Source organism: Meriones unguiculatus, chromosome 3 (genome assembly GCF_030254825.1).
Source record: "Meriones unguiculatus strain TT.TT164.6M chromosome 3, Bangor_MerUng_6.1, whole genome shotgun sequence".
Taxonomy (NCBI): domain Eukaryota; kingdom Metazoa; phylum Chordata; class Mammalia; order Rodentia; family Muridae; genus Meriones; species Meriones unguiculatus.
The window spans coordinates 135,793,328-135,913,094 of NC_083351.1; the positions used below are offsets into that span (position 1 = coordinate 135,793,328).

The 119,767-nt window shown below is 49.0% G+C and overlaps 1 protein-coding gene and 2 long non-coding RNA genes across 3 annotated transcripts; all 3 read right to left on the reverse strand.

Annotated features, from left to right (window-relative positions):
* Positions 1–9,609: 9,609 nt before the first annotated feature.
* On the reverse strand, positions 9,610–14,710 carry LOC132652798 (uncharacterized). The gene is made up of 3 exons (XR_009590356.1): positions 14,577–14,710; positions 10,721–11,185; positions 9,610–9,741 (listed from the first exon to the last, which is right to left on the reverse strand). It is a non-coding gene; the product is annotated as an uncharacterized LOC132652798 (long non-coding RNA).
* Positions 14,711–36,498: 21,788 nt separating this feature from the next.
* On the reverse strand, positions 36,499–65,498 carry Tgfbi (transforming growth factor beta induced). Its single transcript, XM_021651202.2, has 17 exons — positions 65,280–65,498; positions 60,758–60,856; positions 52,136–52,200; positions 50,886–51,046; positions 50,413–50,577; positions 50,037–50,183; positions 48,003–48,144; positions 45,284–45,496; positions 44,447–44,584; positions 43,760–43,905; positions 42,968–43,104; positions 42,243–42,373; positions 40,089–40,213; positions 39,096–39,198; positions 38,736–38,815; positions 37,824–37,848; positions 36,499–37,139 (listed from the first exon to the last, which is right to left on the reverse strand). Exons 1-17 carry the CDS (start codon positions 65,411–65,413, stop codon positions 37,099–37,101), a joined length of 2,052 nt encoding a protein of 683 aa, XP_021506877.1. The 5' UTR covers positions 65,414–65,498; the 3' UTR covers positions 36,499–37,098.
* Positions 65,499–83,086: 17,588 nt separating this feature from the next.
* On the reverse strand, positions 83,087–85,457 carry LOC132652799 (uncharacterized). Its single transcript, XR_009590357.1, has 2 exons — positions 85,207–85,457; positions 83,087–84,371 (listed from the first exon to the last, which is right to left on the reverse strand). It is a non-coding gene; the product is annotated as an uncharacterized LOC132652799 (long non-coding RNA).
* Between the last annotated feature and the right edge of the window lie 34,310 nt (positions 85,458–119,767).

Below are 119,767 nucleotides of genomic sequence, written 5' to 3' on the forward strand. Positions count from 1 at the left end.
ACACTACTTATGCAGCCAGACCCACTACCTAGGGATGGCACTGCCCACAATGGGCTCAACCCTCTTACTTCCTTTCTCAATTAGCAATTAAGAAAATGCCTCACAGACATGGTCACTGTCCAGTCTGACGTGGATAATTAATCGTTTGGGGCTTCCACTTCCCAGGTTTATGTGAAGTTGAGAGCTGACAGTTCATATCATAGTTTTGAACACAGAAGTCTCTGATCAGTGCATCAAGGCAGAAGGTATGATGGTGGGGGCCAATCCTTCCACAGCGGTGGGGCCAGTGTGGAAGGAAGAGGTCACATGTGCAAACAGGAAGCCCAGGACCAGGTCAGAGGGCAGGCTCACTCTCCCAACAACTAAAGACCTCAGTGTCTCATGAGAGCCATGCTAATTCCTTCTGCGGACAGCTCCTCTGTGAAGCTAGGGGCCTGTTATAAGCCTTGCCTCTTAAAGGCCTGCCCTCACTGCCACACTTGAGACCAAACTTTTAACAGATTTTTGTCAGACATGCTTGAACCACAGGTGACGGTGAGGTGGCCTCCCACCCTGGAAAGCTTTAAAACATGCTTCAAGGCCTAGAAGTGTGCTTCTCCTCCTGGAAACAGCCAGAACGTAAGGACCAAGATCCAGTTCAATCTCTATGGGGAAATGGGGGGTGTGTGTGTCTCCTCTTCTGTGGGGACCCACTGTCTAATGGGCACACATCGGGTTCCTTCCGGGACAAGGGGAAGAGAATTGGCAAGAACCGAATCTATTAAAGGTCTGCTGTGTGCTAACCATGGCAACTCTTCACACAGCTCCTCCAGGAAACCATGTCAGGTACAGACTTTCTTCTTGTTTTATGAGTGGAGAAACTGAGGCACAAAGAAAATCAGTGACTCTCCCAAGTAACACTTTTGGAGGAGGTGTGTTTGTCAACTGAAACATGTGAGTGGTAAACGCAGGGGAGGGAGGACAGGCGTTGTGCGGTTAACTGGACACCCCTTAAAACCTCATGTCAAAGGCTTCTTGTGACCCACACCTGGTTCACATGCTCAAATTAGTGGACTTTCCATAAACAGACCTAGAGTGCCAACTTGAAAAGCAGACTCATTTCTCAGGATTGCCTTTTATCTGTATTTTTCAAATCTAGGCCTAGTGGCCCAGGGCCTGTAATCCCAGCACTTGGAAGGCCAAGACAGGAAGATTGGGAGTTCCGGGCCAGCCTGGGATGCACAGCATGACCTGAGAAAACAGAACAAGGCTAAACTCAGCACAGTGAAGCAAAAGGCCTCTGCCACTAGATAGAAAAAAATCCCACGGTGGCTGCTGTTTCCTGGCTGGCTGCAGTGGGTCACTGAAAAGGCCCTGCCTAGCCATCATAAGGGCAAGGTAGAAGGCAGAGAGGGTGAACAGACCAAGCCAAACCAGTCCCCGTCCTAGAAAGCCAAGAGCCATCTGCCATCCAGCAACCGGCCTGGGTAAGTCCTTCCCTTTCCCGGCAGAGCCTCAGTTGCCCTGACTGGAAAGCAGAAGGGCTAATGAGGGAGCAGCTCTCTGTGGTCTCTTCCTGTTTCCAAGCAGTCTGCTTTGTGTCAGGGAAGTGCTCACCCCCCCCCCAACTCCAGGCTGCACAAGCTGCCTTGCATCTTGTTTTTCCACAGTCGAGTACTTTGATGTGACAGCGTCTGCATTTATCTTCCTCCGTGTGTTCTTGAAGTTGTGCATTTGTTTAATTATCTCTGTCTTTGATCAAAGTCTCTAGAAGTCTCTAGTCTTCCTCAGACCCAAATCTACTGATAGAACTAATGCATGTAGGAAGAGGATGGCTGCCCTCCCCAAACCCACCCCTTCCCAAAACCTCAACCGCCCACTGGCTGCTGGGGCATAGAAATCCCGCACACGTTGGCTGCTCTTGGCTGGCTACCTTTTGGCTCTCCTCCAGAGGGTGTTCCTGAGTCTTAGCTGGGGGAGATGGAGCGTGAAGAAGCTGAAAGATCTAACAGAGAGGAACAGCCGGAAGTTCACAGGGAAGATGGCTGATCCCTGCCAGTGGGGTGAATAAGTCAGACATCTGGTTGCTGTTTTGTTTCCTGCTGAAATTTAGGGCAAAGGGGCCCCTAGAAGTTTGGGTCTAGGAGGGTGGAGAAGAAAGGGAGCAGGGGGAGGGGGAGATCTGAAGCCAGAATACTGCAGTGGTAGCATGTGTGTGTGTGTGTGTGTGTGTGTGTGTGTGTGTGTGTGTGTATGTGTGTGTGTGTATGTGTGTGTGTGTGTGTGTGTGTGTGTGCGCGCACTCTTGCTCACCCGGATGCACGAGCATGCAGAGCCCACTGTTCTGTATGCTTTGGGTTGGAAGTTCCTACTAAAAGTTGGGAAGGAGGTTTGGCACAGCATTCAAAGCCCTCAGCTTCCGGGAGCGGGCTGTATCTGAGAGGCTCTTGCATGTTTGCCCTTGGCCCACGTCCATGCTTCCAGGAGGAGCCCATGGCTTCAGTCCAAAGTCCTGCCAGATAACAGAAGCTGGAGTGAACCCAGAATTCTTTATCCATGGGGCAAATTGGAGTGAAGGACAAGAAACCTAAGTGCTGTGCATGCTCAGATCACTAGGCCTTTGTGTCTTCCAGCACCATGTGTTCTGCAGTTTCATGATGGAAAATGGCCCATCTCTGCTTTGTACCATCTAACATGGTCAAGGATATTAATCCTCATCACACATGGTTTGAATAGAGGTGTAAGCCAGCCTCCACCTCAGAGCCAAGTCAGACCCAATCCAGGTGCACATTTGTTCTGACACCCCTCGTCCCAAGGACCTGTGAAGAAAGCTAAATCATGTGACAACTGTGGCTTTGCATTTTAAGGTGTTTCTAGGCCAGGTAGGATGGTGTCAATTGCCAAACCGTGGGGCCTCCTGAAGCATCTGCTGGTGATTGCTGCTTCAGGGCATACTGTATCATCAGCCAGCCAGATTGTAGACCATTACCTCCAAATGAGCTTTAGTTAATAACTCTTAATTTAGCTGAATAATCATTAAACTGATACCTACACAATTTGTTCAGCTTTCCCTATTTTATTTATTTATTTTTTAATAATATCTGGGGATATGGTTCTTATTTTATGTTTAAAACATCAAGCATAAGTGATGTGTTGATCTCCCTTCCTTCCCTTCTTCCGGGCACAGTCTGACCAGTATTTGTTGGAAATTACAGCTGGTGCTGGGGTGTGGCAATAAACCAAGCAAACGGGAACTTTGACTCTATGGTGCTGGTCACTGACTATACCTAAGAAAACACATTTGAAACTAAGGTGCTGTCCCTTCGTAAGTGGCTAGGGAAGACATGACAGCACTCACCTAATTGGAAAAAAAATAGTTGGCAGGAGGACCTCTGCCCCTGATGGGGAGGGAATCAGAGACCAAGGAACAATGGTGATGGCAAAGACCCAATGTCAGGCAGGACAGTGATGGGTATCAGAATCTGGACTAGAAAACAGTGTGGTCTGAGCTCCTGGGAGGCTGGGGCTGGGGCAGGATGCTGGTTGGCAAGTGCCTTTAGCCATCTGCATGTTTACCAGCAGCCTCAGTGTTCCTATCTGTATGGGGAAAAAAATGGCACCAGCTTCCTTGGATATTCAGAGAATTCTCAAAGTCTGGCCCAGTAAAATAAAACCCAAGCCAAGATGTACAAGTGTGCCCTCATACCAGATGTGCTTCATCTGGGGAACGAGTGGTCTCTGCCCATGGCAGATGGGCCGTTTTGTACCACTGAAGTACAACGTATGTAGTCCATGCAAGGATCTGCAGGGTGATGGCCAAGAGACTTTCTTACTCATCAGCCCATGCCTAGCTTCTAAGAGAAGGCTGCCCCTTCTGTACAAAAGCAACAGTTTGCCTCTTCACTCCCACATCCAGACTCTCAATTCTCCTGTGCACCTTATCCTTGCACAAGGTCTGTTAAGCATTTTTAAAGCAAAATAAATGATTCACTGTATTTAGTTTGTTTGTTTTGTGAGTCTGGTAAATATGTGCTTCTGTTCAGAATGTTTCCATTAAAAAGAATTCAGGAACCTGGTGGTGGGGGCTCACACCTTTAATCCCAGCACTCGAGAGGCAGAGGCAGGTGAATCTCTGAGTTCGAAGCTAGCCTGGTCAACAGAGAGAGCTCCAGGACAGCCATATCTACACAAAGAACCCCTATTTCAAAACACAAAAATTAATAATAACAATATTAACAATAATAATTCGGGTATATAAAACAATTAAGATATAAACAAAAGGCCCATTCCTCTGGGCAGATCAAGTCTATGAAATACCAGTATTAAATACGTACACTGCCCAGCTGGGAGGTGGTGGTGCGCATCTTTAATCCCAGCACTTAGGAGGCAGAGGCAGGTGGATCTCTAAATTCAAGGCCCACAGAGTCTACAGAGTGCTTTCCAAGATAGTCAGGGCTCCACAGAGAAACCCTGTCTCAATAACAACAAACCAACCAACCAAACAAAAAACATATCCACTATACTAAACACTTTTCTTTAAAGAGAATTTTTTAATATTCATTTATTTAGTGTGTGTATACATACAGTAGTAAGAAACTAGGAGTTAGACAGGTTCCTTGTTAGGCAGACACATAGGGAGAGGAGCCAGGTAATAAAGGTGACGAATTTCCAAGATGGCTGCTTCTTCCTCACTCATCCGACAAGAGAGACAAGAGCTGGCCAGCTGCTGAGGGGCTGGCTCAGCAGTTCAAGGACAGGGTACACAACCATTCTGGGCTAACTTTCTTCAAGCTGATCAACCCTCCATCAGGGGAGAAAAACTCTTTAAAACCCCAGGCCTGGAAAAAAGACTGAGTTTTTGGCTTTGTCTCTGCACCTGCTTTGCAAAGGGTCTTCTTGTTCTCTGTGTGTCTGCTGCATGTGTGAGCTTCCTCACCCCCAGTGAATGCCTTTCTTTAACTGCTGATCCTGTCTGTCATGCATGAGATTTAAGATTTCTTTGCTGCTACCTGTTGCCCTTCAGTTTTTCCTACCTTTTAATCCTTTAACTGGTAGAGAAAATGGCCCTGATCAAGACCCGTAGACGTATTATTGCGGGGTGGAGAGTCTCCTGGACTTCTTTTAAAGATGGTGTCACTAGCATGTGCCATGGCACACATGTGGAGATCAGAGGGAAACCCGAAGGAATTGACTCCCTCATGCTACCTAGCAGGTACCAGGGGTTGATCTTAGGTCATCAGGTTTGGTGGCAAGTGCCCTTACTTGCTGAGCCATCTCTCTGGCCCCTAAGTGTTTTTCTTACTCGTGCCATTAGCCACAAAGCCTACCTTTCCACTACCCCAATTTTACAGGAGGAGTGGGCTCAATAAGACCAGGAACCATGCTCAAAGGACCATCAAGAAGCTCAGACCTTCCTGATACCAAAGTGAGGGCTCTTAAACCAGCTGCCCTGGGAGCTTTGCATGTGAGTGTTGCATTAGGGGGTTGTGGCTGATTGCAATGACACAGATGTAAGCATTCTACACAAGCGTGTGGCTCCCTACTCATCTCCTCACCCAACACCCCTCTCCTGCTCCCAGTTGCACATTTGCACCCCTCTTCCCACACTTGAAGCCTGTCTTCCCTTCTTTTGTTACCTCGGCGATGCCGAGCTGTCTTCTTTGGAGCCGACAGAAAGAAACTGTCTTCATGTACGTGCTGGCCTCAAAATTGAGATTCCTCTGCCTCTACCTCTGCTAGCTACATGAAAATGGAAAAGCAGTTCCTTCAGAAAACCAAGAAAGCATCCCCAGGGACTCCCTTTTGTTTTGTGTCTTTTTGGTGGCAGTAGCATTTTGAAATGTATTAGCTTCCTAAAAAGAAAGACAGGCAGGTGGATTTTGAAGTTTCTATACCTCTGAGATGTAGCCACAGTCAGGAGTACACCTCAGAAGAATGTGTTAGGCTGTCTAAGGCCCCAAAAAGAAACAACCTCTTTCAGGATGGAGGGAGCTTTGCTCCTGTTTCAGCAGAGATAAGACGGTCAACCCCAGAAGAGCTGTGACTTCTCTGAGCTCCAAAGACCATATTGTAATCTTGTCAGGAGGGCTAAATGCAGTGACAGCCCTTAAGAAAAAGTACTCCCTGAATATAAACTCCGGTTATTATTTATCAGTCTCATTAGGATGTCAAACGGAATAAATCCGTAAGGTGGCTGGGGTAAATGGCCCAAGGTGAAAACTATAAAGGGGGACATGATGGCCTGAGGGGCCAGACAACCCCCAGAGAAAGAGGAGATAGCATGGGCCCATAAAGGATTAAGGACTCTGTCCAATGGGAGGGGACTGCACCTCCAAACTGCTTTGCAAAATCAGCACAGGCATCATAAAATGGAACATGTGTACCCCAGCCCAGGGCTCACCCTGAACTACTAATGAAGCTAATGTTTCCAAAGATTCCTCAGCTATCTATCTGAGTCTTCTTAAATATATATATATATATATATATATATATATATATATATATATATTTGCTCTAGTCCATTATTGGGGAGATCTGCCTTTCAAATTTATTTTAAAGGTTTATTTATTTTTGTTGTACGTTTATGAGTGTTTTGCCTGCGTATGTTAAGTGCACTGTATGTATGGTGCCCACAGAGGCCAGAACAGGGCATCGGGTCCCTGGGACTATAGTTATAGATGGTTGTGTGCTGCCATGTGGGTGCTGGGAACCGACCCTGGGTCCTCTGAAAGAGCAAGTGTTCTTAGCTGCTGAGCCACCTCCATAGCCACTCTTTCTTATTTTTTAAAGCTCTTTGTACATTACCTATTTTAGCTCTGCATTGTGTTTTCCAGGCACGTTTGTGAATCTGAACTTTACCTCATTTGGGGGACAATTGAGACAGTCTTCGTGTAGCTTAGGATGGTCTAGAACTTATGCTGTATAGCATAAGCTCACCTTGAGCTCTCAGCAATGCTCCTGCCTCTGCTTCCCAAGTGCTGGGCTTACAGATGTGAGCAACTGCATCAAGTAATTTATCTTAATTTCGTGAAGTTCTTTACATTTCAAAAATTAATATACCCAAATCTGCATGTGTTATATATACACAGGTGTTGCGTGGGTATAATGTATGTGTGTGCATTGAATGATGTGTGTGTGTGATAAGTACTCATCATGACAGAGAGTTTTCTGAAATTTTCTTCTAGGTTTTGCTACCATCGTTTTCACTCCTCTGTTCTTTCTCTGAGAGACCAACGTTTGGTGTGTGAGTGTGTGTTCTTATGGGGGGTGTTGTGCTTCCTGTCAGGAATGGGACTGACTGCCTGTGTGGGATACCTGATGGGAGCACCACTCATTTCCTGGTCACTTCCTTGTCCCATTGTCTCCTGGGCAGAGGTGTGTGGGTGTCCCAGTACTCCTCCTTAGGAAAGAGCAGAGCAAGCGGCAGGACTGCTTCATGACCCAGTCATCAGCCATGCTGTGAGCAGAGCCTTTTCTTTAGACAAACTCTGAGCCTCACCTCAAAGCCTATGAAATCACATAAGTTTGATGGGAAGGGAAGGGAAGGGAAGGGGAGGGGAGGGGAGGGGAGGGGAGGGGAGGGGAGGGGAGGGGAAGGGAGGGGAGGGGAGGGGAGGGGAGGGAAGGGAAGGGAAGGGAAGGGAAGGGAAGGAGGGAAGGGAAGAAGGGGCCTTTCATGTTAAAGTGGGTGTTCTCCTGCCTCCCAGACCCTGGTTGTCTGAGAGCAGAGAGGGTAGGGGAAGAAATTCACATTCCCTCCCACTTACCATCAAAGCATTGACCTCAGGCCCCTGAGAAGCTGCTCTCCATCTCCTCTCCTGCCTGCCCTTGAACTCTGTCTGCCTCCTTCCTGGGAACTGCAGTCTTTGAGTGGGTGTAGAAATATAAGCTAGCAATAGGTAGGTAGGAAATGACATCCCTCAGAGTACCTCAAAAACAAGCAAGCAAACCCCAAAACAATCCCTCACCACCAAATACCAAAAGCCACCGGCCTGCTAAGGCTCTGAAACAGCCTCACTTTACAGGTGTCCTGGAACAGTCCGAGTGCCGGCCACTAAGGTTTGCTGAGAATTCTTTCAAGGGAGTAGGGACACCCTTGGCATGGGTAGCATATGATGACAACAATTTTTCCCTTAGTCCTGTCTTCTGTTTGATAGAAATTCTTTCCAAATTCAGTGGATAGGCACTTTCAACGCATTTTCATTCTTGAGCCCTTTCTGCACCTTCAGGAATGTTGGCAAGCCGTTGCCCCGAGAGAGGCATCTTGTGGATCGCTCATATTGCAAACTGCGGGTTCCTAGAAGCACTCGCATTTCAGCCAGAGCTGGTGGGGAGCACAGAGACGGCTCCTGCTGAGCTGGGAAAGTGTTCTATTTATCTTTACATTTCACACTTCACGATTTAGAATTTGACAGTTCACAAGACCCATATTTATATCAGTAGAGTAAATACTGAGAATATGTGCTGAGACCCTTTTACCAACACTAGTCACCACCATGAGCACAGCAACAGGAGGACAGAGTGCAGCCCACTGCTCTGGAAGACTCTCACACTCAGTGTCTGGCCCAGGAGGCTTAGTGCCACCCCCTTCATCCTCCTGCCCCTCTGGTCCCAGGTACCTGTTCCCTCACTCCTCTCCCCGAAGTAGGGGCCATTCATGGAGCATCCCTCCAGCCCTAGACCAGCCCAGCCTGTCTCCTTCCCTAGAATGGCTCAGAGGCAGGAGTGAGTGTCTCTTTTTCCCAGGTTGCTGCAGCCATCATCTTGCCTTGGGACATTTCATTCAGTTCAGAGTACTACAAAAATCAGCATTTAGCTAATGTATATCATAATTGTTGAGGATGTAAAAGACCCCATTGTTTCCCCCAATCCTCTATTGAGGAACATAGCTTCCTGCCGTCCCATAACTTCCAGGAGGAGTTAGGATCCCCAAGAGCTTTACAAAGAACGGCTCCTTACACCAGCCATGCTCAGGGTGGGGCTGAGGGAAATGTGACAGGACAGAGTGTTCTTCAGCTTCAAAATCTTAGAGCCTTCATTAAGGTCTGCAAGCTTGGACTCAGGGTGTTTCCACGACGATCCTCTACATTCTTCGTCTTAGAATGTCCCTGGAACAATTGCTAAGACAAGGATACTTGGCTGGCAGGGCAGTCACACCAGGATGGCTGAACACAGAGTCCACTGGGGAGCTGGGAGCACCTGTACGCAAAGAGCAAAAGGCTGAAGCTTCCAGAGAGGAGGACGTCACTGAAGGGACATCAGCGTGTGTGTGTGTGTGTGTGTGTGTGTGTGTGTGTGTGTATTTATGACCTCGTTTAGTTTTTAAAAAGATTTTTGCATTACATTTTATGAGTATTTGTGTTCTGCCTGTGTGTGTGCGTGCATGTGTGTGTGCGTGTGTGTGTGTGTGTGTGTGTGTGTGTGTGTGTGCAGTACTTGTGTGCCTGATAGTGGCGGGGAGTATCCCATGCTCTGCAGTTGCAGGTGGTTGTGAGTGGGTCCTGGGAATCAAACCTGGGTCCTTCGCAAGAGCAACAAGTGCTCTTACCTGCCCAGCCATCTCTCCAGCCTCACTAGTGTGACTTTTATTGTAAGAATGTGTTGGTCTGGGGCTGGGATGTGGAGAGCTTGCCTTGCATACAGGGTCCTAGGTTTTGATCCAGGAAGCGGGTAACTTGATGAGTGATGCAGGCCTCTAATCCCAGCACCCAGGAGGGGAGGGCAGGAGGATCAGGAGTTCAAGGTCGTAGTTTATCTGAGATCCTGTCTCAAAAAAGAAAAAAAAAAAAATCACCCTCAAGCTAAAAATTGAAACAATAGAGAAACAAAATCAAGTAGGCCCATGACAGAAAATGACATATATGCACATATCAGCTCAAATCAGGTATTTATGTAGAGGGGGGAGGCAAACACTTCCCCAAGACAGTAACATTTAACAAGACACTCAAAATGATAAACAGTTCTGAATCCCCCTTTCTTGTCTTTAAAAGATGTCTTTAATAGTTTGGCTATTTCTCGGGTAAAAGCTCACTCAAGGCAACAGAATGGATGAAAACCTTCAAAACCAGATGAAAGCCGAGTGTGTGGGGGAGAGCCTCCATTTATTGACACTGCACTTCAGGTCTTCGCTTATTGTTTTTTGGACGTTAATGACATTACTGAGGGCTGCATCTGATAGACCCTCTAAGTCTGTCCAAATCAGGATTCTTGAATTTGTTTTTAAGAGAGCAAGTGTGTGTGTGTTCTGGTTTTTGTTTGTTTGTTCTTATATTTTTTTTTTTTTATGGTTGTTCTTTTTGCTTTTGTTTTTGGCAATGACCAAAACAACAAAACCCCTCACTGTGTGTTTTCTCCGCTTGAGTGTGAGACCTGTGAGATAAGCAGCTTCGAGTGAAAAGCTTGAGCAAAGGGGGATGTCAGGATGGCGCCCTGGGCCTTGTTAGCGTTCTGAGAGGCAAGTGTGGAAGAAGTTAGCTGGGAAGGGCTTGGCCTTTGTCCTTCTGTTCAGGCGTCTTCTCCAGCTGCGTGCTGCGCTTTGGTGACCTACCCCCACCCCCCACACACGCAGCTCACAAGGGAGCAGGCAAGCGTAGTAGGCGGCCCTCATGAGGAGTTTGGGGACACAGATCACAAAGGCGGCCGTTGAGCCGGGTGGGCCTGTGCAGCTGGAAGACTTGGAACGGCTGTGGCTTCCACAGTCAGGCTGACTGTGGGAGGGGGAAGCAGAGGGGTCCGTCCTTACCGTCTGAGTGTATGTTTGTTGAGAACCGATTGCTGAGTCCTACAGATGTGCTTCTGTCGCTGGTCCAGAGCGGCCAGGGAGGAGCCAGCGAGGAGCACACAGGGTAGCTAGCTGTGTCTGTGTGGCAGCCGCCTCATCACTTTTCAGAGGTGCCCCTGGAGCTCAGTCAGGGATCCACCGACGTGGCTTCTCTTAGATGCATGCATGATGCTCAGCATCCCTCTTCCTTTGGGGGAGACTTCTTTATTCTATGTGTCCTTGGAGGAGAAAATTCCTGTGACCAGTTTAGATGAGGGACGCTGGCACCCAGCTGCGTCACAAGAGCACTCTCCGGCTCCGGCAAGGATCATCGGCTGCTCACAGCCATGAGAGATGAACCCAGAGCTCCGAGGCAGTAGTGGTGGCGGTGGCGGTGTGCACATTCCAGGAGAACTGTCAGCACCATCATAGCATCCTCAGATGTTTCTTTATTAACAGCAGGGAGTAAAAGACTATATATCACCAGGCATGGTGGTACATGCCTATGTTCCTGGCACTTGGGAGGTAGATGCAGCAGAATAAGAAATTCAAGGTCATTTTGTGCTATACAGCCAGTTTGAGCTCCATGAGACCCTGCCTCTTACACACCCACACGTACACACACATGCTCACACACTCACACACACACACACACTGTAAACACTCACATACACACTCATACCTACACACTTACACTCATACAAACATACACTCACACACACTCTCTCTCATTCACACACACACACACACACACACACACACACACACACACACACGAGACAGGACGATTTAATGGAAATGGCAGTACTTCCAAGGAACATCATGTCAGGATGGCAGTCGTAAGAAAACAAATAAAAGGTGTCATGGGAAGGGAACTTTTACGTGCTCCTGCCGGAAATGTAAACTCTGGAATTCACAATGGAGGCTCCTCCAAACCCTACAAGAAGACGAGCCATAAGACAGCTTCGAGACTCGTGGGTGTTTATCCAAGGTGGCATCCCAGAGACACTTGCACTCCGGTGCGCTGCCTGGTACTCCACTGCAGCCGTGTGCCAGCCTGGGTACCCACCAGTGGGGCAATAGATAAAGAAAACGTGGCTTATAAAGAGTAATGGGATTTTGTTCCACCACAAAGAAAAACAAAGATGCTGCGGGCAGGCAAGTGGGTGTAATTGGAGATAAGCACATTAACTTAAGCCAGTCTTAGGGATACAGGGCCTGTCTGCCTATCGCTTGTGCTTCCTAGATTTACGTAGCCGTGTAAAGCCAGGCATGGATGTGGCAGGAAAGCAGAAGCAAAACTGGGAGCAAAGTGAGGCAGTTGGGGAGGGGAGGAAAGGACAGGATGAGAATGGGAGAAGCTCTTTACCCACAAGTGTGGAAGTGACTTTATGCAACCAGAAAATACTCAGTATTTCTTTTAGGGTTTTTCAAATAAATATTTTAGAGACACGCATTCTGCTTCGATTGAAGCCAATATTATTAGTGTATGGTCACAAGGATAATAAAACCTGCTGCCCGGACGACTTTAAACCTAAAAAAAAAAGTTTACAGTTTGAAACATCAAATGAAAGAAGTCTCTCACATACACACTACAAAAGGCAGACAAACCAATCACACATGTACACACACACACACACACACACACACAAACCAAGCAGTAATGAATAGTGGATATGATGAACATCAGATAATGCTCTATCAAATAGCTGCAGAGGTTCTGCTCCTTCGGTAACAGGAGACACTAAAAGAGCTGGCAAGAGAGACAGAGTGTTAAGAAGCAAGGGCTTGGGAGCTGCCTCACTGCATGAAGTTCTTGCCATAAGTATTAGGGTCTGGATGCCCAGTGCCACACGAGAACCACAGGAGCCAGCTAGTGTTAGGCAGGTGGAGCCAAGGCCTCCCCAGGGCAAGCTGGCTGGCTAGATCAGGCAAACAGCAAGAGGCTGTGCACCAGGATGTACACCAGGCTGGCCTCCGACCTCATGTCTTAGGCTCCTGAGTGATCATGCCACATGCCACCACATGTAGCTTGTTTGTGCTTTGAGACAGTGTCTCACTATGTAGCCAAGGCTAGCCTTTCATCTGTGCTCCTCCTGGATTGCAGAAGTGTGCTACCATATATGGCTTTTGAGAGGGTAAAGTTCTGCTTGAGGGAAGAGGGAGCTTTTGCTCTTTACACTCTATTTTTCATCCTTTTATGTGTGTTCGGACCTCTTCAGGGAGTGAGCTCTCATTTTCCGTGTTCATGGAAAGTGGGTCTGAGGCAATAGTGTGGGCAAAGCTGACCCAGAGCCAGTGGACAGTGCTGCCCCTTGGTCAGTTAGCCAAGTATAGGCAGAGGTCTACGTGACACATTCAGAATTCACACCTGGGTGGGGTTCTTTTGTCTGAAACAGCATCCCTGCCCTGAGATGAGATTTTCATGTCAGGAAAGTCAATAGGAAGAGAGGAGGGGAGAGAAAAGGGTGCAGAGAAACAGAAAGACAGGGGTCCCTAAAAGACACAGGGACAGCTGGGGTCCCTCTCCCCTGCCTGCTTCCTCTCCTCCAGCCTGGGCCAAATGAGCTATTTCTGCCTCTGCTTACTAGAAGCATCCTGAAGCAGGCAGCAATCTGGATCCCAGATGTTTGGGCTCCAGGATGAAGCATGGCCTCTCTGGGCTTACTCTGATGGAGGATGCCTTCCTTGGATGGGGCCACAGGGAAACAACGGCAAGCATTTACCACTCTTTCCCCTTACTCAGCCCCAGCCCTCTTCAGCACCAAACCCTCATCTGTGCCTCCCAGAATGGCCCCTGTTTAGGGTTCTGCCATCCCTCACTCTGGCTCCAGCCCTCTCCCCAAAGCTCCTCCTTGCTCTATCTTCCGTGACCTCAAACATACCAAACTTTGACCCCAGCCCAGGGGCCTTCACCTCAGCTTTTCCCACTTCCTGGACAGCTCCTCATTTTGAGACCTCTCCTTTCTCATGTGTCAACCCAGTCATGCGTCACTTTAATTTCTCTGCCTTGACCTTGACTCTCCCATCTAAAGTCCAGCATCATTTTGTTCTTTTCTGTAATTATACATCTGATGTTGCTTTCTTTCTCTAGCCTGCAAATGCCTTGGGCAGGGTCCAGTTTTTGTGGCCCTGTCCTTGGGCTTGGACATTGGATTGCCCAGGAAAGAGGCATAGGCAACTGCCAGCCACCGGCTCATGGAAAGGCTCCTGGACACGGCAGCAGGATGCTGATTTTAGCAATAGAGCATCTCCTAGGGTGCCTGCCGAGGAGATGCTGCAGAGCAGGATGGCCTCATTTTGACTTCAACATAGCAAAGGAAGCAGAGACAGCGGGTGTCCTGGAAGCCTCCACGGTCTGAAGAACAGGTGGACGGCACAGCCTGGACACTGTGTCTTGTCATAGCCTTGCAAGCCTCATGTACTCTATGGGCCACTGCCACAGAAGGTTAGCTATGACGTTCAAGGTGGGATTAGAACAGGGGCTGCGGTTGGGGGTTGTTTGGCAGAGAAGGGCATTGTCCAGTTATAGTTAACTACCAGCATTCGATCTCTATAATGAATTGCTGGCAGGAACTGAGCTATGTCCTGTGTGGGTTCTAAACCATCACTGCTAGTGCTCACTTAATGGCAATCAGCTCTGAAGGCTCACTGGCATGACGGGGGCCATCATCTGGTTTCTACCTTCTTTTCTGGATCCCTATAGGCTCACTTCCCAACTTCCTCCATGCCTAGTGTCTCAAAGCCACCCCCAGCCTCCCACAGTGCCCTCCCTGGTCCTCTCCTGGCTGGGGGACTTGGCAGCATGGCACCCTTGAGGCCTGTCCTTGCCACTCACATTCTTACAGAAGCACGAGTCTCTCTTCCTTAGCCATGCCATCTCGTCCAGCTTGAGATCTCAGGGCCGTGCACATTTGTCCAGCCTCTGCTCTCTGGCTGAGGGACTGTGGTCAGAGGCTTCAGTGCTGGATATCTTCCCTCCTCACTAACTCCCACTCAGGAAATGGCCAGTCTCTATTTTGAGCAGAACAGAATGTTAGGCCTTCCTGAACCAGAGCACTGCCCACACCACACACCAGCTGTGCTCAGCCAATGACCCGTCAGGCCCTCCCCCAAAGTTGGCAGGACCACTCCAGTTGCCCAGAACCCCTGAACTTTCTACTTTCTTTCTTTCTTTCTTTCTTTCTTTCTTTCTTTCTTTCTTTCTTCCTTCCTTCCTTTCTTTTTTCTTTCCTTTCTTTCTTTTTCCTTCCTTCCTTCTTTCTTTTCTTTCATTCCTTCTTTCTTTCTTTTGTTCTTTCTAACAATATGTCATACATAGCTCACCTTGGAGGGCTGAACCCTTGGAGAGGCTTGACCCACTGTCACAATGCTCACCTGCATGCCATCAAATGCCTGCAGCCACCCAGTTGGGAGCTGCCCGTCCAAGGGAGAGCAAATGGTCCGGTCATGTTAAGTCCTACATATCTAGGCTCTGTCCTTTCCTTGCTGTGTTATTTGGATAGCAGACTTGAGATGGCTGAGCCTCCCTCTCTTAAAATGGTAGGGCACTGTTGTAAGAATTAAGAGGGTCACTGCATCTGTTTGTCAAAAATCTGGTAAAAACTGTGGCAGTTTACAAACACCTGTTCGTTACAGTAGCTGATGGGAGTTTTGAAACCTGTAGATGTTTGGGTAGTTGAGAAAGGTGTCAGTTCTCTGTCCCTCATGAACACACAGGAATACACACATGCACAAATGCACACATGCTCATTTACACACATGTACACTCGTGCACACACATATGCACATTCACACACATACACACACACATAGACACAGCCACACATGCATGCACAGCACACACCCACACTGGAACACCTTTTTGTTCCTTATCTCTTTCAGGGAAATGTCTTTATCATCTTAATTTATGTGTAGATGTCTGTGGGTGTGTGCATACACGCAGGTGCCTGTGGAGGCCAGAGCTGTTGGATCCACTGGAGCTGGAGTCAAAATGAGATGGGTGCTGGGAACTGAAGAGGAGCCATCTCTCCAGTCCCTTCACTCCTTAAAGCTCAAGCCTCTCCCTCTGAAGTCCCACCAGGAAGCTCATCTCTACCCTCTGCGTGGCTGAGGGTGTCTGAACCCCTGGAGCTGGAGTTGTGGATGGTGGTGAACCATGACGTGGGGGCTGGGACCCCAACCTTGTCCCCTGAAGGAACCGCATGTGCTCTGAATCCCTGAGTGTGTCTCCAGCCCTTTGTGCGCTTCTTTTCTTTTGAGTAAATCTTATAGAGGGATGGCTGGACCACCTGGCAGTGTGCGCTTAGCCAAAGTCTTTTAATACAAACTGGAGGCACTGAGTAACACCCCCACTGATGGGGTGCAGGGAAAGAGGCCACAGCTCTGCTCTGTCACCCACAACGGCCAGAATACCTCTAATCCCCTAATCTTTTAGGGACCTTGACTCAGGCCGAACTAGCCAGTCAGGACTAGCCAGTGTTAGTCCTGAAGCTGAGTTCCAGTTTATTCAAAGAGAGGCTCAGGATGAAAGACGCTCCCAGAAATCATCACTGGCTTCTCAAACAACTGGGTTGCATGCGTTACAGAAGCTTGCCTACCAGTGTCCTCTTCCCACTCATCCGGGCACTCAGGGTTCCCCTGGATAATGCCTGGGCTTGTAAGAACAGAAACCCTGGAAGACGCGTCCTGTCCTCCCCACGGCGAGTCCTCCACTCCAGTGCTGGCTCTGCTGGCTAAGGCTCTCCATCTGCTCAGTCACTTAACATCTGCCAATGCTGGGAGGTGTTCCCTGTCCTCAGGATATCGGGGACTGTGTGCCACGCGGGCTGGCACCAGCTCGTGCAACCACTGCTCTCTGGATTGGCTTCGGAGAGTAGAAGGAGGGTCCTTCAAAGTCGAGTACAGAGAACTAGGGTTTCCGGTTCCCAAACATGAGGGATTTTTTTCTTGCGGTCCGGGAAAATTTGGCCACCAGGGGGAGCACCTGGGACGCACAGCTGGCCTGCCGTCTAGGCCTTTCTCATTCCTAAACCCAGGCTTCCCCCAGCCTCTTCCAGCCCCGAGGCCAGGACCAGAGGAGACAAGTTGGGGCCTGGGATTGAGGATGGGGAACAGGAAAATGACAATCCTCTCTGTAGCTGTTAACAAAACCCGTAGTGTGTCCGGCTGCCTGAGCTGAGTAATTTCAGACACCTCCGTTAGCACATACTGTTAACAGTGCCATTTTCCTGTACCCTTGGGGGACCAGTTAAAAGGCCTGGTCAGCTTCCATCTGTTCATCCTGTCCTGGGTTTGAGATCTGCTGATATTTTCTAACCAGCTGGCATCCCTAAGCTCTGCATTATTCTCATTTTGGAGACTGGCTGTATGCAGCGTTCTTTCTTAACTTGCTTAATCCAATGGTTGGTAATATAACTTGGATAGCTTTGAGACTTGCTAAAGCCTGCACCAGTCACTCCATGGAATCTATCTGGGTCCTATCCTGAAAACATCTTTGTTGCCAGTTCTGTGTACTCAGGGGCAAAATAGACACTGTGGAGCAGAAATACTGGGGAAATCACAGCTAGGACTTTCAAACATTGTGTTTGTTTGTCTCTTAGAGTTCTATTGCTGTAAAGAGGCCATGACCACTGCAGCCACTCCTGATGAGACCTGATAGACTAGGGTCAGAGGGAAGAGGAGGAAGACCTTCCTTTTCAGTGGACTGGGAGAGGGACTCGGGTGGGGAAGAGGGAGGGTGGGATTGGAAGGGGAAGAGGGAGGAAGGTACAGGGGGATACAAAGTGAATAAACTGTAATTAATAAAAATAAAAATAATTAAATAAAAAATAAAAAGAGGACATCCTTTCCCCCTCCCTCAAAAAAAAAAGCTTTTAACTGGGGCTTCCTTACATTCAGAAGTTTAGTTCATCATTGCAGCAGCATTGTGGCATGCAGGCCAGACATGGTGCTGGAGAGGTAGCTGAGAGTTCTACATCTGGATCTGCAGGCAGCAGGAAGGGAGAGAGAGACATTTGAAATGCCAAAGCCTACCCCCAGTGACACACTTCCTTCAACAAGGCCACACCTGCTAATAGTGTCACTCCCTGTCTGCCTGTGGGGGCCATTTCTATACAAACCACCACAGAGTTGATTGTTGATTTTATTTCAAGTTCTCCAAGAGGGCCTTGGAACCTTAAAGCCAGCCTCCATCCAGTGTGTGTGTGTGTGTGTGTGTGTGTGTGTGTATACATGTGCCAGTCATAGCCCTTTATGGAGGTCAGATGACAGCCTCAGGAGAAGGGCTCCTTTTTCCCCTTGATTGAGACGGGTGTCTTCTGATGTCATTTGCAGCCATGTTGGACACCCAACATGGTGCTGGTCCCAACCTTTGGGAGTTTCTGTCTCCCTGTGGGGGCTTACTGTATCAAACCCCTGTGTTTGTAAGGTAAGTGCCTTACCTACCAAACCATCATCCCAACTGCCATGTAGAAGGCTCCCACACCGGGCAGCACCTAAGAACCTCCTAAAAGCCAGGGTGACAATCAAGATTAATCGCTACCACCCCCACAGAAATGAAATGTAATACTCCCTCTCCCTCTCTTTCTCCCTCTCCTCCTAATCCACGTCTCCTCCTGGCAACAGTCCAGTTCTTCGGTCCCCTCATGGCTAAGCATTACTTTCCATTCTTCTCTCCACCCACTTTCTTTAGATTTATTTATCATGTATACAAGTTTTCTGCCTGCATGTACACCTGAATGTCAGAAGAGGGTCTGAGTCACCATGTCATTGCTGGGAACTGAACTCAGGACCTTTGGAAGAGAAACCAGGGCTCTTAACCTGTGATCCATCTCTCCAGCCCCACCCACTCCTTTTTAAAGGGCTTCTTTCTCCACAAATCAGCACACCACATCAAAGTGACCTCAGGTCAAATCCAACTTACATCTTAACAACTTTAGCCAAGCTTTCTCCATTAACAGCATTTTTTTTAAACATCAATCTCTATCCCAGAGAGATGGTTCGTGGGTTAAGAGCATGCACTGCTCTTGTAGAGGTCCTAAGTTCTATTCCTAGCACCCTTCAAAGGCGGTTCACAACTGCTCCAGGGCATCAAACACCCTTTTCTTCCTTCACAGGCACCTGTACTCTGTACATTCTCTCAGAGACAAACACATAGACATGGCCTTCAGAATTTAGCATCCAATGCTCTGCTTGAAGTATTCCAGTGATACTTTAAATTGGAGAAACCAGAACTCTTAAGTCCCTCCTACCCACACCACTTGGTCTTTCCTTGGCCTCCTGTCTCAGGAAGTGGCAACACCACCCCCTTGGTTGCTTATGTCAGAAATTGAGACCTTATCTGTGATTATCCTCTTCCATTGGCCACCCCCTCCAATCAATACATCACCAAGCCCCACTGGCTCTATTTCTGTAATGTGCCCCGAATGCAGTCACTTCTTGCTGCCTCTGACCTCTGGGCTGCACAAACCCAGACTCTGTGCCCTTTAATTGTGACAACTGGCAGCTTTGCAGCTGTGGTCTCTGTTTTCCTTTAACACCAGCTGGCTCATTATGCAGCAGAATCATTCCCTTTCCACTTCCTGTTAAAGAGAAGGGAAGAGACTGTTCAAAGCTCCCATGTAAACGGCACGGCTTCCTATGCTCACTCTTGCTCCGAATAATGAAACTGTTACCTTATTATTCATCTCCTGCCCAGCTATTGGCTGGTCAGCTCTTTATTTAACCCATCAGAAGGTGATGGGGAACAATGTCCACAAAACACTGAGACAGGAGATACTTCATAATAATTACAGTACCAAAGTCTGGCCTGTACTCAACTCTCTGGGGAAAGAAATCAGCATTTGAATATACAGGAGTAATCTTGACACAGTGCACAAAAATATCACTCCAGCAACAAACATTACTGCAACACTCCTGGAGACATATTAGGATACTGGCTTGGCGGGACATAGGGAGATGAACTGAACTAATTTGAATCCCTATATGGCATCCCCTGCCACACATACCCCAAGGATGGCTGGGAACACATTCAATGCACATGCCTGCTGGATTATGAGCAGTGTGTGTAGCTGTGCGGGATGAAGACGTGCTGGCTCTCCCTCTGCTCTGGCCCAGGTCCAACTGGCTGTCTTCAGCAGCCACCAGTGCAGGACTCTTCAAGTCCTCTCCATTTCAGACTTAAAACCCAAGCTTCATGCCTTCACTGTCCTTTGGAGAAGTCACTCTCGCTCTTAAGGGACACGTGGGTGGTGCCGTGGCCTGCTGCATAGCAGCTCCTCTTGTGAACTCTGAGATCACAGGAGGTAGGAAGCTGGAGAGCAGGGCTTGCACTCCAGGAAAACACAAGAGGCCAGTCCTTGTTGCCTCCAACCCTAGGACCCAGGACCCTCGCTTTCCTCGCCAGCACTTTCTGCAGAATGCCCTGAGCTGTATCTCAGAGAGGCAGTGACCTTCCAGGTTCTGCATTTAAAAGATCTTTTGGGGGCTGAGGGAAAGATGGTTCAGTAGTTAAGAGCGCTTGTTGGCAACAGAGGTCCTGAGCTCAGTTCCTAGCATCACATGGTGGCTCATAGCCACTTGTAACTCCAGTTCCAGGGACCCCAATGCCTTCTTTTGAGTTCTGTGGGCAGCAGGTATGCATGTGGTATACATACATACACATACAGATCATACACATGCACATATAAATGTAAATAAAATATTTTTTAAAAGGAGGTCCTTTGAAAACTATAAACAACCCCTCTCCCAGGTCATATCCAATGACCCTGTACAAGTTGGGATGCTGACCTATGACCTCTGGGGTGGGCATGGTTGGTGAGATGGGGTCTCTTTGAGTGCTCATCAATCTTGATATGTAGGCCAGAAAGTCAAAGTCACCTTCTCCATCCTTCTCCTGTTTGTCTTACCTGCACTGTGTGCCCAGTGACAAGAACTGTGCCAGTGAAAAGATAATAGCTACCAAATAAATGAAGTACAGATGCTTTAACAATTGACAGTCATCCTAGGAATAAGGCAAGACAGAAAGATGGAAATGGAATGGACATGGGGAGGAAAGGGCCTCTCACTATAGAGTGTGGTCAAAGCCTCTTTGCTGCTTAAAGTCAAGAATTTCAGCGTAATTAGCACTAATTGCTGTGAAGCCTGTCTACACGGACACAGTATAATTTTTACAGAGCTATTTCAAACAAGAATGCTAAGGGAACAGTGAACCCTGCTCAAGGCCTAAGGCTGTATGACCTCAGAGTTTAACCTTATTCCTTTCCCAGCTGTCAATTTGCAGATGCCCCGAGACTTTCACAAACAAGATAATGAACACAGTCAAAACATGTCTTAACTCCCCCGCCAGCGGCTACAGTAAGCCTTCCTTCAGCTCTGTGACCTATGGGTTATGCCTTATCAGTGAATTATCAAACGGCTGTGATTGGTCTGCAAAAGAAGCTGACACAGAAAGTCGCTTTGGGGATGAGGTTTCTTATGTTGTTAGGCCCTCAAGGCCATGATGGGGCCTCAAGGAGAAAGAGAGAGCATGAGAAAGAAGCAATATGACATAAGGAGATCACAAAACATCATAGGGCCTTGAAGGAAGGGGGCTTCCCTTTAAGGCTAAAGAGGAGCTTCATTACAAATGAGGGAGGATGAGAGAGAGATAGAGACACAGAAAGAGAGAGAGAAAGAGAAAGAGGAGAGGAAGTGTCCTTGTTAGGGTTTCTATTGCTGTGAAGAAAATTACCATGACCACAGCAACTCTTATAAAGGAAAACATTTAATTGGAGCTGGCTTACAGTTTCAGAGGTTTAGTCCATTATCATCATGGCAGTAATCACGGCAGCATACAGGCAGACATGATGCTACATCCAAATTGAAAGGCAAAAGGAAGAGAGAGTGATTCGGGGACCTGGCTTGAGGTTCTGAGACTTCAAAGCCCAAATCCAGTGACATACCTTCTCCAACAAAGCCACACCTACTTCAATGAGGTCACACCTAGCTCCACTCCCTATGGGCCTATGGGGACTATATATATATTCAAAGCATGAGAGAGAGACACACAGAGAAAGAGAGACAGACAGAGAGAGAGACAGAGAGAGAAAGAGACAGACAGAGAGGAAAGAGACAGACAGAGAGAGACATACAGAGAGACAGAGAAAGAGACAGACAGAGAGGAGAGAGGAGAGAGACAGAGAGAGAAGAGAGGGGGAGAGAGAGAGAAACAGGGAGAGAGAGGAGAGAGGATAGAGAGCGAGAGAATGGATGTGACAGGTGGCTAGAGAAGCCAGAGAAGAGTCTTCAGAGAACAGCCTTCATTTCTGGCACCAAATCCCTGAGTGGCCTCCTCAAAGAATCTCTGACCATCCCCCCAAACAAAGGAAAGGTCTGACTTACAGTCTTATAGGGGTGTGGGACGTTTCATGGCATCTGATTTAGTGCAGCAAACTGCATGTGACAAGGAGTGTGGAGGAGCCAGGTGCTGTTAGGACCACAGGGCTGCTGTCCGGCCATTTTGGACAGACAGTAACTGTCCCAGACAGAGCTTCAGGGAGATGTGGCCTAACCCAGGCTGTGGGAGCCTGCCTGAAAGTTCAGGCCCATGTTCTCATACCCATCCAATGCACTTGACGAATCAACCTATGACTTCATTTACTGAAAAATAAAAACTAAGTCCTCTAGAAACTACTTAAAAGGTGTAACTTCAGAAGTCACCCAAACCATACATACAGCTGTAGTTAAGACACCTATGTTCTCTCTGGTAAGACGCCCGTGCTCACACATCTGTCTGCAACATTCTTTTCCTATGTGCCCTTCTCTCCCCGACAGCACTCAAGCTTAAACTTGTTCAAAGCTTTTTAAAAAAAAGATATTTATTTTATTTATGTGTGTGAGTGTTTGTGTGTCTGTGTGTTTGCAAGTGAACATGTGTGTCTACAGAGGCCAGAAGGGACATCAGATCCCCTGGAGCTGGAGTTACAGGCATCTGTGAACTGGTTTCTGAAATCTAAATTCTGGTCCTCTGATGGCGCAGTTTGCACTCCTAACTGTTAAGCCATCTCTCCCAACCCTAAACCCTAAAATCTTTCCTTAATAAATTCTAATTCTTACTCCGCTTCATATCGACTTGTCTTGATTTTTTTTTCCTTGTAGTGAAGTTTTAAAAAAAAAAAAAAAAGGAAAAATCCTAGCTTTCACAAATGGGGCATATGTATATATGATGTCCTCCTCTCAAGGCTCAGGGACCATCTAGAGATGGGGGTGAGGAAGGGTAGAAGATTTAAGAGCTAGGATCAGGGAAGACAGGACGGAAACAACATCCTCCGGACTTTGAAGAGCAGTGCGTTCATTCAATCCCAGCTGCTGCGGCTGCCTGCCCAAGACACCCGCTAACTCAAGCCAGTCAACATTCCAGCATTAGTGTGTGTGTGTGTGTGTGTGTGTATGGGGGCAGGGATCTCATGAGCTCCTGCTGAGGAGCCATGGACAGCAATGGCTTCTAGGGGAGGAACAGTCAATTTCCATTAAGAGTGTGTCACCTGGAAGGTCAACCTTGCTTAGTGGATGGTCCTACAGCCGTGAGTATGTGCACAGCACAAATTTGGGGTCAGTGTGCTAAAAAAAAATAAAGAGGACATGAAGTTGGGGTGGGAGGAATTAGGGACTGAAACACATTATATGTACCTGGGAAATGACCAAAATTAATTAACTTTTCCTGGTTGCACAGGCTTCCAGGCTCCAGCAGGGTGACACCACTCTTTCTGGGCATGTTCCCGTGAGCTTCCTGGCAGGAATGACAATGTTCCAACCACAGATCTGTGCCTCTCTATCAGACTACCAAAGCAATGGATCCTAAGAAATTGGAATTTCCTCTGAATTCTTGTGCTGAGATTATAAAAAAGCTTAGAGCCTGGTGCCAGCCTAGGGTAGAGATTGTATCTGAGAGGGATTTGTGGGTCTGGATCTCGCTGAAGAAAACACCCTGAACTCAAATAGCATGCAAACAGCAAAGAGTGTTTTATTCTGCAGAAGTCAGTGCACTGAGGTCCCCACCTATGCAAAACAAAATGGCAAAGAACTCAAAATTGAGTTCACAGGTTTCTTTTATGGCTACTCGGGGGGAATTTCAAGGTGGGTTAGGTAATCTTTGGTACAATTGGAGCATTCAAACTTATAAGCAGAAAAAGCGTGGGTAACTTTGGTGGTGGTCACCAAACTTTTGGGCTGGGTATGAGTTAAGCAACCTTATCTTTCCTGCCAAGTGATCCAGCAGAGGGTGAGGTGGCCTCTGATTGGCTGCCCATTTTCTGTGTTTTTTTCCCCCCCAGTAAATGTTAACTCATTTCAGGGAAATGGAAACTTAGGCCTTCTCCTTTTGATGGTGAACTGAGGCCTGTCATGGAGTAAGTCGGACCTTCTTTCAGGCTCCAGTGGGGTCTCAAATGGAGCCTCAACTTCTGTTGGGGTCAAACCATCTTGCAGGAGGTACAGAGCCAAGAGAATAATGCTGGGCCGGATGTACCTTGTCCAGAGTGCTTGCCTATGTGAACCTCCTGTCCCCTATTTAAAATGAAACCCATGCTGAAGAACCCTGAAGATGGGCTTGGCAGGAGGCAGTCATTGGGCTTCATTGTTCTCCTTGCCAATGTGGTCACGATGAATGAGGCTGCTTTTGCTACTTGTCACTATTACCTCGTCTCTTTCATTGGCTCACTGAGGACAGGTGACAGTTTTGCCTGTTTGCCCTGCCAAGGCAAGGCTCTGACCCAACAATTCCGGTAATATTCCTGCTGCTGCTGACAGGGGACACTTAGAGCCTGAAAGCTCTTCCCTTTCTTTAGCCCTATTGGGAACCCCATGGTCTCATTCCATGGGGGGATCCTTAGATCAGCATGACCTGATTTCAAAGACACTGACTAAAGCTTCGTGTGGCCAGGAGGGGCAGAGCAAGGTCAGAGACACAATTGCACACTGTCATATGTGGCAGGCTGAGGGATTCTTCTCAGAGACCTCCACTCAGGTAAAGCGGGATCCTTGACCTCACCTCAGAAAGGAAAATCAGGGCAAACTGGTGGGAATCCAAGTTGGAGTTCATTAAAAGACATTTTGAACACAGTCAAGAACCAGGTGGATAAAGAGAGAGCTGCTCACAGGAAAGGCCTGTGTGTATGTGTGAGTGTGTGTGTGTGTGTGTGTGTGTGTGTGTGTGTGTGTGTTTATGTGAGTGTTGGGGAAACAGGGAGCAGTTACAATGATATCTGCAGAACTCTAGGTCATAGTGGTGCAGGACGGGGCATCTTCACTGTAAGCAAAGCTAATATCCTGTTGTGAGATGTCCCCAAATAACCAGGAAAGAAGACACCACTGGAAGTCATGTGCATTCAGGCTCCAAGCCTAGCTTATGGCACCTCAACATTCTTACTTGAAAATATTTCTACATAAGAAATATGTTATCTCTTTATTGGTAGATTCCACAGCATCCTAGTTAGGGTTATCATTGCTGTGATGAAACACCATGTCCAAAATCAAGTTGGGGAGGGAAGGGTTTATGCTTCCACATTGCAGTCCATCAGTGAAGGAAGTCAGGATAGGAACTCACGGGGCAGGCACTGGGAGCAGGAGCCGATGCAGAAGATGGAGGGGTGCTGCTTACGGGCCTGCTCCTCATGGCTTGCTCTGCTTTCCCAGCCCAGGTACGGGACCAGCCACCATGGGCTGACCCTCCTCCCTCAATCACTAATTAAGAAAACATCCTACAGGCTTGCCTACAGCCTGATCTCATGGAGCCATTTTCTCAGTTGAGGCTCCCCCTTCTCAGACGACTCTAGCTTGTGTCAGCTGATACAAAACCAGCCTGCACACACAGCACATATGATTGCGCCAGAATCTTTGATCCTTAGCTGGTGAGAGACTTGAGCAGTGTAACGGCATGGTCCTGATGCTTTGTATTTGGTTGTGAATTAATTTTTCTCTCCAAGGTCTGCTTACTGTCTTTCATGAGCAGACACTCACACACCCCAAAATGACATTTGTCACCTTGCAATTAAGAGATTATTCCTGATTGGCTGATTAAAAGGCCTAAACCTGGGCAGGGCAGAATGGGTTAGGTGTGGCCAAAGTTCTTGGGCTTTGAGGGCAGGAGGATCATGGGAGAGAAGAGGTACAGGAGGGGGAAGAAGAAGCACACCCCCATAGGTTAGCCTGAGGAGAGGCACATGGCTGAATCAGCATGGATGGAGGAATCAGCCCAAATCAGAGCATTAGCAAGTATCTTGGGATTATGGATGGGAAGTAGCCCAGACAGGAATGATTAAAGCAGATGGGCCAGGATGGAGGCTGGAACAAGTTATGGATAGTTTAGGAGATAAAATAAGGCTTATTTAAAACACAACAAGTGTCAAAGTCTTTACTGATTATGATAGCAGATTAGATATTACTGCCAGAATACTTATAGGGTTCATAACAAACATTAGAACAAGCCTTTAAATTAGCCACAACAAACCAGGCTTCACAGCGGGTCTTCTTTTCCCTGCTTGTGTCCCAATACTTTTTATTCTGGTTCAACAATGTAAGTAGACACTCACTTGAGGACCTCATTTAAAGTTTTTAGGAACACAGAATAAAGCATCCCTGTTCTTGGCCTTTCTGACTCCCCAAAGGACTCCTCACCTGGCTGACCACATGATCTGACCCTGTGATCACGCCTTGACTGCAAAACTGAAGGGAGAGCAGTAATATGACTTACATCATAGAGGGAAACGATGTTCCCAGTATGACCAGGTCAGAGCCTGGCATGACAGCCACAGTCAGCCACAGTTGGCCGTCAGTCCTTAAGAAGCCAGTTAAAACAGTGATAGTAACAGAAAACGGGAGGGTGGGAGAGATGGGTCAGTGGTTAAGAGCACTGGCTCCTCTTCCAGAGGACCCAGGTTCAGTTCCCAGAACCCACAGTGTGGCTCACAGCCATCCATGACTCCAGTTGTGAGCAATCCAGGGCCCTTTTCTGACCTCTGCAGGCACCAGGCCCACAAGTGGCACACATACATACTTGAAGGTAAAACACCCGCACACACAATGTAAAAATAAAGGAGATTTGTTCAATGTGACCGTGTTGGGCAGAGGAACAAAAGAGGTCCCCCCCAGCCTCCAAAGCTCAGAGTCCTACGTACTTTTCTGTGACTGTAATAAAATACTCTGGCCAGAAGGGAAGAAGAGGGTTTATCTGACTTACACTTCCAGGTCACAGTCCGTAATGGCGGGAGTCAGGGCAAGAACTCAAGGCTCATTCACAGGCAGGGGTGTGCAGCACACAGGCCTCCGAGCCCTTCCACGTCAACCGTCAGTGAAGACCAGCTCATAGACATGGCCAGTCTGGACAGGGAAGTTCTGCAACTGAGGTGTCCTCTGCCCAGGCGGCTCTAGGCTGAGTCAACTTGACAATAAAAACTAGCCAGGACTTCCAGCTCCAGGACCCTGGCTTAAAGGATTTCAAGTTATTGTTTATTTATTTGTGTTTATTTGTTTATTGTGTGTGTGGTTATGTGTAGTATGTGGTGTGTGTGTGTGTGTGTGCGTGGCTTGCAGGATTGGTTCTCTTCCTGTCATCTGGGTTCCATGGATGAGATTCAAGCTTGGCAGACTTAGTAGCATGGGTTTCTACCAGCTGCGCCATCTCTGGCCCAAGCTCAGGTTTAAACAGAGGTCAGGAGGTGCACAACCAAGCTGCAGTGCCGGGCAGGGTGGGTGTGGTTCTGCCCATCACTGACCCACGCTGAGCCCAGACTCCTGTACAGTGGCAGGATGTGGTACAGTCTTCCTGGAGACCAGCTTCCCTCTGCCGGCTCGCACCGGGTTTCAGTCCTGTTTTTTTCTCTGACAGCATGAAATCCCTGGAGTAATCCCAGTTTCTTGGGGCCTATCCCTTCAAACTGAGGAGCACCAGTGTGTCCTCACAGTACCTTCCTTCCTGTCAGGCAAGCCGGTAACCATGAGCCAACAACTGCAAAGACACCATTTCCTGTAGGGTTTCCTGGCTCTGGTTCTCTCGGGAGGCTGCTGCTCGCAGGCAGGCATTCTGCGAGTCGCAGCAGGGAAGAGTGTGTGCATGTGTGCTTAGGACGATAATCCTGCCCCTTCCTTTCAGAGACTTGCTCTGCAATCTCTGCAGGCTAGGGCAAGCCCGTAGCTCTCCAGAAATGGGTGTTTAGACTCTAGAGACTGATATACTAAACTGAGAACAAAACAAACAAATCCGATGTGTTCTTATCTCCCCAGCAGCTGTTGGTGGGACAGACATCTGGGGCTTGGCTTGAGCCTCAGCTTGTTAAAAATCACAGAATGAAGGGCTTCCCTCCAAGAATGTTGCCTTTTGCATATTTACATAATGATACCCACACAGTTGCCCCTGACCTTATCAGGAAGTGGAATTCTCGCTGGCTTTTCCAGATGGCTGCCAGACCTTAGTCGGCTTCCTGCTCCTTGGGACGAGGCCCCTGGGGAACAAGGCTAGAAAGAACGAGGCATCCCCTCTCTCCAGGCCTCGCTGCTGCCCTAGCAAACATGTGTCTCCAACCCTGGTAGTGGTTCTGAGGCTTCCCATATCTCTTGGTTCTTTTCCCAAAACTGCAAGGGTGGATTTCTGATCCAAGAGGGCTGAGCTGGGGTCCCCAAAGCTCACTTTCTAACAAATCCTGGGGAGTGCTGTCAGTTCCTTGGCTACACTCGAGGATGCCTGATTGTTCTAGGGCAGGACTTGGGAACCCACCGAGACCTTGACCCTTGACTGTGGCTCCGGGGACCCGTGGCATCTATGTCACCTGGTAAGCTGTGTGAGATACAAGAGTCTGTGGTTCCGTCCCAAAGTGGTGGCGTCGGAATCTTGACATAGCTGTGACGAGGCACTGAGCTGGAGACTGTGCTGAATATGCTGAGCTGGGCATCATGCTGCTGAGAACAGGAAACAGAAACTGGTGAGGTAGCTTTAGGGATGGGGGCCTCCTTTCTTGCCCTTGGCTGAAAGCCGGGAGTGTTTGGGGGCTCTGCTGGCTTCCCATATTTCTTCTTCTTTTACACAGCTGCCTGGAAGCTGGGTGTGAAGGTTTGACTGAAAAGTCTATCCATGAGCCTGGGGTGGAGAGGCATGCAGCCCCCCACAGGTTGGGTCAACTGAACTGGCAGGGTCACCCCACCACCACCCATGCCTCAGGCTAGACGGACCTTATTAATTCCTGACAGTGGCCCTCAGCAGCAACCCATCCGTGGAACACATGCTTACTATACAGCTGTAGCTCTCACCTACAAAGCACTTGCAGTAAAGTTCACTGTTGTAGTTTGCTTTTCTGTTTCTGTATAAACATCATGACCAAAAGCAACCTGGAGAGAAAAGGGCTTATTTCAGCTTACATTTCTAGGTTATAATCAGTCTCCGAGGGAAATCAGTAGAGGCAGGAATTGAAACAGACTGTGGAGGAGTCCTGTTTTAAGATTGCTCTCCCATGATTCATGCTCAGCTAGCTTTCTTAGACAGCTCAGGCACGTGTACCTAGGGATGGTCTGTCCACAGTGGGCTGGGCCCTTCCACATTATTAATTGTCAGCTAAGACAAGGCTCATAGAATTGTCAAGCAGAGTGATTGAGGCAATTCTTCAATTGGGGTACCCTCTTCCAAGGGATTCTCTGTTGCTGTTAATTTGACAGTAAGAAATAAGCAACCCACATACCCTCTGTGAAAGCCAGTCTTCATCTTAATGAGAAAAAGGACCCTGGAGCCACTGGCCATCGTTGATTCTCTAGAACTCTAGAGCCTAAGCTATCGCCCAACTGAAGCCAGAAAACTTTTGTTTCTCTTTAGAATCTCCTCTCTCTCCCTGATCAGTGGCAGGTGTTTATAATTCCAGAGCTTAAGAAATAGAGGCAGGAGGATCAAGAGGAGTTCAAGGCCAGCTTGGTCTATGTACATAAAACACGAGACCCTGGTTTTGTTGTTTTTGTTTTCTTTTGTTTTGGTTTTTTGTTTGGTTGTTTGATTTTTTTGAGATAGGGTTTCTCTGTGTAGCCCTGGCTGTCCTGGAACTCACTCTATAGACCAGGCCTTGAACTCACAGAGATCCACCTGCATCTGCCTCCAGAGCGCTGGGATTAAAGGTGCGCACCACCACTGCCAGGCTTCTTTCCTTCCTTCCTTCCTTCCTTCCTTCCTTCCTTCCTTCCTTCCTTCCTTTCTTTCTTTCTTTCTTTCCTTCTTTCTTTCTTTTCTAATTTCTAGGTTGGATTCTCTCATTAAGGTCCTGCTCTCAGATAGACCATGGCATCAACAGGGCTGTGATACTGAACAGTTCCTGTGAAGGGTCATTGGCCTTGGTGGTAGAACTAGCTCCTTGTAGCTCCAGGTCAGAGGGGACAGTGCTCTCAATGGCTGTCAGCTGGGGACTGTTTACTCTCACTCCAGGCTGCCTGTGTCCCTTCTATCTCTGCCCCCACCTACCAGCACCTTGGCATGAAGGCTTTTTCACCTTGGCTTCAGCTCTGCCAACAGCTGGAGCAAATGTCTGTCTGTGGGTTGTGCCCTGCTGGTGGATCCTCCTGGTGCCATTCGGGAGACATCACTTACAGCTGAAGGTCACTAAAGCTGCCGTCAAGTTCTTCCTACTTTGATGACTCCTGCTTTTATTTTGAAGCATCGTTGAGCACTGTAATGGGGACATAGCTTGGGTGGTAGAGTGTTTCTTTGTTGTGCAGAGGGGCCTGGGCTTGATTTCTAGCATGGGGGTACAATATGTTATGGATAGATACATATATTTTTCTTAAAACCCAGATTTAGAAGGAGATCCTGCCGTCATTTAACGATGGCTGCCACTGGTAGACTAAGAGATAATTTCACCTTTTTTCTTTCTACTTCTTATATTTTCTAACACTTTTACAAGAAGAAAGTGTAAATTTGGTGAAAAGAGAAAAAAAAAACCCTCATCTTCAAAAAGAAAGAGCTCCAATGATCTCTAACTCTGTGTTTTAAAAAAATACGAAATTAACACCAATTTAAGTAGTGTGCTATAGATGTACCCACAGCTCCACAGATCAAAGAGACGAGGAGACAGGCTGAGAAGGCAGAGGATGTGAAGCTGGTGATGGCTTTATGGTGCAAGGAAAACAATTCAGAGGTGGAATAAACTCTCTGAGGCTCTGAGCCTTCCATCACAAGAACAAACTCAGGTGAAAGTCAAGATAAAGAGCAAAGAGTGGGCACATTATTTTATGTGTTTCCATAACTAAAAGTATTCCCTCTCTCACCCCCCCCCCCCCGTATACATGATGTGTATGCATGTTTGTGAACATATTCCTATTTGGGGTGGCACATGGACCACAGTGCATGTACCGAGGTCAGAGAACAGCCTCTGGAGTGCTTCTCACCTTCCATCTTGTTGGAGACAGGGCTTCTGTTGTTGGTTTTTGTTCTTGTTTTGCGTTGTTGTTTGTTTGTTTGTTTCTGTTGTGTATGCCAGGTTAACTTGCATGTAAGATTTTGCTGTTTTCACCCTACATCTGCCCCTAGGAGCACTGTGACACCATGACAGAGACATCTGTATGCAACTTTAACATGGGTTCTAAGGATTCAAACTCAGGTCCTCAAAACTGGATGGCAAATGGTTTACCTACTGAGCAACTGTAAAAAGATGACTCATTATTGTCTCTTCTCAGTATGAGGGTCATTTCCAGCTCAGCAAGGAGTTACAGATGACAAGGAGTTACAGATGAGCAAAAGGAACCGGGCTCCTGTCTCCCGCAGCTAGTGCTAAGCGACTGCTTGCGAGCCAGGATAATTTTTAGTTTATCTTAGGGTTGAAAAGATACAGACCATCAACTACATGACTCAACTCTTGTATCAGAAAAAGGGGGGGATCCTAAGCCAAGAGGATGGAGAATTTTGGGTAGGGACTATGCTAGACAGAAGGGAAAGATCATGTCTCCCTGACAAACTCAGTCAATGAGGAATCTGAGGATAGGAAAATGTAATTAAGAATATTAAACAAAAACAACCAATGCTTTGCACCAAATCATGGTAATGGCCATTTTTTACTCTTGTCCTGGCTTCTATAGAAACAAAAATATCCCTGTCCCACTTCCACTATGCTGAGCTTCCAGCACTCTTATTCTGAAGTGAAGATCATTGTTTTTCACGCCATTTTCCCAGCCCTCAAAGTATTTTCTAAAGTCAAACATCTGGTCTAAAAAGATGACAAATAGGATGTTACTTTAAATCATTCCCTGGTATAAATTCTGTGGGGCCAATTGCCCCACGAAAGGCAATTGGCCATTGATAAATGTACCCTCTGGGGGGAGAATATTCTCGAGGACGTAACAGGTAAGCATTAATCACGTGGCCTCACGTCATCTATTGCCCAGAATCTCCCATCCCTGTATGTTCTCTGTGGTTGAAATAGTCCTGAGCTTACAGTCAAAGTGCTCTGGTCGCTGGCATCTGCAGGGTCCCTCAGATTCCCTTACTTAGAGGGATACACCATGAACATTGCCTGAGGATGAAGGTAGATTCTCTTCCTGCTGCAGGGGAAGAGGAAGCTGGGTAGAGAGCTGAGGAGCTCCTCCCCCGTATTTGTGCATGCCTGCTGTATGAACGGCTAAGCCGAAGCTTGCTCCCGGCTTGGGAAGCAGCTAGAGAATTTAACCTGAGAAGGGTGCTGTACAACGGAAAGCTCAGCTCCACGGGGCTTTTACGCAGCATCCTGTATCTGTCCTTTTTCCCCAGAGTAGTAGCTGTGCCTCTGCTCCACTGCCAACAGTAGGATTTTGTCCTCATCCTACAGCCCGAAGGTCTGTAAGGTTGCCTCTTGAACTTCAGTTATTTCAGTGCTGATTGATGTCAAGGAGCTGTGAGGACCCAAAGGAGCCACTGGCTGGAGAAAAAGGAGTTTCCCATCTGTTCGTGCAAAACCTCATTTCTGCCCAAATGAGGGCGCTTAATCAGAATTCCTCCCCCTCTGCTATTGCCAAATCTCAGAACTTCTGGAAAATAAAACTGGGGGCGGGTTGGGGGGCCACAACAGGGAGGGTTCTGGGAATGTGCGAAAACCCTTTAAGTAGGTAAACACCCCCTCCAAAGGGCTGGGAGTCAAATCACCCAGGGCCTTGGAGTTACTGACAAAGGAGGGAGGGTGACTCAAAACAGTGGTTTCACTGAGAAGTGTGTCACGGAGTCACACCTTCAGGTAACCTTCTGTCTCTTGAATACACCACCCCCTCTTGAGAGCATGAGCAGCTGGAGCTGGGGCAGGAGGAAACAGAGCTGAAATCCAGGTGAAGGGCCTGTGGACATCTCTCTTCCTCCTCCGGAGTGTTCATAGGCCCATTACCACGGACCTAGGGGCAGTTTTGTTTTGATCGTTGACTCCATAATGGTCACAAGGTAGCCATTTATTCCACCAGTGAGGAGTGCAGTTGTTCAGGTCTGAAGTTCTGTCTCAGGCCTCTTAGGTGTGGGTGTGAGGAGAGAGAGAGAGAGAGAGAGAGAGAGAGAGAGAGAGAGAGTGTGTGTTTATGGGTATGTGGGATCCCCAGGCCCTGCTGGAGTGAGCAACTTTGCTTCTTGCCAGGCGCGATGGTTTGAAGTGGCCCCGTTTGACTTCTGTGGGTGCGGCACTGGGCCCACCCTTCATTCCGAGGCTTTCTCTCCTGGCTTTGAAACAATTATGAGCACAGTGTTCCGTACAGCTCTTTGAAGCCCAGTGCTGAGTCATGGTTCCGGCACAGAGGTGTTTCCCTGTCTTCCAAAGCATTGGTATGTTGCTGGGGCCCCCTGGGCTGTGGCTGCTCCCCCCATCCCACTCCCTCACAGGTGTGACAGAAAACTGTAGTCAAGGATGTGCAGGGACCCCACCTGCTGTGGAAGGGTGCTCTCAGGAGAATGGGGTCACATTTGCCTGTGCCCTGCTTGCTCAGGGCTGACCCCCATGCTTCACTTGGCCCTGGTACAGTGGGCAGGGAGAGCAGAGAAGTCCAGAGTGTGGGCTTTGGAGCCAGCTCCTACCCAGGGCGATGCTTACTGCTTTCCCTGCCTCGCCTTCTGTTTCTGTAGTAGTGTGTGAAAATTACCATGGCTACTTCATGCACACAGCATTAGAGAGAAAAGCTAATTCATGCAGGTCCTCAGCTCAGCAGTGGGGACCCTCTTTGGCCAACAGAAAGGCTGTCCTCTCTGCTGACCAGTGAGGCCAGGTCTAGGCGGTCCCTAGGCATTGAAGGGTTTCTGGGTCCCAGATGCCAAGGGCCTTGGCATTCTTCTCTGTAATCCCAGAAGGTCCTGTGCTCCCAGAAGTCAGCAACAAGAGGCTGTGCCTCCTTCCCCCTCTTCCTCTGTCCCCTCCCTTGATTAAGGCTCAGGAGCGGGAACTCAGGGGAGCCCTGGGCAACGTCTATCCTGTTTGGGATGCTCTTGGCCTTGGAATGGACACAACCCAGGAACTACCTAGAGGCCGGCTTCTCAGACTTAGAAGGGTGGCCTGCAGATGGCAGCACATGTTTGAAGCTTTGCCTGAGCCTTCAGAACCAGCATGCAGTGGAAGGTTGAAAGGGCGCCCTTCTAAGATCCCCACAGAGGGCAGGAAGGGAGGTTGCCTGTGGGTTTTAGCCACAGGAGGCTCCAGGGAAAACCAGTGATGAACCGTTTACTGGAAGGGTTGAGGCAAGGATGGAGAAAAGGTGCGGGGAGGACTGAAGCACAGGTTGGAATTTGGCATTTTCAAGGAATCCTGGGGGAGGTTTTATTTTAAGTATTTTTTAAAGGGTTTGTTTTATTATTTTATGAGAATAACCATTTTTGCCTGCATTAAGGTCCACAGGCACCGTGTGCCATATGTGCTCATGGAGATCAGAAGAAGACATCAAATCCCCATGGAGCTGGAATTACAAATGGTCTTGAGCCACCACATAGGAGCTGGAAACTAAACCTCAGTCCTCTCCAGGAACACCAGCGCTCTTAACTGTCAGCCATCCCTTCAGCACGGACTTTTACTTAAAATGTAAGAGCTCGGTTATCCATCCCTTCCAGTTCTGCTGGAGTCTTGGGTATGCTGTGTCCCCAGTGCGCAGCGCAGCTGCAGGACACCCAACGTGAGCATGGCCATCACAGTGCCAGGCCAGGGTGAACAGGGCAGAGCAACGGGAAAACAAAGGGACAGGGTGCACACACAGGCTGTGCCTCGCCCCTCTACATGATGTCTTCCTGAGCCCCTCACCCTCAGCTTCACTCTCCAGTTAGTCGCTTCAGCTCTTCTCAGGGCTTTCCTCCCCTTGGATGCAGTGGACATTCTAGATGATGATCCCTTTCATGCCCGTTTCCTCGGGTTCCTTTGTTACCAGTCACAGAGCTACAGTGCTGTGCTTCAGTGTCCCCACATGTCACCACTAGTGCCATTAGCTAAGTGACTGAACATTCTCTTCTCCGCCCACAGGAAAGTTTCATGACGACAAAGATACAACTGTTACCCAGGACCCAACATGGGAGTGTGACCCTCAGAAGAGATCCGTGCACATGAGGAATGAGTCATCCCCTGGAACAGCATGTACTTCTAACCACTGAGCCATCTACCCAACCTACTAGACAATCAATTTTTATGGACTGATATAATATCTATCTTATATAAGAAAGGAGCCTCCCAGCCTCGTCTGTCACCCTACTCTCACAAGTGACTGGTGTTATGCGTTAACTACATTAGGATGTGTGTGTGTGTCTGTGTGTCTGTATGCGTGTGTGTATGCATATGTGTGTGTGTATCCATGAAGTATAGTGGGTTCCACCCGATGGAGTGAACCATCATGGCAGAGCAGGGTGTATGTAGTCAGGATTGTCCCATTCTCCAAGAGAGCAGGCTGCTTTCAGGAAAGACCCGAGTGAAGGGTACAAGGATCTGGGGCATCAGAGAAAGCATGATAAAGGCATGGCACTGTGCAATGCTCTCTACAGCATGTCTTACCTCACTGTCATATCCACAAATACCTAACCCAGGAAGCAGGTCACCAGCTTGCTACACAGAAGGCCTATGATGTCAAATCGCTACCCCAGAGTGCTGAGCACAGTCTAGAGAGTGTAGGCCTGAATAGGGCCCAGATGGCAGAGCCTGGGAAACATGGACTAACTCTCTTGTCAGGTGGTTTTGAGTCTCTAGGTACCGCGAGTTGGGCCCCATCCCCAGTTTGACTGTCTTTGCTGTTGTTGTTACCAATATTCCCTTCCTTAAGCATCCAGATGATCCCTGTATGGTGGTCTGTGTTGGCAAAACTAAGCTGTCAAAAGCCCAACACAGCTGAGCAGTGGAGGTGCACACCTTTGATCCCAGGACTCAGGAGGCAGGGGCAGGCAGATCTCTGAGTTCAAGGCCAGCCTGGTCTACAGAGTGAGTTCCAGAACAGCCAGTGCTACACGGAGATACTCTGTCTCTTGAAAAATAAAATAAAATAAACAAGAAACAAAACAAACTTACTAAAAGCCCAACACAAAGATGGCATCTCAACCCTGGAAGAAGGACGTTTCAGAGCAGTAAGGGGGAGGTGTGTCCAGTGCTGGGTGATGTGAAAACAAGCCCAGCATTTAGGTTCACACCCCGAGAAGCTGTGTGGGCATCCAGGGGCCAGCTTCTGGAATTGCTCCTAATAACCACCCTCGGAGTTCCTTGCTGAACGGCTTTTGGGAAGATATTCATGGGTGAAGCAGCTTGCAAGCGCCAAGGAGCAGAGCCCACCCCCAGTCCCCAGCCAGCGCACAGGTCTACATTTCTTCAGTTTTATTATTACAAACATACCACAGCTCCATCACACTCAGGAAATCTGGATTCTACATGTTCTACACACCCTTTCTTTTCTACCTGGGAAGGGTCAGATTGAAGCGTCCAAGCCATGGTTAGATACAAGACATTTGACAGAAACACTTCAATTCATAGCTTATAGTGATGCCGTTTCTCCAGCTGTACAAGAGCCTTACAGAACCATGCCAGGGCTTTCCAGAGTGCTGAACTGCTTGATTCACATTGTGAGCTCCAAAATGCTGCAGCTCCCTTTTCCAGGCCCTTGGCACAGTCAGGATATCCTAGGCTTCGGAGAAGGTCCTTCTTGGAAGTCCGTGCCAGGCAATGACTGCCAGAGATGTGCATTCAGTGGGTCAACAGCCATGATTAGAAGGATCCAAAGCTAGAAAGACCCTGTCTCTCCTTCACCCCTTCCCTACCCATCCAAGGCTCGGATCGAATATGGCGCAGCCCATGTATGTTAAAGTGGGATATTTGGTTTCCGAAACATTCAATGGTCTCTTTGGCAAACTGAGGGAAACCGGCAGGAAGCGGCTGCGGCACACTCCTCCTTGGTCCTTGTTGCTAATGCTTCATCCTTTCCAGTAACCGCTGATAGACAGGGGCTGAAAACAAGAAGCACAGAAGCCGGTAAGATGCAGGTGTCCCACTGTCTGTCTGGGACTCTTACTTCATCTTTCTGTCTTGGTACCAGGGAATGAACCTAGAGCCTCATGCATGCTGGGCAAATGAGGTACTCATTCTCTCTTCTTATTTCTGACACAAGGTCTCACTAGGTTGATCAGACAGCTTTGAACACATTCCGTAGCCCATCTAGGCCCTAAGCTAGCAGTCCTCCTGCCTCAGATTTCCGGGGTGCTGGGATCATGTACCATCAGGCCCAGCTTCAGAATCCCATGGATGGAAGCCTGTGGCCTCCCTCTGCCTTGTATCATGTAAACAGCAGGAGTTTGGGGTTGTGGAACTTCATTCTTTGTTCAGTATTTGATGTTTCTGGGTTTTTCTTTGTCTATCAGCTTAGAATGATACCCTCTGTGTGGTCGCCTACCAAGCCCTGTGCAGTCTCCCCAGGCGACGTGAGGCCAAAGTCACATTCACCCCACGGGCTGTCACTCCCCTCTCTTCATGTTACGGAGAAGGAAACTAGATTTTCTGTGTCTGACCCTAAAGGCCAGCCTTGCTTTACTGCACACAACATGGCGATCTGTACGCAACAGATGGCAGGCTTGGGTGTGCTGGGGACTGATGGGCTCAGCAGCCCAGAAGGGATCACAAACCCAGATACTTACCGAGCCGCACAGACCTCTGGGCAGCCTGAAAGAACAAACAAAGAAACAAACACACACACACACACACAAAACACAAGACAAGTCAGTCTTTCTTTTGCTTTTTGTTTTTTCTTCCCTTCTCCTCTGTCTCTCTTTCTCCTCCCTTCCCTTACCCCTGGCTGGTCTAGAAAGTGACATGTAGACCAAGCTATCCTGGAACTTTGGCAACCATTCAAAGTGGGACTGTGGTTGTGCGTTATGCCTCCCTAAGGTGTCAGGCTTCCTGGCATGTATTGTCACTGACCGCGCATATGGAGAGGGTTTGCACTTTGCCACCCTTACTTAAAACAAATGTTGAGGTGGGGGTGGGAAGAAGGAAAGTCACCCCCTCAGTTAGCCTTGGTGGCCCTTGGCTGCACGAGGCCCTTACATAGAAGGTAGACATTCCTGGAGAGACCCCAAGCTAGGCTTTTCCACTGAGACCAGAGCTTAGAGCTAAGGGATCAGCTGAAGCGTCTCCCAAGAGTATGAGCTCAGCCCTTCTGGAGGAGAGCTCTGTTCAAAAGTGGAGAGCCGTGCTAGCCTTCCAGTCTTCAGGGTCAGAACTTTACCTTCTTCTCCTGAAACCAAAGCTTTAGTAAGTTCTAATGGGCGTCACCTGACTCAAGGGACCCCTCGCCATGCCCTGAGCTGCCTGGGGACCCATTGAGGAAGCTCAGGAAGAGAAAGACCCTGAGGAAGAGGCGGGCAGGGCCGAGGCTAGCTCTGCACACACTGCAGAGGGTAGGTGAGCCTTGGGAAACAGGGGGTGGACTCAGAATCTCGGCCGCCAGGTTGCTCTGGCATGAATTCAGAGTGGGCTGCCCACTTAGGCCAGGTGGATCCCAGGGCCGCTTTCCTCATCTGTGACTTGCCGGTGGGGAGAACACATACCCTGGAAAATGCTGATGCTTGTTTGAAGATTTCAAGGGCAGAGTCCGCCAACTCATCTCCTCGCTCTTGTGGCCGGTTGGCTAGAGAGGAAAGGAAAGCCACCCGCATCTTAGTGAACACACAGCCATCAGTGCCCCATGCACACGAATGACATCTGGGCCCTCTCTCCCACCAGCATCCACATAAAAATATACACACGAGGTGAGGTCCGAGTTGGGGTAGAACAGTAAGAAATATGTCCTGAAGTTCTGTAGCTTGTCACCTTGAAACCACAGTTCCCGATTCGCTATTCGGTCAGTGACAGGGAAGCCATGCCAATGGGCACCTTCAGGTTAGGACCACATGTGGGGACTTCCTCACCTGGTGGCTGCAGAACGCTGTTGATGGCATAGACCACACCATTTGTGGCCATGATGTCAGCTTCGGCAACGGGTTCCTTGTTGACACTCACGACATTGTTTTTCTAAGGGAAGAGACGACAGTTGTTAAATGGGCAGCCTCAGCAGGCATCTGACAATTGCATACCCATCCTGGGCATAAGTGGCAGGACTTTTGGTGAGCAGCTGCCCTTGCCCTCTGCAGACTTCCACCACCTTATGTAGGCTCAGTGCCCTGCACTCAGCAAAAATCTTGCCCTCATCACAGTGGAGATCAAGGAGGGAGGTTGTGTCTTAACAGAAGTGGGAGCTGAGGTACAAGAAAGGCTTGTGCCTGTGACACAGGATCCAGCACCTGACACTCAGTCCTGAGAGATCCTCAGTGATCTTCAGTTAAACAGACCTCTCCGCGCCTTCTCCTCACACTCCCCAGGGAGGTGGCGAGCAAGGGATACCAAAGATCCAGAAGAAGGAGCAGATTGCCACAGCTGGCTCCCACCCTCAGGATGCCTCTGCTGGGTCAGGCTGGCCCTTTCTAGGGTAGGGACACTCTGAACACAGCTCCAGAGTGGAGTGGCACATCAACACACAGCAAGAGAGGCTCCCACAGCAGGCTCAGAATGGAAGGGACTCTTAGAACACCGCTCCTGCAATAGCTCAGTGGGTGCCTGGGTTTGGGGACTGGAGCTGAGGAGGAAGGGAGGGACTGATCTCTCCAGAAGAGTGACTACTTCCCACTTTCTAAAGGGCTTCTTCACAATCCACACCAGATGCTCTACTTCCCTGAACATCTGGAAGTTCTCACTTGCGTCTGACTATAATCTCTCTTGGTATCCCTTGGGCGATTTTTCTCTTTTCTCTCTTTCTTTGGACAAACCACAGTCGAAGGTTCCGTTAGCATCCTAAAAGTTGTGTGCATGGTGAGGTGTGCCCTAGCCCCTTCACAGCGTTGCACAGCCAACCTTGACGCACTCACCGAGCTGACTTCCAGCTTGTCCCCTTGGAGGGACTTGAGCCGCACAAGGGCCCCGATGCCTCCGCTCACCCGGATTTCATCGCCAATGTGGTATTTCAGGATGTTGCTAAGTTCCTTGGCATTTGCTGTAAGATTGTGGAAGGACAGGGTGCTGTTAAGTACAACAGTGGTGACAGGTGAGGTTAAGGAACAAGAGGAAGTATGGCCGGCTTCTTCAGAGCAGGACAGAAGTGATCACCGAATACCTACTGTGTATACAACCCACTGAGCACACAGCCCGGGACCCACCATTTCCTAATGGTGAACAGGACAGACATGGCTGTGACCTGGCCCTGTAGCCAGCAGGCAAAGAAGGAGTTAATCCATACTCCTCTGTGGGTATGACTCATGTTTCCATGAGCTAAATATTTGCCTGGAAAGCCAGGGACCTTTCCAGTGCCGGCATCTGGGACGCTTCATCTGGGACGTGGCTCCTGCCGACTATAACACAGTAGTGAAATATTTACATATTATGCCCTCAAGTGCATTTTCTGCTAGAGATAGCTACTTCCTGGATGGAGGACTTGAAAGATTGAACAGCTGTGCTTCGGAGGAGCCATGGAGCTGATGAGGTCAGGGCCGAGGCAGTGGTTCCCTGCACAGCATCCTTCCTCGGCACATCACCACACTCCTGACAGCCCACACCCATTCCTCTGCCAACTGGGTCAGGCCTCCGATGCCTTCCCTGGGTTACACGAAAGGTGGCACCTAAACCTGCCAGCCGCACCCTGCTCTCTGACCGTCCCACAGTCAGCCAGTGGCTTATTTCCCCATGGCTCATGAGTGGCTATTCCCAAGGCCATGAAACTCAGAGGAAAATGTAAAGCATTTTAGAGAGTTCATTGGTTCCCAGCACAGCTATACAGAGCTGGGAGATAGAGCCACCTGTACCAACAGACTCCCAGGCTGACGTTGATGCTAGTAAGAGTCCTACCCCCAAAACAAGTCCCAGAGGAGCAAAGCGAAGCCAGTCTCCTGGAGACAGGGCCTCCTGTCTGGGTCCTCCACACCAAGTCCATCCTTCCTTCCCCAGGTCCCATTTACTCTGTCCCCAGGACTTGAGTTTTTGGGGGTGGGAGGACTTCCTCTACACCCCTCCCCCACTCTCATACAACTGGAAAGGAGGGAATTTGAGCAGGCTCAGGCCACCTGGGAGATATTCCATTCTTTCAGGGCTGAGAGGGGATGGGAAGTTTATGTTCAGTGAACTTCTCCCCTCGTCTCTGGAACCTGCGTCAGCACCAGACACAGGCATTTGCTTGGCAATAAAGAAAATTAAACAGGACACAAATTTAGCTCCTTGCTGACTGCAATCTGAGCCTTCCATTCTCCTGCAGGCAGGGATGCATAAACAAGGTTTGTTCCCCAGCTGGCTAAGCTGCTTTCCTGCTCGCTCTTTCCCCCCTTCCCTGGCTCACCTTGCTGGGAGGGCAGGCATGCACCAGAGCTAAAGCCCATCTCTCCATCCCATTTCACTGTCATCGCCACTATTAATGGAACACATGTGCCTTGTCCTGTGTGCTACATTCAGCCTGTATCATAGTGAGCCAGGGACTCTTGCCGACCTCATTCCTCTAATGGGGAAACTGAGGCTCAGCAGGCCAACCGGGGCTCACCTACATTCTCAGGCACCACCCTTAGCTAAGTTTCCCAAGGAAGGCTTTTTTAATCTCTGAGGACATTTAATGAGGGCAAGTGTTTTCATTATCTCAGATCCCCAGTGGAAAGCACAGCTCAGGGACTGGACTGACTGTCATTGGCCTAATTTCCTTTCGTCTGGCACCGTGCCCACAGAAGCTGAGTGTTAGCACCTCTGCCCTCCTATAAACAGCTAAAAGCCAACCGGCCCAAGGGAGGGAAGGAAGGGTGCCATACCCGCCTTTGCCATGGTCCTACTATGACTGTATGGCTATGGCTGTTTCCCTGGTTCCTGCCCCCTCTCCGCCCCATTTTCCACCATTGCCACTGTTAGCTGTTCCCCTTAATGCTGCCCACATGTCTACAATACAGCCGAATCACTAAATCCCTTCGCAATGCATCACGTGAACGCTGCTATGGCCCGGAAATACCGCTGTTTCAGAAAAGTGGGAATATCTGCTTTCAATTGCTCCTTACCCAAGAGTTTGTTCAGTTCTTCTGGAGGCATGGCTTGGAAAGCTTCATTGGTGGGAGCAAAAACAGTGTAGACCCCTTCCCGGTTGAGGGTCTCCATCAAGCCTGCAGACTGGATAGCGGCCACCAGCATGCTGTGGACAAACACCAGGAAAGGGACAGTTTGCACCTCATGCCAGGAACGACGGTTGTACTTTACAGCTTTTCACTGAGCACGAATGTCATGCAGAAGAAAAATGGCCGGAGGGGACGAAGGGAAGAGAAGTGAGAACTGGCTAAAGCAGTGTCTGCGGAGTGTGAGTGTGTGACCCTGGGAGGCAGGGGTCCAGCCCCGAGTCGGAGCAAGTCGGAGACAGAGGGAGCAGGGCAAGAAAGCAGAGTGGTACAGTGGCCTTAGCTGCCAATAAATGAAATGCAGAAAGAGAGAGAGAGGGCCCCTAAAGCCCCTTAGCTCACTAGTGACTTTCTGGAGTGAGTGCTAGCCTTGTGTTTTAGTAATAAAGATGTGTCCTCCCCCCTCCCATGAGTATAAGGCTTATGCCGCTAGCCAGAGCCCTGCTTCCCAACTTATGGTTTCAAGGAGACCCTTATCCTCTCCACACCCCGACTGTGGATGGTCATACCAGTGTGTCACTGGCATTTCGCCACCCCTTGGGCAGTAGGATAAAAGAGCTGTGGTCCAGCAGGAGCACATGGCAGAAGCTCGGCCCTAGGGTGAAACTGGTTACCTAAAACGGTTGTCTCCTTTCAGGACATCCATAATAGTCCCCATTGGGGGGGTGAGCATCCGGTCCATGGTGAACAGGCTCCCGTACCGGCCCCGCTTGTCATGGGCAGCAATGCAGCTGTTTTCAATGCAGAGGCTCTGCGCAGAGGAGGGGCAAAGAGAAGAAGATGGCGATCCTCCCAGGCAGGGGCCACCAGATTTGTTCAAAGCCAATGGTAATGAGGTGTTCCCCAAGGAAGCATGGGCACGATGGTTCTGATAAAATCACACAGGGACTCGATGACAATGTCAGGCTTATAAGAGGTCCAACGACAAAGGCCAAATAGATGGGCTAGAGGGAGTTGACCACTTGGTTGATTTCACTGGCCACTGGACACCTTTGGCCAAGTGTTCCTGTTTAATCCCTGGCCAGGAACAATGCCACCTTGACCTTTCTATTTGCTATGGAAAGGTCCTGGAACGAGGAGAGCTGAGCTTCACCGGGCTTCTCTTCACATAAGCCTGGAAAGGCTCACAATCTCCACCCCTTTTCCCCTGTTCATCCTGTTGAGTCCTAGGTAGCCTCACTGCTCAGCAATACAGTTAGGTCTGAGCCTCATTCCCCAAGCCTGCAGGAAAGGAAGTGTCAGCCAGCATCATGCATACTTTCCAGAAACTGCTTCCCCTTTATTAGAAGCCAGCTCTTACATAAGCTCTTGGCTACTGAGAACTTAAACACACACACACACACACACACACACACACACACTTTGTGGAGCTAAAAGCCAAAGAAGGGGTGTGAGTTAGAACTTACATTTCGATAAACAAAAACTCGCAGTTTTTTGCCGCCCAGCGTGTTCAGTGTCTGTCCGTGGTACAAATACTTAGAGGCCAGCTGTTCTTTGACCAGGTGGTTCAGAAGCAAAGTCTTCATTTGGGCATCAATGTGAGGTGTGCCATCTGTAAGCAGAGGAGCGGACAGACCAGAGAGATGGGCTCCTGAGGTGAAACGGATGCTAAGAGACACATGTATGGCAGAAAGCCCATCCCTCTGGGGTTTGGAAATGAAGACAGAAAGTAGGGTGGCTGCCAAACCCCTTAACATTCGGCATCTAGCATAGAAAAAAAATAGGTGCAGCTATTGAGGGTGTTTGTTGTTTTGCTCTCAGAAGGAGGAGAGGGTCTTTCTTGCTGACCCCATGACAGCAGCTCAGCTGACCTCTGCCCATATACACTGATGTTAGCCCTGCAAACAAAAAGCTGAGGCCTGCTCTGCTCTTCTGACAGATGCAAAGTACTGAGTTCTGAGGAAAAGAACCCCAATACATTCTTGGCTGTTTCAGATAAACAAGGGGCAGTCCAAAGTTTCCGATACAGTCACATCTGCTTTGGACTTCGGTGGGTGGAAGGGTCCAAAGCTGTTGTAAATCAGGGCAGTGCTGTAGGGATGGGGCAGCTGTCCCAGAGACAACAGAACAGCAGAGTGCTTTCCCCATGTTACCTTTGAACACAGAATTCAGAGGGGCCAGGAAGGTCAGCTGCTCTTTTCCAGAAATATGTGAGCTGAGGCCAGCCTGTCTGAGGAGGTCGATGGCCGTGGAGACTTCAGATTCTGCAGCCAGCTCAAGCAATGTCTTGGCTACAGGAAGAAGAAATGAAGTTCAAAAGGTAACGGGCCGTGTGTGTACATGTCATGGTCAACCCCAGAGTGGGGACTGACATCAGCAGGAACCTCTAATCTTGAGGACCACCAGCCTTCTAAACAGAGCAGAGCCCAGCATGCCTGTGTCATCAAAAAACCTAGCTTGCTGGGAGATACGGCGAGAGTCACTGGCAGAAGGCAACACTCTCCTGGGCCCCACCGTGGCTCGGCCAGGACCCATTTGACTCTGGAGGGGAAGCGGCCATGGCCTGTGTGGCTGCTTCTGAAGATACACCCGTAGGAAGAGAATGGATTCTTTCCTGAGGGATTCCTACTCTCAGGCTAGGTGGAGAACAAAGTCCAGCCTGTCATCTTCCCTGGGTCAGTGGCCTTGAGTTCTTTAAGGAGAGCAAATGCTGATGTCAGCAAATGCCCCTCTGTGCTTGACCACAGCATGAAAGCCAGAAAGGGCTCTCAGATGGTGGCTCCCTCCCTCCTTAGGTACCTTAACATATTCCAATCGCCTCAAGATAGTGTCCAGACCCATGGCTCCCAGGTTCACAGAAGGTACAGGGCTGTGTACTGCACCAAGGGTGGGAAGTGACCCAAAATATTGTGGAATACCCTGGCCCCGTCACCAGGGGTGTCAGAAGGGAGAGGAAGTGGGAAGGTCAGAGGCCCCTGCGGCCTACCTACCCGAATCTGGGATGAGCAGCTCGTCAATGAAATGGATGACCCCGTTGGTGGCCAGGACGTCTTTGTTGGAGATGACAGCCTTCCCGTTGATGGTCAGCATGTCCCCGCTACAGCCCACCTCCAGGGTGGTACCTTCCAGGGTCTCCATGGACAGCCCAGCAACAATGGCCTCAGCGCACATAGCTGACTTCAGGATGTGGTTGTTCAGCAGGTCTGCAGCGGGACAGGACAGGACACAGGGCTAGAGCTTGCTGCGGCCTATCAACAGGGGCCAGCTCTGAGTCTGCCCACAGCTGAGGATTCTGCTGGAGTGCCACAGGGTGCCCATCCCCATCTCTTGCTAACACTAGCTAACACCACTGAGGCTTTGCAGTCAAATTTCCTGAGCTCAAATTCTCTGGCTGCTGACCAGCTGTGGAATCCTGGGCCAGCCACTTAGCCTCCTCATGAGTAAACAGATGAGGCTGACATTGTCTCCTGGACCTGCAATGTAAACCTCTCTTCAACAGAGAAACAGCAGCCATTCATCCTGAGCCCTGGGCTTCGGGGTGTAGTCTCCTAATGGGCCAGGGAGAAGGGGAAACCTTCAACATGGGTCTTTTAAGTCTTAGGCCTTTATAAGACTTAGAATGAGGCAGGAAATGATGCACACTGTCCCCAAAGGGTAGCTGTGTAGTGACTGGTTTGCGCAAAGCAGGGCCCTGTCCTTTGTGGCGATAGGTACAGACTTGAAAGGAGAAGGCTGGGGTCTACATCAACAGCTCCATATGTCTTGTCTTAGAGGATGCGCCTTGCTCACTCATGTGTCTGGGTGCTACTTTGGAGATCTGTTTTGAGGTGCTCAGAAGCTGAAGTCTCCCCACCCACACCCAAGAAGGCTTTTAGGCATTCCTGTGTGCAGAGGAAGCAGCAAGGTCCAGCCAAGAACACACCCCACTTCCACCCCAGGTCCCCAGACTGCTGCTCTCTGGTGTCTCCAAGTTCCATTGCCTCAGCTTCAACACCAAGGCAAGTGTGGGTTAGCATTGATTGTGGGAACCAAAACTACCCTGTCACGGTTAGGAGGATGCTCCGAGGCTGGCTGAGGCCTCAGGATGCTGGAAACGGGCTCTGAAAGCCAGTGCTGACCCATCTCAGTCAGTAGAGAAGGGACAAGACTGTGTGGGGCCAAGAGTGGAGATATGCCTGTAATACCAGCACTTAGAGGCAAGATTGCCTTGAATTTGAGGCTAGCCTCTATTACATAGTGAGCCCTGTCTTAAAATAACAAGAAGACCCCATAAGAATGAGGCCTCTGGGGACTGTGCTTCTTAGAGAAGGAACTAAACTCCTGGGGTGAAGTAGGGGCCATGCAGGGGTGAGGAGGCCAGAACCAGAAGCAAGGCTCCAAAGGAGGTATGGCTGTCCAGGGCTATTTCCTGCTTGTCTGCCAACCACCTAGAGACAGGGCAATATAGACCTCAACCCGCCTCCTTCAAGTCTGTGTCTGTGGCAGCAGAGGGGAGGGCCCTGCTGGGAGCAAACTGGTGATTGCTTAGAAGAAGCAGATAAGCAAAAGACATCTGTTAGGGTCTATAATGAGTTCTGATATCAACGAATGTAAAAATGTGCTCTGTACAAAAGATCTTTTAAGGCATGTTATAGTTTGGATGCTTGATGCCCCTCTCCAAAGGCTGTATGTTAAAGGTTTGGCCCCAGGGTGGTGCTATTGGAAGATGGTGACAACTATTTAAAAGGTAGGGCTAGTGCCTGCCCCCAAAGCCACAGGTTTGAAAGCCATGGGGCCAAGCGATCACGAAATAACACATCCAAGACTGTGAGCCAAAGGAAATCTTTTCGCTTTGCAATCTGGTTATGTCAGGCATATATATGTGCTGAGATTCAACCGACACTCCCATGAAGCATCCCTAGCCCTGGAGGCTATGGACTCTAGCCCTGCCCTCCCCCGTCACTGAACTCAACAGATCATGCTACAGCCTGTGTTGAAGCCTGCTGCCCACCAGGCTTTAACTTCCTGGAAGATTCACTGTGAGGCCCCAGGTCCCAGCCCAGGGCCCATCTGTGTTTTCCGAACTGTCCCTTTCTTCCCGTGTCTGGCCTGAAGAGTTCAGATTCGCAGGGTGTCTGTAACACGTCAAGCCTCTTACATGGCACACTGCCAAGGTAGGTTTAAATGAAGTCATACCTAGTGACATTTGGGGGGAAGGATATAAGCGGGGTGCACTTTGCAGGGTCTAGGGGTTCATGAGGCAGCTTAGTACCAATAATCCTCCAGAAGTCCTGGAATTAAAGAGATCAGGTGGGGGGGGGGCTCCTGATCTACTTCCCATGCCTATCTTAGGGGCTGAAAGAGGGAACCAGCAATGGAAATCAACTGACGGTTGATCCATAACCATTATTTTTGGTTATCCATGAGGCCTCTGACCAGACACAGGAAGACATAAAAAGTGACCGTGATGATTCCACTTGAAGGGTGCCATCACCAACCACCACACTCCAAGCTGCTTAACGCTTGGGCCACTCCAAGCGTTGGGCCACTCCAGTTGCTTCCTTTATCTGGCCAGGGTCAGCTGGGGACTCCCAGCACTGGCTCTGCGTGGCTTGCACAGAGACACGGCTGCTGAGAGTGACAAACCAGGGTTGCAGCAGATACCCGGAAGGTTGTGTCATCAGCACTGGCCTGTGCTACGGTAGGCCGCTCCAAGCAGAGGGTGCTCACCTCTCAGGGCCTCCGGGTCACCCAGGATCCGGTTCAAGGTCTCAGCAGGGATCTTCTCAAAGGCCTCGTTGGTTGGGGCTAAGAATGTGAACTGTCCATCACCCTCCAGCAGGGTGTTGAGTCCTGATGCAGCCACAGCGGCCTGTGGGCAGAGGGAGGATAAGTGCTTCTTAAGCCTGGTGAGGTGCGCACACCCTGGCTCTACCTCCCCTGGGGACTGGAGACACTTAGAGGAATGCCGAGAGAGAGAGAGAGAGAGAGAGAGAGAGAGAGAGAGAGAGAGAAGACTGGCTGAAGTTCTATCTTAACATGGGCTCCACAGCCCTGGACTGTGCTCCAGCCGCGCTGGCCATCTTTCAAGTGTTGAGTGACTTCTCTCCTTCTGACCTCTGGGCCTTTATCCCCACAATTCTCCCTGCCCCTCTTTCTCTGCTTCTTGGACTTCTATTCTTTCAAACCTTGACCAAAATGCCATCCCTCTTGGCACAGGTTCCCGGATGAGCGTCAGCCTGATGGTCATGTCTACCAGCTGTAACCCCACAGTTAGTAGTGATCCCATATCAGGGATTACGTGGTGTAAAGATCACATGACTCGGGGTAACACAGCATCTAGAACAATATCCTAACAGCCGGCGGTACCTCTCACTGCTCCCCGATAGAGGGCCTCCTCCTGGTCGGTAAGGCCTGTAGGATTTCCAGCCCACAGGCTTCCTCCATGCTACCCTGCAGTAGCAGAGATTCTGCTACTGGGATGTTCTCATCTTTTGCACCTCACTACTCAAAGCATCTCTTCCAAAGAAGGCTTTCCTGGCCATCCTTCTTGGCCTACACTGGCCATACCTCCTGGGCTATACTGGACATCCCTCCTGGGATATACTGGACATCCCTCCTGGCTTACACTGGACATCCCTCCTGGCTTACACTGGACATCCCTCTTGGATTACACTGGACATCCCTCCTGGCTTACACTGGACATCCCTCTTGGATTACACTGGACATCCCTCCTGGGACACACTGGACATCCCTCCTGGTCTACACTGCCCACCATTCATTTCCTCCAAGCTCAAGTGTTTTGTCTGTGCAAGTTTCATCTGTCTCCCTAGAAAGAATGGAAGCCACTTTGCTCACTCTGTCCCCTGGCACCTAGATCCGGGGAGTGACAATGTTTAAGAAGCGTGTGCTGGAAGGAAAAATGGATATGGGGGTGGGGCGAAGAAGAATAAGAAAGAGGAATTTTTTTTTTTTCTGTCAATTTCCACAGTTAGGGGAAGCTACTCAATAGTACTCAGTGCTGATAATGAAAGTTTGTGCTGTCAACATTGGGGGACGTTGCCCTGCAGACCCAGAAGAAAGGCAGGGAGACACCCTTCAAAAGCCAGCCTCCCTGGTGGCCCCTGAGCCAGCCAAGACCGATCCCCAAATGCCAAGACCCTCTGTACCCATGTTGGAGTATGTTTGTGTCTGTATTGGAGATCTCCAGGGAGGGGCTGCCCCACTCCCACTTGTGTACTTTGTGGTCAGGAAGTTCTTGAATCAGACAAAACCCCTGACAGGGCAGCCTGTGCTCACTTCTTCCTGCATGGCCAGTGCCAACAGGAACTGCCTGCCTTCAGTCGTTAGCCGTGTGCTTTGGCTGGAGGGTAGTCAGGATCCGGCTCTATAGTCAGAGCCTACACTCCAGAGTCCACAGCAGTGGCTCCCCTGCTGTGAAACATGGGTGTGAGACTCCGAGCTGGGATCTAACGTCTAAAAGCACCATGCTGGCTGACAAGCCATTTGTAACAGTTCCTTGTGTGGGAAGGAGCATCAGGAAGGAGAGCCCCATATTTCTGGTCTTTACAGTTCAAGGCTGTAATGAACCTCTGAATTATCCAGAATAGCCAAGGAAAAGAAAGCTTCACAACAGGGCCATTGCTCAGAGTGGGGCAGGCCCAGTGCTCATTCCTTAGTCCTCCTGCAGAAGCCACCTTAACAGGCACCTTTGGAGAGGTTTTGTGTCCCCAGTCTGGGCCTCTACTCAAAGCAGCCCCTTACCCGGAGTGTCTCAAAGGTGTCTTCAATCTCAATGATCTGCTGGATGTTGTTGGTGACGGTGGAAATGACCTTATCAATGAGATGCACCACACCGTTGGTCGCATGGTGGTCAGCTTTCAGCAGCCGGGCACAGTTAACCGTGACAATCTGGCCGAGAAGAAGCAAGGATGAGGGGGTAAAACAAGAGGAAGGCGAGACAGGAGGGGGGCCCACAGCTAGGAGAAGAATGTGTGTGGGAGGGTCTGTAGAGAAGACCCAGGAGGCAAGGGTTGTCTCATAACACAGGACAGGACCCTAGAAAGCCACACCCCAGCTGGGCCAGAGGCGGGCTTGCTGTGGACAGAGGACAGTGCTGGGAGACTGCAGATGCACCTACCCCATTGGGGTAGTGATGGATCTGGATGTCAGAGTTCTGGTACATGGAGGTGAGGGTCATGCCGTGCTTCAGCTCATCAGTCAGGACCCGCCTGTCCACCATGTGGTAGCGGAGGGCGTTGAGCAGCTCAATGTTCACGTTGCTCACGAGAGAGTCCAGCACTTCCTAGAAAGAAGGGGTGGGACAGTGAAGAGGTGGCAGCCCTGTGCTCCAGGGAGAGGCCCTGCTCCAAGGGTACCCAGACTCCTCTTCTACCAGAGGAGCCCCCTTTAGTGAGCATCCGGGGGAGGAGAAGGACGAGGGCACTGGGAGGCACCTGGAAGGCCTGCTTTAGTTTTCCCTGGGAGGTTGGGGGGGGGAGGAGGAGAGATTAAGGGAAGTGAGGTCTGACATAGCAGAAGGTTGCTATAGAATCCCACTCTGTACTCAGGCCTCAGCAGAAAGGATTCCTCTGATCAAGAGGCTCCTCTCACCGCAGGCAACGAAGACCAGGCCTCGTTGCTGGGGGCAAAGATGGTGAAGCTGCCCGGTCCCTCCATCTCCGGCCTCAGCTTCTCTGTGCGGTCTGTGTATAGCTGGGTGGTGGTGGAGCCCACAACTCCCATGGTCTCATACAGGTTCGCGAGTGGAAGAGCTGCAGAGGCAGAGGACAGACGAACATGTGTGAGGCCATCCTAGACACAGACCTGCCCTTGCTTCTTTGTCAGAGAGGACAGTGGGCACAACTGCAGAGAAAGGGGAGGAGGGATGGGAAAGCCTGTTGACGGAGGTGCTTAAAACTCACACACGTCTTAGAACTGCCCAGGAAGTCCGCTGCCTCCCTGTGTGAAGCAGCCTAATGGGTAACCCCCAAATTTCTAATTGTTTTAAGCAGAGCAGAGCAATGCTTTCGCTCCTGTGCATTTAGATAAAGCAGGTGGAGATAGGTGGGAAATTACAAGCCCGTCTTAAGGTTTCCCTAGCAATCCCCACTTGTTTCCTAACATGTTTGATACAGTGAAAGGACTATAAATCCCCCAGGTCTCGTGCGTAGTTTTCAGGACCTGCCTGCATTTGAAAAGGGCTCTCTTAGGTGGCAGCTGGAATGCTTACTTATTAGCTTTCTAAGACAGACTCATGATGTAGGCCCAGGCTGCCTTTCAACTCACAACAAGCCTCCTGACTCAGCTCCCTGAGGGTTGAGTAACAGTCGGGGCCACCGTTCACAGACTACTGTTCATATGTAAACAACCTGAAACTATCAACTGCCCATAGGCCTATCCTTACCCCATTTTATTTTTTCAACTGCCCTTCTCCTTGATCAGCAACGTCCTGGCCCTAGCAACGCTAACCACATTGTCATGATCTCGACACTAAACCAAATTGTTTTCTTTCTTAAGTTTCTTTTCGCATCTTAACTTTAAAGCTATCTTGAATCTCAAAGCTAAAGCAAAACATAAACCCTGTATGACTGCTGAGCGGCACCACAGGCATCCTGCCATCTTTGGCCCAATCCTTTGCTGCTTACGAGAAAACCCATCTAAGCATGCTGCTCTCCTGCTGCAGACACAGGTCAGGGGCCATGTTATCCTGCCTGATCCCCAGCATGGCTAAGTGCAACCTGACGGGCTAATAGGTCAGCCTTAAGCATGGTACTTCTTCCTTCTATCTTGCCCTTCTACCCACCCACCCACCCACCCACCCACCCACCCACCCACCCACAGGCAGTGCCTGGCTCACTCACCCGCTGGACAGCCTTTCTCTCCTGGGACCTTTTCATAGCCAGGGCAGCACTCATAGCTGATGACTCTGCAAAGACAGACACACGAGTAATGACGGGCTGCACACCCCTCTGCCTTTAGGATGTTCTCTGGGCAGCAATGTCACAGGGGTGGCACGAGAGACGGGCAACACGGAGAGCATCCTTCCCCAGCACAGCGCGGGCTCTGTCTGATCAGTATGAGGCACTTCTCACTCCTCAGCCTCATAGAGGCATCTGATGGTTGCCAACAGCAACAGCCAATCAGCTGGGAAACCGGGAGAAGGCAGCACTCAATAGCAGAAGCAAACTCCCCCAGCATGGACCTCCAATGGCCATGCACAGGAAACGGGAAGGATGGTGAGCTGGGAAAGGATCTAGGAGCATTACAGACTCCTCCTGCCTTGCTGGGAGCTGAGCTTACGTCACCCTTGTGGTCCCACCTCTTCTCCAGTCTCAGCAACCTTGTGTGTAAAATGCACATGTACAGGGGTAGAGGGTGTCTCTCTCCTGCTAGCTCAGGATTTGACTCAATAACCCAGTAGTCGGTATGAGCAATCACTGTGTTCTCTCAGTTTTTAGGAATCAGGTTTCAAATGAAAACAGAGTGTCTCCTGATGAAGACCTTGGTTTCTCTATTTATTCACATTAAAAACTTATTTAAAACATGTTTATGGTTTCAAACTTAAAATACCTTAACGGCTATTTACAAACTATCCCCCGCCACCCTCATCTTCAACTTTCCCATTGTCCTTCCGGGAGGAGGTAGCCAAACCCCCCAGTTTGCAAAATCCTCTGCATTTGGATGAACACAAGAGGTGCAGGGCACTCTAAAAGTGTTTGTTTAGAAAATGAAGGGTTGTCTGCTCTCCTTCCTCCAAGGAGCCCGTCACAGGACGCTTTGTGCATGTCCCAGAACAAGCTTTGGTCAACCTGGTGCTCTGCGGAAGCCTCAAGGTTTCAAACCTCAAGGTTTCAAATAGCGGTTCATGCTGCAGCTGAGGGAGCGTGAAGTGCTGTGCTGAAATCTGCCCACAGGTGCGCAGCCTCTGGCTGCCTCCCCTCCCCCAAGGCCTGCAGCCAAAAGCAAACAAGCCGGTTTCCCCCCTTTCCATAGGAGAGATTTGTCAGTCTCGTTCTTGTATTGATGACATCATTGGGAAAGAGGCAGGCAGAAGGGAAGGAATGTGGCCCTGGGGTAGGGGTGTGTGTGGAGGAGTCCGCTGGCTGGCTGTAACTAGGGTGCAGCATCTGGCTCTTGTGAATTCATTTGGAATCAGGTCAGGAAAGACTTAAGTGAAGTGAAGATGAAGCCTGATTCGTCTGTTACAGAGGGGATGGTTCAGGTCTCAGACCACCAGGGAACTTCAGGTGTCACTTGGCTAGACCAAAGACTGAGGAAGAGCGAGCTAGCCATCTTTCTGTGCCCTGCTCTCTCCACCCTCTGGCTTTCTCTTTGGAAGCCCGCCTCCCATCTGCTCCTTCTTACCTTGAATCCCTGTGCATAAGGAGCTAAACTGACACTAGGAAAAGCTGTCCATTTGAGGCGGCTCACCTTAGGGTCCCTCACAACCACTGGGGTAACAGTGGAAACCCACTTCTCTCTGTGGTCTCTGTTTTCTGGCCCACAGAGTAAAGCATAGTTAAACCAGATGATCTATGATCCCTCGGCCTCAGCATAATTATTTCTGTAACCCGAGGGACACCTAACAGCAAAGAAACATGCTCAAAGACAAGCAGCGACTGCCAACTGCCCAACTAAACCCAGGGAGCTCCCCAGGCTTCAAGCCTCCAGCACCAGGACCCTGCTCTCAGCACCTCCCCTGCCGCCCCCCCGCCACATACACACCACCCCAGATCACTTGGAGATAGGAGTTAGATTCTTAGACCCTACAGATGCCCGTAGGCTGTACTCTGACCTCTGCACTAGCATCCCTACACACACACACACACACACACACACACACACACACACACGAAAGAAGGAAGGGAGGGAGGAAGGACGGAAGGAAGGAAAAAAACAATACCAGGGTCCTGGAAGGAAGGAAGGAAGGAAGGAAGGAAGGAAGGAAGGAAGGAAGGAAGGAAGGAAGGTAAGAACAATAGCAGGGTCCTATGACTGGAGTTGGGGAGGTGGAACTAGGTAAAACCTTCACCCCAACATAGTCACTTTCCCAGCTACTCTTCCAGAAGACTCTGCTCCCCAAATTTTTAGTTTCTGAGTTCCATTCCCCCCAAACCAAAGGACAGCTGAACAGCTTGGGTGGCCTTACCAGAATTTCAGTGAAGATAAGAGAAAGCAAACTTTCCAGAGTGTATGTGTACATGTGTGTACATGTGTGTTCATGCATTCATGTGTGTAGGAGAGGGGCAGAGACTGGCATGGGGTAAGGGACAGACCCCAGCAGAACAGTCTCAGGAGAACAGGGCAACTTAGCTTAGACTAGGAAAGCAAGCTGTGGGGTCCTTGAGAACCCAGACAGGTAGGGGCATCCCTGGGGCTTTCTCCCTTCTCATCAAGGCCTTGACGATTGCTCTAAACCATGCGCATGCCTGCAAGAAGCAGACGGATTTGGTTTTGCCTCCTGGGTGTTCAAGGCCAAGTATTTTTGGTGGGTTTCCTGCGCCTGGCCCTCACAGGGTCCGGACAGTACCCACAGTACCCTGTTGTCATGCGTGGAAGGCTTCTGTACCACGCTCCTCACAGCAAAGGTTCATCTACGAAGCTGTAAAGCCTTCTCCAGCCAAAGGCTTTTTGCTCTGTAACCAAGCACAGCTCTTTGCTGGGAAGCCCTGGAGACCTTTCCTTCCTGGGTTCTCTGGAAGTCCTTCCACGTATCTCTCTGGGAGTATAGATTTAGGCCACACCCTCTATTTGAGGACGTCAGCCTCATGGACTGAGAAGGCTCTGTCATCTGCAGGTTCCTTGCTCCTAGATAACTAGCTGATCTAAGCCCTTCTCAGAACCAAGGGAGCAGAGGACAGCTGAAGATGGCTGACAGAGAAGGCAGCTATTGGGGCAATCTTGACGGGGACTTTTTGAGCTGGCAGTCTCTTCAGCAGGCTGTCCTACCCATCCTGAGCCACGCTCCTTTCTACATAGGCTCTTCCTGGAGAACGCTCAGGCTTCGTAAGCACAGAACTTAAAACTGGGAACACCTCTCTAGGATCCAACAGAAAAGGATGGAGTCTATGGGTGCCTCTCCTTGCATGCCAGTGCCCAGATGTCCCTCCACCAGGAAGGACCAGGCTGCCGGTCTCTGCATCTCGTCTCATAGCTAGATTCTGATGCAAGGCCTCTGGCTTTGGTTTGGCCACACACAGTATAGTATGTAAAAACCACAGGCCGGAATAAGCACACACTCCAGGGCAATGGCTTACCAACTACCTTGTTCCAGCTGCTCAGGACAGAATGGAAAGGAGGAGAGGTGCCTGGCTTAAAGGAGGAATGTGGGGATATAATGTTAACACAAAGTTAAAGTGTGGGGGTGCTGGGATGCCCTTCCCCACCCCGATCTGGTGTTTGCACTCTGGTTGGATGGGGAGCTGTCTCGTTAATTTCTCCCCAAATTTGTTTGCCACTGTGTTAATATAAATGTAAAACTTCCACTCTCCCAAATGTGCAGCATGGTCTGGCTGCTGCTCCAGCTGCAAGTGGCAGGACGCTGACAAGGCTGGGGAGAAGGCAGAGTGCGGAGCAGACACTGAGCTCGGCCTCCTGTGGTGGGGACTTAAGGGGTGTCACCGTGTCACTCCGCTGGGATGATCCACACGCTCATGGCATCTACCTACGGACATGCCCCAGCCTCCACTGGCTCGTTTTTCTGCATACAGGGGCTAAAGCAGTTCTTGAAATTTCCAGTAAGAAATCAGGGATTTTCCTCGCCGACTGTGCCCCAGAAAAGGCCTGTGCCGTGAAGCTTTTGGGGTCTAGTGAGGCCCGAGAAGACTTCGGACCGTGAGCTGATGGCATTTTCTGGACGGATGGGAGAGCGGTTTGGTGGCTGCTGGAGGCGGACTGTGTCCCCCAGATCCTGTGTCGATTGTCCGATGAGAGGTTTTGGTGCTTAGCCTCGAATCAGTCATCACAAGGACCACCTGTAGGCTGCCTGTAGGTGACTAGTGACTGGCCCCAACCGTGTCTCTGATGCCAAGAGGATTTGTTTCTATGATCTGGGCTGTAAAGAGAGGCCAGGGACAGCCTGCCTAGACTGTGGCATTGCTGACCCTAGCTGCCATTCTCCCTGGGAATGCTACAGAGAGACAGACCTCCCCATTTCTCAACAGAAGACTCTCAGTTGGATGTGTAGGCTTCTGGAGCCTCAGTATTCCCATCAGCAAGTGGGGTTTTCTTTTCTTTTCTCTTTTTAATAATCCCACACAACTTGGTCAGAGAATGACTGTGGGGACTGAATTGGAAAACATATGTGAAGCCCTTCAATGTGAGCTAAGTACACTGAATGGAGCTTCTAAAACAAAACAGACAAAAAGATCGCCCCACCCCGAAATGTTGAAATGGAAGCTCAGTTATAATCTAATATAACAACCATAGCTTCATTAAAACCCTACATGAGACCACAGATCAAATCACATTGTGATAACTATAAAAACAGCTGCAAGGGCTGCTATTAGTTTGCTGTGACAGATTACTGCAAACTCGATGGTTTAAAATATTGCAAATTTATTGTGTTATAATTCTGAAGGTTAGAGACAGAAAATAAACCTCCTGGGTCTAATATCCAAGGCCACATTCCTTTCAGAAGCTGTGAAGACAGTCCCCTCTTTGCCCTTCAGCTTCTGGAGGCTGCTGTATTCCTCAGCCTGTGATGGACTCCGTCTACCTTTGGATTTCGGCAGCATGCCCCTTTCTCTCTGACTCTAACTCTACTGTCCCCTCCCCCATTTACAAGGACCCTTCCAATTCCACCAGACTTAATTCGGATTGACACCGCAGCCACTTCTGTGATGTCCCCTTTTCTCCACATAAGGGAACATCTTTACTGGCTCCAGATTGGGATGTGAGCATCTTTGGAGGATCATTACCTCACACAGTACAACAGAACAAAATTCCACACCAGTTAAGCAGACCCCTAGTTTATAGACTGGTTTACATCTAGACTTTTTAGAAAGCGCTGCCCCTCTAGGTGCCTGGTGTATGCTCAGTCTCTGTTATCTTAGAGCAGGTTATGGCTGGGGACAGGAAATATGCATGGGCGTGGTCTGGGGACCCTACAGTCAGCTCTGACCACCCTCTTCTGGGACCAAAGTGAAGGGACGTGTGGGAGGGAGAAAAGGGATGGCTTCTGTCTTTGCGCCACAACGACTTTTACAAGAAGTAGACCTCCTAGCTGATGGGACAGTTCCAGCATGCCCCAGCTGGCTTCAGATGTCGGATCTCTGCCAGCGCAGTGCTGAGGAACTACTGCTGTGTGGCAGAAGGTCAGGCAATACCAGATGCTGGAGAAACGGGAGTGTCCTGCCAGTTCATCTTGGCACGAGAAAATGGCTTCCCATCTGCGAATCATGCTGCCAGGGGAACAATTCAAAAGCTTTGGGATGGCTTGCTATCACCCACCTCTGCTAGCTTCCACACTGATCCTTCTGCACCACCTTCAACCATGGCTGTGACATCCCGCTGATGTCAGCTTCAATCTGTCCACCTCCCACCATCCTCACATAAGAGGTCTGCGGAGAAGCAGCCGGGCTCCTCTCTAGAGCCACACATAAAAACTTTATGGTTCCCTATCAAACCAGAGCTTGAAATCACAGAGCGGGCTGCGGGCTGTCACCCTCGACTCTCTTTGCCTGACTAGCTATTGTGTCGCTCCTCTACTGCACGGCTATAAAGTAAAAGCCGAAGTGAATTTCCAAGTGATAGAATTCACCCAGGCCACCACACCAGCATCCTCTGCCAACCATGTCCTTCGGTAAATCAGCACGACACAGTTTGGTGCTTTGACACACAGCACCCGAGGCGCAGCTGCTCTTTTCTCCCAGGAGATGCAGACAGCTACTGTGAGAAGTCCCAGTGGCTTCCCAACTAAGGACCACGCTGAGTGTGGTAGGGTTACCTTCTGCCCTCCAGAAGACAGCACCAAGAGCCGCACGCACACGGATAAGGGGTTCCAGGCTCCAGACACACTAGGCCTGTTCTGTATCTCTGGTCAGCTCACGTGACAAGATCTTTACCTCCATGCTTGGTGCTTACTGTCTGTCCTCAGGCCCCTTGAAGATCCAGCCCCTCTCACCCCAGAACCTACTTCTGAGGTAGCCCCCACCCCACCCCCGACATCTTGCTGAGAAAATGCCAGTGCCCATGCTGGCTTGTAAGACAGCCCCCTGCTCCAAACACTACACTTCCATCCCCCAGTCACCATCCAAGGCACCCTAGGCACCTCTAGGAACCCAGCCTCCCAGGGTGACATCAACTCCAGCCTCTATGGCTCCCACCTAGCACTTATTGTGGTCACATGGTCCTCAGAAGGCAGCTCCCTTCGGGACCTCTCTCTTCTGCACGAGGCTGTCCTGTGAAGCTCAGCCCTGTAGCACCACACAGATGCGTTCCGTCTTTCCCTCTTCCCCTCTCTTTGTCCCCTGGGTCTCTTCCAAGTCAGCTCCACCTTCCTGAGGCCAAGGCCGCACGTGATGTTCCATCTGGCATCGTAAAGTTTGTTTTGTTTTTTTAATCGACTCGTGTTTTCTTCTGCTCACTTCCTCTTTTATTGAGGCTTCCCAAAGCAGCAGCACACTCAGGAGTTGGATGTGAATCTTTTCCTCTTAGCTTTGGGAGTTACGTCAAAGTCTGGACGGCCTTGGGCCTTGACTGACCCACTGCAAACATCATTCTCCCACCCACAACCCCATACATCTTCCTCTTCCTGGAGCTGGTGGTTACCCTGCCTCTCCACTCACTGGCGTGAGAGGGCTGTCCCACTCGCTACACCCCGTGGCTTGTACCTCATCCTGTCACATGGAGAAGAGACACAGGTAGGAGGAGTCAATGAGCAAACACAACTCACTGTCAACATTGTGTGTCTAAAAACTCTCAAGGGATGCCCTAAGATATCATGACTTCCTCAGTCAAATGCTATAAGCCAGGGCTATCTGAAACAGCATGGCAAGTGCCACCCTGTGGCCAGCTTGCTTACAGGAGTTCTGTAAAACCTGAGGCTCTGACATGGAGATCTGCTGCTTGGCACCAGCACTTTAGTCATCTTCCAAGAAGCAATTACGATGGGCCTGACTTCACGTTTAATTAAGCAATTAGCGCTTGAGGAGATCGGGTATGCCTATGAGTGTGCCCGTCAGTACTGGAGGTATTGTTTTTTAAGACTTGGGTGTCCAGCAAGGATGTTCCATACAATTTGCATAATCTCTTTTCTTTCTAAAGAACAAAAATCTCTGCTGAGTATCTGTTCTTGGAACTCGGGAGGTGTCCCAATCACCCCCCTCTCAGAGGCGAGGCTGTCCATCAGGTAGGAGCTGCAGCCATAGGCAGAGGTCTTGCTCTGCTCTGCTCTGCTCTGCGAAACTAGGATCAAAAACTGCCTAACATGATCCGAGCCACACACTGCATTTCCCTCCTCTTGGCTGGAGATGGTTGCTTGAAAGTGTAAGGAATACATTTTAGACAGTGCCTCAAACTGGGACAAGTTCAGGGAAATCTTCCCATTTTGTGGAAAAGGGGAAGGTGAGGCCCCCCCAAGTAGCTCTGGAGGGTTTGCCTGGCACAGCCTCCCTTCTCAGCTCTGAGATCTGTTAATTGTCAGTACCAAAACCGACTAGGTTTCCCAGAGTTCTGTTAGAACATGTGTTCAACTGCTTCTACCAGGCAGGCAGACAGTAAGGGCAAAGTCCGTCTCCCTCCAGGAAGAGGGGCACCCCCGAGGCCTACTGTGACCATCACACTCTGTGGGCACACCCTTTCTTCTGTATGTATGGACCTCATTTGCACACTCTGGAGTTGTAGTTACCATTAGCAGGCACCATATTCCTTCTTTTATGTATCTTACCCAATTCAACCCTCACTAGAACAGCACGTGCTTCTGCTGCGTCCATTTTGCACCCAAGACAACAGAGGATACAAATGATGGACCATCCCCAAGTAAGCCACAGAGCCAGGATCTGAGTTTGGGGCTGATCCTGTGTCTTAATTCGCCATGCTGCTTCCTTGTGTGCAAATTTCTAGCCATTCAGACTTTTTGAAGTGCTTACCCCAAGGTAAACCCTTGCTCAGCAAGAGCAACCTTTGAGAAAAGTTCACTAAAGGCTTTTCATTCCCAGAGTCACATAGCTCCTCCGAGTAGTTGTATCATTTAGTGAAGACTGAAACAGGCATGCACGCCATGCTCCTTGCAACCCCAAAATGCCCTAATAGACATACCAAGTCTTGTCAGCAGCCCTAAAAATCTAAAACGAAGTCGACCAGCTTCTCAAAATGTCATGCCCCACACACATTCCCTGACACGTCTGCCCATGTGTCTCCCCCCCTCCTTGGTAAGTCTGGCCGTTTCTGGAGCTGGCCAGAACAGGGCACCTGTGGCTGACTCACACACACACACATGGTGTGGCCTCCTTGGCAGCTGGTGGTCTCAGGTGGCTACTCACGTGGACTTGCCGCAGATCTTTCTCTGGTACCATTGCTTGCAGTTGGTGAAGTATTTCTTGTTGGTACCAATGACCTTCTGCACAGCACACACATTGGGTCTAGAAACAAAAGCAACAGTGTTAGTGAGACGGTCAGCAAGGCAGTCTACACCGAGGCCTAGAGAGAGAGGAGATACAGCCATTTTGGTGCAGTGGGGGTAAATTTGGCACAGACGCTGTACATCTTCCATCCCCTGTCCCCATAAAATCCTCTTCTCAAACATATTCTTCAAGTCCTATTAAGTGTAAGTGAAAGCACCTTAAAGGTTCAGGTTACAGACTGAGAAAATGAGTAAGACCCAAGCGACATCGCTGAGACCTGCCAGCCTTCCTCTACCGGTACCTGCCCTGAGCACAGAGTTGGCATCCCAGTGTGTGCCACGGGTCCTGTTGTCAAGAGCGGAAGGCCTCCAGCACTTCTCAGCCAGCTCCACAGACATGCCCTGCATGTCTAGACCAGCTGCCTGGCTCCAGGGGCGGCACTCTGGAGTATCCACCCTGCAAAACCGGGGTGCCTGGCCAGTTGCTGTCAGGGATGACTGCGAGGGCTCTGCCACTTAACTCTCTGCTGCCCATCGCTCAGGGCTGCTCCCCCACTCCCCCTACCCCAGAAGCTTCCTTCCTTATTCTAACCTGGGGTGCAGGCCTTATTTTGTGCTGGGTACCAAGAGGACCCCGTGACTGATACGTCATGGACGTTCCCTCTCCCCAGCTACCCTCAAAAGAACCGTAAAGCCAAGAGCTCTTGGTCTGGGTAGGGTCAGTGGGGACCAGGCTCGTTGGAAATGGTTTATAACAATTTAGTTTTAAAAAAGCTTCAATAACTCTGGCAAAGCAGAAGCAAACGCTGAGAAGGCTTTTCTAGAGTTGGAGAATGCTGTTTGAACGTATCTTCTTCCACTGAGTAAACCAGCATGGTGCTCAGGTCAGGTGATGGGGGTCCTCCTTTGGAGCTCCCAGGGCAAGGGAGCAGCCATGCTGTGTGGTGACAATGGTGAGGCTCTTCCTGAGCAGGCAGCAGGAGGCATCTGACGGAATCAGAAGTCAGAAAGGTAAAGAAACCAGACTGAGTGTGTTCACGAGATGTCCATGTTCACATAGCTTCAGGTGCACTCAAATGTGGGCAGTTTCTTCCACGGCAGTTCTCAACACTTTAAAAATGCAATGCAGAGGCAGGAGGATTGCTCTGAGTTCTAAGCAGCAAACCTGGGCTACATAGTGAGTTTGAAGGCAGTCTGGACTTTGATTAAACTAACTAACTAACTAACTAACTAACTAACTAACTAACTAACTAACTAACTAACTAACTATCGATTCCATAGACCCCTTTGATGAGCACAGTAATTGGGGGGCATCTATGGCTGCTGCCTTACCACTTGGGCAGCGTCTGCAGTTGGGTGCTTGTGTGGTTGTTCATTCTGACCCTTTACTTCTCCCGGTTTCTTTTTCCATTGAAGAATACCTCTGCTTTCTGTAGTTGCTCACTAGTAAGTGAACAGAGCAGGTGTGATATCAGGGAAGTGACGAGGCGAGAAGGGTCAGGCTTGACAGATGACAGCCAATCCTAGCCGGGTCCCACCAGGTGCTCAGAGGCTCTGCAGCCAGCCATCCACGAGGTTCACAGTCCTTGAATAACCCCCCACCCCCCCACCCTCCAGCCCCAAATCATCCTCACTGCTGCACAATCCCAGAAGTTCTCCTGTCCAACTGAGCAGGAAATAATTACTGTGGATGAATTCCCTACAGCTCTCCATGGGCGGCCGGCAGCTCTTCAGCAAGTCTCTGTGGATTTGGCTCCGGCATTCCTCTCCTGCGCAGAGTGAGTTTCCACTGTTCCTGCCCCTGAGACGGGAGCAGAAGCTGGGGGTGGGGGTAAGCTGTGTCCACAGGAAATCTATGCTGAAATGTAATTGAAACGAGCAGGCCATTTCTGGGCTTCTGCCGTGAGAGAAGCAACTCCACAGTCTGACTCGCATCTGAAAACCACGAGCTTCCAAAACTTCCATCCAGTTTCTCCTCGTAAGGCTGTTCATGGTGTGGCTGCTCTTTTCACTCCGTTTGCACCGGTTCACGATCCTCCAATAGCAACACAGACACAGCTGAGAGCCGATGGATCGCCCAGCAACCCCTATCCTCAACTACCAGCTTTCTCATTTTCATCCTAAGCATCATTTTCACCCTCTGTAAAACAGGGGCTCTCACTATGCTGGGGGTGTGGGAAGGTGAATGCACATGGCTTGGTGGGTGACTGTGCGCTATCGCCCAGGGGCTAGGTGCAATGGCACTTCCTTCCCTTGTGGAACACCCCACGATCCCTTAACTTCCCATTTCTCCAGCTCTCACTTTGAATAAAGGGTTGGAACTGAAACAAGGTTATCCATCTGCCCAGGGTGCCACACCCATGCGTGCAAGGCCAGGCGGTCCCGTGGTTCTTCAGGGACAGTTAGATCACAGTAAACGCAGCTACGCCTGCAACCATGTGCCATGGCCTGTGTACCGGGACTTCCACCGTCTCTTGGGGGAGGGGGTGCTGCTGCTGCAGTCTTTCTCCTAATTTGATTTTGAGATGGGGTCTCCTTAAATTGCCCACCTCTTGCCCCAGTCTCAGGAGTAGCTGGGATTAGAGGCGTGCGTCACCCTGCTCAGCGCACGTCATCTCCTGATGGCTCAGCTCGGCACAGATTCCTTGCTACATGATTTCCAGAGAAGCACAGGGGATACCCCAGAGAAGCTAGGGTAATCATCTACTTGTTTTGTGTTTGGTAGGGAGCACGTGCCACAGTGAGCATGGGGATGATTTTGGGAGGTTGGCTTTCTTACTCCATGGGGGTCATCAGGCCCAGCAGCAGGGCCCTTAGCTCCGGGGGCCACCTCACTTGTCCACAGCCAGAGTCTTTTTTTTCAAAGCTCCGGTTTTCCTGATAATCAGCGTCCTGGGCTCTGGAGGGAAGGAGGCCTGCCTCGGAGATAGCTCTTACATGGTATCATTAGAGACCTTTTACTGTCGCTGTGGCATTGCTGCTCTGGGTGACAACACTGCAGCATGCACTGTGGAGACCTTGTTAGTTGCTAATAGGAAGGATGGACAAAACCCTCGAAACTGAATACAACGTGCAAGAACGGCAGCAGGACCGAAGGTGACCCCGGCAAGGATGATAGATGCTCCGCTTGTATCATTGTTCGGCTTTGAGACTTCAAATCTGCATTTTTCTAATCCACCCTCTCAACCTTCCAAAGGAAAAAAATGACCCCAGGACCTTTCCATCACCGTACTTCTTTCAGGAGGGTGTGATGGTGAGTCATGGCCTGGCTTGGCTCTGTTCTGCTTATTGGCCAGTCCTGCCCCCAGCAGCTTCCTGCCCCCCAAATACGGAGCACCTGGGAGGCTACAAGAGATCCGAAAGCTGTATGCAGTAGAAGGGTAACTGCTCCTTTAAAATAGCAGCCTGTACGCAAGTTCAGAGCATACTCAGTATTGAGGGGTGCAGTTTTGTCTGGGTCTACAGACAGCCCTCACTAGCTACATGGCTTTCTTTCTTTTTTTTTTTTTTTTTTTTTTTTTCTTTAGATCTGAATACAGATCTGGCTCGTCTCATGGAGAGTTCGGCACAGCCTGGAGTGTGAACAGCAGGGTCATCTCGGCCTCCCCTCAAGCCATGACTCCACTCTCTCCATAGTGTCCCCTAGTAGCGGTGCACCCAGGTAGACTGGAGTGCAGCGAAGCCCGGCTGTGGTTGAAGCAGGCATGACCTGGTTGTGTGGAGAAAGGCCGTGGAGACTGTGTCTGTGCCAGGCTCTTCAGCAGGGCAAACCCTTGGCCAGAGTGTGTCTCCTAAAGCCTACACATCTGCAGCATCACAGAGGACTACCTGAAGCACGGACGGCCCACGAAAGCTGGCGGTCCCTTTAAGACAAATCCCAGTCCTGACTCCAGGGCATACAGCTGCACAGGCTGGTGCCTTCCTGATCTGTCCAACGCGTCTAAAGGGTGGTGAATTCGCCTGCTCTTCATCTGTGGCCAGAACGCACTGTTGGTGTTTAGAGCACCCAGGGTCCTGCCACCTGGTGTTTCCAGTCTCACTCCTGGAGTCCCTGAACAGTGACCTGCCTGAGCTTCCGTCTATGGTGTGTACCGTCTCAGGCTGGTGGTGATTCTGCACGGAGAGCGGCCAACGCCCCCTTCTACCTAGAGTCAGGAGAAGAGACTGAAACCCCTAGGCTGTTTCATGCACTTTGGGAGGACTCTGTGGTCCCTGGGCCAGTTCTGCAACCCTTTGGCCACAAAGCATTCGGTGGGGGTCCCGCATCTCATCACCCTACAGTCCCTCCCTCCGTGCAGGGTTGGTCTCTTTGTGCACTGGCTGGCTTTCCTTAGGACTTTGTCCACTGAGCCCTTGGCAACGATGATATCCCCAGCGGGGTGCACCAGCGGCAGCTCAGTGCCTATGCCTGTACCGCCCACCACAGAAAGGCTGGGACTTACCCGTGTTGGCGGCCCCGGAGCCGGCTGTGCTGCAGCACCAGCTGGTAGGGCGACTTGGCAGGGCCCGCAAGGATCCCAGCGGGACCCAGAGCCAGTGCCAGAGTGAGGGTCAGCAGCCGCACGAGGAGCGCCATGGAGCTGGAGCACCCGCGGACCCACGATGAAAGCTAACTCCAGCGGCACTTGGCGAAGTGAGAGCCACCGGGTAGCGAGCCCTGGGTTTAGTAGCGGGAGGGAGGGAGCGGCTGAGGGAGGGGAAGGGCTGCTGGCGCCTCCCAGCCAAGCCACTACTAAGCACCCGCGCCCTCCTGCGCGCCCAGCCTGCTCACACACCCTCCTCCCACTTTGTGCGGGTGAAAAGGAAAGCGCTCTCAAGTTTGACTCTTTCTTTAGGTGTTCGTGCCTGGAGCCCAGAGAATCCTCGGTTCCAGACTGCTGGAAGCCAGAGCGTCTGCGCTGCCTTCCACAAGCTTTGGCCCTTGAGACTGGCCTCTGCAGCCCAGAGGCATCAGCCGCGCCGACACACTGCAGATGAGGAGCAAATCTTCCCGGTGACATAGAAAAGTGGGGGAGGGTGGGGCTCACACCTTGGCATTAAGGAATCCCTCACCTGGCTTCAGTAAAAGTCTGTGAATGCCAGACAGATGGTTGCAAAGAGACAGATCAGCTAAGAACCATGCCCTAGATGAGCTCAAAGTGTGCAAACAGTCAATTGGTAGGGAGGTGAGGCCTCAACCCAGCACCTATTAATCGCCCTCCACTTACCTAGTACTACTAGCCTCAGGGATGAGCTTCCAGTTGTGAGAGAACATGAGTCTAGCAAAAAGCTGCCTTGGCAACTGGGGCCTTAGGAGTCAGGTGTAGGCACCTGGCCCAGGCAAAGTCTAGTATCATCTGCTTTTAGATCTCAAGGCTGAATGGGATGTAGCCAGGCAAAAAGAGGATGGGTTGAGAGGATCCATGCCAGCCAGTTGACTGATGCATTACGGGTAGAGACAAGAGTAGGGCAGAAGACAGGAGCGTAGCAGGGATCCAAGCTGAGAATCCTGCCAGTGTTAGGATCAAGCAGATGGCACAGTCAGTGTCCAGAGCAGGCTTTGAGGAGACCAGCTAAAATAAGGCAAGGTGAAAGGCAAGAGGGTTGTGTGGGCAAGAGGGCACCACGCAGGAGCTTGGGCTACTCTGATAAAGGTGGAGATGGAGAGAGAAGTGGTGGAGGCATGGTCTAGGAGATAATAGTCTCAGGGGAACATACAAGCTACATGGTTGACTTCCATTACCCACTGGGTTGGCCTGACAAATGCCCAAGGGCGTCAGTGAAGATCAGCTCTGAATGTGTCTACAATGGTGTTTCCAAAGAAGAGCAGCCGAAAGGTAAAAAGACCTGTCTTGAACAGAGGTAACGTCACGCAATCAGGATGGGTTGAATTAAAAGGGGGGGGGGGAGGTAAGGTGAACACGAACGTTCCCGTGCTCTGCCTTGTGAACCACATGTGAGCCAGCAGCCTCCCACCACCTGCCTTCCCAGCCACAGTGGACTGCACCCCCTGAACTGTGAGCCAAAACCAAATCCTCCTCTCGAAAACTGCTTCTTGTCAAGCATCTGGCTCCAGCAGCGAGGAAAGTAACTAATACACCATGTGCTGGGGGCAAATAAGCACCAAGGGTGAGTAAGGTGTTTGAGGTCTGGACCTCATGATGGATGCTGCTGCCGTTTTTCATATGAAGGGCATGGAGATGGGCATGCTTTGCCAGGGAAGGATGAGTAGCTTCGGAACCTGATGTGTTTGAGATGCAAGTGATTCATCTCAGAGGAATGTCTACTAACAGCCCGAATCGGGCTTGAGGGAAGGGTAAAAGGTGGAGATTTGGACCTGACAGCCATTCTTCAGTAATGCGACATGGAGCAAGAGGCATTCAGTGATTTGCTGGAGGGAAGGCACAAGCAGAGAGTGGTCCCTAAAAGGATACTGATAACTGAATGGGTGGAGATGGAGATGCAGGAAGGTGGCCTTGATGGGAAAAGGTCGCACACGGAGCAGATCCAAACAACATCTACTCTGCTAGAAAGCAAAAGGCATCTCTGGATTCTATGACTATCTGGTCTAGGATGCTGGAAGACACCCCTAGAGAGTCAAGTGCAGGCCTGATCCCAGAAAACCTTCCCTGAGGCCAGGAAAAGTGGCTGTGTTAATTTGGGGGAAGAGTCTGGAAAGCATGCTTTCCCTCTTCCAGTCCAGCACCCCCATCCCCAGAGAGATGATGGAGGGGTCTGCGCAAGGCTAGTGATCTCACCCATCCTCACTCCCCTCTCTGTAAAACTAACATTCGATGACTTGAGTTTTTCCATGAGCTCAGTGAGGAGATCACAGTAAGGCTTCAGTTACTGTTTAGATATTTTTAAAAATTCCACCACAAGCTCCACACCAGCCCAAACCATAAAAGGCGGTAATGTAAACATATCCCCCATGGTAGGAGGTAGGAGCTGCTGCTTCAAAGACGGGTGATGTTGCTGGGTGGGGAGGCCCTTCCAGCCCCACGACCAGGGCAAAACACAGACCTTTCATTTGAGAAGCTTTTTTTTTCTTTCCATGTTAGAAAAGCTAAGGCTTGTTTGGAACAATAATTACTAGACTTTTTCCAGGTACTTTAGAAAAATAACTGCTTTTGTGTTTTGTAGCCTGTACAAGGTCACCAAAAGCTCTTTGCAAACAGTGGTTGTGTGACCGACAGTGGGCCCTCAGCAGCAGAAGACAAACCAGTGTTTCCAATGAGCTTTTCGCATGGGGTCCTGTGTCCGTGGGCGAAAGGAGGTCACCAGGCCAGCTCAGGCTGTGATCTTCCCACCCCCAAGGCCCTGGTGATGCTTGAGCATTATTAAGGGAAATAGTCAAAGCTTTTCCAGAGGACATTCAGCCCCTCCAGCCTACCCTGTGTACAACCCAGACAGAACGGGAAGGTATGTTTTGCACGAGAGTTCCAAGTTAAGTGAGCGTGTTTCTTGTGTCACACAGTGCAGTGTTTTTATTCCTGGGAGGAGCATAGGCAAGCAACAGCCCTGTTTGCTACAGTTTCAGGCTAACCACGGTGCTGGGTGGAAGGTGACTTTCTGGAGCTCGCCCACAGCCTTCCCACTCCAGGTGTGATGTGTGGAAAGTAGCATCCATACCAATGGAGAATGTGTTAGAAATTTGGACCCTAAAGCCCTCCACAGACCTACAGAGTCTCCGCATTTTGACCCAGTCCCTCTGGGATGTATCCTAGAAGCCCCAGCCTGTGGAGTCATGTTAGATAGGTGACCTTCGGGTAAGGATAAGGTATGACTCAAAAGGATTGTCTGACCTAATGTTGGACCCAAAAGGATAGAGCAGAATATTTGCCCCAGAAAAATCTCAGCTCAGGCTGAGGGTAGCTCCCATTGTAGATGACCATTGGGGTGTGACCAGCTTTTCCTCTGGGTCTCCTTGTTGACAGTCAGTGTCCTCTATGCACTGACCAGGGGCAGGAAATCGGGCTCCAAGTCATCTACTGTTGTCCCCTCTCCCAAGGCTTCACGGAAAGCTAGGACAGACCAGGATTTGTGACAGTTAGATCCTAAAACAAAGCCACAGCTTTGGACTTCCCAGCTGATGGAAACAGCAGCTGTCACAGTCCTGAAATGGCACTAGGCTCCCAGGTTTGCTCTGCTCAATGACTTGCTGTTTTCCTCGGTTCTCCAAACACTGGCTTTCTTCATGAGAGTTTGCCCAATGCTACTTGCTGGTTAGAACCCAAATTTGTTTTCCAGGGAAACTGATTTTTCATAAGAGAGCTTCATTGATTTGGCACAGCTGAAATCCCTGAGAAGAACCCAAGAGGCATTCTTGGGGTTGCTTTAATTGCCTAACCTCAAATACTTTTGCAGAGTGATTCCCAGGGATGGTGGTTGGCTGGCTTGTGGGACCAAGCTTAACCACACTGTTCTGTGGCTTCCCTGGGTTTGTTTCTTTTTCTCCAAGGCGGGCACTGGCCTGGAGAGCTAGAGGGCACCAGGTGCTCATGTATTCTGGAATCCAGGAACCCGCACAGCTCTCTGGGCCCACACATCTCTTTGGACACTCTTGCGGATGGCACCATTCAAAGTTAGAAATCCTGCATGTGGTTTGCCTCGCCTCTCTTTCTGACTCCTGTATATCCTCCAAACCAAATCTTCTTTCCAAATCTCTCCTTGGAGTCTCTCATCCCTCTCTAAGCCTTGAACACCACTTTCCTGTTGCCCCCTCCTTCCCCCCCTCGTCTATTGACCTGCTGGCAGCTCCTGAGCATCATCTCCTACCCTATTCCATCATCCACCTTTCCCAATATCTCCTGGCTATCCCAACCCACCAAACACCGCTCTCCCAGACACTCCTGACAGCTACAGTTTATGGGAAAAAATCCAGACTGCTCTGTTGACTTTTTGTCTTTCAATGTACAAAGGAAGGAACACAGGTTTATTACAGAACACTTGGAAAATATGAGGAAAAGATTACATCAGTGGAGAATCCAGCCACATTACCTACAGCAAAAGATCTCACGATATATTCCCCTCCTTCCACGCACCTGATGCCCAAAGGGGCCTTCAAAATCACTCCTCTTGATTCCCCTTATCTCTTGGCCATGCTCAGGCAACGTCTGCTGGGCATATCTCCTACCCCCTCCTCTCACACGGTTCCACAGCCATGCCAACTTGCCCATGCTCCTATTTGCCTTGTGCACACATATTAACAGTTTCAGAACCAACTTCACCATTAGAAAGTTTAGCTCAGGCAAATGCTCCAGCCCAGAGAGATGAAGTAATTTGCCTGAGCTAAACTTTCTAAAAGTGAGGTTGGCTCTGAGGCTGGAGCATTTCACCTAGCTCCCTTTCCAGGCTTCTCCCACTTGAAGGAGCCTCTCCTTTTGAGGGTGAAAGTCTATCTTGACAGGCAGCCTGAGTGTTTGCCCCATGATCCTTTTATATACCCCATAATGAAACAGCATGACAGCTGGGTATTCATGGTCCATCTGTGCGCTGCCCAGCTGAGTTTTGAAAGGTCTTGTCTAAATGGTTTTTGGTGCCTTCTTGCTTTTTCCAGTTGAGAGGTATGGACTAAAAAGAGACTTCTGTGGGATTGCCTTAGAAGACCACTCCCCGGCATGTCCAGGACCACACCACCATTTGTGACTCCTGGGTCGGGCTACAACTCTGAAGGAATCCAAGGAGTATTGTTCCTGGCCTCATCTCTGAGCTGCCCATTGAAAGCATACCACACAGCATGAAGGGGTGAGAGTCCTGGGCAGGCGTTCCCAAAGTCACATGCTAACTCTTTGGCCAGTTCTCAAAACTAAGAGGAAGTAAGCCTCTACTTCCTCAGTTGTAGCGTTGTGCCAAAGGCAGACTGCAGCAACTGTGACTGCTGGCCTGCAACACCAATTCTTATAACAGAGACAGAAATTCCTAAGAAAGGTGGCTCAGTGGTTAAGAGCATTGACTGCTCTTCCAGGGGACCTGGATTCAATCTCCAGCACCCACATGGCAGCCCACAACTGTCTATAACTCCAAGATCTGACATTCTCATATAGACATACATGCAGGCAAAACACCTATGCACACAAAATAAAAATAAATTATATGTGTGTGTGTGTGTGTGTGTATGTGTGTGTGTATGGATGCTCTTCTCCTGGTGCCATCCCATTCATCCCCAGAACACCCCAGACATGTGAACCCATGCTCTAGGAGGTGATTTGTGGAGATCAGAAGGATGATGAGATGAGGACCACAAAATTTGTCGTTGTGTTTTAACATTCTGAAACAGCATTACCCATGGCAGCACTTTCGCCCGGCCATGAGAGGATAGGATTGAATACCATACAGGCAGCCATATGATAGCAAGTTTGGACTGTTCCCAACCTTTCATTAACCCCACCCTGTAAGGCGCTAAGCCTAACCAGGAAGACAGGCTTGAAGGTTGTGTTAAGTAGAGACAGTAAGTCTGGAAACGACGGCAGGAAGAGTCAGAAGAGGAACATCAGAAATGAGCATGCGTGTGCACACACAGAATGCTGACTTGTCAATGGTTTGCCAAAGTCATGCATTAAGCTGCCCCATCCTTGAGAGAATCCCACGGGTGGAGTACTGTTGTCTTCACTGCTCCATACACAAAGAAAGTCAAGGCTTGGAGAGTCAAAGGAATGCACCAGAGTAGCCACAAAGCTAGTTAAGCAGAGTCAACATGTGGAGAGAGCAGCCTCCCTGGGCCTGCCGTCCCCCTAACCACCATGCTGTGCCCTGTTGGGAACAGAGAAAGCCCCAAGTGTGTGAAATCCTGAGCGGATGTAAGACATCTGCCCATGTCAAGGACCATAGCATCAGATCCATGGGAAAATGGAAGGATCTCCCCCCCCCACAAGGTCCAGAGGCCCATAAAAGCCTTCCCTGAGGGTCCAAGTGTGAATGTTGACTGTGCAGAAAACATCCACTACAGCTTTTCCTCCCCAGACGCTTAGGCCTGAAGACTGCTCACTACAGAGATGGCACCTACAGACGGTAGCTAAACCTGCCTCTGAGTTTATGTGTGTGAAGTAACCTGTTCATCTGTGTATAACAAACACACCAAGATTCCAGAACACTGCTCTCTGTCTGTCAGGGTCCCATTCGCCTGGTGCCAGCTTTTCTGTGTGTCTGCCTTTTCTTCTTTCTCTCAATGTTCCAGTCTGGTCTATCCCTGGAGGATTTGTTTAAAGATGTACCCCTCTCCAGGCAGGGCAGCTGCGTACCTTCTGAAACCCTATTGCTTCCTTTGCACAGAGGTCAAAGGAACAAACCCTTCCAGCTTCCCAAATCCTCTTTGATTTAAAAAAAAAAAAAAGAAAAGAAAAGAAAAGAAAAGAAAAAAGTAGCCAAGTGTTCTCTTCTCCAGGGTCAAAAGGACCCATAGCTATTGGGCCAAAGAGCTATCTTATCCAGGGAGAGAAAGCGATGGTGGACACACTGTCAACATCATCCTTGGACCCTGAGGATGGTCTTTCTATCCCCCTGAGCCTCATGGGGAGAGAGGGGCCCAGCTGTTTTCTCAAGTATCTGATTCATCTCAAATCAAGGTCCTTTGAATTAGCAATACTTACCAAACCTCAGAGACAGGTGGACTCCTCACATAGCAAGTTCCAGGCCAGCGAGAGCTACACAGTGAGACCCTGTTTCAAAGGACAGAGCTCACCAGCACTCTGTCTCCACTCCCAGCGCACAATAACACTTCTTATCTATGGCTGGGTGAGTCTTTGTGCACTGGGGTTTCCCAAGCTCAGCAGAGGGGATTCTGGTCAGCCAGCTACACTGCTGGTTGGTCCCCTGGCTGTGTGACTCTCTGCTCTCTACAGACAGCCCCACTTCAGATGCTAGCTCTGAGGGAGCATTTAGAATTTCAAAAAAATAAAATTAAAATGTGACTGAGCAACTTGGGGTGTGGTTTAGTGGCACAGGGCCTAGCAAGCCTAAGGCCCTGGGTCCAATCCCCAGAAGTGCGACAGGAAACAGCGACTGTCCTTGAGGGTGTAGAGAGCCGTCATCGTTAGGTCTGAAGCATCCCTGCCATCTGCATGGGCACCCAAGTGACTTAGGACTAGTATTTCATTTTCTATATCCCAGAGTCTCTTGGGGGAATGGCCTGCAGTCCTCACTCCAGAGATCTGGGCCACAGGCCATACTGTATCACCTCTGCTTATATGGGATTCTTTTGTTTGTTTGTTTTAACATTTGTCTAATTATACTATGTATGTGCACCTGTTTGGCATAGGGTACATGTCCAGCCTAGAGGACAACTTCCAAACATTTTATCTCTCTTTCCACCATGTCAGTTCCAAGGGCGGAAGTCACCTGGGAGTCAGGCCTACAGGCGTGGTGGCAAGCACCTTTCACCACCAAGCAATCTTCCTAAGTACACGCTGGCAGGAGCCAGCCAGCTTCCATTTTTTCTGCTGAGACTGTCTAGACCCCTCTTTAGCCTCTACACTTGAAATGATGACTTCTGTCTGACTCTGGCTGGGCAGAGCTGTTTTACCGAGAGCAGCTCACTCTAGAGAAGGGCCCGCGCTGGTGAATCAGTCATCACGTCTTTAAAGCACCAGAAAGCCACGAGAAGTAAGACGTGAAAGGTCCTGGTGAGGCAAGTGGCTCAGCTCAGGAGCACAGGAAACACTGTGCCAGACACACTGAAAGAAAAAACTTTAACTTACTTCGCTTCACAACCGGTCAAATATAGGTTACACGTATGAAAATTAAAGTTACCTCATTTCTAATGCAGCTGCCACATGAGGGCCGATCCTATTAGTCAGTCTTTTAAAAAACAGAAAAAAATAAGTCCTGACAGTTTTCAGAAGGTAGACCTACTCCAGAAAGTAGGTCTTGGTGGGGGTCTTCCCATCTGCCCCAACTCTCCATAGCTCCTGTAGTGGGCTGCATGCCACTTCCAGACAGTGAGTCACTCAGCCCATCGGGAGCCAGACGCACACACAGTGAAATCAGCGCCTAATACAAGGCTCTACACAACAGCAGCTCCCAAGGGAAGTACCAACCACACGCCACACCACACAGCTGGTGCGGGCAGGGCGGGAGGCAGGGGTCCTCGACTCTTCCCAGAAGAGGTGATTCATCATCCGGATGAGAGGGAAGCCGTGTCAGCAAGGTAGACGGCAGCTCCTCAGGCAGAAACCAGAGACGCGGCTGCTGGGCTGGCTTTCTGGTTCTTGTTAGTACTTGATCATTTGGGAGACTCAGGAGAACCTGCAGAAGTCACCTTTCCATGGACTAATTCCGCCCTGCCAATCAGTGCCATCCTGGCTCTTTACGTTAAATCATCTTTGACGCTTTCTCCACTGTATGGCTTGTTCGTAACTGCCCTAAGGCTTGGTTCATTCAGTCTTTTCAAAGTTAGGTCTCATTCCTTTGGTCTGCTTCTCCAAAAGCAAGAAGCCCTAAGGTAGGCCCTGAGGACTGTAGATCGTCATGCCGTCGGCAGGGCCACCAACCGGTGCCACGTGTTGCTGCTCTTCAGACTCCCGCTCGACTTTCTGGTTGCTCGAAGTCTCTAGGCGGCAAGGAAGGGCCACAGGCGTGTGTCTCTGTGGCCTGCAAATACCAGACTCTCTGTGTGACCAAATCCAATAATTGCAAATTCTCCTGAGCCCTTGGGCTGACGCAGCACCGTCTGCCAAGTTTGGGGAGGACATGGAACTCAAGGCTGGGCTCACAAAGGCTTGGCCTGGTGATTAAAGTAAAGCATGATGTGCAACTTCAAACAAGTGTTTATTTAGACACAAAGCTCTCCGAAGCCCCTCCCCCCCCAAATAATTACATGTGCCATTGCGAGTTCTTTTTTTCCTTTAGTCTATGGAGATCCCAGTTATCACTTCTAACCAGTGAATTAAATAGAGCTACAGAAAGGAAGACGGCAGGGTCATGAGACCCACGCTTTCGTGCTCTTCTTTCTTCCTAACTGATTCCAGATGTGGGGGTTGGCATGGTGTCAGCTCTGAGACAATAACGAATGGAAGTCCTTTCCCCGGCTAACAGCAAGCGGCTACTGGTCCCAGCAGCGTGGTCCGTGTGTTTTGATTTCGGAGGCCTCACTTGGCTGGAGGCATTGGCCCGTGTTGGGTGTTTACCTGGCACAGATCTCAGAGGAGCTGAGAGCAAGCCATGAAGACCATAGCCCAGGATGTCTCCTCCAAAAGTAGGGGGCAGAACACCTCATGTTCCTAAGCGGTGCTAAGCCAGGGTCAGGGCAGGGGCTGTATTTGGAGTAGAGACCTCTTATCAGTGCAGCAATGGAACCCTGGGAACCATTCATTCGGGGTCCCTTCCTTGCTGCAGATGATCTGCTTGTCTGGTCTGTGGTCTGGGAGGGAGGAAGCAAGAGAGGGTTATTCCCGACCATACATGCTTACAGAAGCCGACCACACGCATGAGACAGAATCAAGTGACCAGGGTCACAGACAGGCATGCAAAAGGACCTGGTAGGGACAGTTAGGCCAGCTTTCACGAAAGAGGTCCCCCGGGAGTGGTTGGATCTGGCTTGATCAAGTGGCTGACCTCTCTCTCTGAGGCAAGGTCAGCCTTGAGCACCTTCGTCTGTGGCCCAAACTCCTCACCTGTGACTTAAAGTCTTGACGCCGAGTCGGCTGAGCCAGCCTTCCCACACTGTGCTTCCGTTCTCTCCTAGATTTCACAGCCTCCTCTGGATTCCCACTTATTGAGCAATTTCTTTTGGTGTAACCACAGGGAAAATCAGCACTGAAGGTCAAAAACTGAAACACACACAGATTGGTTTGACTTAAATGTGACTTTCTTCAGCAGAGGGATGGGGAGTTAGCTGGCCAGGATGGTACCACCAACCCCTGGACCCAACCATGAAATTCAGATGGTTTGGTCATGTGAGAATCAGCCTCATGTTCTCGGGAACACAAGAAGTACTGGCTTGTGGCTTTCCAAGAACATCCCTCAAATAGAAGCTTCTGGAAGATCACAGAAGGTCTTCATTTGGGGTCTTAAAAGGAATGTCCAGTCCCTGCTGGCTTTGATTTGTTGGTGAATCGAGCTATTTCCCAGAGTCTGTGAATTTTGTGGGCATGAACAGAATACCCTGAGGGGGGTGAGCTAAAGAGAAGGGGGGAGGGCTGGCAAAGGTCACTTTGAGGCAGCAAGAAAAGCTGAGTCTGTCAGCTGAGTGACTGGATCTGACTTGCTAGGTCCAAGCGAGTGTGAACAGACAGTCCAAGCCCTCTCATCCTCACTGATGACTCTGCCCTTGTCTCAGCTGGGACAGCAGATGCAGGCTGAGACAAGTCATGTCATTACCATTCACCCATGACCGGCCTGGAGATCAGTAGGCAGACACTCATTTTCAGGCCACATGCTCCCAAGATAAAGCCTGATTTTGGAGCCACATGTGAACCCAAATTTCAGAATATTGCCTCCTGGTGATTCATGCCCAAGGAGCCAACAGGTGGGACTCTGGTAGCCCCTGTCTGGCTAGACTGGGTTCCATGCAGCACTTGCCAGGACCAGAGAAGACACATGGAGTTTCCAAGAGGCTTCCCTCCTAAGCTTTCCAACCCACAGAGGCTTACTGACATGTTAGCTGTGGTCTTGCTTAACTGAGCCACAAGAATGGTAAACACAAAATGGAGAGAAGAGTCTCTGTGTTTGCTAGATGCACGCCACTGTCTAGCAGAGCAAGGGGATGCTTGACATCTGAGTTTAAGAGCAGCAAACGTTCATCTCCATGTAGGGAAAATCTTCTCCATTCTCCAATTCCAGCACAACTCCCCCTTGCCAGCTTTGTTTTACTTTAGACAGTTCTTTCTCTAGGAGGCTCTTGTTGGCCAGCTTACCATGGTAGGTTCCCTTCTCTGGGCTTCCTCCATTGGCCCTGTTGGTCTGCTTTCACCATACCAACCAGTGGCATGCCTGATCTCCTTACTAGATCACCAGTTTGGCAAGGATGGGAGAAAATGTCTGCCTCATTTTTTTGTCCTATCCCCAGAATTCATCATCAGCACATTATTGATTTGTAAGTACCTGGCATGATGGGAGGGAGAGGCCACCGAGGTCTTATTGTCTTTCAGGGAGGCTTCTTGGAGAAGGTATGGCTTATGATTTCCTTTGAGAAGGTTTGAAAAGGGAAGGCAGTGGGAGACACGGAGCATAGCTGCATCTTGTTCCCACTCCCCATGCGATTTCCATGGGAGCAAATCTGGGAGCCAGGGCTCTTGGCAAAGAGGGAGGGGTGCTCACTTAAATGGATTCCCCCTCCCCTGCCGGGAAGGGTTCCAAGATGCCAACTATGCTAATGATTCTTGCTATTCAGCAGAGTGGGCTACGGGCCAGCCCATTTCTTGGAATATCTCATCTGATCTTTCTAACAACCCTGCTGAAAAGATACTTGTCTTCATTGCCACAGATGAGGGGGCGGAGCCTCTGGAAGGGTGGGGCTTGGCCAGCACTGCACAGGACAGAGCCAAGAGTCTTAGCCAGGGCTGTTTGGCTCAAAGTCAGTGATCTTCAAATACATTGCTTATGAACCTTCTCAAAGAATTGATCTTCTTGTACATTTTAAAGCTTACATATGAAGATTTTATTATATATTTTAAATAATTGCCGAAAGTGCTAGAGCATTCTAATGAATATATGCACACTTTACTTTTTGTTGAAAGTGTTGGGAATGTAGATTTAGTTCATATAATTTATTTAAAAATAATCTCTACCCTATTTCTACCTCCATCTATTCCTAGGCTTGGGCAAGTTACTATTCTCTTAAAGTGAGTGCTCTCTGTAATTGGAAGTAATAATGGAATCTGCAGGCTGTTGGGAGGATTGGATGAACCACCTGGGCAGGCCTTAGCGTAAGGAAGGGTCCACACAGCTGGATACGGGTGGGCCACTACTAAGCGATCTCACTGTGCCACCAACCTGCGCTGTCACATTGGACCCAATGTCTTCTTAATTTAATTCAAATGAGCATGTTACTACCTGCCTTAGGTCTAGGGAGAAAGACGAGTCTGCATTTCGCTAGAGAGTGGCTGGAGAGACCCAGGCACACATTTTTGCCTGCTTCTTCCATGGGTCTCAGAGCTTGTTGCTGTCTGGCTGCTTTTGCTGGGGGTTCTGGCCCAGTGCCTACGGTATGGGGCTTACAGGGAATTCTTGCTTTCGTTAAGATGAGAAGAGAAATGGGGAAAGAAGTACCAGCGAAGAGGGGTGCTCTAAGCATGCGTCCCGGAGGCTCTGGAAATTGGTTCTGGTAAGGTCTGCCCACATCCCCAGAAAGGTTTTCCTGTAGCTCCTCGGGAGGGTGATACACTGTTTTAAAGCCCCCATTTGTCCTTGAAGTACTGAAACGAAAGGGGGCCGAAGCAGCCCTCTCTCAGCTGAGGCCAGCATCCCAAGACACACCCGGTGAAAGAGGTCAAAGGTTTTCTCATTTTGTCCTCCCTGGATCGGTCAGATGGCAGTCAGCAGCTGCAGGGCCACACACTCTTGCTAGCTCAACTCTGGTCTACAGCCCAGAACACTACCTCTTGTCCGTTCTGGAGTCACTCACCCTTTGAGCTGGAATCTTTCAGAGTTTGAGCCTGTAGTGCTCAACTCTGACTTCATTTCAGAGTCACTGGATCGCCCCTGACACCGTGGGACATACCCCAGACTGACAAAATGAGAACCTGTAAGAACCAAATGGACACAAACTTGTGTACACTTCCTGGATGAGATATTTCTACTTTGAGATCATACTTAATTATTGATCATAGTCAACCTGCTGTGCCATAGAGAACTAGAAGTCACCTTCCCCATCCAGCTCTATCTCTGGACCTTTTAACCACCCTCTCTCAATCCTTTCTCCTCCCTCTCTCCCCCTCTTGCCCCCCCCCACTTGGCTTCTGGCAACTACAGTTCTACTCTCTGTTCCTCTGAGGTCGGTATTTTAACTTTGATATATGGCTGACAGCATGAGTGTTTGACCTTCTGCAGACACTGTTGGTTGGGGTTTGTTTTGTTTTGAAGTTCTCAGGTGATTCTAGCCCGAAGCCAAGCTGAGAGTCACAGTCACACCTAGGCAGCCACACCCCCACACACCTGCTGGGTCTCAATGGCCCCCAATCCCTAAGCACAGGGCAGGCTCTAGCTCTTTTCCACCCATAGCAAGACTCCCCCAGCATGGCATGAAGCCTCTGCCACCTTCCAACCACCTTCCAATCCTTCCAGCTGAAGGATTCATTCATGCCCATCCCCCACAACCCACTCTTGAGCCTGGTCTCCCCATCTTGACCACACTTACTCACTTTTTAAGACCTTCCATGGGACTTCTCCTCAGCACGCCATCTCACTTTCCTTCGTATGACCCTTAACTTTCTCCTGTCTTTCCACACCTCCTTCCCGCTAAACTGCGGGCAGAGTGAAGTCCCACTGACTTTGCTGGTCCTGCAGCCCCCCACACTTGGCTATGCACACAGCAGCTGCCGTGGACACCCCTTGCCCTGTACCTCATCCAGGTACAGGTACATGAAGGCTGGCCTAACACAGCTGGGAAGCCTGGGAAAGGCAGGCAGGGCCTGATAGACCTTACAGCTTGGTGGAGTAGGCCACAACCACTGGGGAGCGGCAGTAAAAGCTGTTATGACAGAGCGCTCATCTCTACATGCTTCAGGCCCTGGATTCAATTCGCAGCACTATGGGGTAAAACAGCTCTTTTAATATTTCTGTTCTAAAGGAAGTAAGCAAACCTGACATTAAGCAAGTTGTTCTCATTCCTGCAACATAAAAGTTTCTGTCATGTGTATGGGTTAACATAGAATTTTAAAAGTGGGCCTCTCCCCTCTAAATAATAGCCTTACCCTTCAGTGGGACAGAATGGGTTTTTTACCACAAACGGCAGAAACTGACCACCAGGCTTCAAAGGAAACATCCTCCAGTCCTCCACTCACCCCCGGCAGCTCACTTTGGCAGCCTGTTTCTGGCTCTGAGACAAACCCATGATAAAAGTCCTTTAATGCAGAGACTCACATCTGGGCTTGGAGTCTGCCTGCTTTCCTTCGCAGTGTGGAAATCATCTCACAGCCTCCCTTATGAAAAGGCAGACAGCATGCAGACATCTGAGACATCTGACGTCAGAAGCAGCACAGGGAGGGGACCTCTCCCAACCGTCATTGGCATCCATGTTCCTTCAACGGACACCCACTGCTGTGCCAGGCCACATCACAGATGTGGTCCAGATTCGCGTCCTCACTGACCACGTTCAAGACATGATTCTTTCTGAAGAACATACTTGGGACTTTCTTTCAGGTTGTAGGGGAGTGGTAGGACTCAATCACTTGCTCGCCATCTCAGCCCCAACTCTTAGGCACAGAAGTGTAAGAAGATGCTTTCCTCTGGAGCACAGTTAGCCAACGAGAGCAGACCTCTAGTGTGTAGATGTGAGCTGGCCTCTTCTCTTCTTTCCGGGGTGTGCAGTGTACGGCCAGAACTCCCTAGGCTCCAGTTAGGTCAGGAGCAGCTTATCTAAAATGATTAGAAGTGCCCCCCCCCCAAGTGTTAGGCTTGGAACAGGCTGCAGAAGCTTCTGGGAGGCACCCCAAAGAGACCTTTAGGAATATGCAGGCGTGTGTCAAGCTTGGCTGATGACTAGCTGTCCCTGGGTCTCTGTAGCAAGTGCAGCTGGCTTCGGAAGGGAGCCAGGAGGCCCTATAGACTGTCTCTAACTTTGGCTTAAGTGTGTCCATATGTCCACAGAAGCTTCCACTGGGCTGGATAGTTCCCACTCCATTCAAACCTAAGCCTCCCACAGGAACTTCAACTCAAAGTAGACAAGAAAATGGGCTTTCCAAGCCAAGCAGAGAAATCTGTTTGTACATTCACCTCCGCAGAGATGAGGTGGGAGTGAAGGATCTACGTTCAGAATGAAGGCATTCAAAAATAAGCCCCTAAGAGAATTACACGCAAAAGTTAACCCGGAACTCTGTGCTTTGAGTTCACATTTCTGATAAGTAGGCTAAGGAGATGGCTCAGCCAGCATTGTGCTCAGCAGGCAAGCATGAGGGCCTGAGTTCAGATCCCAGATGTCCGGGTAAAATGCTGAGTGTGGCAAAATGCCCATGTAGCCGCATCACTAATGGTGGCCAGGTACACAGAGATAGGAGGATCCTGGAGCTTGCTGACAAGCTAGTCTATCCAAACAGTGAGCTCCGAGTTCAGCCAGGGATTCTATATCAAACATAAAATGGAGAGTGATAAAGAAAGACACGTGCCTTGACCTCTAGCATCTACATGAACAAGCATATAGATGTACATGCAAATGTATACACACACACACACACACACACACACATTTCTGATGAGAGCTGCAGTTTTGTCATTTATCCAGAAAAGCATGAATTAGACACACTGAGAAGAGGAAATGACTTACCAAATATCAGCATTAATTCCAGAGATCTCATCCAATTACACAACATTCTACTTCCTCTTCCTCAACGAACATGAGCAAGCAACTACTTCCTCTTCCTCAGTGAATGTGAGCAAGCAACTGTCTAAAACAAAGGCTTTGTAAAACCACAGCAAAGACTAACACACCCTTAAATATAAGTGTGTGCTCGTGAGCAGAGAAAGGTGTATGGCATTACACACAGAAAGCCCACGCAGTGACAGAGGGCCCCTACCCCCGCCCCTGATTTCATTAAAGATTGGAAGAAGCCACTTCTCAAGTTCATTTCGGTGTTCAAGCCAACAGGTTGACAATGGTGGGCAGTTGGCTTTTAAGCCTTTGACTACAAAACATTCAGAGTAAATCACTCCCCTGTTAGATTTAGACAATGACCACCAAGCCCAAGATCCTCTTTCCCCACTAACCATTGGAATGTCTCCAATGTACAGGGTCAGTGCACACATGCAAGCACTTAGACATTTGCCTCCCATTAGCTATCAGCGTGCATTGCTTTCCAATCCCCCCCCCCAAAAAAAAACAGATTTAAAAGATTATCAGATAAGAAATATTTCAAAGCTTAGAACAAATCCTCTTATTGTACTCCCAAACTACCTTATCAGGAAGATTTGTCAAGCACTTTGGCTGAGTTTCTCAAACTCCCAGGCACATTTGTGGGGAGTGTGTCATCCTGGCGGCTTTGCTTTTATGATTCAAGAGAACTTCAACCTGATAAAGTATCCTAGGTTGTTGTTGATTGTGAGTTAGGAAATGATTTATCAAAGTAAATAAAACACAGTAGGAAATCACTGCTTGTTGCTAAGGTCTTGTATGACCTGTGTCAACTTAGTCATGAGTGTGGGCTTCCTCGTCACTGAAGCAAAGTGTGGGGTGAAATGTGGGGACCTGACAGGGTTTCAGGGGGAAAGAAAATGATTCTCTCTTTTCCCCATTCCATATTGTTTTCTGTGTGGGAAATCTTTATGATGGTAATTTCAACGGAGATGAAATCAGTTGTTAAAAGAATCGACTTCAAGCCAAACGCTACTCAAAATGTGTGAGAAGTCTAAAGTGGTGAGCTTTCCCATGATGAGAGCCTTTGCCACTGACGCCCCCAGCTGAGGAGGCTCATTTCTGCCTGGCCAGTGACTAGAGTCTGTGCTTATAAAGGAAGATGTCAGGAAAATCGCAGAGGAAGTAGTGAAGGAGGAGAGACTCTACTGAGCTGATCAGCATTGCAGCCTAGAATGGTAATGCAAGCTCTGTGTGTGAAAGCAAGTTTTCCTTCTTATCCCCTTCCCTCCCTTTCCTTCCTCTCCTCCTCTCCCCTTCCCTCCCTTCTCCTGCTACCCTCCTTCCCTCCTCTACTCTTCCCTCCCTTCCCCTCCTCTCCTCCTCTCTCCTCTCCCCTTCCTTCCTCCTCTTTCTTCCTTCCTTCCTTTCTTTCTTTCTTTCTTTCTTTCTTTCTTTCTTTCTTTCTTTCTTTCTTCCTTCCTTCCTTCCTTCCTTCCTTCCTTCCTTCCTTCCTTTCTTTCTTTCTTTCTTTCTTTTTTCTTTCTTTCTCTTTCCCTATCCTACCCTTCCTCCCTCTTTTCCTCTCCTCCCCTTTCTCTTTCCCTCCTTTCTTCCTTTCTGCTCCTCTCTTCTCCTCTTCTGTCTTCCCCCTTCCCCATCCCTCTTCCTTTCTTCACCCTCCTCTCCTGTCTCCTTCCCTTTCTTCTTCTCTCCCCCCTATTCTTTGGTGCTGGGGATAGGACCCTGGACATCATACATTCAGAACTCCATCTTCACCCTTGTATTCTTAGCATCCAGACAACAAAATAAAAAAGAAATAGGTAAAACTTAGTCCTAACTATATATTTAATTGAAGCCAATGCATTTGAACTACTACTCCAATATAAATTCAAAAATTTTAAATTATACACAGTCTTCAGGATGTTGTCATTGTTGTTTTCATGCTAAGTACTTAGGATCATACCAAGTCAGACAAGTTATATTCCAGGCACAACTACTATGCATTTCTGGATGGTTTCACATTGGGCATCATAAATACAGACAATAAGGTCCTAGGAGGGATGGGCAGAGAGGAAGGAAAGCCATGAAAGTGAAGGGTCACTTTGGCATGGTTGAGATTGCAGAGGTGCAGCAGGCTGCAGCAGCCGCAACAGTGAGTTAACTACGGAGGACTGTGTGCACAGACCCCTCTTCTAGTCTTCAAGGAGCAAAAATAAAACATTTGAGTTATTTCGCAGTCAGTCTGGGTAGATGCATGGTTTCTTTCAATGGCACCTCCTTAAAAATGAACTAACGGGCCTGTGCGTATGAGACTTATCTACACTGTGAGGATGACGGAGGGCGGGGGGGGGGGTGGTGGTGGTGAGAAATGAAATTCAGCAGAAAGGTGCAAATGGTCGTGGGCCTCATCCACGTGAGTGAGATGGGCAGGAGCAGAACACAGTGGGTCTGAGTGTCACTCATCTGGATGAGGACACAAGCCAACACATCAGTCTTGAGAGGACATCAATCAAGAGTCAGAATGGCCTCTTGGCCTTATGCCACAATGTTCCGGAACCCTCGGAGAAGCCAGGCACAGTTTAGGACACAGCCCAAAAAAGTTAGTGAGTACTGAATTGGAACTCCCACAGCAGAGCATGAAGCCTGGGCCTCCACAGACCCCAGAGCCTGGAGCTGATGCAGCCAAACTCTTCCTAATGGACTGGGGGCAGGAAGATCCTGGGTTAGCATGCTAGCACCATCCTGAGATCATGAAGTCCAGTGAGAGAAATACCACACTGGCCTACAGGGGAGATCTTTCCACCAGGCCATCCTCCTGGTGGTGAACAGTGATTAAATCCTGGGGTCTCAGGAAAATCACATAGAGGGAGCCCTGAAGTTCCTCAGCAAATTGGGGTGACCCTGTACAGAGTTTAGCATACAGAGCAGTGAAGGTGTTCCATGGTGAAGAGATGAGGACTACTGCTCATTTAAGGCCTCAGCTTGGGGTACCCCGTCCATAGAGCACTGATCACCAGGCATGAGAAATCACGTAGAAAGTTTCAAGGAGTTGATTCCAAAATGTGGGGCTTCCAAAGGCATGGGCAGAGACCCCAGCTGGGAGGAGGCTCTCCTAGGACAAGAGAGAATGAAATCAATACAAAGACTACACAGTGGGAGAGGCAACCGTGACCGAGATTGTTTTGACACAGTGTCCTTGAGGCAAGATCTAACCCTGTAATGACAAATGCCGACAAATGCTCTTTCAACCTTCTCTAGCTTGTGTTGTGTTCGTTACTCTGAACCAAAAGAACCTTGACTAATAAGAGGTTGGTCAATGCCAAGTTTGTGGCTTCTTTCCTCAAGGAAACCAGTGTGTTTCAAGGGCATCTCTCTCCCCTGAAACTCCACACAAACACCCAAAGAGCCGAGCAGGCTGGGCGCCCACAAAAGCCATCCCTCTTCCCTGGACTACGGCAGGTGGATGGACGAGGGGATCTCCACACAGGAAGGACAGAGCCTGGTTACCAAGGGCTCTTCTTAAAATGCCTCCAAGAGCAGTTTATCCTGCTTCTTCCCAAAGCACTGCTGAGGCTTCCCAGTGCACTTACGGTAACCTGTGGGATCTGGTCCCAGCTGGTTCTCCAACCTCATGCCAACCCATTCCTGCCTCTCCTCTGAGTTCTTCAGCACTGCTTCTTCAGTGTGCCAAGTCTCTCTCTCTCTCTCTCTCTCTCTCTCTCTCTCTCTCTCTGGAGCAAATCAGAACTTACCTTAAGGAAGACAGAGAGATCTTCCCAGTTCCGTGAAGCCCCTGTCATCCTGTCATCCTGTTTTGTCTCAACACCTGTACATAGCTGTACTGTTTCTTGTCCGTTTATTCTGTGTCTCCCCACTATGTGTAAACTCCTGTGGGCAGTCATCTGATTCCTTGTCTACGTCTATGCTCCCAGTGTATAGAGATTTACCTCCTACATAGTGCTATCCACTCGTTCTGTCTTCTCAGACCTGTACTGTTTAGTACATTAACAAGGCTAAAGTAGCGCCTTTCCTCAGATTCAAGCTGACTCGGAGCATCTGCTCTGTACGGATTCTGTCAGGAGTGGCGAGTTGACACGCTTCTTAACCTCTGGGGGTTTAGACTGAGACAAAGAGAGAGGTGCACAAGGTAGTGTGGAAAACAGTCTGGTCAGCCTACGCATCTGTGCAGGAAACAGCAGTGTGCGTACCACCCTTTTGGGGTGGCCCAAGAGATGCAGGCAGAGAGGTTGGTGAAAGCCACAGACAAGCATCCCAGAAGACGTGCGCATTTTCCATCTTGTAACATCTCACGGTGTGAATGATAGAGGGGGTTCTCCACACTCTCACCTTTTCCTGAAGTTTGCTGCAGAGAGGGACAGGAGCGGCTTGAAAGGGCTGGGAGGTAGAACTCCAAGTACTCTTGAGAGTCTGTGATTGTTCTGTTTATCAACAGCTAATTAGATTATTTACACCCATGGAGGGGATTTTGCATTAACCTGAATATCCTGTTTCAGAGGTGCCTTACAATCTGCTAAATGTGCTCACTGCCCCAACATCGTTGGGAGTGAAAAGATGTCTGGAGACAATACAGGGTAGCCAGCCCCTACCCAAGGAGTGGTTGGGAGTCTAACCTGCCACCTGAGTCTCCAAGAGAGGTCAGGGTGCAGAAGCCCTTCGAGGTCTTAAGTCTTTATGTCCTGTTGCACCGAGGGGGTTCACGCCTCAGTTCAGACCCAGCAGACAGCAGGGTGCCAGCTTGCTGTTTACCAGGGGTGCTGACTCACCTCTGCCTGTCAGACAGTAGATTTAGAATCTGAATACACTGGGAAAAAATCCACCTGAAAAGCAGGGAAGGCTTCGGGCCAGCCCCCGCCCTCCCGGGTCTGTGGAGCTGGAGGACGCACTGCACACCCTGCCGCATCAGAAATTACTCACTTGTGCCTTGGAGCTCTTGTCTAAACTTGGCCTAAAAGAAGGCCCGTGTCTCACCGCCAGAATGAGGCAATGTCCAACTCCTGTGGCTAAGCTATGAATCAGTTCTGAAAGGAAGAACAGACTTCATGGGAGGGAGCCTGAGACCCGTTTTCTGTCCCATCATGCACACGCACACGCATACACACACAGTGAGGTGGACTGACTGGGTGGCAGTGGGGTAAACCAGATGGTCCAATGGCACACAGGCTGTCTCGTTCTGAGGGATTCCGAGAGTCAGAGAGGTGAGCTGGAGACGCTGAAACAGAGAAGAAGCAAGGCACCCTGCCAGCGAGGCCAGCCTGGGAGGCCAGCCTGCATTCCTTCTGCAGCTTTGGCTGCCCGAGCTGATCAGTCAGCCCAAGGTCAGCCGATCCCTCTTTCCGAAGCATTCGCACTGAATCACAGCATCCAAAACCAATGATGAGCCTTGGAACTGGAGGCTAGTGCTGGAAACTTTCCAGACCAATCCTCATATTTGTAAACAAAGCAAGAGCCCCGCCTTGTCCAAGGTCACACAGCAAGTCCATCCCAGAGTCAGGACCCGGAAGCCAAGCTTCTGACTCCCACACTCCTCATTCTCAGTGAGCCTCGGTAAATCACCACCTGACCCTGTTGAAGTTCCCATGGCTATCTGTGTTTCCACAGTGAGATTCTAGGGGATGCTAATCTCCCTCGATTGCTTAAGGTATACTGTTCTCTTTTTTAAAGATTTATTTATTTATATGAGTGCTCTATCTGCATGCCAGAAGAAGGCATCAGATCCCATTACAGATGGTCGTGAGCCACCATATGGTTGCTGGGAATTGAACTCAGTACCTCTGGAAGAGCAGACACTGCTCTTAACAGCAGAGCCATCTCTCCAACCCAACCCCCCCCATGTGTTGTTCTTTACAGTCCCCAAAGTCCCTTAACTAGAAGAATTTTTAGAACCTGGATTCTAAAGTGATGCATCCTTAATGCCCCCCCTGATTTCAGTATCTCCTGAAACCTAAGACAGTGATGGAAAAAGTCAAAAGCTGCTTCTGTGGATTAGAATCAGTATTCAAGTAAATGCAAGGTGAGAAGCTGGGTTAAACATGCCAAGAGCATCCCTGCAGTTCACAAAGGAGCCTGTCTCTAAAACAAGGAATAGGGTTGAGATACCCAGCCTGGGAAAGTAGGCTAGGGATGCAGTCTGGCATGACAGATCACCCATCCCCCATGGTGTGAGGGAGACCCCACAGACACAGCAGTACAGGGTTAGGGAGTGGAACCCAGAGGAATCTTGGGCATGGTTCTTTCTAGACACACTACTTCTTTTTCCTTTACAAAATTGATTTCTCTGTGTGTGTGTTCGTGTGTCTATCCATGCACGAGAAAGAGACGAGAGAGAGAATGTGCTACATATATGCAGGTGCCTACAAAGACCATTGGATTTCCTGATGTTGGAGTGATGTTGTGAGTCACCTGAGGTGGGTGATGAGAACCAAACCTGGGTCTCAGGTAAGAGTGGTAAGTTCTCCTAGCCACTGATCACCCTCTCTAGACCTGACACATCTTTTCTTTAGCTCATCACAGAACAGGGCATTGAGGTACCAGGAGCAGGGCCCTAGGCTGTACACCACCACAATCTGCCATTCCATCACGTGTCTAACAGGCTTTTGACAGACACCCATGACTCCAGAGGTTACAATGCAAAGAAGTCCTCCCAACACTCCTTCTGGAAATTAGTGAGTCTTGGCAGAGCTCCCACTCTTTGAGGATGGCAATAGGGTTGCAACAGAAAGAAAATAATCATGGAATTCTAAGAATGCTTTCAGGCTTTCAATTAAAAGGATGTTTTAATGCAACACTACAAAAGGAAACTCAGTACGCCCGCATCCAGTTAATATTATCAAAGGAAGAGGCTCTTGAATTACTTAGGAGACAGCTTCTGACAATGCTCATGGGAGAGTACCTGGAAAGTGAAATGAGGTGGGAAGATCCATTTTAACTGTGGGTGGCACTGTTTTCCTAGCTGGATCGTGACCAGAATGAAAAAGGAAGCGAGATGAGCCCCAGCACCCATCCCTCTCCACCTCCTGACTGTGGATGCAAAGCCACCAGCAGCCCCTTCTCCTGCCACCACACCTTCCCTGATGTGACGGACTGTGAACCCTCAAACTGTGAGCCAGAATAAACTATCTCTTAGTTAAGCTGGTGTCGTGTTTTATTACAGGAATAGAAAAGGTGTTGGGTTTCAGACCTGGGACAAGCAGCTAGGGGCCTGTTTAACATACCAAAGCAGACCTGGCCTCCAGGGTCTCCCAAGCATCCCTCAGTCCCTACCTGTTACAGGGCATGGCTGGCATACCCACCCTCTATTCTGCTTTCCAGCCCAGGGGCGGAGGCTTCCTCTCACCCACAGGCTCTTCAGTATATAATGCAGACACTTTGGTCTCTTTCTGTCTCTGTCTCTGTCTCTGTCTCTCTCTCTCTCTGGATTTTCCCTCTCTCTTTATACATGGTCTTTTTCTCTTCCTCCTCTCCTCCGCCTCCCTCTGCATTGCCGCTTCCCTGGCTCTGTTCCTTAGGGCCTGAGAACTGCCCCCAATAAACCTGACTTTATACTTTAATTTGCCTTGAATTAGCTCATTTCATCGTCGGAGATAACCTATCAGAAGTAACTAAGACAGCTAACAAAGAGCCAAGTTAACGTTGCGGCCAAGAGAATGAGCAATGAGGACAGGCAGGAGGCTTGGAGAAAGAAGCGATGAGGGCAAAGTGTTGCACCAGGCAGAGGAGAAGGGCTCAAGATACAGAACTTCTGGGGTTTGGACAACTGGAGCAAAAGCAATCTCAAACGGAAAATTACATACAATTTTACTGGTGTGTGAATTGAAATGGCCCAGAGTATTCTAAATAAAGTAAGTTTAAAGGTGTCTGTGTAAGCAGAGTTGCCTAGGCAGGCCTGAGAACACCAGCCTGCTCTCTGGGACCCGAGATTTTAGTTGGTGGCAGTTCCCTGTTGTTTTAGAGACCTGTCCCTAAATTATGCAGGGTCATGGGGCCTCAACTGTTGAATACTTGTTTTTCCGTCTGGGGGTGTGAAACGGCGGTGCATGGAGTCCCTACCTGACCCAACCCCAAGCACAAAGACCAGAGTCAAGAGTTTCTACGGGGCGTCAGTGTTCAAATGGATCATACAGCTTCTTCTCTTTTCCTGGCTGGGGAAGCAGCTCTGTGTGAGCGTGAGTGGGAAGGAGAACCCAAGGAAGCCCGCACTCAAGCTGGCTGCAGGGCCATCCTTGAAGCATGGCTGCAGTGGGTTCTGGGTATGAGTGTACCTGACACTGGTTCTGTGAGCCATTGAGAGGATTTCTAAATGATGGCCCTGGAGACCTGAAGCACAGGGGCTCCCATTAAAACACACCCTAAAAACAGTGCAAGAGCAACTTACCAATATCACTGTGGAGGGGAAACTAATTGTTAAAAACAAAACAAAACAAACAAACAAAAAAAAAAAAAACAAAACAAATTACCGCTTGGTAGGCTTTGGCCTTGTCTGTTGGCACTTTACAGGGCTCATGGTCAGCCCAGGGAGGCCTCAAATGCATGGGTTCTGGAGAGGAGGTCACGTGCACATTAGTCTATCTCCTTCAGACATGTAAGGACTCAAAGCACATGTCCTGTGGTTACTGAGGGAGTAAGACTTAAAAATGTGAGTTTGGGGGTTCTTGATACAAAGGCCTCTGAAAAGGCACATAGGTCCCAGTGCAAACGTCCTGTTAGATTGTTTGATCAGAAAACTCCACAACGGGATGCTTGCTGCTTATTTCAGCTGTTCTGTAGCTTGAATGTTGGGTCCGAATTTGAGGGTGATCACCAGCTATGACCAGCTCCTCCCAATGACATTTCAAACAAATTTAAACAGGTGGAAATGGCTCTTCTTATGGACCTATTACTGTATTTGGGGTTGTTACAGCAAGCAGGATTCTGACCTCTATCCCATCTTCCTGGAAAGAAGGAGGGGAGTCGATTAGTGGAGCCTAGGCTAGGGGAAATGCACTGCAGCACTACATCGGCACTCGTTTGCTTTTCCTGATCTTTGGGCCTAGGATATGGCAACTTTAAAAAGTAAATGAGCTGGAGTATGGCTGCACACACCCTTTGTCCAAACACTTTCAAGGCAGAATCGGGTGGACCTCTGAGTTGGAAGCCAATCTGATGGACACCGCAGGTTCCAAGCTGGCCAAGGCTACATATTGAGAATCTCCAAAAACAAACAAATAAACAAAGCAAATAAATAAAAACAATCTTAATTTTAACTACCAAAGAATTGCCAGGAGTATAGTGTTAAAACCAAGATCGTTATTTCTGCTTAAAAGCAAAAACAAACCCAAAAACTCACTGCCTTCGAGTGCCGGGTGTGCTGAGACAGTCATTGAAGCATTCGGCTGTGGTTATTATCTGCCATTCTGACACTCTTCACGTGGCTTTCTGTTTGTTTGTGCTTGCATGCTGGGATGAAACCCAGGGCCTCATGCGGCTAGGCAGGCGCTTTCCCATGGCGCTGTCTCCTCGGCCCTTTAAAATCGCTTTTGTTTGGGACATCCAAGTACAGTGTGGTTCGCTATGCTTTAAAAGGAAACTGTGGTGTGCTCCCAGCCGCAAGCCTGAAACCTCGAGGAATCTCACACAAGCGCTTCCTCCGGGTGGGAGACTTACAATGTTCTTTCTTTCCCTTTGTACTGCTACTTCCTGTTCACCTCTGATGTCTCCCTTGCTGTTGTCTTTCTTGCTCTGTGACCCCAGATGTATAGTCCACAGGGCCAATTCTTCCGACTTCTGGTTTCTGGTTGAGCTTTATCAAGGTGTGTGTACATGTGTGTGTGCGTATGTGTGTGTGTGTCTGTGTGTATCTGTGAGTGTGTGAGGTGGTTTGTGTGTGTGCGTATGGTGCATATGGTCTATTTGGCATGTGTGTGTGTATGTGTGGGAGGGTGTGGAGGTGTGTGTGTGTGTGCAGTGGGTATGTGTGCATGTGGATATGTGGGTATATGTCTGTGTGTCTGAGAGTGTATTATGAGAGAATGTGTGTGTGTGTGTGTTTCTGGATGAGATCAGAGGAAGGCAAGACAGGCCCGGGAAGCTGCAACTGGACAGCCCCACAGCCCTGTATTCTACAGCTTGAGAGCTGCTCATGGATGCAGTCTTTTCTGGGTTGCTGGTTCTCTTCAGTACCAACATAAGTAAATCATACCATCTCTAACTGTCCCAAGGGTCAAAATCTAGTGACTTGAACTCACCTCTCGGGTTCTGTCCCTTTTTGTAGGGCAGAATCGTGGTGTCGGGGATCTCGGATGGAGATGAGGAGGGTGAGGTGTGGATGGGATTCTATGTTCTATTATAACTTATAGCTTACACCTTAACTTTGAACATGAGACACTGGGCCAGGTTCTACCTCTGCCGAAAATGTTTAAAGTGATAAGATGGTAACTTCCTGATAACTAAGAGAAGAGTTATACATTTCTGTTTTAACGAATTCTGGTAATTGCATAAGAAGTAGTTAGGTTTTTTTCTTTTAAGTTTGACAATCTAGTCCAAAAATGACCATAAATAATATTCTAGTCATACTAGAATATTACCTTTAAATAAGAGGCTAGCATCCATGTGCAATACTGATGTTCACTTACTGCCTGGGGGGAGATGGAAAGACCGGAAGTGTGCTGAGAAGGATAGATGGTTTAGCTGTGCGCATTTGTGTTTTCCGAGATGAGATCTACGTGTCTTTCCTGGTTTCGAAACCCAAGGCTCAGACAGTCTTTCTGCCTCAGCCTCCGGAATGCTCGGGGTTCGCACTACTGCACCTCATTCCTCCCTGCTGACTCTAAATTTTAGTTCACAGAACACAAACACATCGCACACTGAGATACACAGTTGCTAAATAGGAGCATAGGAGCAATGTCCTCGCTGTGCTGAGCTGTCGGAAATCGGTTTAGAGTGAACCACACAATAGTCAGCTAGCTAGAACCCGGAGAGTGACTCTAGAGAAAAATAAGAAAATTGACCATAGGAGGGACAAAGTCCTCCTTGGAGCACTCAAGAGATGGCAAAAGGGTGACAGTAGCCAGTGTTGCATGAGGATGGTCATTGTAGAAGGCAGCTTGTTGATCTTTCAAGTGTGTGCGCCCACTAGCTCAGAAACTCCACCACGGGCATGCGTGGATGGGCTTGAGGGGAGTTGCACTGACCGCATCTCAGGACTACAGTGGCAATATCAGGAAACGCTCAGACATCACGTGACCTGCTAAATAGGTTCAGGGAAGACTATGCACAGGGCTCCTGCTGCTGCTCGGGTGTGGCACAGGGCTGCTGTCCGGACTGGAAGGTAGTCGAGATGTCTGTCAGACCAGGGCAAGAAGCACGTGATACCCCACTCACGGTGCAGCTGTGGATGGAGCGGGTGAGAACTATGGACCTGGCATCATCCAGATGCCCAGGCCTGGTCCCTGTGGCCCTCCCAACAGAGACATCCTAATGTATGAAAACATCATCAACAAAATGGTTTACCTTGTCCTGAGGATCATGCAGCCTGAGGTCAGCTGCCCAGCGCTTAGTCCGCTCCCTCGCTCAGAGCTGCGGGTCAGCTTGTTATTGCGTGTTTTAAATGAAGGCTGTAAAGTGTTCAGGGAAACAGACTGGCAGAACACAGAACTAAAGCTCTGGGTTGGCTCGGATGGGGGCGGGGCGGGGGCGGGTGTCTCATCACTCCTTGCTTTCCTCACTGAGAGTAAATTACGGGTGGGGAGGTTACCCGGAGCCTTGGGGAAACAGCTGAAGCCCATCTTTCTAGGAAGAGGAGCTGATGGCAGGGGGAGCCACCCCCATACTCTAGGAACCAGCTCCCCAGCCCCTCCCTGGCCAGCTGCACAGTGGAGGAGGGCCTCTTCCAGCCTGCCGCCAGCAGGCTGCAGGGTCACGGGGCAGGGCCTTGCCTGAGCAGGCAGCACACTGCTCCATTGTCTGAGGAACACACCCCACTCGAGTCAATGAGAAACAGATGGCCCGGACCACTCTTGCTCCACACACCTCCAGCGTCAGCCTGCACACAGCCTCTAGGGTCAGCCAGGAATCTGCTTTTCATTTTACAGACAGGGAAGAGCCACAGAGGAAGGGGTGAGGGAAGCTATAGTTTCCAGGGCGTCAAGGGAGCTGATGCAATAATAGCTCAGTTCCCAGCCCCTACTCTGGAAGGCAGGACCATCCAACCCGGCAGGATGCCTGCAGCCTGGGCTATAAACTCCAGCTCACCTCCCCCTCCCCCTGGTTCCAGCGAGCCCCTGCCGGAATCTGTGGGCTGTTCCCCAGGCTCTCGGGCCAGCAGCAAAAGAGTTCAAATGGGGTTTTTCAGTTTGCATTGTGAGAAGAAACCCCGTAGTCAGTCGCAGCAGGAAGCAAGCCCCAGCTAGGTGGGGTGGGAGGAATCTGGGTCTGGTGGCCTCTCACAAGCAATCATTTCAAACACTAGCAGGGGAACAAGCCAGGGGCAGCCGTTTGGCTAGAACAAGGCACGAGGGCACACCTGGGTGTAAGGAAGGGTGTTGGCGCTGTTTGGGTCCTATCCAAGCTCTCTTCCTAATTGCTGCATTACCTCAGGCCAACCACCTAAACCTGAGCCCTTGCTTCCTCATCATACAGCTGGGCACATAGGCAAACACCGCAAGGGTAACCCTCCAGAGCAGGGTTGACCTGCACATGACGTGTCCCTTAAAGCCCAGCTGGTATTAGGTTGTCAGTTCCCTGCGTCTTTTTCTTCAAATTAACATTATTTGGATCATGCCATGCTTTTGTGTATATTTTCCATAACACCAACGGGGTCCTGGCTCTGTTTGAGGGTGCCTGCCAGGTACTGCCTGTGGATTCCACCTGTAGCCTCTCTCTTTCTAGATGGTGACTTATGCCATCTCCAGATCAGTGTAGACCGTTCTGTATGGTGACTGTAACGGCCCAACCTACGGCCATGGGTCTCCTCCTCCTCCAGGCACTGAACAGCGACAGCAAATAACGTTATGGTTCAAATAGGGACTCGTGCATGACCCCAGTGGAGAAAGGCCACCCCAAAACCCAAGATGAGACAAAGGAGGAAAAGTGAACTCTGAGAAGAAGCTTCCTGTAAGAGGAGAGGGGTGGTCCCTGAGGGAGGTCAAGGACTCTGGTTGCAAATTGAGAAGGCATTAAAGGGAGATGGAGCTTTGAAGTTCTCTAGGAAGGAGATAGAGAAAGGGGGAAGACATCACAGAATAAAAACTTTGGAAAACTGGCAGGGTGCACATGCAGAAGAAAAGAAGGGACATGGCTGGTTTCATGGGAACAAGGTTTTCAAACGTGAACATCAAGGCCCGTCCAAGTCAGTGAAGATGCGCCTATCTGGCAGCTTCCTCTAAATGTGCTAATTACACTTTTTGTTCTTCAATACAAATAGCTTATTTGCTAGGAGGGCTAAGGTCGGAGGGTGGGAGAGAGCATCGTGTTGCAGCGGGCAGGTAGGTGACGGTGCTTGAAGGATAATAAACACAACAGCATAGTGGTGAAGGCAGTCTTTGCCCGGGTACCACCTTCAACACATGCAGCACACATCCGCTTCTCTGGCAGACTGGACCAGAGGCTGGTGAGGATGAGCATTCCCAGGAGAAAAGAGATGGTGGCAGTACGGTTCAGTGATGAGGGTCTTCTTTGTCTCCTCTAGGTCAGGCTGCAGCAGCAACTCCAGATCTCGGGGCTTTAAACACAGGTCACTTCTAACTCATGCCGCAATCTATGGTGGGCAGAGATTTGCTTGGCATCGGTCTTACTCTTGCTCAACAGCCACGGTGATGGGACAGCCAGCACCTCACACCAAGATAGTCTCGTAGTGGCAGAGACAAGGGAGTGAGATCATGCACACACACACACACACACACACACACACACACACACACACACACATTTCATCAGCTACAGCAGCCAGGCTCTAGTGCAGCTACATGCTGCTCAGGAGGACAGAACATAAATGAATGGTTCCAAGGACTACTCCAGCCATTGCCCCACTGGCCCTTGGCTGTTCTTCCTGCCCTCTGCATGCACTGTTCTCCACGGTTCCCAGTCTCCTTTGCCCATGGTTCTCGGGATGTAGTTTGGTTGAAATGACTGAGCATAATGTTAACACCCCAAGTCTATAACCATAAAATGAAGGAGAGCAGACAAGCAAAGGAGGAGTGTGGAGCAGAGGCTGGCAGCAGCTGGGCCCAAGCCTCTCTCTTTTCAAGTGGAGAAATGGAATCAGAGGAGAGACCACGGCATTGGCAGAATTCCCAGAGGGCCTAAGAGTCCCTCAGGCAAGGCCCTTCCCTTGAGTATTCAATAGGACCTGCAAGAATGGCGGAATGCCGTGCCATGCCTCTGTGCCTTTACGAAGCAAGAGAAGTTTTCGGGTGTAATGAGAGCAGCGCAGTACCTCTCCTGCTGGCCTGTGTTACGAGCTTGCGGTGGAGGCTACCACATCTTACTACTATGAAGAAAGCTGAGCTCAAAAGCATTAGTTTTTCCCAGTTCAAACGGCTGGTGAGCGGCCAGCTGAGCCGGGGCTGGAACACTCTATTCATAACTCACAGGCAGATTTAAAAGTTCCTTCCATTCCTTCCCCCTTTTCCTTCCTTCCTTCCTTTCTTTTCTTCTTTCCTTCCTTTTTCCCTCATTCCATTTTCTCTCTTTCCCTCGTCTTCCTTTCCTCCTTTCTTTCCTTCCTTGGAACTTGTGATCGTCCTGCTTCAGCCTCCTGAGCACTGGGATTACAGCTGTGGCCACATCTGTCTCCTGTATGGGTCTTAATTCCCATTCCATTCCCTTTAGCTCCCGGATTTAAATTCTTCAAAGAAACCCCACTGCTTCCAAAAATAATTTCAAGTATTCTTGTCAGTATAGATCTATTAAAAATGTCTTATCTTAGTCTTATTTTCCTCTCTAACAACATACTATAGTGTGAGTAGTTTGATAAAGTCAGAACTCCCTATCACTAGACTGGATCTAAAGGAAAAGAAGACCATCCCTGGCCAAAAACAGAGGGGCAAACTCCTTTTCCAAGCCCTGGTATGTGTGTGCACATAGGTGCACTGGTGTGTGTGGAGGTCAGAGGTGACAGCAGGCCTTATTCAGTATGAATGGGAGTAACAACAGACACTTTCTCGTCTACTGAATAATGAAGGAGGGTGGGGCTACAGCCTGAGAGAGCAGAGAGCCACCTTTCTTATTTTATTGAAACAACTTCTGTAACTTTGAGATTAAAGTATCCACCAAAAGGAAAAAGTACATATGTGTGCTGTGTATGTAAGTATGTATGTGTACATGAGTCCTTGTGTGCATGTGTAAAATGTACACTTGTGTATATGTGTGTGAGTGCAAACATGTGTTAGTATGTATGTTTGTGCATGTGAGTATGTGTGTATGTGTGTGCGTGTTTGTCCATGTGTGAGTGTGTACATGTGTGTGCACTGATTGCTCGGATTTGCTTTGACCAAGAGTTCCCTAGCTGCCAAGTGGAGCTAATAGAACTGTTGCTTCTCTCTTGCCCACAGCTGTCACGGGATCACTTATGCAGAATTTACTGCATCCACATATGAAGCAATCATGTGTCACTGACCAAACCAATGAACCTGGATATATGACATCTGGTTGACAGTGCGATGTCCCAAGACATAAAGCAAATCTGATGACATACCCTGTCAGAATCTGTATTTATGCATGGAGTTGGCCATACGGTCACATAAATCAGGGCGGAATTCAGAGCAGATGTTGAGTAGCCGAGGTGGCTGGCACTGCATTTGATGGAAAACTTCCACAGATAGAGGAATGTAGCTACTCCAAAGCGATATTTATGTTCCAGATAGACTGATTTTCTTTTTCATCAACAAGCGTGATTACTTTATTGTCTGGTCCAGGACAGGCCCGACGGCAGAGTATGCAGGCATTCTGAAGGAAGGGGGTAGGGCCACAGGAGAGGGCTGTACAGTGTCTTGCCTGTCATGTGGTCCTTTCTGCTCTGGCTGGAAACTGAGACCTTTCCTGGGGCCCTTCCCGGTAGTTCCCCCATGGGTTTATCGCCTCGGACAAGAGAGTGGGGGCTAAGCCTGAGCTGACCTGAAGTTCCAGCCACACAGTCTGCTCTCTGGCAGAGTCTTCACAGACATGCTTCCCGGGATCCTCCGGGCTGGTGTTTACTCGCTGAGTCTGCCTCATCTGAAGTCATTGTTTTGATCCTCATTTGGAAGAACGTTCCAGACCTTCCTTCCTAGGGAGGAAGACAAATGCCTGTGCTGCTGAGATGAAGTGAGTTATGTTCTGCTCCACGTAGCGTCTGGCTCGCCTGCCTTCATCTCCACCCCACACGCCCACTTCATGTGACCAAGCCGAATAGGCAGAACCAGAGACCAGAGACTCTCTGTAGCTTGGCAAGTGAAGGACGGCCATGGGAGGCCTGGCAGGAAAATGGATTAGAAGGTGACTTAAGCCAAACAATGGCTTGATTTGGACTTTCTGGCACAAAGGAGAGGCTGTTTAACTTTGCTGAGATGAGCCTAGGTGCTCTGGTGAGTGAAAGCACTCCTCTGGACTGGGTGACTGAAAATGTAGGCTAACAGGGGAGGCTTGTACCAACCACCTCCAAGTGCAGAGAGAGTCGGGGGCCGGGGAGAGGCTGAACATGCTTCCTCAGCTTGCTCCTGCAAGGTGCCTCCCCTACTAGTGTCCTTCTGCATGAAGACCACCTCAAGTCCCTCCAGTGAGACCACTCCAAGCAGCCCCCCCCACCGCCCTTTTTTTTCCCAGTCTGCCAGAGTGAATGGTAGACAAGAAAAAAAAAATACAAAAGTGTCCTAAACTTAAAAAAAAAAAAATTGCTTTTCTGGTTCTAGGAACTCCAAGATCACCAAAAAGAGAGCAAGCCCTTCAGCGTTTCCACACAGACAGACCCGTGCAGAGAGCTCCTACTCCCCTGCTCTCCGCGATGCCAAGCGTCAGTGGAGTGCTTGTTACACACGGCTTTCGCGCTGGCCTGGTGACCTGTGGTGGGCATGCTGTGCTCACCGGCACAGTGAGGCGGCCAGAAAGCAATGTGAATCACAGGAAAAGACATAGACTGGGGAGCACAGAGCAACGTATTAGCCACGGCGCTGCTAAAATGTCTTCCCTCGGGGAGATATCAGCAATACCGACCTTCCTCCCAAAGCAGCATCTAACCCGAGTCCACTCTGGGGAAGCAAGGAGTTTTGTTAGGGTGACTTACGGAGTAGTGGGAGGGGCTACGGCAGCGGAGTGAGCGGCCCTTACGCAGGCCAGCTAGAAGGTCTGCACCCAGCGTGGATGGTCTCCCATGGCTGCAGATAGAGTCCCCTCCTCCAATCCTTCCCCACCTCTGTCCTCTAGCCCTTCTCAGAGACCCCGAGGCCACAGCAGTTAGGGCAGAACTGCAGGCAAACGGTTGACAGGATACTCAACAGAGGGTGCCCCAGGCCGACCTGCCTTATTCCAGGATAAACATCAACCGTGAAGCAGCACAGCTCTGCAGGTCTTTGGCGAGCAGGGCCCGCTGAGCTGAGGATGGCAGCGGTTTCACCGTGAGGCTCGTCCTGTACAACGTGGGCTTTCCAGGCAGCTGGAGAATAAACGGCTCCTAACTTTTGGAAATGTCTCAGGCAGAAGTGTTCCCACTGAAGCTCTGACAGGGGCTACCAGGGAAAAGCCCTCCCAACCACGAGCCACGAAGAGTTAGCAAGGGAAGCATGCTATTTGCTGCCGTGACTACCCGGAACTTTACAGCCTGGTCTGTCTCCGTGCTTAGAAGCCCTGAGATGTCTTCATGTCTTTGCAGTACATAAGCTAGGTGGGTATAATGGGAGCAACTCAAGGTTCAAGCCCTAGAGAAAACATGCCACCATCCCAAGTTCTCTAGTGAACCCTAAGTGTTCAAAAATTAAATTTGCTGATTTTACCAGCATGAAACCTAGTCACTGAGGTTTGGATGTCCGTCCCATCCCCAGCGTGACTGCGTTAAGAAATGGGGCCTTTGACAGTGGTTAGATCACGGATGTAGAGCTCTCCTGAGTGGGAGAAGAGGCTCCTGTGAGGTCATGGTAAAAGGCTCCTCTCTGAACCAAGAACTAGCTGCTTACTTGACGAAACATCTGCCAGCCCCTTGATCTTGGAAACCCCAGCTTCCAGAACTTCGTGAAGTAAGTCTCCCGTGTTTGTAAGCAGCTGCTTTATAGCCTTTCTTTCGAGCCTTCTGGATGGGCTAACACAGCCCCTGCATTTTCCACCAGAAAGCCGCATCACGCAATCGCTTTTTGATCTTTTCTCCTGGGCCGAGTTTGGTCAAGAGACATAAACTTCAGGTAATTCGCCCTGAGCCGCAGTGTGCAGAGGATGTGTGAGGAACAGCACGGGAGCCACATCACCAGTGAGAGCGGCCAAGGCCTTAGCTTTTCATAAGCGCTGATCACATTACCTGAGGGCTTTCAGATTGCACGTAAGGCTTTATCTCTCTTACAGAATGTTTCTGTTGTAAACTATTTACATAACCCACAAGAAAAACAATTATAAAGGTGAAATATTTGGTGAGGTAGGCATGTTCCTAGCTTACTGCATGGAAAAGATATGGAGACTATTTTCTAATTGAAATTCGATATTTTCCTGGGTTGTAAATAAATACTTCCTTAAAGACAGGAGACAGTTGGATACGCATGCATGGTCTAGGAAAGCCAAACCCACGATTGCTCTGAGGTTCAAGGCACAAAGTATATGAATGCTATTTTTGTCTCCACATCCCCCAGTGGAAAATGCTGGTTCTGAACTTGGACCTGTCAAAGTCTACCTCTGTGCTATGTTTTGATTATCTCAGCATAAATTCCATTTGTATGTTTGCTAAACAGGATGGCATCGCCATGGCTACTTTCCACTGCCCCGTAACTTCCCTCACATAGCCTGGCACCTTCCTTCAAAGCAGCCACATATGATAGCAATTGAACATATTAGCATGTCATTTGTTCCCAACACGGATAGGAAATTCAGAGAAAAAAAAATTACTTAAAAATATGACCAAAGGGGAGGAGAACTGTAATGGGAGGGGATGGAGGGCTGGGACACACAATGTGTCTTAGAAATGTTTGGGGAGTGTCTTCTGATCTCATGGGGAACGCTTTGTGGGACGAGGTGGCTGCGGTGAAGACACTAGTTGTGCTAATGGACACTAGGACCTGGGGAGGAAGAGACTGGCACACAAAGAAGGAAGGAGACAGCTGTCCCTGGCCCTTGATAATGGGCACCAGCAACCCCTGAGACCGTAAAGGTGTTACACCCAGGGGACCACCGCTCAGCCTTCAGCTTCCTCACACGCTTGTGCTGGGTGGGCTGAGTCCCGTCCCCCTGGGCCACTGTGGGCCTTTGGGCCACTGACACTTTTCCTGCATGTTTAAGTGACTGCTGACAAAGGTGGGCCTCTCTCTCCCCCCCTGGACACTTCATGGTGTGGGCTGGGACCGACAAGGTGCAGCTGAGAAGGACTCAAAAGAGACTGCCCACCCCGCCCCGTAACTCTGCTGCTAGGCCAAAGTAAAGACTGCCACAGCCAGAGACACAACTGTGTTCTGCTCAAACATGGTCAGTGCACCCTCAACCCCACCTGAACCCGTCACAAGGCCTGGGAAACCCTGTGTGCTCCGCTTCTGCACACCAATAGCTTGACCCATCCCTTTGCATCACAATGCATGAATGCTGTTCTTAGAGCATTCTTCCCGGGCCCTGAGTCTGGGCCAGGGCCTTTGCCATTTTCCTGTGGGGGATCCATGCCTCTTCCTGAGGCACTTTCCTAAGTCGGTAATGAGACATAATCACCACACTGCCGAGGCAACAGCTCCTTCCTGGAACACGGCTTACACAACACAGGAAGGGATTCGGACTCTCTGTCTCATCTTTAACTCCCCGCGCAAAGCCTGCATGCAGTGGGTACTTAATAAATACCGCAATGTGTGTCAGCTGATCTGGCTGTGCAGCTGCTGCAGCCGGCTCCCATGATCCACTAGCATGCGCCTCCTGCAGGCTCCTCCACCTCTAAGCGGCTGTTAAAAACAAAATGCCGGCTTTGCTTTAAATATGATAGACGGTGCTTTGGCCAAACACTAGAAAGAGCTTCAGTGGTTTTATTTCCTTATCTCTATTTGCCATCTTGAGTTAACAACAAGTTTTGGATGCTTTTCAACTTGTTCTATTGGCAGGCTGAGACTAACTGGGCCATGCCAGATTTCAGAGAACCTAAAGTGAGCCCAGGTCAGACACAAAAAAAAATGTCTAGTTACAAGCTTCCTCCTGCTAAAGTCACCCAGAGCCAACTGTCCGCCATTCGTGGACAGCCAGACAAGTGCAGACCGCATGGTAACCCCAGAGCTCTGAGGTCGTTCTCAGACACCCATGTCACCTCCGTCCCACCTCCCAAACCCCTGGCACCAGGGTGGCATGAAAGCTAACACCACACATGGCCACAAAGAATGTCACTGTAACAGGAGCATCGTGGCGCATAGCTGCAACGCCAGCACTGGCTGAGGCAGGAGCAGGGCACTTGTTAGTTCAAGGCTAACCTGGATTATGTAGCAAATCTGATGCTAGCTCGGAGCGACACTGGGAGACCTTGTCTCAAGACCCTCAGATAATTAAAAATGGAAACGCCGTTGGTCAGTGCGACCAGCAGATACAACCTGATGGAGGGAAGACTGGTTCTGTGCCTGCTTTGGGGCAATCCACTGCTGATGGCAGGGCTGTGCTTGACAGCAGAAGACACTAGGACTGGAGTGAGACTCTTCACATAGCTGCATTCACGACACAACCTTCGATGAAGGTGCCAGCAGCGGAGGGTGATATTGGCACGTGTAACCAGATCCATCCTCGGTACTGGAGCCCGTGGAGGCATTCCAGCCTGAAACCATAGCAAAAGTATTGCTGTGAACAGCTTTGATTTACACTAACACACTAACAAGGACAATCCTAGAGTGTCTCATTGCAAAACCTGCTTGGCAGATGAGCACACTGCAGAACAAGGCTTCCTGTTTCAGGACAGGCAATAGCAGGTGTTGCTCATTTCCCAAACGACATGGTGTGAAGCAGTAACCCATTTCTTGATGATAGGGAATTGTTGAACTCCGGGATACAGGATGAATTGTCTAAGTTCTCAGAGCAGGACAGTGGGCGAACCAGCATAAGACCAGCCAGTTCATTACAAAGGGTTTTTACAAAAACGCCTTGAGACGGGGCTCACCCATGGTAAAATCACACCATGAAGTTTGTGGAAAACTCCCCAACTCAAAAACTCCCTGGGGGTGGACCCTCAACACTCCCACACACTCTACAGCCCTGCTGAAGATTCTGGTGTCCACTAAGGTGGGTTGCTGAACCTCAATTTCTGAAATGAAAGTTCCCATCTTTTCCAATTTTACACTCAAACTGGGTTTCTTGGATATGGAGGAAGTAGGGCAATCTTACCTCCCCCAGCTGGTCCTGGGACTGAGAAAAGTGGCTTCTACATAATGAGGACCAGGTAGAGATGGAGTGGAGTAGAGGAGCCATTTTGGAGTATGGCTTCTATAGGGTGGATCAGATTTGTGGCTTGGACTTTCTGAACCGACTTTCTATGCCTCTGGACTCCAGGAAGAGAGAAGAGCAACAACCCCCACCATAGATGGGGACAGGGTTAAGGTTAGGGTTAGGGTTAGGGTTAGTAGCTTCGGATACAGGAGCCAAGCCATGGCTGAGCTGTGGCTCCATTCTGAGTCATCTCAGTCTCTAAGGTCCTGACCAGCTAGCCCTGGCTTGCAGGAGCACTGGGGAATCTGGGAAAAGAAAACACAGTTCCTTCCTGGAATTAAAACCTCATATTGTGCTCTGCCACAACAGAATGTCTATAAACAGGAGGTTCACCATAAGACAGAAGTGACCAGGGCTGCTCAGCGAGAGAACCTCATGAGGAAAACATCAGAGAAGCTCAGGGAGGAGCGATGGACGCACATGCCTCTAAGTCATAGATATACCACATAGATGCAACATTCTTATTTATTTGTTTCTTTATCATCAGCACCACTCCTTGAAAAGGCTTTTAACCCCCAGTGCCTGTTTGTGATGTTTTTGTGTCCATAGCTGTGTGGATTTCTCTCTGGGTCTTGGTCTATGTGTTTGTTTTTATGCCAATAGCCAGTTGGAAGTTTTAGAAATTAAAGATATAGTGACTAAATTTTAGGGGGGAAAAAAGTGGATCATTTTTATAATAGACAAAACAAATGAGGAGAAAACTGCCCAGGCTTTTCGAGAAGGCACGAGCGAAATGCTGATGGGATGTCCTAAGGGTCCCTCATGCAAGGGGGTGCAGGCAGAAACTCCCGAGGCTGCAAGCAGGAGGGACCAGTTTCTCCCTGATTCCTCAAGCAGACGGGCCAGAAGGGAGGGGAGACGGGAGAGCGAGGCTTGCAAACCTTTAGCTGTTCAACCCTACCAAGTGGAACCAACCCTCCAGAGATCAACCCCTCCACTGTGAAAACGGAGAAGACAGTGTCGTTTGCTTTCACCATCTTTCTCGGTGTTTTTAATTTTTTTTTCTTTTTCTCCCCATTTTTTTTTCTTCTGACTGTTCTATTCATTTGTTTTTGAGAGAGGGTCTTGCTCCTTCCAGGCTGGCCTGGAACTCAGTATGTAGGCCAGTCTGACCTTGCCTTAAAATATTACTGCAGAAATCAAGGTCTCAACATTAAGAGGAGCAGATATAGCAACAGAAGTGTTCCAGGAAGCAACAGAAGAAATACACAAGAAGGCAACAGAGGCGTCCACAATGCAGTTAGCAGACCGGCTGCATACACACGTTCCGTGTTGCTTTACTGCTTGGCCAAGCAGCAGTTACAGGAAGCGCCCTCCTCTGATAAATCATTAAGACACCAGTTTTTATCTTCCGCACAGAACTGTTTCTGCGCTGTTTCCCACAACAGTTTGTGGTTCTGTAGTCTGTCTATGACTATTATGACCCTTCATGGCAGGGGTCAGGGATAGCACTTCGTGATGTTAGAAAGAGACTCAGGTTTTCTCTCTCTCTTTCTCTCTCTCTCACACACACACTTTAAAAAGTAAAAACATTGGAGGGCTAGAGAGATGGCTCATTGGTTAAGAGCACTGGACACTCTCCCAGGGATCCTGAATTCCATTCCCAGCAACCACTTGGTGGCTCCCAACCATCTATACTTGAATCTGGTGCCCTCTTCTGTCATACAAACATACATGCAAATAGAACACTCATATACATAAATAAATCTTTTTTAGAAAAGTAAAAACACTTTAGCAAACTTGCAACTACTCTTTCTGCTTATATCAAATCTAATTCACAGAAGGCTGGAATTAGAATAGAACAGAGCCCCACCACATCGCACTAGCCCCGGAAAAGATCGCAGTTCAAACTATGACACGTGGCTTCTGCTGAACGCATATTGCTCTTTCGCCACCATAAAGTTAAAAAAAAAAAAAATCCCAACTCAAACTCTGTAGTCAGAGACTGTTTTCCTTCGGCGTGGGTTGAAGGGGAGTTGGCTGGGCCCGGGACGAGCAGACGGTTGCTAACCAGGCGAGCTGTGCGGCTATTCATTGTCCCCCGAGCTAAAAGGAGCGCGCTGCAAGGAGGCTGAAGCCGTAACCAGGACAGCTGCCGCTTCATGCAGGCTGTCCAAGTCTAAATCAAAGCGACTGCTCGGAGCCAGATGTTATTCCCATTGCCGCAGCGTAGTGTTTTCCTGGAAGTGATCTCATCACAATGGCAACACTGTTGTCCAACTGGGCGCACTATTTATAGCTCCAGCGCCTAGGCTTGGGTTTGCAGTTCACCAAGCTGAATGTACAGCCTGGAATGCCCAGCCCATCCTGGAGGATCCTTTGGCTGGGGCTGTGATGTGTTCATGTTGACAAACGTCAAGCGGGAACTTCACGTCCTGTGCACACATGTGGATGAGTTAGAACCTAGTGCCAAGGTGCAGTTCTGAGGGACACCCCCAGTTAGCCAACATGGGGAGTCAATGCTTCACTATTCCCTTCTGGAAAAAAAAATGACTGCAACTAATTATCTCCTCCATTGAAAGGGCCGTTTAGCCTGTCATAAGCAGCATCTTTTTACTTAAAAGCAAAAAATGGCTACCAGAAGAACTATGATAACAAGGCCTTTGATCTGCAGTAATTGTTTTTTTTTTTTTTTTTTAAATCTTTAAAACTAAAGGTAAAGAGAGACATCATGGAAAAATTAACTTTTTTAAAAGAATATCGGGCTGGAGAGATGGCTCAGCCGTTAAAAGCTAGGCTCACAACCATAAGTATAAAAGAATATCGGTTTTTAATAGCTATTTAATTTTTACTTTATACATTCATCTCACAAAAAATAACTGTAGAACAGCAGTTATTGACATACTTACATCTATGCTTTTGATAATTTGTTGATGTTATGTGAGATTGGACATTTAGAGAGATTTTTTATATTGAATATCAGTATGAAGGACATGAACAAAAAAACATCCTGAGGTGCTTTCTACGGGCCGGGTCCTGTGCTAATTGGTTTGTACGCCTTCCTTATCTCACTGTGTTGGTCAGCTTTCTGTTGCTCTGAGGAAATACCTGAGACAATCAGCTTATAAAGGAGAAAGGTTTGCTGGGGCTCACAGTTCCTGGTTCAGTGCCCCACAAGGCCTTTAACGTCACCCCTCTCCAATAACCGTTTGCTAGGGACAGAGCCTTTGACACAGGATGTTTTCAGAGCCATTCCAGACCTACTTTCATAAGAGCAGGGAAGCTGTTTCCATTGGAGCATCTCGGAAGCCCCATTTGGACCCATCTCTGCCTTAGGGTTGTCTCTGCTTTCCAGCCTTGCCCCCGTCACTGAGAGTCTCCTATGTATGGAGTGGATTTGCCAGAAATATTACAGATTCCCAAAGGAGATTTCTGCTCTGAATTTAAATAATTCAAGCCCTCCCCTACCCAACCCTCTTTCTCTCTCTCTCTCTGGTCTGTGAAAACTGCTCAAGACCGCCATTTGCCTTCAATACATAGAAATAAGTTAATTTCCTTATTAAAAGGAAACAAGAGCAGCGACCTATGAAGACTAGCTTTTTCCACAAAGGATAAGCCATTTCAATGGTAACACACCGTGGTGTCAAAACTGCAGGCTTCCACCGCGGGTATGACTCAGAACCAGAGGGCCAGGCCAGCATGGGCGTGGAGAAGAGCTGAGGGATCCAACTGTTCCAGCGACTTTTACAATCCCAGGCCTTTTAAGATCCAAACGTGCGCTTCAGGCCTGGAAACGGCAGCATTGGAAGGTTCCATAGTCTTCTCAATGGCGCCCACTAGTGGAGGTTCGCCCTACGGCCATGCCGGCTCAAGCATCGGGGAACCTGAGGACATGAAGAGACACTACCTTCTATGGAAATCTCCAGTTACTCTCCATAACCTATCTCTTACATATTTACTCTCACAAGTAAGAGCAGCCTACTGTGACATCACTCTAAGGAAATACGAAATGTCTGGGCCAGTCTTACCCTTTTTCAGTTTTGTGTAACTTAATAACTATTCAAATAAATGCTTTGGATCTCTGCTTCCAGGAATATTTCATTCAGCCCACGTAAACAAACAGTAGTAGAGACAAGAATTATTTGACAAACATTTTTAACTTCTCATTTAAAATTAGGGGACATCAAAACTCAAAATAAAAAAAAAAAAACAAATTGACAAAATTTGCCAATAAATCAGTTTATTAAGCGCGAGGACTGGGGAGGTGGCTGAGCAAGTAAACTGCCTGCTGCTGGATGCCCAGGACCCACTGTGTGTTCCTGTAATCCTAGGGAATGGGGGTGAGGTGTATGTGGCAGAGACAGGTGGGTTTCAGGGGCTTACTGGCCAATCAATATAGCCCAAATGATGAGCTCCAGATTCTGTGAGAAACCCTTCTCCAAAAAACAAAATGAAAGGGCTGGATAGATGGTTCAACAGTTAAGAGCACTGGCTGCTCTTCCAGAGGACCCAGGTTCAATTCCCAGCACCAATAAGGCAGCTCAGAATTGTCTGTAGCTCCAGTTCCAGGAGATACAACAGCTTCACACAGACATATGTGTAGGCACATATGAAGCACCAATGAACATCAAGTAAAAATAAATAAATTATTAAAAATAACGTGGAGAGCAACAGAGGCACCTGACACTGACTTCTGGATTTTACGTATGTATGCTTGCCCAGGTGGGCTCACCGGCGCTAGCACGGGCTCATACACACAGAAACGACATTTTAGATCACATTAGGGACCAAGTCCAGAGGCTGACCTTCGTCTTATCCTTCAAGTTGTTCATTTTCACAAAGATGCGGGGGCCATGTGAAGGATACACATGGAGCTACCATTCTTGAGGAACTTAAATGCCACACACACACACACACACACACACACACACACAGAATCTTGAGGTTGTTTATAGAAGTCAGTGAAAACCTATAAACAGCTAAAGAATGGTGTGTGGCAGCAGGAGTAGAGGTGAACCATGGGTGGATGGGAAGGAAGAAAAGCATACTGGGTAGTCAAACCTGTAAGAACTATGCAGGAAAGACGGGCTCTATGGGAGAAAGCAGGTATTCAGAGAGGTCCTGTGCAGCTTATCTCGTGATGTCACCTGTGTGCTCCCCAGGGTCTTCTGTGTCCAGGTCCAGCCTAGAACCCACGGCTAAGCTGACAGCCTTGTGTCTCGGCTCCTTTGACCTCTTGCTGTCACTCCTGGACAGGCAGGTGATTGTTGGGGATGGGCACAGACCCTCTCTCAGCATCCGGCTGTGAGACCATCCTATTCTCGGATGCATTTGAGTGCACACCTGTTTGATTTCAACCACATGACCCCCTCACCTATCCCTTTCACTTTTCTCAGGAGGTTGGGGCTGTTCTACCCTGTCATCCCCGCGAACCCTTCCCTTAGACCAGGCTCCATCTCTAGGACCCCTGACCCTGCTGGCACACTCTCACAGAAAGGGCTGCCCCTTGCTTTTGGCCACTCCCTGCTTGGGCGCAGCAGGAAACACACATATGTAAAATCTTCCTCACATACAGAGCTCCCAGAGCCTCAGGGATGTTGATCTGGCTGCCATTCATCGAGACTGTGCTTAGGTCAGGAGTGTGGAGGGAGGTGAGTGCTTTCCATGAGTCAGGGTCACATTGCTGTGGCTTGTCTGAGCTCCAGTTGTGGTCAAGCAAGGCTCAGTAGCAAAAGAGAAAACAAAAGGTGCTTTGTTCCCTTTGAGAGAAACGCTAAGGATCATCGTCCCTGGAATTGTTAACAGAGGACTTACAAGTAGCCTTCTACCTTGGCAAGACAAAGTTGGCCTAAAAAAAAAAAAAAAGGAAAACATAATTTGCCAGCGAATAAAAAGGGGCAACTTGGAACTTTTGACAGAAAGAAAAATGTTTCAAAAGAACTGCTACTGATCCACAAAAGAATGACAACAGTAATTGCTCAACAGGTGATTTTTATTTCAAAAGCCACAGAAGAAAGATCCTTCCCTCTTCAACTCACACTGCTTTCCGGTGATACCTCTTCTAGATAGCCTGGAGCCAAGTTCTCTGTCTTTCCCTCTGGGATCCTCCCAGTGGCTTTCCTCTTCTTAGCTCTTGCTGCTGGCTAAGGACAAGGACTGAAGTCGAAGGCTCTCAAGACACAGCCAGGGCCTGCATGGTGGGACTCGGGGATGCTTTCCTAGCTCAGGCTTTTCCTCGAGTCTTATTTCTCTCCTAACCCTTCCTCAACCACAGTGAGCTGAACAGAACACATGTAACCCTTGAGATTGTAAATAGGTAAGTTCAATCAACAAAATGAAATTTATCGAAGTCTCGGGGTTGGCTCCTGCAGTAGGCCTGTTCTAGTTCAACTCAAAGTCAAACCCACAGTCTATCTGAAACAAAGGTCCCATGGCACAGTGGTTGCTTCGTGTCCTCTTGGCTTGGTCACCATTTCCAGATGTTTGCTCAAACACCAGTGGAGGAATGTGGCTATGAAGTTACTTTTTGTCGGGGAGAATAGCATTTAAACCGTTTTCTAAGAGTTAATCATTATAATTATTCGTATGTGAGTTTATACATGAGTAGGCAGACACACACTGCAGTGAAAGTGAGGTCAAAGGACAACTGTAGAGTCCGTTCTCTCCTAGGACCATGTGGGTCCTACGGATTGAACTCAAGTGGTCAGGTTTGGCAGAGGATTGGGCTATCTCTTCTGCCCCAGATTAACATTTAAATCCATCCACTCCAAGAAAGCAGATCTCTCTGTATAAAATGGGGTGTGGCTCACCCAGCCAATCAAGGTCTTAGCATCCCTTCCAAAGGGGGAATTGGGCCTCCTGGACACCTTTGGATCTCACATTGCCAAGTCAGCTCCTCCCAGCTCTCCAGCCTGCCTCCCTGGCTTGCCCTCACAAGCACCTGGGCAACTTCTTTAAAATCTGTTTGTCTTCCCCCTCCCTCTCTTGCCCCCTTCTTCCTTCCTCTTTCCCTCCCTCTCTAGCTCCCAGAAGATGCCTCCAGGGCAGAAAGGTTGTATCTTCCCTGAAAAGTTCTACTTCCCACCAACAGCATTAGACTAAGGCTTGCTTGAAGTCAAGTGACCCAGTTAAGGTCACACCGCCTTTGGGGGCATCAGATCCAGTTTCTTAACTTGATAGGTCTGATCTTGAAGGAATAGGATTCTGTCAAATCTTCAATGTCTCATAAAACGTGTTTACGGTAAACCTCGAAAACAGATTTTAAAAAACAACAAAACAAAACACGAGATAATATGCTCATTAACAACGTGGGTGTTTGTCCAGTGGGTGCATGTCTACATTCTCTGATAGCCTCTGTCTGAAACATCCTGGGGCAAGGCCAGGTCTCCCCTGGAGGCAGGAGCACCTCAGAAAGGTCAGCTGTAGAAACAGACCCTGAGGGAAGCCTCCCTGCCTCTGAGATGTGTCACAGGTGAAGCGGCTACAGGATGCTCTTGTTTCTCTCGCCGCCTTCACCTCTGGGTCCACACTCATGCCCATTCCGTCGCCCGAGCTGCACCCTCTTAGGTACCCATCTTGCTAGGCCTGCTTGCTCCCTCCTGGGTCTCACTGAGGAGCTCTGGACGCTGCCCGCACACAGAGTGGGTGCCTGCCGGACCAGGCTGCTAACCACTCGTCGCTCTGAAAGATGCTGACAGTTTCTGTTTGGATGATGTCAGTGGTTTATGGGCATCTCACTCCCTAAACAGGTTAGCAGCATTTCTTTCCTCGTGTTGGTGGCCTTATCACTTGCTTTAAGACCTTCGGCTGATCCCGAGTCAGTCAGAACAACTGTGCCAACAGCCGTTGGCAGCAGCGACGTGTCTGGGCATGGTGCAACTTCTGGGTTCAAAGCTCAGTGTTTACCGTGGTGGCACGGGGTAATCCAAGTCTAGGTGGCAGTCAACTGTTTGCTGTGTGTTGGTCAAAGTACTAGCAGAGGGTGGAGCTGAGTGAGGGGTATGTCTCCTGGCACTCAGAATGTTCAGGGTGCTCTGGAATCTTGGACCCAAATAGTCTATTTGTATCAGTTCTCCCGGACAGAGTTGTAAAGAACGGATTTGGACGGGTAAGTGTCGAGTCTTCCTGGATGGGCTGGTGTATCTCAATGGCACTGACTGAGTGCCCTGCTTTGTTCTGTACCAATAATCACGGGAGTGATCATTTTGGCCATGAAAGCATGCCAGAGACAGAGCCCACCAGTCACCGGAGTCAACTCCAGGTGAGCGCTAATACTGAAGCTGTAATGTAGACCCAGGAATTTAGAGGACTGTGAGACGGACGTCCACACTTTGAAGTTCTTCGCTGCCAGCACACCGTAGATACGGCCCCCACACATTCCACTTAGCTATGCTTCCTAAGGAGGCTGTGCCTGCCTGCGTGCATGTGTGCGTGAGTTAGTGCATCTGTGCGCAGGTGCGTGCTTGCCTGCCCACCCAAGTGTGCGCGCATGCGCATAGTGATAGCATTGTACCATCGGGGTAGTTATTATAAAAAACAGTAAACTCAAGAAACTAAAACCCTGTGTACCCTGTGAGAATGGAAAACAACGTGGTGGTTCCTCAAAATTTTAAAAATATTATTTTTATTTTATGTGCTTGGGCTCTTTGCCTTCATGTATGTCTATGTACCACAAGCACGCAGGACCTGCAGAGGCCAGAAGAAAGTATCACATCCCCTGGAACTGGTTACATAGATGGTTGTGAGCCACTGTGTAGGTGCTGGGGATCAAACCTGGATCCTTTGCAAGAACATCTAACTGATCTTAAACACTGAGCCATCTCTCCACCCACTGCCATGTTTAAAATATATAACTACCATTTGACTTAGTGATCCGTTCCAGGTAAGCATCCCAAAGGACTGAAACCAGGATCTCAGATGCCCAACCTCCATACTCAGCAAAGCACCCACCATGCCTCCATACTCGGTACAGCATTCACACACACACCCATAACCAATACAGCGTTATTCAACATAGTCAAGACACAGAAATAATCAGAATGTCCACCAGTACCCAAGTGAAGCCTGGTGGAACATTATTCAGCCTTAAACCATCCATTAGCACAAAATGGCTGAACTTGGAGGACATTTTACTAAGTGAAACAGGTCAGGCACAGAAAGGACAAAGTCATGACTATCTATGTGAGTGCTGACAACGAAGTCTTAGGAGGACAGGACAGAATGGCCATTGGCAGGAGTAAGTGGCACATGATCAGCTCAGCAGGCACAAAGTTTCAGGTAGAGAGCATGAAAACGTTCTAGAGGTGAGCTGTACATCCAACACGGCACCTGAAGCTCACAACAGAGTACTGAGAACTTTAAAATGTGCTGTGAGACCAGAGCTCACGTTCAATGTTCTTACGAAGGAAGGAAGGAAGGGAGGGAGGAAGGGAGGGAGGAAGGGAGGAAGGGAGGAAGGGAGGAAGGGAGGAAGGGAGGAAGGGAGGAAGGGAGGAAGGGAGGAAGGGAGGAAGGGAGGAAGGGAGGAAGGGAGGAAGGGAGAGAGGGAGGGAGGAAGGAAGGAAGGGAGGAAGGAAGGAAGGAAGGAAGGAAGGAAGGAAGGAAGGAAGGAAGGAAGGAAAGGAGAGAGGGAGGGAGGGAGGAAGGAAAGAAGGGAGGAAGGAAAGAAGGAAAGAACAATAAACCACACACAAAAAAAAAAGTACAAGAAGTGTTTGGTGATGATGGATAAATTTGGTACCTTGATTTTGGTTATGGAATGTCATGTACATACATGTATCCAAATTCATCAAAAGGCATGCATTAAGTATGTACAATTTCATATACCAATTATACATAAATAATCTAAAAATAATTGAAATGATATTTTAGAAGTTTTTTCAGATATGACATATAAACCACAAACAGTTAAAGGTAAACACAAACACATAGGATTTCATTAAAACTCCAAAGCTCCATGCTTCTACTGGTGCTGTCTAGAAAGTGAAAATACAACCCATGTCATGGGACAAAACATTTACAACCAGGTCACTGACAAAGGCCTAGTATCCAGAATATGAAAAGATTTCTTACATTTCAACAACATAGTGACAAATAGTACAAAGTATTAGAAATAGTACAAAAATTGAGCAAAAGATTTAAGTAGACTATTCTCCAAATGTGAGAATCAGACAGCCAGTGTGCTTCAGTACATAAAAATACACAGCATCATTAGCCAAAAGACAAAAGGAATATAATAAAAACCTGAAATTCCGCTTGTCAGCCACTGTTTTAAGAAGACGGTTAACAATAAGCGTTGGCAAAGCTGTGGAAAAACCAGAGTCACACACATCATGGGCGTCAGCGCAGATCAAAGCCTTGGAAAATGGTTGGCAGTCTTTGACACAGCCGTGTCACCCTCTGTGTGTCTATTCATACACGGATGCTCATAGCAACATGATTTATGACAGTCCCCAAAGTGTGGGAACTTAAGCCTTCAGTTGTGATACATTTACACTATGGCTGGACGTGGAAAGCAGTACACAAAGTGAAAGAAGCCAGACATAAGGCATCAATGGTTAGCTGAGTCCACTCATGTAAAATATCTAAAACAGGTAAAGAACACAGAAGGAGAAGGTAGTTTCTGAGTTATCGGAAGCTCAGGGAGAGTAGCTGATCATGTGCGTTCTGAGGTGATGACAACATTTTGGAATGAGAGAGCGGTGTTGTGATTCTGAGAAGATACTAAAAAGCAGCATGTTAGAAAATGTGAAAAGACGCGTTTTATGCCATGTGAAATCTCAACTGAAAAAATTAGGTTTGTTACAGGGATGAAAATACAGACATTTAATTTATTCAACTGTTCTTCCTCTTCCTTGTGCCCATTTTTTAACTTCAATTTTAATTTCTTTCGTCACAATTTATTCATTATATATCCTGATTGAAGCCCCCTCCCTCAACTCCCCCAGTCCCACCCTCTCTCCCTCTTTCCCTCTTCCCCTTCCCCTAGTCCACTGAAAAGAGGAGTTCTCCAGTCTCATCAGAATTGTTTGGATCCTCTTCCTCTGTGGCCTGGCAAGGCTGTGTCATCAGGGGCGAATGATCGGAGAGCAGTCAACTGAGTCATGGAAGAGGCAGCCCCTGATCCTCTCGCTCAGAGATCCACATGGAGACTGTGCTGCCAATCGGCCACATCTGAGCAGGTGGTCTAGGTCCTCTCTGTGCATGGTGCTCCGTTGGTGCATCAGTCTCTGCAGGACCCCCTGGCTTGTACCCATTTTTAAAGAAGTCAGGATGCCCTGAGTGACTGTGCTTACTCTGGCTGCTTGTGCTGCCTGGCCAGCTGCCAGGGACTCACTGTGGAAAACAGGCCTGTGCAACAGAAAGGGAAGTTGGGGGCATCTGGGGTTGGGAGTCTGTTTGGTGACCTCTGGTGGGGAGCATTCTCTGTTTCATTTCTTCATGGGAAAGGTTACGATTTCACACTGGACCACCACAGTAGTTGGAAAAGCTCTGAATTCTTTGCCTTGGGGGGAGGGGTGTTAAAACACTTTCCCAAGGACTGTAGCCGCAGGAAGTATGTTTCCCATTATATAGAAATCATCTCCATTGACTATCATAATCTTTATTGATCTACCTACCCACATGTCTATCTGTCCATCATCTGTCTCTGTGCACATTAATTTGGTTCCCAGTCACTTTATTCACTCTCCCTATGTCTGAGACTTGGATACTGAGAAGACTCAGAGCCAGACTTCGGGTTACAGTGAGTCCTCCTCCACTAAGTGTGGCCAGTGGATTTTCCTCTCCATGCTAACCTTGACATAGTTTGACAGATTTCCGCGCTTGACTATTAATGTCTGCTTTGGACACATGAAAGAATTGATGGCGTGTATCTTGTATACTTGTCAGCTAGAAATAGATAATTTTTCTACAGTTGGCTCTCACCAGAAAAACCTCCTACACTATCACCCCAACCTTGAAATGCTGCATTACCCATGATTCAAAGCTGCACTGTACGTAAAATATGTGTTCTATAAAGAGATGGTACTGCTTTCCATAGCTTACAACCAAATTTAAAGGGAACCGAACCTAATCTTTATTCTGTTGTAAGGATCTCGACCCTGTCTCATCTATTATTATCATTCCAACAACATTCAAAGAAGCGGCTGGCTGTAAAACGCCTTGTGAGACTCCAATGTAATCCGACTAGCTCCACTAGATAATCACTTCCTATATTAAAATTATTTTCTATCAAATCTCCCTCTTTTTATTTCACCACCCAAAATGTTCCGACTAACTCCCCATTATTATAATTGTTTCCATTTCATATGATTGTATGTGTCTGGGGGGAGGGGTGACCCTTGCAGATACAGTAGGGACTCATCGCCACAACAAAGCTTCCGGTCCCCAAAGCTTGCGTCTCTAGTGCCTCCTTTCTGACAATGACTGCAATGGACACACTTCAGTAGAGACGGTCTGGCCTTATTTTAGATTTCTGAATGAATGTAGTGAGATGCCTATGAGCTAACAGCTTCAGGCAAGTTCTTCTGAGTAAACTCTGGAGGAGGGCACTGGCAGGAACCCTGGGGTGTTTGGTCACAAAGGTCAATAATCCTTTAAAAGTGTGTTGACCTTCCCCATCCTTCTTACAAAGTCTTTCAAATTTCAGGTCAAATAAAAGATCAAAGATACCGATATGAAACTGCTGACCAGCCCACACATCCAGCCACTAGACACAGATAAAGAAAAGGAGGTTTTGCAGACTTAGAAAGACAAGGATCGCCTGGTCTCTTTTATTGGAGGCTCCCAGCTCCAAATCTTAAAACGAAGCCTGTAGCAACTATAGACATCAGGAAAGCTGAGCAGGAGCACTGCCAGAATGGAGGGGTTGGGGAGCAATAGAGAGGGGAGATAGCAGGATACGTGTCATCTCATCAGGGAAATGGGAGCTCTTTACGGAGGGGGAGGGAGGTAAATACAGAAGAAGGTGAGAGGAAGATAAAGGGAAATAGCAAAATACAAGTGACCTGATGGGAAAATGGGAAGGGGGGGCTCCTTGAGGAAGAGGAAAGAAGGTAAATTCAGGGGAATGAGGGAGAGGGTGTGAAATAATAGTATGGATAGCTGGAAAAGCCACAAGAAAGGATGCTACTAAGTATTTACCTTAAAAACCACAGCACACATGAGTCAGTGTATGAATCTATGTACATATTTAATAAACTTTTCTCACCTGTGCTGATGGTTCCCTCTGCTTGAGACAAAGACCACCTAACAGAAACCCCAAACCGGACATTAGAAACCCTCTTTTGACTTGTTGTTCAAGAGACTCCCCAAACATATGGCTTGTTGCTTTTGCCCCCCTAGAGGTGGAATGTAAGCCCTATTGCTGGAATGTAAGACACCATGCATTTCAGAAACAGGACCCAGAGGCTCCCCACCTGGATGACCCTTCCCTGAGGACTTGCTTTCATGGTTGATACACGCTCCCAAAGGAGGGAGGCAACCAGCTGTCCTACCCAGCTATGATGCCCTCGAATCTCATCAACGACCAGCATGGCACACTAACCCTATGCATGCAGTAGTGGCATACATAACTGGCGGTAACCAATTGCTCTCCAATGTTAAGGCTCTAACTTAAGACTCACTCAACAAGAGGGAAACCGTGCTTGGGACCGGAAATCTAGCTAACTACTCAGTTCTAATAAAGTCGTGGTTACTGGAGGAGAATCTACAACCACTAATTTATTAAACCAGCACAATCTCTAACAACAGTCTATAAACATTTGCCCTTATATCCATTATGCCCTTAAGAGATAAGTGTGATCTTCACCCCTCCTCAAGGAAACTTCTCTTTGGAACAGACAGAGACCACTACAGAACCACACAACCAATCAAAATGCAGAGCGAGTTATGTAGCCCAGTCCCAATGGAGACATCCACAAACACTCTAAAGCTCAAGGTAGCATGCATGTATTGAAATGCTGATATTCCAGACAAAAGAGGCAAGAAGAGGGGAGAAAGAAAATATATGTGCCTAAATGTTAATGGATATTTATTTTATATTGACTTGAATTTGGGGTTGAGTTTTGCTATAAAGATGCAATGCTTACATAATAAAGACATTTAATATAGCTACTTCTTAAAAATCAGGATTATCAAGAAGAGAGACTTTGACCTGGCTAATAGCTTAGTAGAGAGACGTAACGGAGCAGGAGAAATAACGAACATGGGAGGCTGTCTGGCCACCCAGAGCAGCCACAAGACATCTTTAACACTTAACACTTGTTTCCATTCCGTGGGGGGGGAGGTATCTTGGGGAAGGGTGTCCCTTGGAGAAAGCATAGGGCCTCATCAGTACAACAAGGCTCCCAGTCCCTAAAGCACGTCCATCTTGTACCTCCTTTCTGACAATGACTGCAATAGTCATACTTCAGTAGAGAAGGTCTGGCCTTGTTTTAGATTCCTGAATGCACGTGGTGAGAAGCCCGTGAGCTGTTTCAGGCAGGTTCTTCTGAGTGAACTCTGGAGGACCAGCAGGAAGCCTAGGGTGTTTGACCGGGTCAAATGTGGACCTAATGGTAAAGTAGCAGAGGACATAGTGTCAGTGTAGTAAAAACTTACAAGCCATCACCTGTCCACAATGACCATCATTTGGTGACATCACGTTTAAGATGCACACCCACCCACTCTTCAGGCCCATGTCTATTTTGAAGTCACCGTCAGAGGCATCCTTTGTTTTGAGGTTTATTCGTGTTTCCTGTGTAGTCTGAAAAGAGAAAAACTACAAAATCCACACCCTTGTTCTTTTTACATGAGCAAGAAATCCCAGTGTGATCCAATGGTACTAAAATGGGCAGTGGTGATACCCTTGCCCATCTCTCTTTTGTTTAATCTCTGAATAAGACCCATCCAGTGCCCTTGCTGCCCCGGGCTCTGATGTTCTTCATGGGGACAGCTTCCCACAGTTGGCATTTGGCTGACCCTAGCCTACGGTTCCTTCAGTTGGGCAGGAGAGCCAAGTCCTTTGCTGGGCCCGAGCTCACAGGTATCATTACCAGGAGGTGCAGTGTTTCCTTGTGTCCACTTCTTTTGCAGTGCCAACACTGCGACCGTGAGCCTACCCAGCCCAGTTCCATTCCCCAACAGCTTTCCCCAGGACTCGCTCTTGCCTGGACCCTCTTTCATCAAGGGTTTCAATTCTACTATCTCTTCCTCAGTTTGGAGAGCTGCTGGTATCTCAGAGAGAAAGGTAGGTTGGAAGAATCCAATAAGGAAGGCAGGAAAATGAAAGAAAGCTACAAGCAGAAAAGGCAATAAAATTTCTGGGACAAAGGTCTTGGGCATTTGAAAATGTGAAAGGCATTGCTAAATTGTCCTCTGAAAAGGTTAAACTGTCTTTTATTTTCAGTAAGTAGGATGGTGTCCACTTATGCGACGGGAAACTTTTCTCCTGTTTCCATAACCATTGGTAAGAGAAATACAGCGCATGCCCGCTGCTTATCAGAAACCTATAGTTGTTCTGTTGTGGGAGTCTGTTGATACCTTCTGCTCATCTCCGCACTGGTTTGCTTACATGGCACTACCCGTGAGAACTTGCAATATGTGAAGGTGACAGCAATCAGAATGTGTTACCTACATGCTTGGAATTGCCAAAGAACAAATTTAACAAACTCTTTAAAAAGCAAATACTTTATTTTATACAGAAAAAAAGAATTGTCAGGACATTGGAAAATGGAGTGTGTGTGTGTGTGTGTATGTATGTAAAGAGTATGTATATACCTATACATGTGCTATATATATATATATATATATATATATATATATGTATATATGTGTATATACATATGTGCATATATATATATGCAATCATTCGTTTTCCCTATGTTGCAGGGATGTTCGGTAGACTATTGGGTTTGACTCATCAGGATATTCTTTATTGCTTCAACAACCGATCAGCAAAGGGTTTCAGTCTCTAGGGTTTTGGACACTCAAAGGCCCAATCCATTCCAAAACTGTGAAAAACACTATTTGAATATCATGATTTATAATTCCTCTTCCTTCCTCTCTCTTCCACTTTCGTGTGGAAACACTGTCCAGTCTGATGTACAGCTCAGGCGTTCTTTTCCTTCCAGATGCTGTCTCCGGGCTGCTGTATCTTTTCCCTGATGGTCTGCCGTGGTGTATGCCTCTGAATTCCGCTCAACCCCCCCCCCCCCCCCCCGTGCTCTCTTCTTTTCGTCACTTGGACTCCACTGGTACCTCGTGCACACAGTGCTGTGGCGGCTGCAGTCTCCGAGGCTTCGAGCAGCACCCAGCGGCACCCGTGGGGGGCTCCGGGCTGACTTCCACAGTGAGGCTCTGCTCTCCGCGACTTTTCATTCTGTCCTCGGGACAGCGGATTAGCCTGGGAATGCAGCCCTCACAGCATAGGCAGAACACAGGAAGGAGAGGGCAGAGACAAAGGCCAGGACGCGGGGACACACTGTCACCTCTGACTCACTTGGTCAAAGCCACAGAGCTGAGCCAGGACCAAGGGCCAGGGAAGTCTCCAGGAAGAGACAGGACAGGGTGTAGCTGCGGATGGAGAAGCGTTACAGCAGGAGTTTCCGACAGCTGCTCACCAGCTATGCAAAGGGGGAGGCCTCACAGGAAAGTCCAGTCCTGGCATGCTAGGGATAGTGGGGAGCTGGTAGTTTATATAGGAAAATTCCAATTCAGAAAATGTAAGTACAAATAAAACGTACAGAGAATTAGAGAATTGTGCGTCTGTGTTGCCAGTAATTGACAGTGTTTCAGAAAAAAATGTTTAAGAGCTTAAGTGGGCTATGTATGCATAGCTCACAGTTCTCTCCCTCTCCTGTCTGTGCTGCATGCTTTTGCACCATTATTATAGGTGCAGCATTCATGAAGGGCAACACTTTTTGTTTAGAAGATTTAAAGAAATGAGGTGGTATATATATATATATATATGTAATTATGTAATATACATAT

Bases quoted from the DNA above. Each gene is read 5' to 3' on its own strand.
- Tgfbi (XM_021651202.2), bottom strand. From the start codon at position 65,413: ATGGCGCTCCTCGTGCGGCTGCTGACCCTCACTCTGGCACTGGCTCTG. The intron at 43,906-44,446 runs GTAACATGGGGA...CTCTGCTTACAG, and splicing joins TCTGAATTCTGTGTTCAAAG to ATGGCACACCTCACATTGAT. The intron at 39,199-40,088 runs GTGAGTGCGTCA...CTCTTCCCTTAG, and splicing joins ACAAGCTGGAAGTCAGCTCG to AAAAACAATGTCGTGAGTGT.